The following is a 144,179-nucleotide window of genomic DNA, read 5'->3' on the forward strand; positions in this document are numbered from 1 at the left end:
TCAGCCGGTGGCGAGAGTAGCGAGTTTGTGCATTAAACCGGGTTTTTATGTACAATGCGGCATAACTATGGCACGTTGTACATAAAACGTTTCACACACAACGTTGGTTACAAGTTACACAATTCTGTATATATCTATCTGCATAATGACTCAGACAATGGCTTCTTGGGAGCCGTCTTACAAAATTTGAAACAAAACAATCATTACGTTTTGTGTCATCACTAAAACGGGCCAGTACATCCACATATTTGTATTTTTTACACATGTAAAATATAAAGTATACGCAATATTGACCGCAAACGGTGCTGTTAAAATTTTGCAACTGCTTATTTTGGTGATAAACACTTTTTGAATTCAAGTTTAAAAAATGTATTATAGCTTTTGGGAATAGGGGGCTGTCAGGGGCTAACCCGTAAGAATCAAAAAAGTAACATTCACGCTGTTCGTTAAAATAAGCGGCCAACCAGTGCTCACCCGGCTGCCCGCTGCTATGCGTATTGATTACAAACGCGCAGGGGTATTGCGCCAGTTTACTGACCGGTAACATATCGCACAGATACGTTCCTTTAAAAATATGCCGTGTGCTTTGCACAGCGTACAGAATACAGTTTATCTGTAATGTGTTAATTTTTTTTAGCAGCGTAGTGTTAGTTTATTTCATTTATAGATAATCGTACAGCACATCGCGCCTTTGATTAATCTCGATGATGTTATCAAATAGGGCGTATATTATCACATTGACTGTCCGGTCCAACGCTTCTGCAAAGCGGAATTCGGCACGTAGATTGCCAGTTCTTATAAGGTGAAGGTGTTCTCCACACTCCTGTTCTGGTGAAAGGTCAAAAGGAAATAGCGTGTAGCCTCTGAGGTACTCTTCGCGGTCAATCAGTATACCATTGTCAGATTTCTGCTTATTTGTGATCTGTATGAGTGACATATACTCTCTTACCGCATTACCGCATTCAAAGTCGGGTTGAAATGGTTTGGCGGGGTGCGGTGTTCCATCCAGATAAAGGGACGCAAAACTTACATTTTTATGTTCAAAGCAAAGGGGATTCCGGTTATGGATTCCTGAAAATGATTCGTTATCCACAAAACAGGCTATAACTGTTTTCGGCACTTGACCTAAAAATAGATTTTCTAGATTAAATACTCTACTGCCTGTTGGTACGCTGTAGATTTTCATCCCAACGCGGTCAATCGCATATTTCACGTTACCGTTTAACAGGGCCTGCGCGTGCCCAATCCGCACGGCTGGTGAGACCTGAACTCTTTTCACGAACAGGGATGCCGCTGTGATCTGTATTTTAAAGGCATCCGCTTCAGACGACATTAAGCAGAATGCGTCTTTGTTTCTGGTTAGTTTAATCTTCAGATCAACGGCGTTTAAAATTAGTTTATGTTGATGGAAAAGTTCGCAGTGAAGCGGTCCTAGCAATTCAACCGTGCGACTCTGCTCTTTTGCTCCTGCTCATTTTTTGAACCCTGTATTCGGACCGTCCAGCGCCGTGTTGTTAAATTCACCAGCCGAATCTTTGTAAAATAATCCTGTTGTGTGTTTTGTTGACAATGCATCCGAGCTGTAATTCAATATAGTCTCAATGTACGCGCGGTATGCGTAAAGATTGTTGGAATGTGATATGAGCCTGTCGCCCAAAGTTACATCTACTTGGTTAAATAAAGTCGCTATTGGGTAATTAATAAGTGCGACCCGCGCACCTTGCGGTATCGGTGTGTTATCGGTTCGTACGATCTTGCATGTCACGTACAACAGCGTGTTGTTCAGATCGTAGTAGTGTTCACCGCTGGCTGCTATATAAAATTCAAGCGGAGCTGTGTCGGATAACGCCGCTAAAGGTTGAACTTCGACGTATAGACTTTTCTCTATGCTAGTTTGTGTCGAGGGCACGTCAAAAAGATCCAGCTCTGTTTTTGCACATTCAACGGACTCGTGGTGTATGAAAGACATGTTTAAAAAATATCACGAACGGAGCACTTCGGTTTTCTCTTCTTCTTTGAGTTGCGTCGTCTCTGTTTTTTATTTAAAAAGGGTATGTCCCAAGGCGGAAGCGCTATCATACGCTTCCGTTTTCTTTTAGACACGCCTTTTCTTGTAAATATTAGTCCTGAACCGTCTTGCTTTGCTTGGTTCGCCTTGTGTATCTTATTCACCACGGCCGTTGTGGCTTGCCCGATAACATCTTTCGCTATATTACGTGCCGCGGTCTTCATATGCGGTTTAGCTAACTCTAAACCTCTCCGGAAAAGAGGAACAGCTTTTCTGAAAAGACTTCGAAAAATACCGCCTAAACCGCAGCCGTACATGTACGCGCTGCCGTGAAAACCTGGTAATCCATTACCGGCTTGATATTTATAATATTGCGCGTAGAGGCCCGGATCGCCATAATTTTAACAGCGACCATTCTGCTTAGTTAATAAAATTCAGTTTTGCGGCGTCTGAAGTGTAGCTTCACAATCGCTTTCCCAAACTTAAATGCCATGTTCTCGTTCTGGTCGTTCTTTATCTCTATGGCTATCGTGTCAAAATGTGTTTTGCACAATGGTACATAATCGGGCTTCTCGTATCGTATTGTGACCACCTCATTGTTATAACCCTTCATTTCAACAGTGCGAAGTAGCGGTACATAACTATCCCCGACCCGTTGGTGTTCGATAATGTCTGTGTACACGTACATCGTATATTGGCCGCCTTTGATGTCGGCGCATGGTTTAGAAATCTTAGTTTTAGGTTGTAAACCCAGTATCCATGTCAGCTTAGAACCAGCGTGGATTTGATACAACAGCTTACTGTCGCATGTTACAACGCGTGCAAACGGATCGTACGTTAGTCTTAATCCAACGTCCAGTTTCAGTTGTACAATTTCAGCGTTGATTACGTTCAGTAACGCTTCGATTGTTTCATAAAAACCCGGTTTAATGCACAAACTCGTGACTCTCGCCACCGGCTGATCCGCCGTTCCATCCCATGATAATTGCAGTCTACAATCTTGTAAATCCAATGTATTCCACGTGTGCGGATATTGTATCTCAGTAAGTGCTACTTCTTATTTGCCATTTAAGTCTATCGGTTTAGCCAACTTTGTCGTATAGTTAGAAATCTTATTTTGCGGGAAAGTAACCGCCAAGGCGTTGCTGGGTAAGGTTATGTAGAACGACTTGTCATCCATCGCTCGTCTTGTTTAGATAGTGATGAGCTTTATATGTCTTTTATCACCGATGCCGCGACCCAACTGTTAAATTTTTCGGGGTACCCGCGCCACTTGACTAACGCGTATTTTCGGCCTCTGACCGTCTTATTTTTTAAAATCTTTTCCACTTTGTAAACCCTGTTATAGTTTTTTGGTATGCTTTGAAGCTCTTCGGGGTAAAAACTACCTGTTATAACTTCACCGTACAGATCTGCCAACTTATATAGCGGCATAAGCCCTTTAGTGTTCACACTATGGCCCTCATTCCGAGTCGTTCGCTCGGTATATTTCATCGCATCGCAGTGAAATTCCGCTTAGTACGCATGCGCAATATTCGCACTGCGACTGCGCCAAGTAATTTAACAATGAAGATAGTATTTTTACTCACGGCTTTTTCTTCGCTCCGGCAATCGTAATGTGATTGACAGGAAATGGGTGTTACTGAGCGGAAACACGGCGTTTCAGGGGCGTGTGGTTAAAAACGCTACCGTTTCCGGAAAAAACGCAGGAGTGGCCGGAGAAACGGAGGAGTGTCTGGGCGAACGCTGGGTGTGTTTATGACGTCAAACCAGGAACGACAAGCACTGAACTGATCGCAGATGCCGAGTAAGTCTGAAGCTACTCTGAAACTGCTAAGTAGTTTGTAATCGCAATATTGCGAATACATCGGTCGCAATTTTAAGAAGCTAAGATTCACTCCCAGTAGGCGGCGGCTTAGCGTGTGTAACTCTGCTAAAATCGCCTTGCGAGCGATCAACTCGGAATGAGGGCCTATGTACAACAAATATCTCCTCAGAAAAACTCTGTTCGTAACCTTTCTGAAATATGTCCTTATATTTAGAAATACGGACGTGGTCACCGATTCCTAAACAAACGGGGGCATTCTTACTTCTAAAGTAATCACCGTAGGTTGTTTTGAAGACACTGAATGCGTTAGAGTCATTCACATCGTTTGGAGCGCACTTAATCGTTCTATGGTATGTGTTATTATAGCTGCGTATGAAGTCTTGTAAAACGTCTATATATCTGTAGGTATTCTTTGCCGTGAAATAGCGCCACATGCGTGTTTTTAAATTCCTATTGAAGCGCTCTATAACAGCCGCTTTCACATCGTTATTGGTCGTGAAATGCTTTATACCGTATTTTTCTAACACCTTTTTTAGGTTTCTGTTTAGAAACTCTTTACCATTATCGGTTTGTAGCTTCATCGGCACAGCACCCCGCTGGAATATTTTTTCAAAAGCATTAGCGACTGTTGCGGCGTTCTTAGCGGTCAGACTTTCAGCCCACACCCTCTTACTGAATATATCGATGACTGTTAATATGTATTTAACACCATCGTTGTATTTTGACAGATCTATCAGCGAAACCAAATCGCATTGCCACTGTTGGTTTATACCCGATACACAAATCATGTTTCTTTTATAGTTTTTTCTTGCCGGTTTGTGCAACGTGTATGCGTCTTGTTCTTGTAACCACTTTCTTACGTCGGATCTTTTAAATTTATTTTTAACCGACCCATAATATTTATCAATGCCGCTAAAACTACCTGGTTTTAACACTGTGTAATATGCATCTTAATCCGCTTGATTTGACGCGCTGCGTTGCGTGACATTCTGCGACTGGTGTTACGTGACACTCTTTTCAAAGCAATTATCTATTAATACTGTTTAATATCGAGCTCTATACATTTTATATTAAATTTTATATAAAAGCGATATCAAACACTATCATTTAATATTAAAGGAGGCGTTACCCAGGAGAAAGGGGTGGAGCAACTGTCACTTTGACAGAAAGGTGGTCTTTCTCTACTGAAGCCAGCCTTCTGGGTCAAATATAGTGCATGGTGAGAAGGGGAAGGGGAGGTCTTAAATTGTTGCTAAGCTGCTGTAAGGGAAGCCTGTTGATCCAAATATGATTGACAAAACATCTTATCTCTATGAGTGCAATACGACAATATGTCACCCCTAAGGACAGTTTTAGACGCCTGCCAGAACAAAAGTGAAGAATCATGTGACATAGGCAAATGATTATGAATATATGATTCCAAGGCAGCGTCCAACATATATCTAAATTTGACAGAGTTGTCTCAGTGAGAGGGGGACCTCCATTGCCTATAGGCCCCTCTGTCTACGGCAATAGCAAGATTAACCAGCACAGTACATGATCTGACACAGATCGGTTCAATACCTGCCTCCAAAACTCTAGAGAAGAGATCATCAGATAGTAGAATATAATCTATACAGAACAATGTGCCATGTGCTGCAGACAGGCACGTAAAGCCACGCTTCAAAGAAAGTGACGCCCTCCGGACATCTACCAGGTGCAATTGGATGTAATATAGGGAATGCCGATTTTTGGGTTAACTCTCCGGGAGGAGGCAGGTTGGGTAGATCTATCCATTTGAGGTGAAGCTACAATATTAAAATCTCCTCTAGAAAATAATAGGATAATCAGAAAAGGAGATTTTGTCAATCATATTTGGATCAACAGGCTTCCCTTACAGCAGCCTACCAACAATTTAAGGCCTCCCCTTCCCCTTGAGGTGATATCAAGAAATAAAATCTTTGGAATAAACATTGGGGGCATAAATGTTGCAGAGAACTACACTGGTACATCCTATAGAGACATCTATTATAATATATCACCCCTGGGGGTCTATGACAGAGGAATGTATACCCGATGGAAGATGCTTTTTAACTAAAATCACCACCCCTAGCTAAGTAAGGGGCAGAGGTCAGAACGGGCCATTTGAGCATATTTAATTTTAGGATTTCAGGTGGGAGCGGGTGAGATTCCTGTAAGAAAGCTTCATCAATGTTAAGTTTGTTCAAGTATATCAGCAACTTTTTACGCTTAACAAGGGAATGGAAACCGCCCACATTCAGGGTACCAAATGTCAGACTAGTCATGACACATCACATAAAATGGTATAATAGTCACAACCAAAGAAAATAATACAACAGTATCAACAGCACAGATGATCAGTAGAAAGCAGAGGCACGCTTGAGAACACAATGAACAAGACACAGCAGGGGGAGAAACACAAGGGAGAGACAAAAGGGACAGAAAAAAGTAGATATGAAAACAAAGAATCAGAGAGCGAGAGGCAGCAATAGGCCCCAAACTCTTGTGTTGACTATCAACCTGAGACAACCAGCAAATTTAGAACAGGGCATAGCATATTACTATGCCACAAGATAAATCTATATCAAAAGGGGGCACTCTCAGCAGTCCCCAGCTAAAGTGAACAGTATATTAACGGGGAAAAAAGAAATAACAAGGTAAGGCATGTGGCCCAACCTACACACACACACGTGTGTATATATATATATATATATATATATATATATATACACGTGTGTGTGTGTGTGTGTGTGTGTGTGTGTGTGTGTGTGTGTGTGTGTGTGTGTGTATGTGTGTGTGTGTGTGTAGGTTGGGCTCCACACCTTACCTTGTTATTTCTTTTTTTCGTTAATATACTGTTCACTTTAGCTGGGGATATATATATATATATATATATATATCCTGTCTGTCTACCCCTCCCCTTAGAATGTAAGCTCTCACGAGTAGGGCCCTCTTCCCTCATGTGCCTATACTTTTCTTACTTTAATAATCCTCAACTGCCCATATCCCGCAGTTTTTTGGCCACCTGGAACTTATCTCTATGTTTACTGGTGTAGTTATGCTTAGTTGCCCTGTACTTGTCCTATATTGTCTTCAACTGTAAGTCACTGTTTTCCTGTTTTGATTATGTGCATATGTACTCTGTAATTGGGCGCTGCGGAACCCTTGTGGCGCCATATAAATAAAGGATAATAATAATAATAATATATATAGAGAGAGAGAGAGATAAAACATTTTCAGCGATGCAGTAACATAACACAGTAAACGTAGTAAGAGCAAAAAACATACAACTTCAGTATCTGTAGAGCAAATATACATCAAAATCAGACAGACATAAAAGAGGGGTGGTCTTCAGTTTGCCGGCGCCTGGGCTCCCGACTACCAGCATACCGGCGCCGGCATACCGACAGCTTTTCTCCCTCTTGGGGGTCCACAACCCCCCTGGAGGGAGAATAGATAGTGCGCCACCGAGCCCGCAAAGGGCTCATTTGCGCTTGCCCAGCTGTCGGTATGCCGGCGGTCGGGATTCCGGCGCCAGTATGCAGGTCCGCCAGGAGCCCGACTGCCGGCATAACATACTACCCCCATAAAAGAGAAATAGTGAGTAAAAAAGAGATTGAACACATACAATATGCAAGTGAGTGACCCACGAGGGTCAAAATAACCAGAGTCCTTGTCCAAAGTGAAAAATGCAACACAGTTGGAAACATACTCACTACCAGGATCACCATGCTCTGGAGGTGGGAAAAATGATTAGTCCAACTTAAACTGGTAGGACAAAGTTATCCAGTATAAAAGGACAAAGGCAAAATAGGTAGTAAAGCACAGCAGTCATAATCCTCCAAAGTGCAGTCCAGGCGGAACATCTTTACACTGAGGTAATGAAATATTGGCATGGGTCCTCAAATGCATAACACGAAGACAAATCTTACGTGTCTTGAGAGGCAGGAGAGGAGTGGGAGCCAGCTTCCTCTGCAGCATCAGCCAAGTTACCCTCCGCATCTACAACCGTTAAGAAATTCATAAAAGGGGGCGTGGCTTGGCAGCCATTGAGAGTAGTCTAGCTTTACATGAGCTCTAGCTTCAACTGCCCTAATTTGCCACTTACTGGGACTCTTCCCCCTATTAGCTCCTCCCTGTATATTGCCCCGGAGGCCGTGCACCTTCCCCACTGCAGCTGTCCTGTTTGCGGAGCCGGGGGCTGGGGGGGGGGGTGTCTCCTACCCCTCTGCGGGTTGCGGCCTGATTTTCTAGCTGAAGCCGGGGTCTCAATTTCCGGCTGGATCCCGGACCAGATTTCCCTATCCCTCCAACGTAGTCCTGTGCCTCTCTTAACTGGGACCTGCTTGGATGCTCTCCTCGCTGCCTACCTCTGTCTCCTGTGGTTCCCGCCCGCTGAGTCCCCCGCCTGGGCTACCCGTTGGACCGCTGGATGGTCCCTGTCGGCTGGCTTCTCCTACTCCACGGGCTGTGATACCGGAGCCTGCTGCTGCCGCTCGTGCCTGGCTGCGACTGGGGAGCGTCTGGGCTGGCTGCTGACCGCTGACTTCTCTCCCCGCGGCCCGACGAGAGGCTCCCACTCGGCTGTCTGTTTCCTGTTGCGGGCTGCCGACGCCACCCGCCATTTTGTCCGCCCCCCCCCCCCACCAGGTTGATCTCCTGCAGCTGCACGGAGCCCTCCAGATACTGGATCCAGAGTGGGGACCTGGCGTGTGCGCCCTTACTATTAGGTACTCTGGAAGATCTATTTATTACTCTTGCTGAGGGTGAGGGGGGGGGTGTCTGACCCCTCCTGCAGCATAATCATTGGTGCTGGAAGACTGGTGTAGCTTATACCAGTGCACCCACCTCATAGTGTGACGACAAGCCCTTTGACCACCAGGCCTTGCTTATCCCACGTCTGCCTCCTAAGCGGCTGTGTGGGGATATTGCGGCTTCCTCCATGTACCCAGCCTACGCTTTCTGTGGAAATATCATGTTCTCTGATGGGTAATCAAAGTGCCCTTGGAATGGCTGCCTATTTCTGCTGCCACTAATAGTGTTCTTCAATGGGTCTCCTGCGCTGAAGTGCTCTTTCTATGCTTTACGGGTCGCTCACCCGCTTATCCATGCAATAACCACAGCATTCTAGTACCCATAGTCACTCCGCCTGCTCTTAGTATGTGACCGGTCTCTCTGAGAATTTATACCTCTCACTATGCCACCGAAAAGAGGGGGGAAAACCCCAAAAAAGCCTGCTCCTATACAATTTCCTAAAGCTACCAGATTCAATCAAAATTCCGCTACTGCATCAGCGGTGAGCTTTGGGACCCCCACTAACCAATCTAAATCTTCTGCTTCCTACCCACCGTCTGATTTAGATATGAATCTAGACCCTCAAGCTCCCCTTACCACACAAACGATGCTCAAGATGTTCTCAGCGTACCGCTCCGATATCTTATCTGGTGTCGATTCCTCAATTCAGTCACTTTGAGCTGATCTCAGTGGCATAGCAGGGCGTACCAACCATCTCAAAGAAAAAATGCAGGAGTTGGTGACCTCGCATAATGACCTTCTTACATACCACTCTGAATTGCAGAACAACGTTGTCTCGTTGCGAGAGAAGGTCGCAGATCTGGAGGACAGATCGAGGAGAAACAACCTTAAAGTTAGAGGTGTACCCGACTCTGTGGCTCCGGCAGAGTTGCGCGATTATGACACCAAATTATTCCAGACTCTTCTCCCTACTGCGTCTTCTCACAATTTGCTTCTGGATCATGTCCATCGCTTACCTAAGCTGAGGAGTGGCTACTCACCCAGTGTTCCGAGAGATGTTTTGTTAAGAGTTCACTTTTTTCATATCAAAGAGGACAGCCTCAGAGCTGCCAGACAAGTGGAGGACTCTGATGTTATGGGCGGTCTGCAAATCTACCCTGATCTTTCCCAATTTACATTGTATAAACGACGGGCGTTGCGCCCGATTACAACCGACCTACGCGATAATGACATTCACTATAAGTGGGGCTTCCCGGTCAAGTTGATTATTACCTATGACTCTTCCACTTATATCATCTCTACGTTTGAAGCTGGAGTGAAGTTACTAGACGACTGGGACTTTAAAATTTCGAAACCAAAAGTTGTTGCCCCGGCCCCAGTGTCGGATACCTGAGTACCCGGAGTCGTTAGCTCGACTGTCCTACTCTATTTATCTCTAGACACACACATGAAGGTCGGGATGTTTGTTGTTGTCCTCCTGAGCCCTCTAGATCCCAGGGCCGTTGCCTGAATCCTAGTTTAACTTTCTGTATTTATGTCTTATATCTTATAGATGTTAGTCTATATTCTACCTGTTGTCATGTCATATGATATAACATTTATCGATGTATGCATGCCTTGTAGTTCTGAATAATGTGCTGTGTTGTTGATATTATTGTTTATTTCCCTTTATCAGTTTATGCCTCATTTTATGTGGAGCTCATTCATGGCCTGTGAGACCCATTTGAACCTATTCCCCCGAGGGTTTTTGTTTTGCCACTACGTTTTTTTTGTGGCAAACACTGTGGCCCTGAAGTCAGGGCTTTTTCTGTTTTTTCTCTACTGTTTTTTCTCTTTTCTCCCCTTTTCCCTCAACCTTCTCTGTTCCCCCTGTTTTTACTCCCTCTGTTGAAGTCCACTCTCCTGAATGATTACATAGACCCTACAACGATACTCCTCACACTCCCTAATGATTAAGTTTTTTCCATTAAATGCCAATGGCTTGTACTCCCCTTGTAAGAGACGCCAGCCTTTAAATACTTTTTATAAGGAAAAGGCTAGAGTTGTTGCTCTTCAGGAGCTGCATTTTACATCCTCTGCCCCACCTGTCTTTCATAACTTTCATTATCCGTCAGCCTATTTTGCAAATGGTCCTTCTAAAAAAAATGGCGTTGCTATCCTTTTCCATAACTCTATTCAATTTGCTTTGGATTCTCAATTATCAGATAAGGAGGGTAGATATTTGATTTTGGTGGGGAAATTGGAAGATGTTGAGGTAACACTAGTTTCTCTCTATGCCCCGAACACTAATCCGCTGCCTTTTCTATGTAAACTATTTACCACTATTCACAAGGGCCCTCATTCCGAGTTGTTCGCTCACTAGCTGCTTTTAGCAGCCGTGCAAACACTAAGCCGCCGCCCTCTGGGAGTGTATCTTAGCTTAGCAGAAGTGCAAACGAAAGGATCGCAGCGCTGCTACAAAAAAAGATTGTGCAGTTTCTGAGCAGCTCGAGACTTACTCCTAGCTTGTGATCACTTCAGTCTGTTTAGTTCCTGTTTTGACGTCACGAACACGCCCTGTGTTTGGCCAGCCACGCCTGCGTTTCCCCAGGCACGCCCGCGTTTGTATCTGACACGCCTGCGTTTTTACACACACTCCCTGAAAACGGTCAGTTACCACCCAGAAACACCCACTTCCTGTCAATCACTCTGCGGCCAGCAGTGCGATTGAAAAGCGTCGCTAGACCTTGTGTGAAACTGCATAGGCTTTTGTGAAAGTACGTCGCGCGTGCGCATTGAGCCGCATACGCATGCGCAGAAGTGCCAATTTTTAGCCTGATCACTGCGCTGCGAACAACGGCAGCTAGTGATCAACTCAGAATGACCCCCAAGGTACGGAAAGGCAGATTGATTGTGATGGGAGATTTCAACCTGGTCCCTGATGAAAGACTGGACAAAACGCTTCCCCCCACTAGAGCCCTACGAGGGTCACGCTCCCAGACTACTTTAGCCGTTCTACTAGTGGAATTTGATTTATATGACGTATGGCGTGTACACTCCCCTACGGTTAAAGATTATACCTTCTTCTCTCATGTCCATAACTCATACTCTCGTATAGATCTGATATTGGTTGACAAATGGTCCCTACAACTTACTTATAGAACACATATTCTTCCGGTCTCTTGGTCCGGCCATGCGGCAGTGACGTGGTCGTGGAAGAATACCCCCTCCCAATTTCGCATAGCACGTGGAGACTGTCAGAATATATCTTGCGGTCCCCAGAGGCGTCCTCTGCTATCGCTGACTTCTTGTCCACATATTTAGCTACAAATTCCCCCACAGACACATCTATCCCCACGCATTGGTGTGCCTTCAAGGTGGTGTTATGGGGGACAACTAATCAGGTGGGGGCCAGGTTGAAACCACAATCCATGAATCTCCAAGAAACTTTAGAAACACAATTATTACAGGCGGAGTCTCTTAATAGAGCTCAACCCTCCCGACTTTTGAAACAGGAGATAGTCTCACTCAGGAACCAGTTCCAAAAGTTGTTCTTAAATCGTATGCAGCATGCCTACGCTAAACTCCAACCGAAATTTTACTCCTTAGGCAATAAATCAGGTAAATTCTTAGCCCATAAACTGAGACTATGGCAAACTAGGAATAGAATTAAATGTATCCAGACACCAACTGGACAGAAGTTGTTGAATCCAGCTGACATAGCTAACACTTTTGCTACCTTTTATAATAATTTATATAACTTAGCCTCAGACCCCACTGTTACTCAACCTACCCCCGATATGATATCCTCTTTTTTGGCAGATTTACAATTTCCTCAGTTGACCTCGGACCAGCTAGATCTCCTTAATGCACCTTGGTCTTCGGCAGAAATAATCTCGGTTATTAAGTCTCTACCATTGGAGAAGGCCCTGGGCCCAGATGGTTTCACCAATTCCTTCTATAAAAAATATGTTTCAGAACTTGAGCCCTTACTAACTACCCTATATAATCACGCTACTACTGTGATGTTAGTGTATTAGAATGCTTAATATTTGTAGACACTCCCTTACTAATCTGTGTAATCCTGAATCTTCAGTGATGGTCCCTGGGACCAGGGGGATGCTGGGAAGTGGGTGGTCCAGTGTGCAGTGTGCTTGGAGTTGGTGATGGAATAAAAAGCATAGCAATGAACTCACATGTCTCTGTGTCCTGATGACTGGATTTACAAACATATGAATAAAACATGGTGTTAGAAGTAGTTTAACTTGGACTGCTAGTGCTCTCAGAGTGTGAAAGAATCCTGCAGAAGTATGTAAGGCTGTGATACTCGGTGTCTGCAAAGCCTGCCCTGTGCTCCTCTCTTCAAACAGTGAGTAACCATGGATAAACTAGCTCCTCCAACCGGCATGCTGATGTCTGGTAACTTGTCTGAAAACTGGAAAAGATTTAAGCAAAGGTTTAATATATATCTTGTTGCATGTGGAGCTGATACAGAGGCTGACAAAACGAAGGCATCCATTTTCCTCCATGTGATAGGAGAGGATGTGCTGGACATTTATAATAGTTTTCAGTTTGTTGAGGGGCAGAATATGGTGCTATCTTCTATAATGCAAAAGTTTGAAGATTACTTTGTGCCAAGGAAAAATGTGACATATGAAAGATATAAGTTTTTCACATGTGATCAGAAGTCTGTAGATGGATTTGATCAGTATGTTACAGAGCTGCAATCACTCAGTAAAACCTGTGAGTTTGGTGATTTAAAGGATTCACTGATTAGAGACCGTATTGTCTGTGGAATACATGATAATGGACTCAGAGAGAGACTGCTGAGAGAGCAAGACCTAACACTAGACAAGGCAGTGACTATGTGTAGATCTGCAGAAATAACTAGATTTCAAGCCAAAACGTTACACAAGGAAGTTGATGCTGCTGTCTATGTAGTGCAGGAAACAGAGCCAAGCAAACCTCCATTCTCAAGAATGAAGCAGTCTAAGCCACAGTCTAATAAGGAAATGTGTAGTAGATGTGGAAATGCTCACAATCCTAAAATGTGCCCGGCTTATGGTAAAACCTGCATGAAATGTGGTAGACTTAATCACTTTGCCAAATGCTGTAAAATGAAAAGTAAAACAACCAATGTGCATGCTGTTAAACAAACAGATGAATTCTTTGTGGATTGCATTGAACTTTGCAGTGCAGATAAGAAAGAATGGCTTGTCCCTTTAACTGTGAACGAGATTGTCATTCACTTTAAGAAGGAAAATCACCCTAGGATGATTACCTCCTGGCGCTAGGTGCGGAGATTCAACACAGCAGCTTATTCAAATAGAGGTTGGTCAGACCCCAATAAAAAGATACACTGGAAAAAGAATATAAAGCGCTAAATGGTCACATATGAAATGAGTTGATCTCTACAATCCACATTTCAAATGGTTAAAAAGAAAATTTTAATACAAAAGGACAATTAAAATAAAAACACACTGAATAATACATATATAATATGTCTATAATTAATAAAACTGCTGCTTACAGTCCTGCTCCCAAATGGATAGATTAATCTGAAACAGACAAAGTTCAAACGACCTGTTCCTTTTAAATAGTCCCTTCTGATCCTATAGGACCTAGATAGAAATGAGCAACCGTGAATAATTACCACTGATGCATTCAAGGTGTTTTAAGCGGTTCAGCGTTCCGCAGAATGGCAGTCCCTTGATGTAGATTGTGGAAAAGTTGCCACGGTTTCCTAGGGATCCCTTCAACACGGTCCAAGGGATGGTAGAATATGGGGACTTGGTCCAGGTCTTTGTTTCTTCTAATTGTAAATCCAGGGGAGCAGAAGCATGAAAGATGAATCAGCAGCCTTCACCAACGCGTTCGTTGCGTTCACGCAACTTTTTCAAGGTGCTTACAGTGCTGCAGGTAGGGCTTTATATACCCTAACAACATGGCTACTCATTTGCATATGTGATTGGTAGAGATGAGCGGGTTCGGTTTCTCTGAATCCGAACCCGCCCGAACTTCATGGTTTTTTTCACGGGTCCGAGCAGACTCGGATCCTCCCGCCTTGCTCGGTTAACCCGAGCGCGCCCGAACGTCATCATGACGCTGTCGGATTCTCGCGAGACTCGGATTCTATATAAGGAGCCGCGCGTCGCCGCCATTTTCACACGTGCATTGAGATTGATAGGGAGAGGACGTGGCTGGCGTCCTCTCCATTTAGATTATAAGAGAGAGAGATTTACTGGAGCTTAGGACTAGGAGGAGTACTGTAGAAGTGTAGAGAGTGCAGAGAGTTTACTAGTGAGTGACCACCAGACAGTGCAGTTTATTTAATATATCCGTTCTCTGCCTGAAAAAAGCGATACACACAGTGACTCAGTCACATACCATATCTGTGTGCACTGCTCAGGCTCAGCCCAGTGTGCTGCATCATCTATATATATTATATATCTGTCTGACTGCTCAGCTCACACAGCTTATAATTGTGGGGGAGACTGGGGAGCACTGCAGTGCCAGTTATAGGTTATAGCAGGAGCCAGGAGTACATAATATTATATTAAAATTAAACAGTGCACACTTTTGCTGCAGGAGTGCCACTGCCAGTGTGACTGACCAGTGACCTGACCACACTGACCGCCAGTATAGTTAGTAGTATACTTATATTGTGATTGCCTGAAAAAGTTAAACACTCGTCGTGTGACTTCACTTGTGTGTTGTTGTTTTTTTTATTCTATAAAAATAAAACTCATTCTGCTGACAGACAGTGTCCAGCAGGTCCGTCATTATATAATATATAATATATACCTGTCCGGCTGCAGTAGTGATATATATATATTTTTTATATCATTTATCATCCAGTCGCAGCAGACACAGTACGGTAGTTCACGGCTGTGGCTACCTCTGTGTCTGCACTCGGCAGGCAGTCCGTCCATAATTGTATACCACCTAACCGTGGTTTTTTTTTCTTCTTTATACATACATACTACTACGACATCTCTTTATCAACCAGTCTATATTAGCAGCAGACACAGTACAGTACGGTAGTTCACGGCTGTGGCTACCTCTGTGTCTGCACTCGGCAGGCAGTCCGTCCATAATTGTATACCACCTAACCGTGGTTTTTTTTTCCTTTCTTCTTTATACATACATAGTTACATAGACATCTCTTTATCAACCAGTCTATATTAGCAGCAGACACAGTACAGTACGGTAGTTCACGGCTGTGGCTACCTCTGTGTCTGCACTCGGCAGGCAGTCCGTCCATAATTGTATACCACCTAACCGTGGTTTTTTTTTCTTTCTTCTTTATACATACATAGTTACATAGACATCTCTTTATCAACCAGTCTATATTAGCAGCAGACACAGTACAGTACGGTAGTTCACGGCTGTGGCTACCTCTGTGTCTGCACTCGGCAGGCAGTCCGTCCATAATTGTATACCACCTAACCGTGGTTTTTTTTTCTTTCTTCTTTATACATACATAGTTACATAGACATCTCTTTATCAACCAGTCTATATTAGCAGCAGACACAGTACAGTACGGTAGTTCACGGCTGTGGCTACCTCTGTGTCTGCACTCGGCAGGCAGTCCGTCCATAATTGTATACCACCTAACCGTGGTTTTTTTTTCTTTCTTCTTTATACATACATACTACTACGACATCTCTTTATCAACCAGTCTATATTATTAGCAGCAGACACAGTACAGTACGGTAGTTCACGGCTGTGGCTACCTCTGTGTCTGCACTCGGCAGGCAGTCCGTCCATAATTGTATACCACCTAACCGTGGTTTTTTTTTCTTTCTTCTTTATACATACATAGTTACATAGACATCTCTTTATCAACCAGTCTATATTAGCAGCAGACACAGTACAGTACGGTAGTTCACGGCTGTGGCTACCTCTGTGTCTGCACTCGGCAGGCAGTCCATAATTGTATACTAGTATCCATCTCCATTGTTTACCTGAGGTGCCTTTTAGTTGTGCCTATTAAAATATGGAGAACAAAAATGTTGAGGTTCCAAAATTAGGGAAAGATCAAGATCCACTTCCACCTCGTGCTGAAGCTGCTGCCACTAGTCATGGCCGAGACGATGAAATGCCAGCAACGTCGTCTGCCAAGGCCGATGCCCAATGTCATAGTACAGAGCATGTCAAATCCAAAACACCAAATATCAGAAAAAAAAGGACTCCAAAACCTAAAATAAAATTGTCGGAGGAGAAGCGTAAACTTGCCAATATGCCATTTACGACACGGAGTGGCAAGGAACGGCTGAGGCCCTGGCCTATGTTCATGGCTAGTGGTTCAGCTTCACATGAGGATGGAAGCACTCAGCCTCTCGCTAGAAAAATGAAAAGACTCAAGCTGGCAAAAGCAGCACAGCAAAGAACTGTGCATTCTTCGAAATCCCAAATCCACAAGGAGAGTCCAATTGTGTCGGTTGCGATGCCTGACCTTCCCAACACTGGACGTGAAGATAATCTGTGAGGAGGGGGATGTACACGGTGATATATCGGAGGGTGATGATGAGGTGGACATCTTGCCTCTGTAGAGCCAGTTTGTGCAAGGAGAGATTAATTGCTTCTTTTTTGGGGGGGGTCCAAACCAACCCGTCATATCAGTCACAGTCGTGTGGCAGACCCTGTCACTGAAATGATGGGTTGGTTAAAGTGTGCATGTCCTGTTTTGTTTATACAACATAAGGGTGGGTGGGAGGGCCCAAGGACAATTCCATCTTGCACCTCTTTTTTCTTTTCTTTTTCTTTGCATCATGTGCTGATTGGGGAGGGTTTTTTGGAAGGGACATCCTGCGTGACACTGCAGTGCCACTCCTAAATGGGCCCGGTGTTTGTGTCGGCCACTAGGGTCGCTAATCTTACTCACACAGTCAGCTACCTCATTGCGCCTCTTTTTTTCTTTGCGTCATGTGCTGTTTGGGGAGGGTTTTTTGGAAGGGACATCCTGCGTGACACTGCAGTGCCACTCCTAGATGGGCCCGGTGTTTGTGTCGGCCACTAGGGTCGCTAATCTTACTCACACAGCTACCTCATTGCGCCTCTTTTTTTCTTTGCGTCATGTGCTGTTTGGGGAGGGTTTTTTGGAAGGGACATCCTGCGTGACACTGCAGTGCCACTCCTAGATGGGCCCGGTGTTTGTGTCGGCCACTAGGGTCGCTAATCTTACTCACACAGCTACCTCATTGCGCCTCTTTTTTTCTTTGCGTCATGTGCTGTTTGGGGAGGGTTTTTTGGAAGGGCCATCCTGCGTGACACTGCAGTGCCACTCCTAGATGGGCCCGGTGTTTGTGTTGGCCACTAGGGTCGCTAATCTTACTCACACAGCTACCTCATTGCGCCTCTTTTTTTCTTTGCGTCATGTGCTGTTTAGGGAGGGTTTTTTGGAAGGGACATCCTGCGTGACACTGCAGTGCCACTCCTAGATGGGCCCGGTGTTTGTGTCGGCCACTAGGGTCGCTTATCTTACTCACACAGCGACCTCGGTGCAAATTTTAGGACTAAAAATAATATTGTGAGGTGTGAGGTATTCAGAATAGACTGAAAATGAGTGTAAATTATGGTTTTTGAGGTTAATAATACTTTGGGATCAAAATGACCCCCAAATTCTATGATTTAAGCTGTTTTTTTGTGTTTTTTGAAAAAAACACCCGAATCCAAAACACACCCGAATCCGACAAAAAAAATTCGGTGAGGTTTTGCCAAAACGCGTTCGAACCCAAAACACGGCCGCGGAACCGAACCCAAAACCAAAACACAAAACCCGAAAAATTTCAGGCGCTCATCTCTAGTGATTGGATCTGACCATCCCATCTCATAACGTGACCAAATAATAACAGACACTAATCTTAATAATAATTCATATTCAATATTAATCCTATATGTAAAATAAATAACACAAATACTCAAATCCAGCATAAAGATAATTTGTAAAATCTGGTCACATGACCACTACTCCTCATAGAGGAATATATCACAATGAATATATGGAGTGTAGCATAATGGATTCCAAGCATACCCACAATACAAGTACCCATATCAGATTGATCCGTATATTACACTCATCCCTCCGTTTAGGGCCCGCCTCTTAGTTAATCAGCTCAATCCCGCTGAGCTAGTATCTTAATATCTTAATATATCCCCATCACGTCACCCGGCCGCGTCAGAGCGCGCATCGGGTGACGCTCCACTCCACACTAGGACGCCGCGACACTGGCACGTACAGGTGCGTATCGCGTCACTGATAGGCGCAGATGCACACTGTGACGCGGCGGGAAGCTCTCTCGGTTGCCAGGGGAACACACTCTTTGTGTCATCCCGGCGTAGCTGGCTATAATTGGCTAAGGCAACCCGGAAAGCACACTTCCGGCAACATACCTGTAAATCTGCCAACCATAGTGCCAACCAGGAAGTAAACTCAATAAATGTTACATATATTAAATCCTAAACTAAAGGTATGTGCAGTTAGTAATGTACAACACATCCCTTAGTTTATATAGGTCTCCCTTCTCAAACATAGGCTTGTACTAGTATTTACAGGAAACTAATATGTAACGATTGGATCAATAATCTAATATAAAGACTTATATAACATTAAAAGCTGCATTATACAGGATTAAATGGTCAAATATATAAGATTATCAACTTTATTACCATCTAATTCAAATCGATGTTTGGATATAATTCCACCCTTAGGCACAAACATAAGAATTTGAAGCTAAAAATTACATAAGAATCATATAGAAAAAAACACATATATATAAGGGCACTTCATAGGGGGTAGACACTAATTATGGGGGATCACAACACTGAGTTTAGTTCAACCACTTCATTTAACCCTAATGGGTAAATGGTGTTCAATTTGAACATCCAGTATAGTTCCTGCTTGCATAAAGTTTTATAGCGATCTCCTCCTCTTTTTGTCACCTCTATATGTTCAATCGCTACTAGATGAAGAGAGGACGGATCACCGCCGTGATGGTCTCTAAAATGCTTCGACACACTATGTGTGGGCACTTTATTAATAATATTTCAGCGATGTTCCATAAATCACACTTTTATGCTTCTTGTAGTACGCCCTACATATCTCTGATTGCAACTGCAGGATAAGAGGTATATAATGTAAGTTGTATTACAATTCATAAAGCTAGTGAGCATATACTCTTCTCCATCTCTGACTGAAAGATGCGTTGTTTTTCTGCACATATGTTGCAGGTAGTACACCTAATAGCCCCACAACGATAGAAACCTTTTGGTCTAGATGGTAACCAATTCTCCTGCTGGGTCTCTTCATTCTCTCTAATATTTACTTTCTTAATGAAACTGGGGGCAAGTAGATTCTTAAGAGATCTATTTTTAAAAAAAAAAAATTTTGGTCTATCGGAAATTTGGCCCCTAAGTAAGGTATCTTGGTTAAGGATCTTGAAGTTTTTACACACAATTCTTTTAATCTGCATACTTTCGTTGTTAATCAGCTCAATCCCGCTGAGCTAGTATCTTAATATCTTAATATATCCCCATCACGTCACCCGGCCGCGTCAGAGCGCGCATCGGGTGACGCTCCACTCCACACTAGGATGCCGCGTCACTGGCACGTACAGGCGCGTATCGCGTCACTGATAGGCGCAGACGCACACAGTGACGCGGCGGGAAGCTCTCTCGGTTGCCGGGGGAACACACTCTTTGTGTCATCCCAGCGTAGCTGGCTATAATTGGCTAAGGCAACCCGGAAAGCACACTTCCGGCAACATACCTGTAAATCTGCCAACCATAGTGCCAACCAGGAAGTAAACTCAATAAATGTTACATATATTAAATCCTAAACTAAAGGTATGTGCAGTTAGTAATGTACAACACATCCCTTAGTTTATATAGGTCTCCCTTCTCAAACATAGGCTTGCACTAGTATTTACAGGAAACTAATATGTAACGATTGGATCAATAATCTAATATAAAGATTTATATAACATTAAAAGCTGCATTATACAGGATGAAATGGTCAAATATATAAGATTATCAACTTTATTACCATCTAATTCAAATCGATGTTTAGATATAATTCCACCCTTAGGCACAAACATAAGAATTTGAAGCTAAAAATTACATAAGAATCATATAGAAAAAAAAACATATATATAAGGGCACTTCATAGGGGGTAGACACTAATTATGGGGGATCATAACACTGAGTTTAGTTCAACCGCTTCATTTAACCCTAATGGGTAAATGGTGTTCAATTTGAACATCCAGTATAGTTCCTGCTTGCATAAAGTTTTATAGCGATCTCCGAGGGGACAGTTTCTACGTTTGAGACGTAATTGTACGGAAGATGCTAAATTCATGGAACAAGCTGAATCCATGATGGAGGCATTTAGTGATAGAGGTTATCCACTCTCACCCCTGAAAGAAACCGTTAAGGAAGTTTCTAGTCTGAATAGAGATGTTCTACTCAGACCAGGTAAAGTAGACAAAGGGAAAAGGGGAAAGGGAAACAATAACATGAAGTTGAGGATATAGCTTTTATATCCAATTTTAACAACGAAAGTATGCAGATTAAAAGAATTGTGTGTAAAAACTTTAAGATCCTTAACCAAGATACCTTACTTAGGGGCCAAATTTCCGATAGACCAAAATTTATTTAAAAAAAAAAATAGATCTCTTAAGAATCTACTTGCCCCCAGTTTCACTAAGAAAGTAAATATTAGAGAGAATGAAGAGACCCTGCAGGAGAATTGGTTACCATCTAGACCAAAAGGTTTCTATCGTTGTGGGGCTATTAGGTGTACTACCTGCAAACATAGGTGCAGAAAAACAACGCATCTTTCAGTCAGAGATGGAGAAGAGTATATGCTCACTAGCTTTATGAATTGTAATACAACTTACATTATATACCTCTTATCCTGCAGTTGCAATCAGAGATATGTAGGGCGTACTACAATAAGCATAAAAGTGCGATTTATGGAACATCGCCAAAATATTATTAATAAAGTGCCCACACATAGTGTGTCGAAGCATTTTAGAGACCATCACGGCGGTGATCCGTCCTCTCTTCATCTAGTAGCGATTGAACATATAGAGGTGACAAAAAGAGGAGGAGATCGCTATAAAACTTTATGCAGGAACTATACTGGATGTTCAAATTTAACACCATTTACCCATTAGGGTTAAATGAAGCGGTTGAACTAAACTCAGTGTTGTGATCCCCCATAATTAGTGTCTACCCCCTATGAAGTGCCCTTATATATATGTGTTTTTTTCTATATGATTCTTATGTAATTTTTAGCTTCAAATTCTTATGTTTGTGCCTAAGGGTGGAATTATATCCAAACATCGATTTGAATTAGATGGTAATAAAGTTGATAATCTTATATATTTGACCATTTAATCCTGTATAATGCAGCTTTTAATGTTATATAAATCTTTATATTAGATTATTGATCCAATCGTTACATATTAGTTTCCTGTAAATACTAGTGCATGCCTATGTTTGAGAAGGGAGACCTATATAAACTAAGGGATGTGTTGTACATTACTAACTGCACATACCTTTAGTTTAGGATTTAATATATGTAACATTTATTGAGTTTACTTCCTGGTTGGCACTATGGTTGGCAGATTTACAGGTATGCTGCCGGGAGTGTGCTTTCCGGGTTGCCATAGCCAATTATAGCCAGCTACGCCGGGATGACACAAAGAGTGTGTTCCCCCGGCAACCGAGAGAGCTTCCCGCTGCGTCACTGTGTGCGTCTGCGCCTATCAGTGACGAGATACGCGCCTGTACGTGCCAGTGACGCGGCGTCCTAGTGTGGAGTGGAGCGTCACCCGATACGCGCTCTGACGCGGCCAGGTGACGTGATGGGGATATATTAAGATATTAAGATACTAGCTCAGCGGGATTGAGCTGATTAACAACGAAAGTATGCAGATTAAAAGAATTGTGTGTAAAAACTTCAAGATCCTTAACCAAGATACCTTACTTAGGGGCCAAATTTCCGATAGACCAAAATTTATTTAAAAAAAAAATAGATCTCTTAAGAATCTACTTGCCCCCAGTTTCATTAAGAAAGTAAATATTAGAGAGAATGAAGAGACACTGCAGGAGAATTGGTTACCATCTAGACCAAAAGGTTTCTATCGTTGTGGGGCTATTAGGTGTGCTACCTGCAAACATATGTGCAGAAAAACAACGCATCTTTCAGTCAGAGATGGAGAAGAGTATATGCTCACTAGCTTTATGAATTGTAATACAACTTACATTATATACCTCTTATCCTGCAGTTGCAATCAGAGATATGTAGGGCGTACTACAAGAAGCATAAAAGTGCGATTTATGGAACATCGCCAAAATATTATTAATAAAGTGCCCACACATAGTGTGTCGAAGCATTTTAGAGACCATCACGGCGGTGATCTGTCCTCTCTTCATCTAGTAGCGATTGAACATATAGAGGTGACAAAAAGAGGAGGAGATCGCTATAAAACTTTATGCAGGAACTATACTGGATGTTCAAATTTAACACCATTTACCCATTAGGGTTAAATGAAGCGGTTGAACTAAACTCAGTGTTGTGATCCCCCATAATTAGTGTCTACCCCCTATGAAGTGCCCTTATATATATGTTTTTTTTTTCTATATGATTCTTATGTAATTTTTAGCTTCAAATTCTTATGTTTGTGCCTAAGGGTGGAATTATATCTAAACATCGATTTGAATTATATGGTAATAAAGTTGATAATCTTATATATTTGACCATTTAATCCTGTATAATGCAGCTTTTAATGTTATATAAGTCTTTATATTAGATTATTGATCCAATTGTTACATATTAGTTTCCTGTAAATACTAGTGCAAGCCTATGTTTGAGAAGGGAGACCTATATAAACTAAGGGATGTGTTGTACATTACTAACTGCACATACCTTTAGTTTAGGATTTAATATATGTAACATTTATTGAGTTTACTTCCTGGTTGGCACTATGGTTGGCAGATTTACAGGTATGCTGCCGGGAGTGTGCTTTCCGGGTTGCCTTAGCCAATTATAGCCAGCTACGCCGGGATGACACATAGAATGTGTTCCCCCGGCAACCGAGAGAGCTTCCCGCCGCGTCACTGTGTGCGTCTGCGCCTATCAGTGACGCGATACGCGCCTGTACGTGCCAGTGACGCGGCATCCTAGTGTGGAGTGGAGCATCACACGATGTGCGCTCTGACGCGGCCGGGTGACGTGATGGGGATATATTAAGATATTAAGATACTAGCTCAGCGGGATTGAGCTGATTAACTAAGAGGCGGGCCCTAAACGGAGGGATGTGTGTAATATACGGATCAATCTGATATGGGTATTTGTATTATGGGTATGCTTGGAATCCATTATGCTACACTCCATATATTCATTGTGATATATTCCTCTATGAGGAGTAGTGGTCATGTGACCAGATTTTACAAATTATCTTTATGCTGGATTTGAGTATTTGTGTTATTTATTTTACATATAGGATTAATATTGAATATGAATTATTATTAAGATTAGTGTCTGTTATTATTTGATCACATTATGAGATGGGATGGTCAGATCCAATCACATATGCAAATGAGTAGCCATGTTGTTAGGGTATATAAAGCTCTACCTGCAGCACTGTAAGCACCTTGAAAAAGTTGCGTGAACGCAACGAAACGCGTTGGTGGAGGCTGCTGATTCATCTTTCATGCTTCTGCTCCCCTGGATTTACAATTAGAAGAAACAAAGACCTGGACCAAGTCCCCATATTCTACCATCCCTTGGACCGTGTTGAAGGGATCCCTAGGAAACCGTGGCAACTTTTCCACAATCTACATCAAGGGACTGCCATTCTGCGGGACGCTGAACCGCTTAAAACACCTTGAATGCATCTGTGGTAATTATTCACGGTTGCTCATTTCTATCTAGGTCCTATAGGATCAGAAGGGACTTTTTAAAAGGAACAGGTCGTTTGAACTTTGTCTGATTCAGATTAATCTATCCATTTGGGAGCAGGACTGTAAGCAGCAGTTTTATTAATTATAGACATATTATATATGTATTATTCAGTGTGTTTTTATTTTAATTGTCCTTTTGTATTAAAATTTTCTTTTTAACCATTTGATATGTGGATTGTAGAGATCAACTCATTTCATATGTGACCATTTAGCGCTTTATATTCTTTTTCCAGTGTGTCATTCCCTTTAAGCTTGATACTGGCGTGCAGGTGAATTTAATATCGTTTCAAGACTATAAGACTTTTAGAGTAAAACCTAAAATTCATCCAGCCAAAGTGAAAGTTACAGGGTATACTGGGGAGGAAATTCCTGTGAAAGGTACATGCTTAGTGACACTGAAATATAAGGGACAACAGTTTAAAACATCTCTACTGATTGTGGATAAAAATATGCAACCGATTCTAGGATTAAGTTCCTGTGAGAAACTAAGCTTGCTAAAGAGAGTTTTTATGGTGACATCACAAGTAGAAGATGACTGCAAATCGATGTTTACAGAATACAGAGACTTGTTTGAAGGTCTAGGTTGTTTGCCTGGAGAGCATACAATAAATATAGACACACAAGTTTTTTCAGTGATGCACCCCTGTAGAAAAGTGCCGTTTGCGCTGAGAGAAAAACTGAAACCGTTAAATTGCATGGAAACCTTGGGTGTGATACAGAAAGTTGATCAGCCTACTGAATGGGTAAGCTCCTTAGTAATTGTTGAAAAGAAAAATGGACAACTCAGAATATGTCTAGACCCCAGAGATTTAAACAAAGCTATTAAACGAGAACATTTCAAACTACCAACCAGAGATGAAATCATGTCGCAATTTTCAGGAGCAAAATGGTTAAGTAAATTGGACGCATCTTCAGGATTCTGGCAAATGAAGCTATATGAGGCCAGCTCAAAGCATTGTACATTTAATACACCAGAAGGTCGTTATAGATTTCTTCAACTACCATATGGAATATTGTCTGCTCCAGAAGTATATCACAAAAAGATACACATGATTTTTGAACATATTCCAGGTGTTGAAACAATGATGGATGACATTATTGTCTGGGGATCTACAAAGGAAAAACATGATTCTAGATTGAGACAAGTAATGGAACTTGTCAAGAAAGTGAATCTAAAGCTAAACAAGGACAAATGTGAATTTGGTGTGAATACACTTACCTTTATGGGCGACGTGGTCTCGGATCAAGGTGTAAAACCAGACCCAAGGAAAATATCAGCCATAGTGAACATGGAACGTCCTAAAAACAAAGACGATGTCAGAAGATTCCTAGGAATGATTACTTACTTAGGAAAGTTTATTTCTCAACTCTCTGAATGAACAGCCTCTCTTAGATGGTTGTTGGACAAAGATAACGAGTGGATGTGGTCACATGAACAAGAAGCAAAGTTGTCAAAACTTGAAACAGATCATTACAGAGCAACCAGTGCTAAAATTCTTTGATCCTGCATAAAGAATAAGAATTTCAGCAGATGCTTCGCAATTTGGCCTAGGCTCAGTGCTGTTACAAGAACATGAGGATACATGGCAACCAGTAATCTATGCATCAAGAGCACTGACAAGTGCTGAAACAAGGTATGCTCAAATAGAAAAAGAACTTCTCGCGATCACATATGCATGTGAGCGATTTCATCAGTTTGTGTATGGTCAAACATTTACAGTGGAAACTGACCATAAGCCATTGGTAGCTATCATGACTAAATCATTACATGACTGTCCCATGAGAATTCAACGAATGCTTATCAGACTACAGAAATATGATGTACACTTGCTGTACTGTCCCGGCAAATACATGTACATTGCTGATACACTTTCTCGTGCTGTGGACAAAAGTGAAGGTTCCAAAAGTCTGATGGATGAAGAGATAGAAGCCTATGTTAATTTGATCGTAGCTTCTCTACCATTGTCTCTTGCAAGACGAGAACAGATTAGGAAAGAAACTGAGACAGATGACACAATGAAAGTGTTGAAAGATATCATTCTGAAAGGTTGGCCAGCAGAAAAACATGCGTGCCCGCTGTCTATCCATGATTATTGGATGTACCGCAGTGACCTTACAGTTGTCGATGGTATTATTTACAAAGGCAATAGGTTTGTCATACCTGCACGACTAAGAAAAACTATGCTGTGCAAGATACATGAAGGCCACTTAGGAGAAGACAAATGTAAGCGGAGAGCGCGTGAAGTTATGTATTGGCCAAGAATGAACCAAGACATAGCACAGACTACAGCTACATGTGAATTATGTCTTACGTATAGATCGAAACAACAGGTCGAGCCACTGAGTCCTCACGCAGTGCCAGAGAGACCGTACCAGAAAGTTGGCGCAGATTTGTTTGATTGTAATGGGAAAACGTACATTGTCGTGACTGATTATTACTCTAACTACCCTGAGGTGAAGACACTACATACAACTACTAGTAAAGCCATAATCAATTGCATGAAGTCAATCTTTGCAAGGCATGGTGTTCCTATGGAAGTGTTCACTGACAATGGTCCTCAGTTTTCCAGTGCTGAATTTAGACAATTTGCTGATGAGTGGGAATTTGTCCATACTACGTCAAGTCCCCACTATCCACGCTCAAATGGGTTGGTGGAAAGTTCAGAAAAATTTGTAAAGAGTCTCATGAAAAAAGCTCAAGAAGGTAAAGAAGATTTCTACAAAAGTCTTTTAATCTACCGCAGTACACCTTTATAGAATGGACTTTCTCCTGCACAAATGCTGATGGGAAGGAGGATTAGAGCAAATCTCCCGATACATGATGAACTGCTTAATACACATAACTCAGCGTTGGTCAGACTGAGTAAGGAACGTCAACAGGCGAAACAGAAACTCTCCATGACAGGCGAGCAAAAAGCTTATCTGATCTAAAATCGAGTGACCAAGTCCATCTCAGAGATCACGAGAAAGGTATTTGGGTGCAGAAAGGTATTGTGCAAGCACAAGTAGCACCAAGATCTTATACTATACGTACAGAGCATGGAACGGAAGTAAGAAGAAATCGGGTGGATTTAAGATCTCAACTTAACCATAATGAAGACAACATGACTGAAGAATACCCTTCATCTGACATGTATGATGATCCTCATAATGGTGAACAAACCACGATTCTAGAAAGGTCCAACATGGTAGATGAAACACAGACTGTGTATGAAAGACCCAAAAGGGAAATACACAGACCTGAGAGACTCATTGAAATGTGTTAGATGATGTTCTTAATATGATGTTGTTAATTGTTGCATTGAAGCGCACAGAGCTTATCTTTAAAGAAAAGAGGATGTGATGTTAGTGTATTAGAATGCTTAATATTTGTAGACACTCCCTTACTAATCTGTGTAAGCCTGAATCTTCAGTGATGGTCCCTGGGACCAGGGGGATGCTGGGAAGTGGGTGGTCCAGTGTACAGTGTGCCTGGAGTTGGTGATGGAATAAAAAGCACAGCAGTGAACTCACATGTCTCTGTGTCCTGATGACTAGATTTACAAACATATGAACAAAACAACTACTAGCGGTTCTCTGCCAGAGGAAATGTTACCGGCCCGTATTATTACAATACATAAACCTGGCAAGGACCCTTCTTTTTGCCAAAACTATAGGCCAATAGCGCTGTTAAACACGGACTTTAATTTTTTTTCCAAACTTATTGGCAATAGACTCTCTCCCCTTATCCCTACTTTGATTCATCCAGACCAGGTGGGTTTTGTGACCGGACGCCAGGCGTCAGACAACACGAGGAGGGTTTTTGATCTAGCAAACATGTCTCCAATGGGAAAGAGGCAGCACTTTTTCTTTCTCTCGATGCTGAGAAGGCCTTTGACAGGCTGTATTGGGGCTTCCTATATGATACCTTAGATAAATTCAGGTTACGAGGTCCCATTCTCTCTTCCATCTCAGCACTTTACAGCTCCCCAAATGCCATAGTCTTCTCCTTTTACAATTTCTAATGGAACAAGGCAGGGATGCCCCTTATCCCCCCTTATGTATGTATTAGCTATTGAACCTCTTGCTATGGCAATTGACCAATCCTCTACTTTTTGTGGTATAGAAGTGGGAACATCTACCCACAAGATTAGTTTATTTGCAGACGATGTGCTCCTATTTATTACCAAGCCCGTCTCTACTCTACCAGTTTTACACAAGATCATTGACCGATTTAGTGCAGCCTCATTTTACAAGTTGAATACATCTAAAACAGAGGCCTTACTATTCAATCTGATGCCAGAGGAGCTCCTGACACTTCAACTTGTTTAGAATTATAATTGGAAGAAAGAGTCTCTTACTTATCTTGGTATTACTATTCTGAATTCTCTGTCTACTACGTCGGAAATTAATTATGGTCCGATGCTCGATTACATAGATTCCTTATGTAAATCTTGGTTTGGTTTAGCGATATCTTGGCTAGGTAGAATAGCTGCGTTTAAAATATCGATTCTCCCCAGGTCAATGTATCTTTTTAGAGCAATCGCTTACATTGTTCCCTTACGTATTATTGGTCGCATACACTCGCTAATATTGAAATATATTTGGAAGAAGAAACCTCCCCATATAGCGTATAAACAGTTGACTAAACCTAGACGTTATGGAGATCTAGCAGTCCCAGACCTTAGACAATACCAATATGCATGTCTAGTAGCCCAGTTGAGCGATTGGTCCTTGCCGGCTGGCCAGAAGCGGTGGGTGGACCTTGAGAAAGAGTTGTAAACTCGTACTCCTTTGCTAGACTTGTTGTGGATCCCGATCCAGCAGAGGCCCTCTTATGCTACACCTCTCCGTACTATTACAGACTCCCTCACAGCTTGGGACTCATTAGTAGTTTCGACAAAAATAATCTCTCTCCCTTCCCGCAAATTATCCCTGTTTGCCCTTTCCAAACTGATTCCAGATCTAAGCCTTACTAAGTGGATCTCCTCTGGCATTGATTCTCATCATTGGTTGATGGTACGGTGATTACTCCGTTTAGTACTTTACAAAGTCAATACTGTCTCCCTGCGAAAGATTTATTTACATATACTCGTATTACCCACTGGACTTAATGTGCTCGCTAAGATCCTCGGGTCCAGTGCTTTTGCCCCCTCCCAATCTATTAACGAAATTGTCAATGGGTAATTGCAGGGGAGCGATTTGATTTTGGTATTCTGTGGTACAAGAAAATCAGAGAGGGGAAAAATCTTCTGCCCACGTTAAATGGGAAAATGACTTATCTTGTTCTCTCTCCATGCAGCAATGGGAGTCGATACTTCTCTCTTCTAAGATGTCCAAATGTACGAACCATATAGAGATGCACTTCAAATTAATAAATAATATTTATTACACTCCTGTTAAATTACATAGAATCTGGCCTTCGGTTTCTGATTTGTGCTGGAGAAATTGTTTGCAGAAGGCCAATACCCTACATGTGTTTTGGTCATGTCCAAAATTACGTCAGCTGTGGAGTGAGGTATTTGCCCTAGCTTTTACTGTCCTACATACCCCCCTCCAAATGTCCCCTTCTTTAGCGTTATTGCACATCTACCCTACCGACTTACCCAGTAGTGACCGTTATGTTCTCGGTCACTTTTTTATTGCCACTAGAGCAGCAATAGCTCAAGACTGGAAGAAACCTTCCCCGCCTTCAGTCCTAAAAATTGTACGGAAAATACATTATTCTTTTCACATGGAAACCATGGGTGTACCTCCCTCTTCCTGGGGCAAATCCATCGTTGAATAAGTGGGCTCGCTGGCAGGAATATATGTCCTCAAGGGATGGAGCGACTTTGCTATTTGATTCGGAATAATTACACTCTCTGATTTTCTTTTTTTTTGTGTCTATGCTGTGCTGTTGGTTACTGTATTGTGTTATATTCTATGTAACTATGTATAACTGTTATGCATATGTATGCAACCGCATGGGGCACCCGTCGCGGCACTTTGCATGTCCTTGTCTCCCCCTCCTCTCTCTTCCCGAGCACTCCTGTTCGGGTGGCGGAGTTTCGTCGAAAGACGCGTTTGCGTCGTGATGTCACGACGCAATTGCGTCATTCCACGAAACCCCACCCCCTGAGCAGGAGTACTCGGGAAGAGGGAGGAGGAGCAGACAAGCTGGAAGGAGGAGGCGGCCAGCGCGAGGGAGGTGAGGCGGCCCGACCCGGAGAGCGGGAAGATCCTCTATATGTAAGTAGTCTCTCCCTCTCCCCCCTCCCTCTCCCTTCCTTCCCCCCCACTTGACACTTGCCTGCCGTACTGTGTAAAATGGGGACTCTTGCCTGCCGTACTGTGTAAAATGGGGACACGTGCCTGCCGTAATGTGTAAAATGGGGACTCTTGCCTGCCATACTGTGTAAAATGGGGACTCTTGCCTGCCATACTGTGTAAAATGGGGAGTCTTGCCTGCGTAATGTGTAAAATGGGGACACGTGCCTGCTGTAATGTGTAAAATGGGGACTCTTGCCTGCCGTAATGTGTAAAATGGGGACACTTGCCTGCCATACTGTGTAAAATGGGGACTCTTGCCTGCCGTACTGTGTAAAATGGGGACACGTGCCTGCCGTAATGTGTAAAATGGGGACACGTGCCTGCCGTAATGTGTAAAATGGGGACTCTTGCCTGCTGTACTGTGTAAAATGGGGACTCTTGCCTGCTGTACTGTGTAAAATGGGGAGTCTTGCCTGCGTAATGTGTAAAATAGGGACACGTGCATGCTGTAATGTGTAAAATGGGGACTCTTGCCTGCCATACTGTGTAAAATGGGGACACTTGCCTGCCATACTGTGTAAAATGGGGACTCTTGCCTGCCGTACTGTGTAAAATGGGGACACGTGCCTGCTATAATGTGTAAAATGGGGACTCTTGCCTGCCGTAATGTGTAAAATGGGGACACGTGCCTGCCGTAATGTGTAAAATGGGGACTCTTGCCTGCCATACTGTGTAAAATGGGGACTCTTGTCTGCCGTACTGTATGAAATGGGGAGTCTTGCCTGCGTAATGTGTAAAATGGGGACTTTTTTCCCCCTGTGGTGGCCGTGATGATATCAGATGAGGACACGCCCACTTTAATGAGACCACGCCAATTTTAATGAGGCCACACCCCCTTGTCAGGAGCGCGTTTTTCTTTTTATAGCTATGGGGGGGGGGGGCACATTTTGAGATCTCGCACTGGGAGCCAAATTGGCTAGAAACGGCCCTGGTACTAGGACAGATGTGGAACGTGCCGGGGCTGACTGCTGAGAAAAAGCTGGAGACACCGCTAATAAAAACAGCAGCACCCGGCAAATAGATATTGCAGCGGCCAGTTCCACCCCTAGAGCAACCTGCAATCTCTGCGGCAACACTAGTCGTAGCACCCCGGCCAGATTGTTCCTGATTGTATAGGGGCACATCAGTAGACCATTCCCAAGTCCTTAAGCATTAATACTACTTCTACCTGCAACATAGATGATCTCTTTGCAATGTAGAGTTACTTCTGAAAACTAGTTTCTATCACTCAGCATGTGGCTTGTTACTTCTAAGTATGTACCAGTAATAGGACAGATGACATCCTGTTGCTTTTAATGTTTCACTCAATTTGTGCATGCATCATTGACTTTGATTTTAACTTTCTCCTTTGAGCATTTTTAAGTGTTCTCTTTTGCTCTGCTTTCTAAATGAAACACTCCTTCATATGTCAATGGGGGTAATTCCAAGTTGATCGCAGCAGGAAATTTTTTAGCAGTTGGGCAAAACCATGTGCACTGCAGGGGAGGCATATATAACATGTGCAGAGAGAGTTAGATTTGGGTGTGGTGAGTTAAATCTGCAATCTAAATTGCAGTGTAAAAGTAAAGCAGCCAGTATTTACCCTGCACAGAAACAATATAACCCACCCAAAGCTTCTGCATTAGTGTAGTATGACTTGTAACCCTTTATAATATATGTAGTATTATTGTAAGCTTGTAACTCTTTATAATATATATTGTATTACTGTAAGGAGTGGACTGTAATAGGGGTATTCTTAAGTATGGCGCGTGGCTGAAGTTGAATTACATGCTGTCAGCTCGCGGGACCCCTGGACAGGGGGAGAGCGAGGACAGCCTAGAAGAGACCCGGATGAGGATGTTGAAAAACGGCAGTTGGGGGCTAATGGAAAAGGCAGCCCGACACAGTAAGCAGAGGAGCCGGCGGTGGAGACCGGGTTACGAACGACGGAAGACAGGACTCACGTAATACAGAGAGTGCCTGGAGGACGAAGCGGAAGGCCAGACCGTTATTGTCGTGCTGGAGTCAGTGAGCCGGGAGAACGGTTATCAGCGCTGGTGACCGCGGAGCCCGGTGAGTAGAGGACCGCGCCGGGGACCCGTGATCTGGGGGAGCAGAGGCAGATACCGCATCATCTAGAAAGGTACCTCAGCAGCACCACTAGCAGTAGTGGTCAGGCCAGCCGCATCTGCATCATTCCCACTTTCCCACTGCACAGTAGACGTAATCGAGAGATAAGGTGTGACCAAGCAATCGTTCCAGCAGTATTTGACTAGAAACCTTGTACTGTAACCGCCTGAGGTTGTTGACTTATGCAGTATACCCCTTAACCGGGACAGTAGTAACAACCAATAATAGGCAGACTATTCTCCATCCAGTACCCATATGGCAGAATGACTGGAATATAGAGGAGTAATATTAATCCAGTTCAACACTATCCATAAAAGGATCATAACCACCTGAGGGAGAGTCAGGGTTTAAAAGTCTCAAGTGCAGACTGAAGAGAGACTATATAGCATAGTACATTTGAGGAATACGCTTCCAGTCTCGGATGCTTCATACAAGAAGACCCATGATTCACGGGCTTAGTTAACCCCTATATATAGAAAGTGAATTACAACAGAAAAGGAAGGTAATTGTTGGTACAATGGGAGATAAATATATCCTCTATCAGGGGTTCAAGAGGAGAATAATTACTCTGAGAATCTCTTATCTAAAGTCGCTGTACTAACTGAGAGACAGTAACCTACCTTCCTAAGGATATTGTGATATAAGACAGCGCATAGGCATTGACTATAACATTGAGACATCAGTTTGGGAGTCACTCATAGCAAGGGCTGCCTAAACTGAACGGATACAACTGACCTATAATACATTAGTAGCGGGTCCACGCCGCCTGTAGTCACAACACTACAGCATTCAGGACGGGAAACCTTGTAGCTAACTAACTATTCTACCTGCAAAACACTGTTTAGCTGCCATATATCCTACCCCGAACATCAGTACCCTGGAATTGTTCAGTCTTCTGGCAGGGAGTGCAAGGATCAATTACCACAGGAGATTGGCAACATATATATATGCATATATATATACCTTAGTGTCCCCTTTAGTTCAGCCTTGTGGATTACCATATACTCTCCAGCTTGATAGTGGAGAATTCCTGGACAGTATCTGAACTGAATATTGTTGTTTATTATAATTAATGTAATGTTGTATTACCCATACATTATCGACTAGTTATTCAAGGTATCGATTATAGGGACCGAGAATTGTTAGAGGTCATATACTAACAGTATCGATTATAGGGACCGAGAATTGTTAGAAGTCATATACTAGATACCCATTGTTAAAACCTACTGTCTGAGTAAAATATCACCATATACCTTTATAAACCTGTTACCATTATTGTGTAGTTTCTTACTGGAATACTTACCACTGTCAAGAAGGATCGAGGTTTGACGGACCATCAGGTAACCTGAAATACAAAAAAAGGATTATGATATTGTAATGTATGTGATGTGCAAGAGGGTATTCCCAAGTCTACCCTTATACAACCCCTTTTCACTTTAATTGAACAGGGCTACGACTTGGGTGGAGGCACACATAAGAGACCTATTGCTTTTTATAACACTTGGTCGCCGTGGTAGCCATTACCAGGGGCTACACTAGTACTAGGAACTGGAAGTGGTTCCTGAACTTTCACTATTTTTTCCTTCAAATTTTTGTTCTCCATTTCACAGGACAGCACCCCTTTATAATTACAGCACACATAACAGTGCCCCTTTATTTTCACAGCACCACTGTAATTTTGCAGCATACAAAACAGGGCCAGTGTATCTTTATTTTCACAGCACCCCAGTATTTTTACAGCATACAAGACAGGGCCAGTGTACCTTTATTTTCACAGCACCTCTGTATTTTTACAGCATACAAGACAGGTCCAGTGTACCTTTATTTTAACAACAGTACCCCTGTCTTTTTACAGCATACAGGACAGGGCCAGTGTACCTTTATTTTAACAACAGCACCCCTGTATTTTTACAGCATACAAGACAGGGCCAGTGTACCTTTATTTTCACAGCACCCCTGTATTTTTACAGCATACAAGACAGGGCCAGTGTACCTTTATTTTCACAGCACCCGTGTATTTTTACAGCATACAAGACAGGGCCAGTGTATCTTTATTTTAACAACAGTACCCCTGTATTTTTACAGCATACAAGACAGGGCCAGTGTACCTTTATTTCCACAACACCCCTGTAATTTTACAGCAAACAAGACAAGGCCAGTGTACCTTTACAACACCCCTGTATTTTTTACAGCATAAAAGACAGAACCAGCACCCCTGTATTTTCACAGTACTCCTGTATTTTTACAGCATGCAGGACAGGGCCAGCACCCCTATATTTTAACAACACCCCTGTAATTTTACAGCATACAAGACTGTGCCAGTGTACCTTTACAACACCCATTTATTTTTTACAGCATACAAGACAGGGCCAATGTACCTTTATTTTCACAGTACCCCTGTAATTTTGCAGCATGCAAGACATGGTCAGTGTACCTTTAGAACACCCCTGTATTTTCTACAGCATACAGGACAGAACCAGCACTCCTGTATTTTCACAGCACCCCTGTATTTTTACAGCATACAGGACAGGGCCAGCACCCCTGTATTTTAACAACACCCATGTATTTTTTACAGCATACATTACAGTGGCCCTGTACAGCACAGTGACAGGACAGCAACACCCACGTACAGCACCCCTAACAGCACAGGACACCACAGTGACAGGACAGCACTCAGGACAGCACCCCTAAAGAGCACACACTGACTCCACCCGATGCCACTACCCACAGGGAGACAGAGGTCTGTCTCCCTCACTCTCCAAGTTTGGAGTGAAAATGCCAGCAACGCGCGGCTCCTTATATGGAATCCAAAACCCACGAGAATATGACAGTGGGATGATGATGTTTTGCCTCATTCTGGGATCCAAGTCTGGCGGGAAGTCCCAAGCCGGACTCCGATCCCGGCTTGGATCATGAAGTTCGGGAAGGGGGGTTTGGATCTCGGAGATCCAAACCTGCTCATCTCTACACTGCATGTGTCAGAATGAATGAAGCAGAGTGGAAGTCTCCCACATTTGAAGAAAGGGTTAACCTTCTCTGCCTCAGAAAAGAACGACACCCTTTCCACAATTAAGAGGGGCTAAGGTAAAAAAAAAAAAACCTGATTATGTGAGTGATGGGAGAGACAGAAGGATATGTACTTTTAGCAACTCACTGAATTCTGGATACTACAGACAATGACTTGCCTGTGATTATTATACCATAGCTCCCAACTTACTGAGTTTGATGTGACAGTGCCGGTTTTCAGTCACTGTTCTGCCGTCCCACCCACGGCCACAGTGTTTTGTGTGGGAAGGGGTTTGAGTTGGGAGACCCCCACTCACTGAATAGATGATGTTTGCATGCACACTGGGTCTAATCCAGGGACTGGGGGCATGGCCCGCAGCATCCATAGCGCTGGCCATATCCCTACAGTGATTAATACAGGGTGTGGCTCACTGTTGCGGAATTTCCCATGAAGACACGGCCCCTGTCACTAGGCCACACCCCTTTTTCATACGAGCAAGTCTTTGGCACGTGACAGGGTTACTATTTAAATTTGTGCAAAGTTGGGAGGTATGCTATACTCCCGTCAATGTTGTTCCTTGTAAGTTGTACATTTTTATGTTCCTGAATGGCTGTTGGTAATCCTGTGTAAGAAACCATTGCACTGGCTCTGCCTTTCTTTTTCTCGTATGAAAGCTTACTTACTTTAAAGCACTTCAGTCTAATGAAACTTACCCGTTTAACTGAACAGAAGCATACTGTCTCTAGCATTACATTTATAGGGGGTAATTCCGAGTTGATTGCTCGCTAGCTACTTTTTGCAGCGCTGCAGTCAGATAGTCGCCGCCTATATGGGAGTGTATTTTTACTTTGCAAATGTGCGAATGCCTGTGCAGCCGAGCTCTTCAAAAACATTTTGTGCAGTTTCTGAGTAGGTCTGATCTTACTCAGCCCTTGCGATCACTTCAGCCTGTCTGGTCCCGGAATTGATGTCAGACACCAGCCCTGCAAACGCCTGGACACCCCTGCGTTTTCCCAAACACTCCCAGAAAACGGTCAGTTGACACCCATGAACGCCTTCTTCCTGTCAATCTCCTTGCAATCGGCTATGCAAATGGATTCGCCCGGCAGCATGCGAACAGGTCGGAATGACCCCATAGTCTCCTGCTTGTCCTTTCATTTGGTATAGTTTCCTCAGCAGGAATAATGTAATGTTTAAACTGGAAGTTTCATACAGCTACTATAATGTTTCTTCTGTAATATCATGTCATTTGCAGTAGTCTCATATCTTATTTGAATTGGACGGTTATCTTAAGCACAGACCGCTCAGCACACATCTCTCCCCTGTCACACAGCGCGATGTGTGCTGAGCAGGGGGGGGGGGGGGGGGAGTCAGCGACGCGCGGGGCCACATGTCATTATGGGCATACACACGGAGAGATCCGTGCTTACTTTCTAAGCAGTTTATTAAGCTTACAGAATGTTTCCTCATGCCTGTCTTATTTTCTTATCCAGTCTTGATTAACAGCCTTATTCCTGTTTGTAGTTAAGGCCCCCACACATCCGCAATCACTAAAAAAAAAACAATTAGCAGATTTTGAGATTTTTTTCTCTCTCCAGATTTTAAGGTTCCCCAATCCACCAATCTGTGCCCATACGTTATAGATATTATTCAGTGATTTGCAGATCATTTTCAGCAAATACAGATCTGCAAATCTTGAAAGGCTCATCAGTTTAATAGAAAAGGTCTGCAAATCTGTTGATTGTTACCATACACTTGCAATCGACAGACCCATTTGATCTGTGAAATCCAACATCTATAATCAAAAACAACAGGCATGGCGCTCAGTTAAAAAAAATTAAAGTTGTAGGTGTGTCAACATTATGGTTTTCACTCAATCAACAACAAAAAAAAGAATCAGAAAAAATTCAATGACACATGCGCTTGTAAAGTATTAAAAAAAACAAAATTTCAATTTATTAAAATAATAATATCATATAACCCACAAGCGAATGGACAAAGAATATATTAAAAATTCACAACATATATGAAGTAAAATATAATATGAGCTTTTATACAAAACAACACTCCCAAGGAGGCTTAGTCTTAAAAAAGACATGTGTCACGGTTTGATGCACAGTGTTACCTGCTTCAGGTGATGGCTGGTGTCCAGCGGCTGCGACTCTGAGCTGGAACCGAGGAGGCTTTACAGTATATAGCTTTTGCATGAGACTTGGGTAGCAACGAGAACTGCCGTTGGTATATACACTATTTCAGGTAATGAACCACCAAGTGGCTCTATTCTGGACTGGCTACCTGCTAAGGAAATATAGCTGGACCAGACTGGCTACTGGCTGGAGACGCTGCTGGATCGGACTGGCTACTGGCTGAGGAATACAGCTGAATCAGACTGGCTATCGGCTGAAGAGATGCTGCTGAACCAGACTGGCTACCAGCTGAGGATTATAGCTGAACCGGACTGGCTACCGGCTGAAGAGATGCTGCTGGACCGGATTGGCTACCAGCTGAAGAGATGACATTGGACCTGGTAACTGCACAGAAGACAAAATGCAGGTTTACTTGTCACACCTTCAATGTATCTAATTCATACTTGCCAACCTGACTCTCTCCATGAGGGAGAAAATGCTCTGTTCCTGGACTTTCCTGGTAATGTATGATTGCCATCACCTGTGGTGAGCTAGTTAATTGATAAGAAAGGTGTTTCACCACAGGTGATGGCAATCATACATTACCAGGACAGTCCAGGAACAGAGCATTTTCTCCCTCATGGAGAGGGTTAGGTAGGCAAGTATGTGCAAGACCCCCTCCCACTGGCATATCTATAATGGGTGCAAGGTTGCGGTGCACACGAGCCCCTGCGTCCAGGGGGCCCACACACCCAGCACCATTTTAATTATACTCAACTCTCCATCAGCCGGGCACTGGCTGCAGCGTGGTGGCTATTTTCTGGTGATTAGCGCATGCGTGATAGAGACGTCGCTGGGAATGCGGCACGGGCACCATGTTCCCGGAGACCTGCACATGTGCAGTAGACTCTACTGCACCGCTGGAGAGGAGGGGATCCAATCGGAGATTGCACACGGGCCCTCTCCTCTCTTAAACCGCTCCTGGTTATGACTCAGCTTTATTTCTTTCATTTATTTGATTATTTATGTATTACATTTATTATTTATTTTATTTAATCATGTAGGGATTTCACAATACCGCACATCAGCATTTGCAATATGCTGTTGTTTGTCTGAGATTACAGGCCTTCAAAGAATTGAGGTTAATTGGCAGGATTGCTCTCCATCTGTCTCGCTATCCACACTCCAATCCACAGAAGCTGATTTTGGCAGTCGTGTCTTTGACACTAACAGCATCACAAAAGAAGTCCCATCAATGCCCGTAGCATAGCCGGCAGCAGCACAGAGATGTTCCTAACAATGATACAGTATAATGTCTTACATATGAGCCTTCATTGTGATTCCAAAGTCTTCATTACACAGACACAGGTTCATCATTGTATTTCACATTTTCAGTTAGACAAAAAGTCAAGAACAGCTACAGGAGAATACACACACATACACACAAACACACATATACACAAACACACACTTCAAAAAAACTAAAGCAAACAGTAATAATATAGTAATAGTGATATTTACCATATATAAGATGGGTAAAACCAAGCGCTAGCTTATATCTTTGGTTTTGTCATTGTTTTAATATTTCAAAATAAGTCATCCTTATAATAAACAACATAAAGGCATACACACAAACTAAAGAGATAGCTACAGGTTTTGTATGCAGCATTTTTGGGGGAATCCTTCAAAATTATTTTATTTTATTTTTTTCAACAAAAGTCGCTCTGGCGTCTTGTAAGAAGTTGCAGCTTTGCACAAACGTCTTTCATAAGCAAGTCATTTTTTGAGAAGGATTGCGGTAGGTTTCAAACCCATCCTTATTTTTTAGGTGGGATTGTAGTAGGTTTTAAGCCCACCCCGTTGTAAATATGGTTGGTTCTTTAGTTCTGACGGGGAAAAATCAGAATGGATTTGGTGTGTAGTTTAATATATAGGCAGGGTGTAAACACACAGGGAAATCTCTGTAATTTTGCTGAAATGTCAAACCCGCTTTACAGCAAATTGATAATAGGAATGAATGCTACATCAGGTTTATTGGGTGGTCTTCAGTATGCCAGCTGTCGGGATCCCGGCGTACAGTATAACGGCGCCGGAATCCCGACAGCCGGCATACCGACACTTATTCTCCCTCGTGGGAGTCCACGACCCCCCTGGAGGGAGAATAAAATAGCGTGGCGTGCGTAGCGCGCCACCGTGCCCGCAGCGAGCCCGCAAGGTGCTCATTTGCGCTCGCCACACTGTCGGTAAGCCGGCGGTTGGGCTCCCGCCGTCGGTATGCCAGTCGCCGGAAGCCCGACCGCCGGCATACCATACCACACCCAGGTTTATTTAGCATTGATTCCTGTTGCCGTTTTAAGACTGTTGGTCAAATCCGCAGATGACCAACAGATTTGACAAACCACTCACTATAGGCTACCTTGAGGTCCTTCCACTCTGACTTATGGTGTGAAAGCAGATAAAGCAGGAAACACCTACCAAATACTTACAACCGAAAAGTGTGGTGATACAGTATAGAGCAGCAACTGCCTGCCTCTCAGCAGAGAGCTGCTATAAAAGCTGTGGAGCGTGATCCTGGAGAGACTGGTGCTCAGGAGGATGAGGATCTCCCAGCTTCCTCTGCAGTGTCACTCACTGAAGACACGGTCATCGCACTGCCAGCCAGTGTAGAGAAGCATAAGAGAGCGGCTCTCTGGGAGCCAGCAGAGCCGACTGCAGTGTGTTGGAGTCTGGGACACGTGGCGCACTAGAGCAGAAGTTATTAGAGAGGAACATCAGGAATGTACAGTATTTAAAACATTGCAGAACATAGGCGTTACAACCGATTACTACATAAGGGTGTGGTATATTTTATCAGCTTTCATAATGTCAGCAATGCCCGCATGTTGACAGTCAGCATGTTGACATTGGGATTTTCCATTTAGTTTAAGAATAACCCTAATCTAACCTTAATCCTAAAACTGGGTGTCAACATTATGTTGTGATTGTCGAACATTGACATTCTGTACATGTTGACTGAGATTAAATGAAGCAGGGGAAGATGATGGTCAGTCCCTCCTGACATATGAACTACTGCTCTCTGCTTAATGGTAATGGGGTAATGTCACAGGGGGGTGGGTAATGCTACCACTACCAGGCAATTTCATTATTGGAGGTAGGGGAGTGGGTAATACCCCACAAAAGGTTTATTTGGCCTACGTGTGGGATATTATATATATATAGAGATATATTAATGGGTAGTGCCACTGTGGAACCTACTGTATGGACACTTGTGGGTGGGATACTGTGCTAATGGGGATTTATTACCGCTAGTAGGTTGATGGGTAATGCTTCTGGATTACTCAGAGGGCACAATGCTGCATTTGTTCACAGAAACCGGCATAATGCAATCAGGCAGGTAACAGCCTCGGCATCCGCCAAACCCATACTCGCACATCTGACTGCCAAACAGAGAAGCGTGATTCATCACTCCACAGAACATGTTTCCACTGCTCCACAGTCCAGTGTCAGTGTGCTTTACACCACTCATTCCGACGCTTGGCATTGGACTTGGTGATGCAATGCTCACATGCAGCTGCTCAGCCATGGAAACCAATTCCATTAAGCTCCCACCGTACAGTTTTGGTGCTTACATTAATGCCAGTGGAAGTTCGGAACTCTTCAGCTATGGAATTTAGCAGAGTGTTGCCAATTTATACGCAGCATATACCTTAGCGGTCGTTGACCCCTCTGCGTGATTTTACATGGTCTTCCAATTCATAGCTGAGTTGCTGTTGTTCCTAAACACTCCTACTTTCTAATAATATCACTTACAGTTGACCATGGAATATCCAGTCGGGATGAAATTTCACGAACCATCTTATTGTAAAGGTGGCATCCTATCCCAGTACCACGGTTGAAGATACTGACCTCTTCAGAACAATCCATTTTGTATCACAAATGTTTGCAAATGAAGACTGTATGGCTAGGTGCTTGATTTTATACACCTGTGACAACGGGTCTGATTGAAACACCTGAATTCAATAATTAATAGGTGTGACCAAATACATTTGTTCACATATTTGTCAAGGTGTGAACAAAGTGGCTACGGGCCCAGAAATGTTGGTTTCTTTATCTGGCACCCCAAATTAGATGTTTGCAACACAAGTCCCTGAGTTCCATATACAGGTTGAGTATCCCTTATCCAAAATGCTTGGGACCAGAGGTATTTTGGATATCGGATTATTCCGTATTTTGGAATAATTGCATACCATAATGAGATATCATGGTGATGGGACCTAAGTCTAAGCACAGAATGCATTTATGTTACATATACACCTAATACACACAGCCTGAAGGTCATTTTAGCCAATATTTTTTATAACTTTGTGCATTAAACAAAGTGTGTCTACATTCACACAATTCATTAATGTTTCATATACACCTTATACACACAGCCTGTAGGTCATTTAATACAATATTTTTAATAATTTTGTCTATTAAACAAAGTTTATGTACATTGAGCCATCAAAAAAACAAAGGTTTCACTATCTCACTCTCAGTCAAAAAAGTCCGTATTTCGGAATATTTGGATATGGGATACTCAACCTGTATATTACTTCATTCACGGAGGGCACAGCGGCAGATATCATTGAAGTAAGTGGAGTCCAGGACTAATCTCTTACAATATATAGATATATATACAATATCTCACAGACAACACTTATTTTTATGTATGTAGATTGACTCCCTGCTGTTAGTGTGAAGGCAAGTAATGATTTTCACAGGTCAGAACTCTACAACTTGTAGCAGTGCTAGTTTTATTAAATTTGTTGAGAGACATTAATTATTCATCAGCATAGCTATAACTGTAAGAGACTCTAATTCATCTCACAAGTCAGGATGCCATGTTTCAATCACCTTTATTTTTAATGAGTATATTCTATCCAACATGGCTGACCTCCTGCTACTAATGCCACAACAAATTGTACTATGAAGCTAGCTGGAGTTCCAGCAACAACAAAATATTATATTTATGGTGTCAAAGTCGAAAAATATTGCAGTACACACATCACGTACAAACTACACACAGATGGCCTCCGTGCGTGTACTTGTTCTGCTGTGCATGCGCATATTCGCAATTTGCGTATGGTCGCTCCCACGGTCCTGCGCATTAGCGCGTGGTATGGGTATTTACGGTAGAGTTTGTGAATGCATGAAAAAGCCATCAAAACACATTACATATTTAATCCAAATAGTGCACAATGGTGGTAATTCCAAGTTGATCGCAGCAGGATTTTTGATAGCAATTGTGCAAAACCATGTGCACTGCAGGGGGGGGCAGATATAACATGTGCAGAGAGAGTTAGATTTGGGTGGGGTGTGTTCAATCTGCAATCTAATTTGCAGTGTAAAAATAAAGCAGCCAGTATTTACCCTGCACAGAAATAAAATAACCCACCCAAATCTAACTCTCTCTGCACATGTTATATCTGCCTCCCCTGCAGTGAACATGGTTTTGCCCAATTGCTATCAAAAATCCTGCTGCGATCAACTTGGTCGAATTGCCGCAAATGTCGAAAAACGGGGTATTTTCGACACAAAAAAAAAATTCGACAATGCAATACAGTACTTTTCGACAAAAAACGGACGTTTCAGATTCGACCGCTGACTGCAAAGTTCCCACCATTGAAGATAATGGAGCGGTATGTGCTATGCGCGTCTGACAGCTCAGCCGCGCACAGCCAATCAGGAGAGTGCCACGACGTGGCGCTCCTTGATTGGCTGAAGGGACCCTCTGTGACAGGAGTCATGGGGGGTCTCAGCAGTCAGGGAAAGGGGTCCCATGTGTAAACATGGGACCCCTTTCAGTACGTGGTCCGGGTAATGCGTTTTCTTTTTTTGCCAAGTATGTGGCTTACAAAACAGAAGAGGACAGATCTACACTGGATTTTGGTGAGTATAATTTTATTTTCAGGTACACCATGGATTATACTTGGAGAAATGGACCGAACCTCGTGTCAACATAGGTAAGTATGTGTGTGTCGGCATGTATGTAATAAAGTTATACAATCACGGTGTGCGTGTACTGTTTTTATTTGGGTATTTTTTTGCAGTAGAACTACAGGTACCAGCGGGCCTGTTTTCCCCCCACATGCTGGTACTTGTGGTTCTCCAAGTACGAGCTTGCGGGGGAGGCTTGCTGGAACTTGTAGTTCTGCTACAAAAAACAATACTCTTTTATTTGACACAAGGCTATCAGTCCCCCATCCGCAACCCTTGGATGGGGGGGACAGCCTCGGGCTTCACCCCTGGCCCTTGGGTGGCTGGAGGGGGGGACCCCTTGATTTAAGGGGTCCCCACTCCTCCAGGGTACCCCGGCCAGGGGTGACTAGTTGGGGATTTAATGCCACGGCCGCAGGGACCAGTATAAAAGTGTCCCCCGGCTGTGGCATTATCTCTCCAGCTAGTGGAGCCCGGTGCTGGTTGTAAAAATACAGGGATCCCCTGTCAATTTTCCCCCCATATTTTTACAACCAGGACCGGCTCAAAGAGTCCGAGGCTGGTTATGCTTAGGAGGGTGACCCCACGCATTTTTTTCGGGGTTTTTTAAACACTTTTGTGCCGTCCAAAAAGTTGAATCCAGGACGCACATATCCGTCAATTGGTCCGTTTTTCGACAGCGGGATTGTCGAATCCATTTTTTATTGAATATATGTCGAATTCGGGACCCGGTGGCAGGGTGTCTGACTGTCGAATTGTGTCGAATTAAAAAACGATCGAATTCCAGCCAGAATTTGACTGCAATTGCATATACCCCATAGTCTCCCCGCACCACATCAGCAAGTTACAACAGTTTAAATGGTATCAGAACAAAGGGATTCACCTTTACAGGATAGGAGGGGACAGAACAAGGTTATAAGGTGGTGTTTGATGTCCAGCTGTATGGTATTTTAAGGGTAATATTCCGGTGTTGGTTTGCAGAAGATCGCACGTTCCTGCGAATAGTTATGTGCAGGAGCAGAATATAGATATAAACTGTATTTACTGTACATTAGGTATGCGGCGGGAACCCAGAGGAGACCACCCACAAGTGCATCTTGAACAGACATCGCCCACCTATTCAAACCAACCTATGACCTTTCCTGTACCGTAAATGACAATCCCTGTGTCCAATGGACAAAGAGATTACAGTATCCATTGTGTTAAGTTTTGGAAGATTGTATAAAAGGAGCCAGCTGCAGGCCTGGTCACACAAGACTCTAAAAGTTATCTGCAAACAGAAGAATTGGGTTCTTTAAAATGTGCGCAAGGCAGCTTTAACCAATAAAAAGTGTCTAGCAGGATGTCACCCCACCCCAAAAAGAAACAGAAACTTTCACAAGAAAAAGACAATTTTTCTCAGTATAAGCGCCAAAATGGAAAAAATGGGTAATAGATGTATATATACGTCCCTTGAAGATGTTCACAATTGATTGTTCCTCAATTATTCACAGGACGTCCTCAGTTAGTATAGGAGATGACCAATGATTTTGATATGGAGACAAAAAAAAACAGACATACAATGTGTAGTATTGTTTTGCATACAGAGTTCTTTTCATACATAAAGTTAACCTAATCCCGTTAGGAAAAAGTTAAAGTGGTGACATAAGGAGGGAGTCTATATATGGTGCGTACCCCGACTCACACAGAGAGGGGCAAATACGTGCACGCAAAGGTTTCTTTAAAAATTTCTTCACCCTCTTTGTGTATCCTTCACCATAAAGTATGCGTAGAAGAGCATACCTAGACTCACTTTAAAGTGAAAGTGAGTCAAATATATGAAGGTATCTTTTTATCCTATTGCTGCTGTATCAGATGGAAATGCGTACCACACTCACAGGACAAGAAATGGAGACAATCCTATCAGGGTATCTTTAGGATCCAAAAGGCACTTCACAACTTCTGAAAGTGGCTCAAAGAGATATTTCCCAATGGGAGCAGTTCATACCCGGTGATTTTGTATGGAAGAAAGAAACAGACATACAATGTGTAGTGTTGTTGTATATCTAGTTTCCTTTTTAAATAGATGAAATTATCCTTATCCCATCAAGATAGAGGGGGACACTACTATAAACAGAAAGTCTGTATATAATGCGTACTCCAACTCACAATAGGGGAGATAAATGTGTGCACAAAAAGGTTTCTTTAGAAATTCTTCACCCTCTTTGAGTGTCCTTCACCACATCTGTCTCTCCCCACTTTAAAGTGAGTTGAGGTATGCTCTTCCATACATACCATATGGTGAAGGACACTCAAAGAGGGTGAAGAATTTCTAAAGAAACCTTTTTGTGCATACATTTATCTCCCCTATTGTGAGTTGGGGTACGCATTATATACAGACTTTCTGTTTATAGTAGTGTCCCCCTCTATCTTGATGGGATAAGGATAATTTCATCTATTTAAAAAGGAAACTAGATATACAAAAACACTACACATTGTATGTCTGTTTCTTTCTTCCATACAAAATCACCGGGTATGAACTGCTCCCATTGGGAAATATCTCTTTGAGCCACTTTCAGAAGTTGTGAAGTGCCTTTTGGATCCTAAAGATACCCTGATAGGATTGTCTCCATTTCTTGTCCTGTGAGTGTGGTACGCATTTCCATCTGATACAGCAGCAATAGGATAAAAAGATACCTTTATATATTTGACTCGCTTTCACTTTAAAGTGAGTCTAGGTATGCTCTTCTACGCATACTTTATGGTGAAGGATACACAAAGAGGGTGAAGAAATTTTTTAAAAAACCTTTGCGTGCACGTATTTGCCCCTCTCAGTGTGAGTCGGGGTACGCACCATATATAGACTCCCTCCTTATGTCACCACTTTAACTTTTTCCTAATGGGATTAGGTTAACTTTATGTATGAAAAGAACTCTGTATGCAAAACAATACTACACATTGTATGTCTGGTTTTTTGTCTCCATATCAAAATCATTGGTCATCTCCTATACTAACTGAGGACGTCCTGTGAATAATTGAGGAACAATCAATTGTGAACATCTTCAAGGGACGTATATATACATCTATTACCCATTTTTTCCATTTTGGCGCTTATACTGAGAAAAATTGTCTTTTTCTTGTGAAAGTTTCTAAAAGTTATCTATCTAGATGACCGAGGACCAGACTGGGTAGCGCGGCGAAATCCAAACAAGTATGTACCATTGACTGTAGCCATTATTCTCTTGTATTGTATTGCTTTGTTATTGTATCCCCCTTTCAGTAATAATATGTTGTGGTGTCAGAACCCAGCAGTTTAAATACAATCTGGTGTCGTGTTTTCCTTTCCCTGCTCAGGTTTAAAGTGTATTAATATCGCATGCATAGCTGTTAAGGGTTCACGGTGTATCTTTGGGTGTGTGCGCGCTGCGTGTACTTTGTACAGTCAGCGTGGCGTTTGTATGCAAAGTCCGTACACGGTACGGGACTCTGTACGCTAATGGTGTAATAAGTACGTAGGTTGTGGATTAAGCATAGCGGCTGCAGCGGCTTCATTTAAAGTGTATGAAATGTCTTTTTAAAGTGTTGCTTTTAGTCCTGTATGTAAATCAGCGTTTAAAATTGGGGGCTGATCCGATTTCCACATACTCACAGCCTAACAGGTCATAGCAGACTTAATCTATTAGCAAAAGAGTGGACAGAAAGTATCCTACGTAACCTTTTCGTGGTCGATGGATACACTGAAAACCCTACTTGTGTGCTGATTAGATGACGTCTGCTCTGTATGGTTTGCAGAAGTGCTGGTAGAACCCGTAAAACAACAGGAAAAAAGCTATTTAAAAATCTGTGAAATTTTTTTGGCGCCAAAAAGCGAACAAAAAAGACACCCATACTTTGCATACCCTCTCACATTGTTGCCATAAGACTAAAACTTTTGTTTAAACTGTATTGCCTCCGGGGTAAAGCTGCCTATCTGAATGAATTGAAATTTTCTGTACAGAAAAACCAAAGTGTATTTGAGTGAGCGAACGTAGAAGTGAGTGGATATTGAACCCAGGGAATTCAGGATCCCGTAGTGTGGTACATCAAGTAAGTGGAGGCTTGGTGGCGTGAGGCGGCTGACTCATGTTAGTATAAGGTTTAATACGCAAATCGTGAGGAGATTTGCAGAGGAGCGTAATAGGGAATTGTGCATTGTGTTGTATTGAAGTAAAAAGGTTTTTTGTTACGCTCCGAGCTGAGGGTCACAGTTTGTACATTGACCCATGGTTGTACGGCAGATAGGTAACAAGTACCTATACGCTGTGCGATTGCACCGCGTGTTTGTGGGTGCGATAGATAGCGCAACTTGATACCCTTTTTACGCGTTTTTTTGCATAGAATCGCGGTATCATTAGTGCTGTATAGAGCATACGCAAGCGTGATTTGTGTATAAGTGTATAGGGAGTTTTCGCTGGTCTCTCTCAGGTAAATCTCCAGCGGCAGATATTTACTGGAAAAGGTAAGTCACTCCTAACACTTCCAGTAAATAGAAACTAATAGGGCCTCACTGGGTACGCGGTGTTCACTATTGGAGTGAGTTGTGATACTCAGCGGAGAAGGAGCGAGTGAAAGCACTAGGTGTCTTTCACCGTCTATCTGCGGTGTGCATTGGGGATTGCGTTTATTGGCAAAAAGTCCGCAATGGGATCCAATTGCACAAGCGGTGGGCGTTTAGTAGCTAGGGTTCAGGCTGAAGAAGTGGGGCTCGAAAAGGTCAGAATTGCGACCGAGAGGGTCAGCAAGGTTTATTATGTGTGAAAAGTATGATTCACCTACGGAGGCTTTTTGCAATGAATGGTTATGTATGACTGACAAAGATAGGGTACCATTCCCTAAGGTGGGCAGCTTTGAACCGGAGGTACTGCAGAACTTAAGGATAAGGATATGTCTGATAAAATCCAGAAAACAAAGAATTAGACATACAGATTGTTTAAACTTATGGCAGCAAGAGGGGGATGTGCAAAGGGAATTAGCTCGCGCAGCAGGTTCCAAACCTAGCGGGAAAACAATGGCGACCGCACCACCACCACCATATATTGTTGGGGAGAAAGTGGCTACAAGCAATGGTGCTTTGGTACAGGATAGGAATGTGATTGATAAATGTACTAACACTAACCCTTGCCAGCTGTATCCCATTTTAAATTTTCCTCAGGATTGTGAGCAGGAAGATGATCCCAGCACGATATCGGCACTCTCTCTAGCAGCCACCATACAAGATACTCAAGTGGTTCAACCATCAAGAGTTGAAGCAAGGCCCCCTAGCGGAGGGATAAGTGAGGTCGTGTCCACAGGTAAGTACGGTACCATACACTATGCAGAAACAATAGCTCCCCACATTATAGAATCAAACCAGAAGGACATAATTGAACTAAATCCTGTCAGGGTAATTGCAGTTCCCAATGGGAGAACTGACGCTCAGGGAGTAACTCCCATCAGGAACATTGCCATGCATTGTCCCTGGTCCCGGGCAGAGTTAAGGTCAATTATGTCTGAATTTCCCGAACCCAGGAAAGAGCTAGTCGGATGCCAGAGATTCATTAAAGAGTTAGGTAACGCCCATGAGCCTACAAATAAAGATTGGCGAACAGTGCTACGAGTGTGTTCACCCTCAAATATTGACACCACGAAATTCATAGCAGACAGTAAGTTAGATGTAGACGTACCTCTCACTGATGAATACAATCAGGAGAACGTAAAGCAAATCAATCTGCAACTAGGAGTGGATTTCCCTACTGTTGTCAAATGGAATAAAATTTTCTCCATAAGACAAAAGGAAGGTGAAATGGCATCCGAATATTTCCATCGAGCACTGCAGGAAATGGCTAGATACACTGGGATCGAGGACATTAAAGATAATGCACATCACAGGGAGGTAGCTGTTACTGTATTAATGGACGGGTTGAAGGAGGCATTAAGAACAAGGGTAGAAACCTCTCTACCTAACTGGAGAGGTATCTCGGTGGCTGCATTGAGAGAGTCCGCTATCGAGCACGACTGGAACATCAGTAAGCACAGGGAGTCTCAGGGGGATAAGCTGATGACAGTGAGTATAAATGCTCTTACAACAAAACCACATCAGCCAAAACCCCAGACCACTGATGGTAAGCCACGTGTAGTAAAATGTTATAATTGTCAGAAGGAAGGACATTTTGCAAAGGATTGTAGGAATAAAGGTACACACAACTTATACCGACCCCCTAGACCAGAATACGAACCACACTACAATTCACATAATTGGGATCAGGGACCACATAGAAGAGATTATGAGCCACATAGAGGGGAAACAAGGAGGTACCCACCAATGAGGGACTGGCAGGCCTCCAAAAAACCACAGCTACCCCCCTCACATATTGTAGCTGCCAATGCGTTGCGAGAGGGCACCCATACACAATAGGGGTTGGGCCACACCTGTAGTCTGCAGCCAGTGAAATTGATTGCTAGCCTTGGTAGTGAACCTGAGGTCACAGTTGATGTAGCTGGTGTACCATTACCATTTTTTGTAGATACAGGAGCAGCCAGGTCAGTCTTGAATTCCACTTCAGGTATAAAAACAACAGGAAAAATAATTTGAGCAATGGGAGTAACAGGAACGGTGGAACAAAACCCTTTGAGTAGACCTGCAGAGATTACGATAGGGCCCTTGCAAACCAAACATTCTTTTCTGCTGGCTGCATCGGCTCCGACTAATCTACTCGGCAGGGATTTATTGTGTAAAATGTGGTGTGTCATATACTGTACTCCTGAGGGTGTCTTCTTGGATATACCTGAGAACCACGCTCAAGAAGTGCAAGATATATTAGACACCCCTCAAAGGCTAATGTCGCATTCTACTGTTATAGACAAGTGTCCATCAAAGGTAGAGGAAATGATCTCAGAAATACCGGGTTCCCTTTGGACCAAAGATGGACAAGACACTGGATTGATGGCGAATGTAGCTCCAGTAGTAGTACAAGTAAAAGATGGTAGGATAGCTCCAAAAATCCCTCAGTATCCTCTGAAGCCAGAGGTAGAATTAGGAGTGTACCCTGTCATAGAGTGGCTGCTACAGCAGGGCATCCTAGTCAGGACGTCCAGCACCGCCAATAGTCCCATCTTCCCTGTGAAAAAGAGTGGGGGGGAGGGGTTACAGACTAGTGCAGGATCTAAGGGGGATAAACAAGATAGTTGAGAGCCAATTCCCCATAGTGCCCAATCCAGCTGTCATCCTCATGCAAATTCCCTCTACTGCAAAATTCTTCACTGTCATTGACCTCTGTTCTGCTTTCTTTTCTGTCCCTCTTCAACCTGACAGCCAGTACCTTTTTGCCTTTACATACAGGGGAGTACAGTACACCTGGACTCGTCTTCCCCAAGGTTTCATTGACAGCCCATGTATTTTCTCCCAGGCTTTGCATGACTGTTTACAATCCTTTCAACCTGAGAGTGGATCAGTACTAATACAGTATGTCGATGACTTGTTGTGTTCGGACTCACTCGAATCGTCCTTGAAAGACACGAAATAGCTTCTGTTTCATCTTTCCCAAATGGGACACAAGGTTTCAAAGGATAAGTTGCAGTTGTGCCGGACCAGGGTCAAATATTTGGGACATTGCTTGACTCAAGGACTTAGACACCTCACTGCTGATAGAATACAGGCGATTCGCGACATGACTCTGCCACAAACGCAGCAACAGATGTGCACTTTCCTTGGAATGTGTGGGTATTGTCGAAACTGGATTCCAGGGTTCTCTATACTGGCTTTACCTTTGCAAGAAATGGTCTCTTCGAACAAACCAGAACGGATCTCGCACACAGATGAGTCTGAACTGGCATTTGAGAGACTCAAACAGTGCCTATCACAGGCACCTGCATTAGGTATGCCAGATTATGAGAAGCCCTTTGAATTGTACGGTACAGAAAGTGCAGGGTGCGCGGCAGGGGTTTTAACTCAGAGACATGGTGATGCCAGCAGACCAGTAGCTTACTACAGTGCACAGTTGGACACTGTAGCTCGGTCTCTCCCCACTTGCTTGCGAAGTGTTGCAGTGATAGCTTTGCTGGTAAGTAAAAGCGAGGACGTAGTATTAGGACATGACCTGACCATTCATACACCTCATGCAGTATCAGCCTTACTAAACTCAGCCCAAACCAGACATGTCTCATCTGCTCGGTTTACAAAGTGGGAATTAGCACTGATGGCCCCGGTAAACATCACCATTAAGAGATGCAGCTCACTAAATCCTGCAACTTACTTGCCAAATGTGCCTGGACAGGCACAAAGGGTGGAGGATGAGAATGTTGGTGAAGGAGGATTTAGTGCAGATACTGATACACATGATTGTATGGAATACCTGAATCAGACTTTCACAGCGAGATCTGACATCAGTGACAACCCACTGGAAGGAGTAGACTTTAACTTCTACACTGACGGTAGTTGCCACAGACAGACAGAATCGAGAGACTTGTGCACTGGATATGCAGTTGTAGATGACGAAGGTATCATAGAAGCTGAACCCCTGGGCCCACCGCACTCAGCACAAGTTGCTGAGCTGGTCACCCTAACCAGAGCGTGTGAATTGGCCAAGGGTAAGTCAGCTAATATATACACAGATTCTAGGTACGCCTTTGGAGTAGTGCATGATTTCGGGGCCCTATGGCACCTCAGAAATTTCATGACGGAAGCTGGCACACCTGTAGCGCATGCGTCCCACATCAAAAGGCTTTTGACAGCAATACAGGAACCAGACAGAGTGGCTGTTATCAAGTGCAAAGCACACACTTACAACCAAGACCCAATTTCACTTGGTAACAGCCGGGCAGATGAAGCTGCTAAATCAGCAGCAAGCACCCCCATACAAACGAACATCACATCACTGATGACATTTAACACGATCAACACACAACAATTAATCTAAATGCAAAATTTGTGTTCCCTAAAGGAAAATGCAGTCTGGAGGGCAAAGGGGTATGGCCAGGAGTCCTCAGGACTGTGGACAGGTGGACAAGGTAAGCCGGTGGCCCCCAGAGCATATCTTCCAAGCCTAGCTGTGGCGGCACACGGTCTGACTCATCTGGGCAAAGAGGGTATGTGCAAATTGGTAAGAGCCTACTGGTGTGCACCAGGATTCTCTTCTCATGCAGGTAAGAGAGCAATGACATGCTTTACTTGCTTGAGGAGGAATATTGGAAAGACAATACCAACAGAGCCATCCCATATCCCTCCTACAGACGGACCTTTTCAGGTAACACAAATCGACTTCATACAGTTACCACCCTGTAGGAATTTGAAATATGTGTTAGTTTGTATTGATGTTTTTTTCCAACTGGGTAGAAGTGTTCCCTGCTGCCACAAATACTGCTACGTTCACTGCAAAGAAAATTGTGCAGGAATTTGTGTGTAGATATGGTATCCCTAGAATAATTGAAAAGTGACAGGGGTACCCATTTTACAGGTGAAGTCTTTCAGGTCATGTGCAAACTGATGGGAATTAATAGCAAGCTGCATACTCCGTACCGTCCACAGGCAAGTGCAAAGGTGGAGAGAGTGAACAGCACTATTAAGAACAAGCTGAGCAAATTAATGGCTGAGACTGGATTGTCGTGGCCAGAAGCTTTGCCACTAGTGTTGTACAGCATCAGAACCACTCCCAGGTCTCCCCTTAACTTATCACCCTTTGAAATTCTTTTTGGTCGACAACCTCATGTAATGATAGACCCCCAGGATGATTTCAAATGTAATAATGAAGTGACTGTGAAATATTTGGTTGGGATGAGCCAGCAGCTGAGAAATCAACAAAGAAATTTAAAGCTGGTGATCCCTGACCTACCGAACAGTAATTGTCATGACATTAAGCCTGGGGATTATGTGATGATTCGAAATTTCTTACACTCAGGTTGCCTCATAGACAGGTGGGAAGGACCATACCAAGTCTTGTTAACCAGCACGATAGCATTGAAGATCTCTGAAAGAGAGACTTGGGTCCACTCGTCCCACTGCAAGAAGGTCGCTGACCCGGAGAGAACTCGTGACAAAGAGCAGAGTGTAGAGAATCTCGTATCACTGGAGTGTCTGTTCCGGGAAAATTGAGTGGCAGGACTGTTGAAGGGCATCTGAGCACAGAGAGTAACAAGATCTGGAATGGTTGTCGTACCATTTTTCTTTTTTCACCTCCCCCTGCATTTTCCTTTCTTTCTCTATCGTCCTAGTGGATGCTGGGGTTCCTGAAAGGACCATGGGGAATAGCGGCTCCGCAGGAGACAGGGCACAAAAAGTAAAGCTTTACGATCAGGTGGTGTGTACTGGCTCCTCCCCCTATGACCCTCCTCCAAGCCTCAGTTAGATTTTTGTGCCCGGCCGAGAAGGGTGCAATCTAGGTGGCTCTCCTAAAGAGCTGCTTAGAAAGATCCCGACGACACGTCTGCTGTGCCTAGGGATGATTCTGGACACAGTCCAGAAAAAGGTGTTTCTCCCGGAAGAGAAAGCCAGGGAGTTATCCGAGCTAGTCAGGAACCTCCTAAAAAAACTGCAAGGACTTTTCGCTGGGCGGAAAATCATGTGATAGCACTGTCAGCAGTGTTTCATCCCGGGAATGGAAACTGGGAAGCAGACTTCCTCAGCAGGCACGACCTCCACCCGGGAGAGTGGAAACTTCATCGGGAAGTTTTTTCCACATGATTGCAAACCGTTGGGAAATACCAAAGGTGGACATGATGGCGTCCCGTCTGAACAAAAAACGGGACAGGTATTGCGCCAGGTCAAGAGACCCTCAGGCAATAGCTGTGGACGTTCTGGTAACACCGTGGGTGTACCAGTCGGTGTATGTGTTCCCTCCTCTGCTTCTCATACCTAAGGTGCTGAGAATTATAAGACGTAGAGGAGTAAGAACTATACTCATGGCTCCGGATTGGCCAAGAAGGACTTGGTACCCGGAACTTCAAGAGATGCTTACAGAGGTCTTATGGCCTCTGCTGCTAAGAAGGGATTTGCTTCAGCAAGTACCATGTCTGTTCCAAGACTTACCGCAGCTGCGTTTGTCGGCATGGCGGTGGAACGCCGGATCCTAAGGGAAAAAGGCATTCCGGAAGAGGTCATTCCTACCCTGGTCAAAGCCAGAAAGGAGGTGACCGCACAACATTATCACCACATGTGGCGAAAATATGTTGCGTGGTGTGAGGCCAGGATGGCCCCACAAAGAAATTTCAACTCGGTCGTTTCCTGCATTTCCTGCAAACAGGAGTGTCTATGGGCCGCAAATTGGGGTCCATTAAGGTTCAAATTTCGACCCTGTCGATTTTCTTCCAGAAAGAATTGGCTTCAGTTCCTGAAGTCCAGAAGTTTGTCAAGGGAGTATTGCATATACAACCCCCTTTTGTGCCTCCAGTGGCACTGTGGGATCTCAACGTAGTTCTGGGATTCCTCAAATCACATTGGTTTAAAACCAGTCAAATCTGTGGATTTGAAGCATCTCACATGAAAAGTGACCATGCTCTTGGCCCTGGCCTGGACCAGGCGAGTGTCAAATTGGTGGTTTTTTCTCAAAAAAGCCCATATCTGTTTGTCCATTCGGACAGGGCAGAGCTGCGGACTCGTCCCCAGTTCTCTCCCTAAGGTGGTGTCAGTGTTTCACCTGAACCAGCTTATTGTGGTGCCTTGCACCTACTAGGGACTTGGAGGACTCCAAGTTGCTAGATGTTGTCAGGGCCCTGAAAATATGTTCCAGGACGGCTGGAGTCAGGAAAACTGACTTGCTGTTATCCTGTATGCACCCAACAAACTGGGTGCTCTTGCTTCTAAGCAGACTATTGCTAGTTGGATGTGTAATACAATTCAGCTTGCACATTCTGTGGCAGGCCTGCCACAGCCAAAATATGTAAATGCCCATTCCACAAGGAAGGTGGGCTCATCTTGGGCGGCTGCCCGAGGGGTCTCGGCTTTACAACTTTGCCGAGCGGTTATTTAGTCAGGGGCAAACACGTTTGTAAAATCCTACAAATTTGATACCCTGGCTAAGGAGGACCTGGAGTTCTCTCATTCGGTGCTGCAGAGTCATCCGCACTCTCCCGCCCGTTTGGGAGCTTTGGTATTATCCCCATGGTCCTTTCAGGAACCCCAGCATCCACTAGGACGATAGAGAAAATAAGAATTTACTTACCGATAATTCTATTTCTCGGAGTCCGTAGTGGATGCTGGGCGCCCATCCCAAGTGCGGATTGTCTGCAATACTTGTACATAGTTACAAAAATCGGGTTATTATTGTTGTGAGCCATCTTTTCAGAGGCTCCGCTGTTATCATACTGTTAACTGGGTTCAGATCACAGGTTGTACAGTGTGATTGGTGTGGCTGGTATGAGTCTTACCCGGGATTCAAAATCCTTCCTTATTGTGTACGCTCGTCCGGGCACAGTACCTAACTGAGGCTTGGAGGAGGGTCATAGGGGGAGGAGCCAGTACACACCACCTGATCGTAAAGCTTTACTTTTTGTGCCCTGTCTCCTGCGGAGCCGCTATTCCCCATGGTCCTTTCAGGAACCCCAGCATCCACTACGGACTCCGAGAAATAGAATTATCGGTAAGTAAATTCTTATTTTTTCTCCTTATTTTCCTCCTTTCCCCTAACGAAATGGATCGATCACAAGAGACTGCGTTTAGGGTTCTGTTAGTAATTCTGGTTTTAATCAGGACAGTTTGTTTTGGTGAGGGTCCCAGAGAGGTCGAGCAGGGATCTGGAATGGGTTCTGATGGCGAGTATGAATTTGTAGGATCTCAGGATCAGCACATCACTTTAGTAAAGGCTGGCATCAGTAAGCGCTCTGGTAGTCAGGGAGCTCGGAGGCACTGTGAGGGGTTATTGTCTGATGAATATTGTATTTGTAGGTATTGTGAGAATATTGTACAGGATGGGTGCATCCAGAGATGCCAGTCCAAACTTAATATCAACATGGACCACCATCCGTTGAGTGATTACCACTCACTAATGGGTAAGATCTTAAACCAGACAGAATGCTGGGTGTGCTCACAAGTACCTCAAGGTCAGAGTAAGTCAGGATTAGTACCATACCCTTTAGCAATAGATGAGGTACTCGAATTGCGGGGTGGGAGACCGGTGGACAAGAAATTCAATATCTCTAGGCCCCCTAGTTTGAAGCTCCACCAGTATCATGTAGACAGGTTCTTATTGTGTTTTAATATTTCCAATTACTGAAAACCGGGAAATTGGGAAGTGACGTGGAATAACCAGACAATGACCTTTTCATACAGAGCTGATAGGATACCCATAGACTCTGAACTTGTATGCCAAATAGCCAACAGTGGGAGGTATTTCCGGTATAGGTATACTCGTGGAAGCAAGACCATGTGGGTTGGAAAAGTATCGTCAGGGTATTGTGCTCATATCATCCAGCCCGATACTTGTACTGACCAGAAGGGAGAACTAGGGACTGGTTTCTTTACTTGGAAAGTTTGTAATATGGTGATGTTATATTTTGTCCCCTATGTTCTCCCAGATGATGCCTATTTTATATGTGGGAGGAAGGCGTACAAGTGGCTTGCCCCGAGCTCAGAGGGATTGTGTTATATTGGGAGAGTACTACCAGAGGTCATGACCATAACCCATGATAAAATGAAAGACGTTTCACGCAGTGCTCAGGCTCCTTATACTCATACTCACTACGAACACATCATCAAGAGACACCTCATAGATAGGGCAGAGCACGCAGCCTCTGATTTGATCCACGAATCCACCGGGATTCAGTTCCTTCTCGCATTAGACATTACCCGTACTGCCAGAGGAACTATAAATTATAGGTATATCCATGCGCTAGCGAACTTGATAGAGAATATCACTGAGATGTATGACGACACCTTCAGGTATACGGGAAGGGAGTTACAAGCTTACAAGAAGGAACTGATTCAGCACAGAATGGTCCTTAATTATGTCACAGCCGTGACAGGTGGGTACTGTGTTACCCTGGCAACTCAATATGGTGTGAAGTGCTGTACTTATATTACAAACGGCACTGATGACCCAACGGAGATTATCGATCAAAAGATAGACGATATCTTACAGTTGAAGTGGGAGTTCAGGAGGAAGCACAACCTTACCTTAGCGACTGTGAGTAATGAACTGACCGCCTGGATCTCATGGTTGAACCCACACAAATGGTTCTCAGGTTTAGGAGAGTGGGCTCAGAATGTCATTATGAGTGTGGGGAAGTTTCTCCTTTGTATCCTGGGAGTCATCATAATTATTGGTTCGATATTTAGGTGTATTCAAATTCTAATGCGGCGCAAGCACGGCACAAATTTGATGAGTCTAAGGAGCGAGGGCGCTGTTATAGCAGCAGATTTAATTTATGACCCATCCATAGAGACAGTGTTATGATAAGGATTGCAAATGAATTTCATGGCCTGTTTCTTTCACCCGCTTTTCTTGTCTCCTCCTCTGCCCAGATACATCCATCCGGAAAAGACATCAGCCCTACCCAAAATGTTTATGTGAATGTATTTTTATATATGTGTCTTATCTTCATCTCTGCAACCTCCAGCTAATGGCACACATAGTCGACAGGTGATATCCACATATACTAGCACTCACATATGTTTCCCCCTCCATGTATCATCAACTAAATGTGCACCCCATTTGTTGGAACAAGAAGCCGAAAAGAGCTCGGTAGTGTTTGTTGGCCCATTTACAGACCCTTAATACGGGATGAGAAGGATTTAATGTATACTTCGCAATACCTCGAAGCTTATGTAGAACATATACGGCACGATGATACATGCCCCTCAGACATGGATTCATACATACATGCTTTTACTATCCCACTAGGTCATATATTTCCCACCTACAACTCTCTCCCGACCATCCAAACTTCTGTAGATATTGTATAGATATTTTTCTGTTTAGTGATTAGATAGTGGCAGTTATTGGTGACTGCCAAAGGGTGGACTGTCAAAGTCGAAAAATATTGCAGTACACACATCACGTACAAACTACACACAGATGGCCTCCATGCGTGTACTTGTTCTGCTGTGCGTGCGCATATTCGCAATTTGCGTATGGTCGCTCCCGCGGTCCTGCGCATTAACGCGTGGTATGGGTATTTACGGTAGAGTTTGTGAACACATGGAAAAGCCATCAATACACATTACATATTTAATCCAAATAGTGCACAATGTACACATGGGCCCTCATTCCGAGTTGTTCGCTCGCAAGCTGTTTTTAGCAGCTTTACACACGCTAAGCCGCCGCCTACTGGGAGTGAATCTTAGCATCTTAAAATTGCGAACGAAAGATTCTCAAAATTGCGATTACACACCTCTTAGCAGTTTCTGAGTATCTTCAAACTTACTCGGCATCTGCGATCAGTTCAGTGCTTGTCGTTCCTGGTTTGACGTCACAAACACACCCAGCGTTCGCCCAGACACTCCTCCATTTCTCCAGCCACTCCCGCGTTTTTCCCAGAAACGGTAGCGTTTTTTCACACACACCCATAAAACGGCCAGTTTCCGCCCAGAAACACCCACTTCCTGTCAATCACATTACGATCACCAGAACGATGAAAAAACCGTGAGTAAAATTCCTAACTGCATAGCAAATTTACTTGGCGCAGTCGCAGTGCGAACATTGCGCATGCGCACTAAGCGGAAAATCGCTGCGATGCAAAGAAATTTACCGAGCGAACAACTCGGAATGACCCCCATAGTCTACCCGCACCATATCAGCAAGTTACAACAGTTTAAATGGTATCAGAACAAAGGGATCCACCTTTACAGGATAGGAGATGACAGAACAAGGTTATAAGGTGGTGTTTGGTATCCAGCTGTAGGGTATTTTAAGAGTAATATTCCGGTGTTTGTTTGCAGAAGATCGCACGTTCCTGCGAATAGTTATGTGCAGGAGCAGAATATAGATATAAACTGTATTTACTGTACATTAGGTATGCGGCGGGAACCCAGAGGAGACCACCCACAAGTGCATCTTGAACAGACATCACCCACCTATTCAAACCAACCTATGACCTCTCCTGTACTGTAAATGACAATCCCTGTGTCCAATGGACAAAGAGATTACAGTATCCATTGTGTTAAGTTTTGGAAGATTGTATAAAAGGAGCCAGCTGCAGGCCTGGTCACACAAGACTCTAAAAGTTATCTATCTAGATGACCGAGGACCAGACTGGGTAGCGCGGCGAAATCCAAACAAGTATGTACCATTGACTGTAGCCATTATTCTCTTGTATTGTATTGCTTTGTTATTGTATCCCCCTTTCAGTAATAATATGTTGTGGTGTCGGAACCCAGCAGTTTACTTTAAATACAATCTGGTGTCGTGTTTTCCTTTCCCTGCTAAGGTTTAAAGTGTATTACTATCGCATGCATAGCTGTTAAGGGTTCACTGTGTATCTTTGGGTGTGTACGCACTGCGTGTACTTTGTACAGTCAGCGCGGCGTTTGTACGCAAAGTCCGTACACGGTACGGGACTCTGTACGCTAATGGTGTAATAAGTAAGTAGGTTGTGGATTAAGTATAGCGGCCGCAGCGGCTTAATTTAAAGTGTATGGAATGTCTTTTTAAAGTGTTGCTTTTAGTCCTGTATGTAAATCAGCGTTTACAAGGGCCAGCGCTCACATAAACTAAAACGGGGAGCATTTGGTTTGGGGTGCCTTAGGGGCCCATATATCAAATAATATTTGCGGCTATGTCCCTGAAAACACTAATTTTCATGGGTTAGCCGCAAATATTAGGGGTCTCCTGAATGTATAAAGGAGGCATCGCAGCAGTTATCTACGATACCTGCTGCAATCCCTCCATTTCTGCCCGCAGCTACATACATCATAGATTTCTATGAGGGATGCGATGCTGTCCGATGTATCAATATCGGGAATGCAAAGCATTTCTGATATTGTTCCCCGCAGGTACCGCACTCTGGGGGTATTTCAGACTTGATCGCAGCAGCAAATTTGTTAGTAGTTGGGCAAAACCATGTGCACTGCATGGGGATGCAGATATACTGTAACATGTGCAGAGAGAGTTAGATTTGGGTGGGGTGTGTTCAAACTGAAACCTAAATTGCAGTGTAAAAATAACCCACCCAAATTTAAATCTCTTTGCAAATGTTATATCTGCCCCACCAGCAGTGCACATGGTTTTGCCCAACTGCTAACAAAATTTCTGCTGCGATCAACTCTGAATTACCCCCTTATTTTGTAGAAAAGGCGCAGTGGACATTTTCCTGGTGTTTTGCGCATGCACAGGAGGAAAATCACTGGGCAAATGCCCACTATGCACTTGGAGACCTGCGCATGCGCACTAGACTCTGGGACAGCGCTAGGGTCTCCTAGTGACCCCAGTGTTCAGAGTCAACAGAGCTACTGACTAGATGGGAGGGAGCCCAGAAGGAGACTGCTCACGGGGTTCCTCCTCTCTTAAGATGCCCCTGCAATGGCCAGACATCCCCAGAGACTTTACCTTGGAGCATTTGTTACAATTAGTTACTAAGCATGCTGCATAGCAGATGTGTTGCAAGGAGGTTACTTAAAAATAAAGGATTCTCAAACAAAGTGATTGAGGTATGAGGTTTCATAGACCGCAAGAAAGAAAAGCTCTGCTGTAGTGTACTACAGAGGTTAGAAAGCATTTACACTTTGGGGGAAATACAAATTTATTGATCCAGTTACTGCAACATACTGCTGGTACTACATTTCCTTCAAGACGGTTTACAGGAGGGTCTTGCCCTTAGTACATTGATGGCGTGAGTCTCGTCACACTGGGCGTTTCAAGAAGCAAATCAAATTATTTGTCCTCACAATAAACATTTTGTAACTGTGAGATCTCAATCTTATATGAGAGGCTTTTGTGTTTAGAACCCACTGAACCTTTACAGGAAGCATTACGTAAATGACTGTCAAGGTTCTACAGCAATGTCTATTAGCAATTACATTTGCTGGAAGAGTGGGTGAACGTCAACCATTGTGGTGCAAGGAATTTGTGAACATATATGTAGGTAAAGTGGTTTTATGTCCAAATACAACCTTCATAGTTTATAATCAATAAAGAAATTGCACTTCCAGCTTTTTGCCCACAACCAATGAAAGTGAAATAAGATTAGATACAGTAGACCTGATCAGAGGAATTCTTGTGTATTTCTCAGAGAACAAAGAAATTCAGAAAAATTGATCATTTTATTAGTACTCTCTTAGTACTTCTTGAAGATGCTCATCAATGACAAGCTCTATCCAAGGACACTCTTGCAATATGGATTCAGGGAGTTATCTCATAAACTTATAAAGGAATGCATATGAGGTACAGTAGCAAATGTGCATTCCACAAGGGCAGCAGACACCTCTGAGTACACAGAGCTCTGGCTACAGTAAATCTATGAAAAGCAGCAGGCTGGTCCTCACTTCATACCTTCTCCAAACATTACCTTCAGGATGTTGTAGCTTCAGATGATGCTCTGTAAGGGTGTGTACACACGATGAGATCCTTGCTATGCCCGATTTTTACTTGCGATTTCCCTTGAACTCCCTGGAGCCCAGATAGCACAGATTTTTACTAATTTTTCTTGAGATATGGACTATGGCCCTCATTCTGAGTTGTTCGCTCGCTAGCTGCTTTTAGCAGCATTGCACACGCTAAGCCGCCGCCTACTGGGAGTGAATCTTAGCTTAGCAGAATTGCGAACGAAAGATTTGCGTAATTACGAATAGAAATTTCTTAGCAGTTTCTGAGTAGCTCCACACTTACTCGGCAACTGCAATCAGTTCAGTCAGTTTCGTTCCTGGTTTGACGTCACAAACACACCCAGCGTTCGCCCAGACACTCCCCCATTTCTCCAGCCACTCCCGCGTTTTTCCCAGAAACGGCAGCGTTTTTCCGCACACACCCATAAAACGTCCAGTTTCCGCCCAGAAACACCCACTTCCTGCCAATCACACTCCGATCACCAGAACGATGAAAAATCCTTGTTATGCCGTGAGTAAAATACCTAACTTTTGAGTAAAATAACTAAGCGCATGCGCTCTGCGAACCTTGCGCATGCGCAGTAAGCGACTAATCGCAATATAGCGAAACTCTGCAACGAGCGAACAACTCGGAATGAGGGCCTATGTGTGCTTACGATTTTGGCTTATGTGAGATTTTTGCTTATGTGAGATGTCATTGACATGTGAGATAAACTAGATAGTACACCGATCTAGCAAGGATTGACTTGCCTGCACAGTCTATCTTTTCTAGCGATGCCGACCTGGCGGGATCGCAAGGTGACTTTCACCTTGCAATCTGCACTAACTTTTCTTGCGATTTTGACCATATAGTCAAAATCGAAAGAAAATATCACCGTGTGTACACACCCTAAGAAATAAAAAAATATCAAGCAATTGATCAATAAATATTTTTATATGCATGGACTGATTGATCAATGTTTACTTGTTTTTTTTAACTATTGCTTGTATATATTACATTACTTAGCGGCCGTCATGGAGAGAATAAGCAAATTATACTGTACTCACCAATAATATTATTCCCTTGATATACTCTATGGCCGCCCCAATATTACCTTGCATGTAATCTGTTTATATATTTATATATAATTAAATATATATATATTATTCAGACAATGAAGGAAGGGTGAATTACACTGTATACTTTCCTGGAGCTTTAACTTCTCAGTCGGTTAAAAATTAGGCCCAACTGTATTAAGCCTTAAAAAGTGATAACATGGGGAATGGCTAAAGAGTGATAAATAACCAGCCAACCAGCTGCTAACTGCCATTTTTCAAACACAGCCTGTTACATGGCAGTTAGGAAGCTGATTGGCTGGTACTTTATCACTCTTTATCCGTCTCCACTTCATCACTTTTTAAGGTTCAATACATTTGGGCCTACATCTGTGGTGGAGTACTTATTTTTGCAAACTGTAAGTCAGTTTCAGTGGTTAAACTGACATCAGCTAGTGCCTGCAACCATCATCATTACAGTATATTTACCTGCAACTGACATGAATTTGACAATCATATCTGCTTCTCTGTGCATGAGTGCAAATGGTCCAAATATGAGGACTGTATTGGCAGGTGCCTACAAGTTGGTAGTTGCATAGCGGATGTAAGCAAGCAGGTTAGTCCATACATTGATTCCAAACCAGAGTAGGTTTTATTGACAATAACAGGATACAGGTGATAGAATATAAACAGCATTCAATATGATAAGGTATCAATCTCTCCTTGCACAGCACTGTGATGCTCCAATAGCACAGTGACATGCTTAGGCACATGCAGACCCTTTTATAGATCCAAGTAAACAACATGTAACTGCTGTTTATTCAGCCTGACCTTTAAGCCTGGTGACTCAGACAAGTGATGTTATTGTGGCTAATGAGTCATGCACAATAACACTCATTTAAAAGGCCGCTTGTAGCATTTAACTGCATATACAAAGAACCAAAAAAAGAAATACCTGTATTGGAAAATAGACTCTTTTGTGGGAGCACTCTAATTCAGAGGGTAAAGTATAATATATTTAATATTGGTAAGAACATTTTTATTAAGTAAATATTAAAATTAAATTTAAGGAGTGACTATATGTGAACAAAGTAGCTTCGCAAAAATATAGATGAGTTATATATTATTAGTGATATCAAATATCACAATATGCAAGTTGCCGGAAGTTGAAGTCTGTGGTGCTTTGTCACCATACTATTGCACAGTATCTCTCATGTGATGTATGACCATCATTTATTCTGCTAATATCCATTTCAAATCATTATAGACGCATAGAATTAAATCATTGGTCATATAAATCCGAGTACCAAGTGGCATAAATGTGAGTGACACTATATCAGGCAGCCAATTTATTGCAGTACCAGGGTGTTCCGAGGTGGTCTCCCATCCTAGTACTAACCCGGCCTTTCACTGCTTAGCTTCCAAGGTCAGAAGAGATTGGGCATCTCCAGTGAGGTATGACCGTAATTATTAGGCTCGCCTCTTTGGTCACTCCAAATATATGCAGCGTGGCCGCTATATGTTATGGATTGAGAGCATGTATAACGTAAATGTCACAAACATAAGAGATTGCGTGCAGTCACCTGACTAATCAGCATGTGACACCGCAAACAGAGAAAATATACATCAATAGGTTAAGGTCAATTTATGTGGAGAAATTCATAAACACTACGTACCATCTACAGATGGACTTGCCTTATACCTAAACATAAATCTTAGGCGCACCAGTACAGCCTTACTAAAATATACTATGTCTTAATGCCAAGTGTAATTATTCTGTATAAAACAGCCTATAATTATAACAAAATAGCTGGCAAAGACATATATAGAGAAGCTACAAACTTAGACTGAATGACCCCTCTGAACCACAAAAAGAAGAAGCTATATCACAGCACATTATGTACAGAGCCTGCAAACGCTCATAACATTGTTGTAATTGGAGGAGAACCGCTGCATGGAGCTCGTCAGAAAGTCACTATTTATGACATCAAATGATCCTCTGTATTTATTCAGAGACCAAGCCCGTTAATCGCTATGGTATTGAGCGTCAGAAAAAGTAACTGAAGCAATTTGTTTTGGGCTAAAATGCACATCAAGTGATTTGTGTTCATATCAGCATTTAACTGCATGTCAGTTATATATTTATACTGCCAGATTAATTGGCTCCCAAAAAAATTACTCCCAGTGTGTTAGGGTGTACTTATACAGCTGTTTAGTGCAGACTACGTTGGCAAAGTGGTTCTTCTATGGGTTCAAATTCTATGTTTCCATGTTTCTAAACCCTGAAGTAAAGTGATTGCATTAACTATCACTGTCCTTATCACTGTCACAAATAAACAAACAAAAAACCCTCATTCCAAATCCTTGCAATACGCAGCGATAAAGCAAGCGGAGAGCTGCATAAGCGCAAAGCCACATAAGCGCCCTAGATTTTTGGGACTATTTTGTTGAGGACGGCTAGCCTTAGTGATTGACATCTTGGGTCAGGTGACTTGGTTGGCATATTAGGTATTTTGTAGGAGGAGTGGATGTGCAGTACTTATAGGCAAGTTCTGTCGGCCATCTTTCTCTTGCCATTTGGAAGCAGTAAGGAACAGTTGTGTAGCATTGTATTGTTTATTCTGTGCTTTTCTACATTTCTGTCTGTCTCCTGTCGTTTCCTCTCCCCTTCCAGCTGTGCAGCATTGTGTTTCCCGTCATCTCCCAGCACACGCGATGCCCCGCCCGCGTGGGTCATCGGTCTGTTTCCACTTTTTTTTTTAAGTACCCTAAAATGACCCAAATATATACTTATACCCATTTTCATGTACCCCAAATTTAATGAGAGCATTTATTTTGCTCAAAAAAACTTGCTTTCTATCATTTTTTTGCATTTTTAAAAAAAATGCATATGACAGCCATTTCACACAATTTAAGTCCCCAAAAACTCTCTAATGTGATCTCTAACACACTTCTCTTCTGTTTTCCTATGTTAGTTTAGCATTTTTTGGGGTACAGGCTGATTTCCCCATTTTCACCTGCACTTTTCACTGCAAGAATTTTCACGTGAAACCCGTTTGGAAATAAATAGGTCGAAAAACGGAGCGTTTTCGCGGCAATTTTCGCCCGATTGCCGCGAAAAATTTTAGGCCGAAAAATTGCCGTGAATTTGCTAGGAAGGGTAAATATATATATCAACATGTTCACCCTTACGGATGACATGAGGAAGGCTTTCGATAGGGCTAAGAAGGTTGAAAACGCTCCCAGAAGTGGCAAGTAAGGCGTCTTTTTCCCCCATTAGCATTGAGGAATTGACCAAGTGGTTGGTTTCTTATCCGGATATCCTGTCCGGTCGATTTTTGTTGGATGGTTTCCGTTACGGGTTTAGGCTACCCATTGTGGATTCCGTGGTCATGGTCTCCCGCCACAATTTGAAGTCTGCGCACGATTTCCCACTAGTGGTCTCCCGGAAGGTTCAGTAAAGTTCACTTAGGGCGCATGTGATTCCCTTTTCCGTCCCTCCCCCCCACCCCCGTTGCCGGGGCTCTGTATTTCGCCCTTGGGAGTGGTTTCCAAGAAGGTGCCGGGTCAGTTCCACCTTATTCAGCATTTGTCACACCCCCAGGTAGGTTCGGTCAACGACGTGATCCCGTCGGAGGCCAGCCGAGTTCGGTACCAATCTTTTGACGAAGCCCTTCAGTTAGTTAGGGTGGCTGGCCCCGGCGCGCTGATGGCCAAACTGGACATTGAGTCCGCTTTTCGCCTTCTTCCAATCCATCCCGATTCCCTGCGGTTTCTGGGTTTCCGTTTAGGTGGTAGTTTCTACGTCGATAGGTGCTTGCCTATAGGGTGTTCCGTCTCTTGTGCCTCCTTCAGGAAATTCAGCTTTTTCTTACATTGGTGTATACAGTCGGCCTCTGGTCACCCAGTGGTCGCCCATTATTTGATTTTCTCTTTGTAGGTCCAAAGGATAGTTCGGTTTGCAGGGATGTGCTGGGTCTTGCCCAGCATTTGTTCTGTCTTCTTGGGGTCCCCGTGGCCTCACGATAAGACCGAAGGTCCCACAGGTTGCCTGAGTTACTTGGGTATTGAAATCGATGTGGTGGCTGGTTGTCGCCGGCTGCCCGCCCTGATAAGGTTCACAAACTCATGGGTCTCATAGAGGAATGTCTGTCACAGCTGAGGGCCTGAGCTGACAGGAGGAAGCCTCAGTTGTAGGGGCTGGGGTGAAGCTAAACTTCGAAAGTTTTATCAGACCCCTGGACATAGGAGTAGGATGTAGAAAGGTTGCCCGAAGGCGTGACCATGACAACCAGGATTAAAAGTCAATAAGTATTTATTAACAGAACTCCATGTAATCACAGCAGTAATAAGTCAATGAAGATATACAGCAGATTTGGTAAAAACAGTTCCTGGAGAACTACGGGTTGGCAACGGCCACAGGGTACTGGTAGCAGTAGGTACAGTTCTTAATGTCCCAGAGATGGAATGTCCTTACCAGACCCGTCCGTAGTATGAGGTATAACCAAGGAACACACCAGCAGATGTTTCACTGGAAGCTGGTAGCACTGTAGTTGAGGTAGCTGCTGAGGACGCTGGATGGAACCAGCCAGGTGTTAAGACATGGAGTAGATGCTGGATGGAACCAGCCAGATAGTAGAATGAAGCTAGGGAGCGAAGATGTAAAAACCGATGGTTTGCAGGTAACCGATGGTATGCAGGTAACCGCTGGAAAAGCACCGGCTCTTTAAGAAAGCTGATCACTGCTGGAAGCTGACCGCTGGAAGCAGATGAGACTGTAGCTGGAGACTGGAGCAAACACAGGAGACTATAGAGTCAGGCTGCACCGCAAGATAGTAGGCTGGTGCGGGTCTCTTAGTGGAATCTGGAAACAGGAGCTGGAAACCTGAAATGGAAACAACCACAGGAGAGAGAGACTGGAAACAAGGTTTGACAACCAAAGCACTGACGATTTCCTGGTTCAGGCTCAATCCCTTTATACCCTTAGGTATGCAGGGATTGGATGAGCAATTAGGCAGACTTTAGCGGAGCTATGGATTGGAGGACAGGATCATGTGACTAGAACTAAGATGGCTGCGCCCATACCGGCCAGTGGAGGGAAACCTTGTTTGTAACACCACATGGAGATTCCTCTGTAATGGCGGCGGTGAACACAGAGAACGCCGACTTGCGTCTCAGACCTCCAGCGCGGACGGCCGTGGCCGCAGTAGATGAGGAGTGCCACATAACTTGCAATGCATTGAGAATACACAGACGAGGCCCCGCCGGCTGGTGACGCCATGCCAGTCGCCCGGGCACTGGAAGGACAATATCCCCAGACCAGCAGAGATGAGACATGACATATGAATGCTAGCAACACAGCTGGGAACCGGGCCTAGGACGCTGAGCCAGCCTCAGGAGACACCTGAAAGGTAAATAATGGCGTCCAGATACCCGGATCGTGACAATGTCTCAGCAGACGTAGGGTCAGACTTAAGCAGGTTCAATCGTTGCTCGGTTCTTTCAACTTTGCGTGCAGGATTATCCCCATGGGGCGAGTTTTCTGCCGTAAGTTTGAGAGGTCCACGGCGGGTGTTAGTAAGCCTCACCATACAGTATACCTTTCGCGCGAGATCAAGGATGATTTGCGGGTCTGGTCCGTTTTCCTGGTTTCTTTTATTAGGGAGGTGTTATGGCCGTCTGAGCGTTGTTCGAATTGTTCCTTGCAACTTTTTACGGACGCCGCAGGCGGTTCAGGTTTTGGAGCCTTTTTTAGGGGGGAATGGTGTGCCGCTCCTTGGCCCCTTTTATGGGTTATGCGAGGTTTCACCAAGAACTTGCTTCTTTTGGAATTGTTCCCATTAATTGTGGCGGTAGAATTATGGTCCTCTAGTTTGTCTAATCACAGAATTGTTTTCCGCTGCGACAATTTGGGTGTAGTGCATGTGGTTAATAATCAGCGCTCCTCCGCTCCACAGGCCTTGCACTTGTTGCAGTATTTGGTGCTCAAATGCCTGAAACATAATATTAATTTCACGGCCAAGCATGTCCCGGGTATAGACAATAGAATAGCGGACTTGCTTTCCCGTTATGAGTTTGTGAAGTTCTGGGAGCTTGTTCCTGACGCGTTATTGTCCGGTTTACCGTCCCCAACCTTCCTATGACAGCTCATTGAGTAGTTTAGGGGGTGGTCAGGGGTGCAATTTTCTGCTGGGGTTCCGTACCTGCAAAATGTTTTTCAGTGCCCAAGCTGATTTGCGAGCTGCCATCTTTGTGTCTTTTCAGTATTGGCGGTGAAGTTCTCCTCTCCCTCCCCCCCCCCCCCTCAGGAGGGGGAGGCGGTTTCTGGGTTTTGTTATATTTGCTTTACAGGTTGGCTGAGTGCGGTTTGGTTTCCGTATTATGCCATTAGTTTTCAGTGCTGCGGTGAGTGGGTCCTATCCATGCGGGTAAGGACAGCTGCTCGGGCTGCGGAGGCGAGTCTTGGGACCGGGCTGTTTGAAGTCTTATGTTAGAGTACATTAAGTATTTAGCTTGTTGCGCCGGTTGCGCTAACCCAAAAACGTGTTTTACCTGTCAGTTTTTGAATGGCTAGCATTCAGGAATTGAGGGTGTGAAGTGAATTTTATATTTTCCTCCGAGGGGGCCGAATTACAATTGGCATCATCCACGCTCCACGGGAGGTTTTTTGAGTTTTCTCCTTCACTTGGGTTCCTTATCCGTGCTGATTTTGTTTGTATTTCAATGTGTTGAATAGTTGCTGATGTTAGGATTTTTCTTTTTCTGCTGCATTGGATATCTCGGAGCAGATTTGGCTTATTGGCCAATCTTAAATTTTTTGGGCGGAGAGGCATCCTATGGCAAGGCAACGGCTGACTTTTTTGGGGACAGAGTAGTCAGATGGTTAGGCATGAGAGGTCTGCGTTGGGTTGGTTTGCTTCGGCTTCTGTTCCACCACGAACGAAGGTGGGGCCGGGCCGGCTGGATCGTCATTCACCTAGGGGGGAATGACATGGGTCGAGTTAAGGGCATAGACCTCATCCTAAGTGTCAAGGCGGACTTGGTCGTGTTGCGAGCATCCTGGCCTCAAGTTACAGTGGTATGGTCAGACATTGTGCCCCGTTTTCACTGGCGGGGTGCGGTTTGTTTTTCAGCCATAGAAAAGGTTTGTAAGAAGGTGAATTCTGCTGTGTCGGTGTATGTAAAGGCGATAGGTGATTTGGAAGTACGGCATCCGCTTCTGGTCCTTCATAATTCTCAGTTCTGTAGAAAAGACGGTGTTCACCTTTCCCGTGCGGGTATTGGTGTGTTTTTGGAGAGTATTTTTAACGTTTTGGCTGGTTAATTAAGTTTTGGTGTCTTTGTTGGATGGTGTTTTGCGGTTTAGGAAACCTTGTTGAGGAGGAAAGTCGCTACCACCCAGCGGTCAAAGTTTACATGAGTGGTCATTGCGGGGCACCCCCTTTTGGTAATACGGCGAGTGTGTCCTCCCCCTGCGGGTGGACTACGGATGTTCCTGTGTGGTTTTGTCCAAGGCTCTGCTAGAGTAAAGGGGGGGAGTCCTGCACAGTGCGGTTTATGTTGTTTAGGAGGCGGTAGTAAGTCCCCTCCTAGTTTAATTGGTATTATTATAGTTGACTAGTGCTGAGGAGTTGGTAGCACCTTTTCTTTGCCATCCTCCACTAATTAGTTTAAATCTAGGTCACCAAACAATAAATACCTGTTGACCTTTTAAATCTAACTGTTGGTGTCTGTGTGGTTATTTCTTACTGCTGAGCTAGCTTAGTTATAGATGTAAGTGTGTCACAATAAAGTTATGGGTGACTTATGAATGTACACTTCTTGGGACTGGATATCAGATATTCATAAATAGGCCCTTTGATGCCTACACATTTATAACTATACTGCGTTCTAAAAACTTTTCATCTAAATATCATTTGGCTATCATATGGGTCCCTGCTCTTCTCCTTTATTTCTTGACACTAATCAGCCCTCTGGGGCATATTCTATACATCTTATGAATGCGAATGTCTGTTTGTTTGTTTGTTTGTTTGTTTGTTTGTTTGTTTGTTTGTTTGTTATAAACTCCGAAACCACTGAACCAATTGCGATGCGATTTTCACCATTGTCTAAGTAATTTTCCAAGGCAGGTTTTAGGCTAAGTATTATCGCGATCAGTCATCAGGGGTCTGTGGGTAGTGACTATATAGATTGCAAGCTTGCGAGCAGGGCCTTCCTACCTCTATAACTGTTTATTACCCAGTTTTGTTTTATCATTGTGTCCAATTGTAAAGCGCAACGGAATTTGCTGCGCTATAAAAGAAACTGCTAATAAATAAATATATATATATATGTGTGTGTGTTATGATTGAAAAGCCCACCAACATAATTGGATGCTATTTTGTAACGGCAGGGACCATTTTATAAGCTAGATATACAACTCTTGGGTTTTGCGCTCGCACTCTGAAATACACATGCCTTGGGTGGTTGAACACGGCATCATATATGGTTGAGCTTGAATAAGAATCACACTGATTCGAAAAGTTGCTGTATGCACAATAAACACATTGGTTTAATGTATCTAATCTTGACTAACTAATCCTTATTAAGAATAATTGACTCTAGCACCTGGACTTTAAGTTTTTATTATTATTATTATTATTATTATTATTATTATTATATATTTATAATGGGGATCTATTAGAACATTCTACAATTATGGCATTATTGTATAAATGAGCAAATATTGGTGCTAGCCACTAAGCACAGTCATTAATTGTGATCTTTTAGAATTTTAGATGCACACAATACCTAGAATACCATTTCACCAGCGCTGCAATATAGGGAGATATGGGGGCTGATTCAGGTTGGATCGCAAAACGCGATCCAACCACAAATATTACAAAAAGGATGTGGGCGCATGCGCAGCAACCATCCTGTGCATGCGCCCGCATTTTCTGCGGGGGGCCTCAGAAAATGTGATCGCCTCTGCCTGTCAATCAGGCAGAAACGTTTGCGGGACGGGAGGCGGCGGCAACACTCCATTTCCTAGGCAGAGACGGAGCATTATAGGGGCTTGGCCTGAAACGGGGGTAGTGGGGACGTGAACGGGGGCTTAAGGTGGGTGGCTGTGTGATGTCACACGCAGCTGCCGTGATCAGAAAGATGGCAGCCGGCCTCCTGTGGGCACCGGCAGGAGGCTATCCTAGTTTCTACGATGAAGCAGAAATTATGATGCAATCACATTTTCTGCTTCATCAAAGGGGGGTAGCAGCGGTCAGCATACTGGACAGCCTTGCCCTGCGATGGGCGGCCCCCCAGCATGCGTTCACAGAATTGTCAGAATTTGCAATCCTTATTGAATAGGGCTGATGGTTCACAATTTTTCTCTTGTTTGTGCACCAGTCCTCCTCTTGGGTCTGGGACTTCGGGTCGACAACAAAAAGGTCAACACACCTTAGGTCGACGCCAATTGGTTGACACACCTTAGGTCGACATGGACAAAAGGTTGACATAGACAAAAGGTCGACAGGAACAAAGTCGACATGGAAAAGGGTCGACATGAGTTTTTAATGTTTTTTTGGTGTCGTTTTCTTCATAGAGTGACCGGGAACCCCAATTAGTGCACCGCATCCGCTCGCCATGCTTTGGGCATGGTGCCTTCGCTCTGCTACCGATTCGCTCGGCACAGATTACCGTTCCAATCGTAGTCCACGTGGATCGTTAAGTATGAAAAGGTTCCAAAAATGAAAAAAATCGTGAAAAACTCATGTCGACCTTTTTCCATGTCGACCTTGTTCCTGTCGACCTTTTGTCCATGTCGACCTAAGGTGTGTCGACCTTTTTGTTGTCGACCTGGAGTCCAGATACCCTCCTCTTATGTTTACCAGAGAAAACCAAAACACCCTGTCTCAGAGGTTACCGGAATCGACAAGGCGTTTTAGTTTTCTCCGATAAACATAAGAGGAGGACAGGTGTACGAACGAGAGAAAAATTGTGAACCATATCTCCGTACTGTATATTGCAGCACTGGTGAAATGGTATTCTAGGTATTGTGTGTATCTGTATTGTGGTGCAGGTAAGAGAAGCCTCTTTTAGAATACTGCAATAGCTGCTGTGCGTATTTTTGGAACTTCCTAATTTGTATTTTTACATTTTAGAATTTCATCAAGCATACTTGTGATATTTAGGGGAATATTTAGCTAACAAATTATGTGTGAAATCTCACAAAAACTGACATTTTGGGGGGATACCTGCAAACTGTAGGCATACCCTGAATGTATTATGGAGGTTCTCCAGCAGATATTGGAGATATGTGCTTTGGCTTCCCCATTTCTAATCGCAATAGTAACCCTCACAGGTTTCCATAGGATCTCATCCTGACGAAAGTTTAAATTAAAACTAAAACATTGATATTGCATATGGCATGAGTTGCCTTTATATACCTGGGCATCTACAAGTACGGAGAGTGCCACTATACCTACCTTCACTACAATATGCACTGTGGTCAGGGCCGGTTCTTGCCCTTGTGGCGCCCTGGGCAAAAAAAAAAACCGTTAGGGCGTGGCTTAATACGGGGGCGTGGTCAGTTACGCCCCCATTTGTATCACCGCTGAAAGAAAAGGGGGGGAAAAAAGTATACTTACATCCCCTGATTCCAGACCGCTGCAGACCTCCGCCGGCGCCGCTCCTCTCCTCGGATGCATAGACACTAGAGGTCAATTATGACCCCTAGCATATGTGCCACAATGCTGTGCGGTGCGCGATGACGTGACTCTTATTGGCTATCCAAAACACGTGACATCAGTGAGCCAATAAGATTCGGTTTTGAGAACCGAGTAAAACCGAATCCGCTCATCACTCATCGTGCACCGCACAGCAAAGGTCCTTTCCACGAAGGGAAACTAGACGCGTAGCGTCTGGTTCCCTTCACAGTGGGGGACCAGTGGGGGGGGGGGGGCACAGTGGCGGATCTTGCCATGGTGCGGCGCCCTCCGGAAGGCGGCGCCCCGGGCAAAAGTCCAGCTTGCCCGTGGCAAGATCCGCTACTGACTGCGGTGGATGAGGAGGGCACCCCGGCAATACGGCTTAATAGGACAGAGTGGCGGCACTTTGGATGTTCATTTTGTATTATATTTATTATACACATATAGAATGTGACCACTTATACACAATATCTATCTTTTTACTTACGCCCAAGTTTGAAACTCCGAACAGGTAATTACTGTGTCCAGATCAGGAAGTTCTTTAAAGTTTGGCATGATGTTGTCTGCCTTCCTATTTCTGAGGAAAATAGTCTGTCAAGCTTCTCCCCAGACAATAAGTGATTGTAATCTCCTGTATAAATGAAACATTTTTATGGCTCAAGGGTTGATTGCTAGTTCTCTCCATAACTCAATCTTTGAGAGCTCAGATGAAGGTCAGTAAATGAGAGGCAGATCTTAAATCTTCAAAGTCATGACATGAACAAAATGAATTCTTACAAGAGGCTAAGTAATTATATTACCTTTTGGATGCGAATTGAGAATGTCCTCCCGAACAGCACAGGTGAGGAGTCAAGTGTTCATTTTGCCAATCAGATACTTGCAGGATTATAAATGAAACAAAAGGTAATGAAACTGCAACATGGTAATGAGAATATGAACATATTGTGACTGGCTTTCCTTCATTCTGATAATCTATATGAGTAAGCAGCTATAATTACTGGTAGCAATATACGGTACAGTAGACAAAGGCGATGAGCAGGAGTTGGGTGTCATGCTTCGGTCTGCAAACCAATTCTTGAACCTCAGGCTGGTGCAGAGTGATCTTCATCTATTTAGCCTTATTTCTATTAAGTACTAGAAGGGCGTAGTGCCAGGAGTTCAAAAGTGCACATAGGGCCTAATTCAAGATTGATTGCAAAACAACTTTTTCCCCTAATGGGCAAAACCATGTGCAGTGCAGGTGGGGCAGATGCAACATGTGCAGACAGGGCTGCCACCAGAAATTGTGGGGCCCGGGACTGACAAAATAGGCAGGCCCCCCCCCCCCCCCACCCCTTTCCAAAAACTGCGACACCTGGGAATCAGCACAAACTATTAGTGTGAAGTCCCCCCCACCCCCACCCGGCTGGGGGGGGGGGGGGTGCTTAACAGTGCAATGGCTAATGATAATTCTCCAGCCTGGAGTCAGCGCCAGTGCTGGCGATCCCCGCCTTCACTCCTCTCCCCTTGCGCTCACCCCCCCGCCCACACAAAAATCAAAACTCACCCTGGGAGGTGTGTTGTTTTTTTTTCCAATTAAGGGGTTAATCAGAGAGATAAAAACATGATGTGATTGCTGAAATGACAGCCAGCCCCCAGGCTCCCTTCTGCCTCACTCTCACAACAATAACATAAATGCATACTTACTCTGTCTCTGCTCCTGAGCTCTTCAGTGTGGCGGCTCCTCTTCCCTTCACTGGCGCGGCATGACGTCATGAACAGCAAGCTGCAGCCTGCAGCTTGCTTGTTAGGATCTGCGGCGGTGGTGGGCGGCAGGCAGACAGGAGAAGGGAGTAGCGGCAGGCAGTTGGAGTACTAGCAGCGGTGGCCGCGGACAGTCTCACCAGCGGCGGCCGCTGGGAATAGTGGCGGCGGGCAGTTCAAGCAGCCCGGGCCCTCCACTCTCTGTCAGAGTGGCCGGGCCCGGGACAACGGAGTTAGATTTGGGTGGGGTGTGTTCAAACTGAACTGTTGTTCATTGGAAGTATTGCCAATGGTTAATTTCTTGTCTGTGAAAAGCACTGAAATTGGCTACAGAATCCTTCAGGCACTATCTGGCAAAACTGCTGTTCACGGACTATGGGCCTAATTCAGACCTGATCGCAGCAACAATTTTGTTAGCTCATGGGCAGAACCATGTGCACTGCAGGGGGGGGGGGGCAGATATAACATGTACAGAGAGAGTTAGATTTGGGTGGGGTGTGTTCAAAGGGAAATCCAAATTGCAGTGTAAAAGTAAAGCAGCCGATATTTACCCTTTACAGAAACAATCCAGTGGCGGATCTTGCCACGGGCAAGCAGGACTTTTGCCCGGGGCGCCGCCTTCCGGAGGGCGCCGGCGCCATCTGGAGGGCGCCGCACCATGGCAAGATCCTCCACTGTCAGTGTGCGCCCCAGCAGTGTCCCCCCGCTGTGCCCCCCCTCCCGCTGTGAGAAGGGAACCAGACGCTATGCGTCTGGTTTCCCTTCGTGGCGCTGGTCCTCCCCCGCTCTGAAGGGAATTAGACGCTAAGCGTCTAGTTTCCCTTCATGGAGAGGACCTTTGGTGTGCGGTGCGCGATGACGTCATCGCGCACCGCACAGCATTGTGGCATAGACGCTAGGGGTCATAATTGACCTCTAGCGCTTATGCTGTGCTATGGGAGAGACGTCATGACTGACGTCTCTCCCATAGATCCGAGGAGAAGAGCGGCGCCGGTCTGCAGGGTCTGGAAACAGGAGCGGGGTACAGTAAGTATACTTTTTTTCTTTTTCTTTTTTTTCCCAGCGGCGCTACAAATGGGGGGCGTGACTGACCACGCCCCCATGTTAAGCCACGCCCCTAACTTTTGCCCGGGGCGCCGCAAGGGCAAGAACCGGCCCTGAATATAACCCACCCGAATCTAACTCTCTCTGCAAATGTTATATCTGCCCCCCTGCAGTGCACATGGTTTTGCCCATTAGCCAACAAATTTCCTGCTGCGATCAGGTCTGAATTAGGCCCTATGATCTGATACTTAAAGCATGAACTCATTGACAGCTCCTAGCGGCATATTTATTCAAATATGCTGTCTGCTCCTGAATATAAATAAATATTGACATTTTGCAGAATGTTGACATTATGGTTAGGATGTGGGAAAGTAGTGGGTGGCAGGGGGAGGCAGTAGGTGGCAGGGTGTGTCTAAGGAGTCAGTCGGTGACGGAGAGGTAGAGAGGATGACAGGGGAGGGACAGATAGGAAAAGGCAGTGGATGACTGAGGAGGCAGTGGGAGACATGGAGAGGCAGAGGGTAACGAGGAGAAGCCAAGGGTGACAGAGAAAGGCACAAGGTGACAAGAAGGAAGTGGGTAACAGGGACAGGCAGAGGGTGACAGGAAGGAAGTGGGTGACATGGGGAGGCAGTGGGAGACACTGACAGGCAGAGGGTGATGGGCAGAGGCACTCAGTGACAGGTAGAGGAATTGGGTGATGGGGAGATAGTGGGTGATGGGGAGACAGTGTGTGACAGTGAGTGACAGGTGAAGGCAGTAGGTGACATGGAACGGCAGTAGGTGACAGGGGAAGGTAGGGGGTGACAGGTGGATAGTGGGTCAGGGGGGTGGTAGTGGGTAACAAGTAGAGGCAGTGCGTGACATGGGAAGGCAGACAGTGAGATAGTGGATGATGGGGAGAGGCAGTGGGTGACATGGGAATGCAGAGGGTGACAGTGAGATAGCAAGTGATGGAGAGAAGCAGAGGGTGATGGCTTGGGAAAAGTCAAACTGTGTCAGGGAGATAGTGGGTGATGGGAGAGGCAGTGGGTTATGGGGAGATAGTGGGTGATGGTGAGATAGTGACAGTGAGTGATGAGGAATGCAGAAGGTGACAGAAAGATAGTGGGTGATGGGGAGAGGCAGTGGGTGACAGCAGAAGGCAGAGGGTGACAGCTACAGGCAGTGGAGGAGATGCAGAAAGAGGGGACACGGACATAGTGGATGATGGGGAGAGGCACTTGATGACAGCTGTGAGGTGACTACAGGCAGAGACACTCATAGGTTTACTTACTGCTGGGGCTTGTTCTGGGACTTGGGCCCACACCAGAGCAGCGTGGCTGACTTGGCTGGCCCAGTCAATGAGATGGACTTGCACTGCAGGCAGTGGCAGGACTGCTCCTCCTATCCACCCTGCCAAGATTGAGACATCATCCCAAATTACACCACCTTCCCCTCAGCACTTAGCCAGTCCCAGTCACTCAGAAATGAGGGAGGAGGAGCTGGGGAGGGATGAGGGTGGGGGCCCTACTGCCCCTCCTCCTCTGGCAGGACCATGTACTCTTAGTCCCGGCCCATGGAGCAGCATGGAAGCATACAAATGAGTCAGTTTTACTCATTATAAAGCTGCCGACTGTGGGTGGGTCCTTGTGCAATGCACCGGCTGCATCGCTTGTAGTTCCACCACTGGCATAATCACTACCACTGGGTTAGATAATTGACGGTCCCAGAAGACACTGATGCATTAATGGAGCTGCTGCCATGTATGTAAAGCCACAGGTGAGGGGGTCTGGAGTGAGCAGCACTGGGCCGCAAAGAAGCCCGTAGGCTTCCATAGGGTAATGCCAGCTTTTCCCTCTGCATCGGTAAGCGTGCGGATTGGCTTAGTACATATGAAAATGCGGTAAAAACACAGGAAACAGAGTTTTTACCACATTTTTCCTTTAGTACATCCCAGCCAATGTCACGTACACATGATGTGGGAAGCTGAGCAGCTTTGCAAAACAAACTCTGTGCTCAGGTTTCACTATGACACCGTGCTTTTCCTCCCCCCAGTCTGTCATTGGAATACATACATTGTACCGGCAGCCGGATTTCCGGCTGTCATGATCCCTACAGTGGCCACCAGTATGCCGGCAGCAGGGCAAGTGCGAGAAAGCCCCTTGCGGGCCCGCTACCCTCGCCACGCTGTGGATACGGTGGCTCGAGGAACACACCACAGGTTATCTTCTCCCTCTATGGGTGTCGTGGACACCCATTAAGGGAGAAAAGTCTGTGGCGCCCATATTCCGGCGACAGCATTTCACCGCCTGTCAGGATTCCGGCGTCGGCATTGTGACCACCGGAATCCCGACAGGTGGTCTCGTGATTGCCTCCCCTGTCATCACGTGATATGCTCAGAGCCTGTGTCTGTGCAGTAAACCTGAAGGAAAGCATCCATTCTTGTACTCCCTTAAATTGGGATTTTGAAAATGAGATCATCTGTAGGAGGGTATGTAGAAAAAAATTACAATTTTCCAAGATTCAGAAAGCAACCTGAACATAAGCCTAAAGGGAATATTTATTTTAAAAAAAAAACTGCAATAAGCCCTAACAAAAAATTACATTTCTTATGGCCGTATATCATGGCAATAAGGAATATTTTTTCAGGACTATGGGGTCTATGTACTAAGTTTTGGGGAGAGAGATAAAGTGTATGGAGATAAGGTACCAGCCAACCAGCTCCTAACTGCCATGTAACAGGCTGTGTTTGAAAAATGACGGGATCTGATTGGTTGGTACTTTACCTCCGTCCACATTTAGTCTCTCTACAAGGCTTAGGGGGTCATTCCGAGTTGATCGCTCGCTAGCTGTTTTTAGCAGCCGTGCAAACGCTAAGCCGCCGCCCTCTGGGAGTGTATCTTAGCTTAGCAGAAGTGCGAACGAAAGGATCACAGAGCGACTAAAAAAAAATTGTGCAGTTTCAGAGTAGCTTCAGACCTACTCAGCGCTTGCGATCAGTTCAGACTGTTCAGTTCCGGATTTGACGTCACAAAAACGCCCCGCGTTCACCCAGCCACGCCTGCATTTTTCCTGGCACGCCTGCGTTTTTTCGAACACTCCCTGAAAATGGTCAGTTGACACCCAGAAACGCCCACTTCATGTCAATCACTCTGCGGCCAGCAGTGCGACAGAAATACTTTGCTAGACCTTGTGTAAAACTGCATCGGCTGTTGTGAAAGTACGTCGCGCGTGTGCACTGCGCCGCATACGCATGCGCAGAAGTGCCATTTTTTGCCATCATCGCTGCGCAGCGAACATTTTTATCTAGCGATCAACTCGGAATGACCCCCTTAGTACGTAGACTCTATGTATCAATCGGGAGTTGCCATGAAGTAAAATTATAGGTTACAGTGTTACTTTATAACTTTCCTAATTTAGTGTGAAACTTAATTCTGCCTTAAACATGTGGAAACAGCATGTTATAAGGACAGAATTAATTTGATAAATATACCACTAGATCTTAACATCTGTACTTTAGGTAATTTTTTTAATTGATGTATTTATGATTTTTATAAACATTTATAGCAAGTTATTTGATACACTTACAGCATAATTCCAAAACCAGCATCGCTATCAGAAAACGGGTTCACTACGGCTGGCCGGCGGTCGGGCTCCCGGCGACCAGCATCCCGACGCCGGGAGCCCGACCGCCGGCTTACCGACAGCGTGGCGAGCGCAAATGAGCCCCTTGCGGGCTCGCTGCGCTCGCCACGCTACGGGCACGGTGGCACGCCACACTATTTTATTTTCCCTCTATGGGGGTCGTGGACCCCCACGAGGGAAAATAAGTGTCGGTATGCCGGCTGTCGGGCTCCCGGCGCCGGTATACTGAGCGCCGGGAGCCCGACCGCCGGCATACAGAAGACCACCCCAGAAAACATTTCCTTTTATAATGCCACGTGTAACTTTATGACATTAGAAAGTGTGAATGTGTTAAAGCTATTTCATAAGAGTTTAAAGGTGCATACACACTAGAGATGAGCGCCGGAAATTTTTCGGGTTTTGTGTTTTGGTTTTGGGTTCGGTTCCGCGGCCGTGTTTTGGGTTCGACCGCGTTTTGGCAAAACCTCACCGAATTTTTTTTGTCGGATTCGGGTGTGTTTTGGATTCGGGTGTTTTTTTCCAAAAAACCTAAAAAACAGCTTAAATCATAGAATTTGGCGGTCATTTTGATCCCAAAGTATTATTAACCTCAAAAACCATAATTTCCACTCATTTTCAGTCTATTCTGAATACCTCACACCTCACAATATTATTTTTAGTCCCAAAATTTGCACCGAGGTCGCTGTGTGAGTAAGATAAGCGACCCTAGTGGCCGACACAAACACCGGGCCCATCTAGGAGTGGCACTGCAGTGTCATGCAGGATGGCCCTTCCAAAAAACCCTCCCCAAACAGCACATGACGCAAAGAAAAAAAGAGGCGCAATGAGGTAGCTGTGTGAGTAAGATTAGCGACCCTAGTGGCCGACACAAACACCGGGCCCATCTAGGAGTGGCACTGCAGTGTCACGCAGGATGTCCCTTCCAAAAAACCCTCCCCAAACAGCACATGACGCAAAGAAAAAAAGAGGCGCAATGAGGTAGCTGTGTGAGTAAGATAAGCGACCCTAGTGGCCGACACAAACACCGGGCCCATCTAGGAGTGTCACTGCAGTGTCACGCAGGATGTCCCTTCCAAAAAACCCTCCCCAAACAGCACATGACGCAAAGAAAAAAAGAGGCGCAATGAGGTAGCTGTGTGAGTAAGATAAGCGACCCTAGTGGCCGACACAAACACCGGGCCCATCTAGGAGTGTCACTGCAGTGTCACGCAGGATGTCCCTTCCAAAAAACCCTCCCCAAACAGCACATGACGCAAAGAAAAAAAGAGGCGCAATGAGGTAGCTGTGTGAGTAAGATAAGCGACCCTAGTGGCCGACACAAACACCGGGCCCATCTAGGAGTGGCACTGCAGTGTCACGCAGGATGTCCCTTCCAAAAAACCCTCCCCAAACAGCACATGACGCAAAGAAAAAGAAAAGAAAAAAGAGGTGCAAGATGGAATTGTCCTTGGGCCCTCCCACCCACCCTTATGTTGTATAAACAGGACATGCACACTTTAACCAACCCATCATTTCAGTGACAGGGTCTGCCACACGACTGTGACTGATATGACGGGTTGGTTTGGACCCCCACCAAAAAAGAAGCAATTAATCTCTCCTTGCACAAACTGGCTCTACAGAGGCAAGATGTCCACCTCATCATCATCCTCCGATATATCACCGTGTACATCCCCCTCCTCACAGATTATCAATTCGTCCCCACTGGAATCCACCATCTCAGCTCCCTGTGTACTTTGTGGAGGCAATTGCTGCTGGTCAATGTCTCCACGGAGGAATTGATTATAATTCATTTTAATGAACATCATCTTCTCCACATTTTCTGGATGTAACCTCGTACGCCGATTGCTGACAAGGTGAGCGGCGGCACTAAACACTCTTTCGGAGTACACACTTGTGGGAGGGCAACTTAGGTAGAATAAAGCCAGTTTGTGCAAGGGCCTCCAAATTGCCTCTTTTTCCTGCCAGTATAAGTACGGACTGTGTGACGTGCCTACTTGGATGCGGTCACTCATATAATCCTCCACCATTCTTTCAATGGGGAGAGAATCATATGCAGTGACAGTAGACGACATGTCCGTAATCGTTGTCAGGTCCTTCAGTCCGGACCAGATGTCAGCATCAGCAGTCGCTCCAGACTGCCCTGCATCACCGCCAGCGGGTGGGCTCGGAATTCTGAGCCTTTTCCTCGCACCCCCAGTTGCGGGAGAATGTGAAGGAGGAGATGTTGTTGACAGGTCGCGTTCCGCTTGACTTGACAATTTACTCACCAGCAGGTGTTTGAACCCCAGCAGACTTGTGTCTGCCGGAAAGAGAGATCCAAGGTAGGCTTTAAATCTAGGATCGAGCACGGTGGCCAAAATGTAGTGCTCTGATTTCAACAGATTGACCACCCGTGAATCCTTGCTAAGCGAATTAAGGGCTCCATCCACAAGTCCCACATGCCTAGCGGAATCGCTCCGTGTTAGCTCCTCCTTCAATGTCTCCAGCTTCTTCTGCAAAAGCCTGATGAGGGGAATGACCTGACTCAGGCTGGCAGTGTCTGAACTGACTTCACGTGTGGCAAGTTCAAAGGGCATCAGAACCTTGCACAACGTTGAAATCATTCTCCACTGCGCTTGAGACAGGTGCATCCCACCTCCTATATCGTGCTCAATTGTATAGGCTTGAATGGCCTTTTGCTGCTCCTCCAACCTCTGAAGCATATACAGGGTTGAATTCCACCTCGTTACCACTTCTTGCTTCAGATGATGGCAGGGCAGGTTCAGTAGTTTTTGGTGGTGCTCCAGTTTTCTGTACGTGGTGCCTGTACGCCGAAAGTGTCCCGCAATTCTTCTGGCCACCGACAGCATCTCTTGCACGCCCCTGTCGTTTTTAAAAAAATTCTGCACCACCAAATTCAAGGTATGTGCAAAACATGGGACGTGCTGGAATTGGCCCAGATTTAATGCACACACAATATTGCTGGCGTTGTCCGATGCCACAAATCCACAGGAGAGTCCAATTGGGGTAAGCCATTCCGCGATGATCTTCCTCAGTTGCCGTAAGAGGTTTTCAGCTGTGTGCGTATTCTGGAAACCGGTGATACAAAGCGTAGCCTGCCTAGGAAAGAGTTGGCGTTTGCGAGATGCTGCTACTGGTGCCGCCGCTGCTGTTCTTGCGGCGGGAGTCCATACATCTACCCAGTGGGCTGTCACAGTCATATAGTCCTGACCCTGCCCTGCTCCACTTGTCCACATGTCCGTGGTTAAGTGGACATTGGGTACAGCTGCATTTTTTAGGACACTGGTGACTCTTTTTCTGAGGTCTGTGTACATTTTCGGGATCGCCTGCCTAGAGAAATGGAACCTAGATGGTATTTGGTACCGGGGACACAGTACCTCCAACAAGTCTCTAGTTGGCTCTGCAGTAATGATGGATACCGGAACCACGTTTCTCACCACCCAGGATGTCAAGGCCTCAGTTATCCGCTTTGCAGTAGGATGACTGCTGTGATATTTCATCTTCCTCGCAAAGGACTGTTGGACAGTCAATTGCTTGGTGGAAGTAGTAAAAGTGGTCTTACGACTTCCCCTCTGGGATGACCATCGACTCCCAGCAGCAACAACAGCAGCGCCAGCAGCAGTAGGCGTTACACGCAAGGATGCATCGGAGGAATCCCAGGCAGGAGAGGACTCGTCAGAATTGCCAGTGACATGGCCTGCAGGACTATTGGCATTCCTGGGGAAGGAGGAAATTGACACTGAGGGAGTTGGTGGGGTGGTTTGCGTGAGCTTGGTTACAAGAGGAAGGGATTTACTGGTCAGTGGACTGCTTCCGCTGTCGGCCCAAGTTTTTGAACTTGTCACTGACTTATTATGAATGCGCTGCAGGTGACGTATAAGGGAGGATGTTCCGAGGTGGTTAACGTCCTTACCCCTACTTATTACAGCTTGACAAAGGGAACACACGGCTTGACACCTGTTGTCCGCATTTCTGGTGAAATACTTCCACACCGAAGAGCTGATTTTTTTGGTATTTTCACCAGGCATGTCAACGGCCATATTCCTACCACGGACAACAGGTGTCTCCCCGGGTGCCTGACTTAAACAAACCACCTCACCATCAGAATCCTCCTGGTCAATTTCCTCCCCAGCGCCAGCAACACCCATATCCTCCTCATCCTGGTGTACTTCAACACTGACATCTTCAATCTGACTATCAGGAACTGGACTGCGGGTGCTCCTTCCATCACTTGCAGGGGGCGTGCAAATGGTGGAAGGCGCATGCTCTTCACGTCCAGTGTTGGGAAGGTCAGGCATCGCAACCGACACAATTGGAGTCGGACTCTCCTTGTGGATTTGGGATTTCGAAGAACGCACAGTTCTTTGCGGTGCTACTGCTTTTGCCAGCTTTAGTCTTTTCATTTTTCTAGCGAGAGGCTGAGTGCTTCCATCCTCATGTGAAGCTGAACCACTAGCCATGAACATAGGCCAGGGCCTCAGCCGTTCCTTGCCACTCCGTGTGGTAAATGGCATATTGGCAAGTTTACGCTTCTCCTCCGACAATTTTATTTTAGGTTTTGGAGTCCTTTTTTTACTGATATTTGGTGTTTTGGATTTGACATGCTCTGTACTATGACATTGGGCATCGGCCTTGGCAGACGACGTTGCTGGCATTTCATCGTCTCGGCCATGACTAGTGGCAGCAGCTTCAGCACGAGGTGGAAGTGGATCTTGATCTTTCCCTAATTTTGGAACCTCAACATTTTTGTTCTCCATATTTTAATAGGCACAACTAAAAGGCACCTCAGGTAAACAATGGAGATGGATGGATTGGATACTAGTATACAATTATGGACGGACTGCCGAGTGCCGACACAGAGGTAGCCACAGCCGTGAACTACCGCACTGTACTGTGTCTGCTGCTAATATATAGACTGGTTGATAAAGAGATAGTATACTCGTAACTAGTATGACTATAAAGAAAGAAAAAAAAACCACGGTTAGGTGGTATATACAATTATGGACGGACTGCCGAGTGCCGACACAGAGGTAGCCACAGCCGTGAACTACCGCACTGTACTGTGTCTGCTGCTAATATAGACTGGTTGATAAAGAGATAGTATACTCGTAACTAGTATGTATGTATAAAGAAAGAAAAAAAAACCACGGTTAGGTGGTATATACAATTATGGACGGGCTGCCGAGTGCCGACACAGAGGTAGCCACAGCCGTGAACTACCGCACTGTACTGTGTCTGCTGCTAATATAGACTGGTTGATAAAGAGATAGTATACTCGTAACTAGTATGTATGTATAAAGAAAGAAAAAAAAACCACGGTTAGGTGGTATATACAATTATGGACGGGCTGCCGAGTGCCGACACAGAGGTAGCCACAGCCGTGAACTACCGCACTGTACTGTGTCTGCTGCTAATATAGACTGGTTGATAAAGAGATAGTATACTCGGAACTAGTATGTATGTATAAAGAAAGAAAAAAAAACCACGGTTAGGTGGTATATACAATTATGGACGGGCTGCCGAGTGCCGACACAGAGGTAGCCACAGCCGTGAACTACCGCACTGTACTGTGTCTGCTGCTAATATAGACTGGTTGATAAAGAGATAGTATACTCGTAACTAGTATGTATGTATAAAGAAAGAAAAAAAAACCACGGTTAGGTGGTATATACAATTATGGACGGGCTGCCGAGTGCCGACACAGAGGTAGCCACAGCCGTGAACTACCGCACTGTACTGTGTCTGCTGCTAATATATAGACTGGTTGATAAAGAGATAGTATACTCGTAACTAGTATGACTATAAAGAAAGAAAAAAAAACCACGGTTAGGTGGTATATACAATTATGGACGGGCTGCCGAGTGCCGACACAGAGGTAGCCACAGCCGTGAACTACCGCACTGTACTGTGTCTGCTGCTAATATTTAGACTGGTTGATAAAGAGATAGTATACTCGTAACTAGTATGTATGTATAAAGAAAGAAAAAAAACCACGGTTAGGTGGTATATACAATTATGGACGGGCTGCCGAGTGCCGACACAGAGGTAGCCACAGCCGTGAACTACCGCACTGTACTGTGTCTGCTGCTAATATAGACTGGTTGATAAAGAGATAGTATACTCGTAACTAGTATGACTATAAAGAAAGAAAAAAAACCACGGTTAGGTGGTATATACAATTATGGACGGGCTGCCGAGTGCCGACACAGAGGTAGCCACAGCCGTGAACTACCGCACTGTACTGTGTCTGCTGCTAATATAGACTGGTTGATAAAGAGATAGTATACTCGTAACTAGTATGTATGTATAAAGAAAGAAAAAAAAACCACGGTTAGGTGGTATATACAATTATGGACGGGCTGCCGAGTGCCGACACAGAGGTAGCCACAGCCGTGAACTACCGCACTGTACTGTGTCTGCTGCTAATATAGACTGGTTGATAAAGAGATAGTATACTCGTAACTAGTATGTATGTATAAAGAAAGAAAAAAAAACCACGGTTAGGTGGTATATACAATTATGGACGGGCTGCCGAGTGCCGACACAGAGGTAGCCACAGCCGTGAACTACCGCACTGTACTGTGTCTGCTGCTAATATATAGACTGGTTGATAAAGAGATAGTATACTCGTAACTAGTATGTATGTATAAAGAAAGAAAAAAAAACCACGGTTAGGTGGTATATACAATTATGGACGGGCTGCCGAGTGCCGACACAGAGGTAGCCACAGCCGTGAACTACCGCACTGTACTGTGTCTGCTGCTAATATATAGACTGGTTGATAAAGAGATAGTATACTCGTAACTAGTATGACTATAAAGAAAGAAAAAAAAACCACGGTTAGGTGGTATATACAATTATGGACGGGCTGCCGAGTGCCGACACAGAGGTAGCCACAGCCGTGAACTACCGCACTGTACTGTGTCTGCTGCTAATATATAGACTGGTTGATAAAGAGATAGTATACTCGTAACTAGTATGTATGTATAAAGAAAGAAAAAAAAACCACGGTTAGGTGGTATATACAATTATGGACGGGCTGCCGAGTGCCGACACAGAGGTAGCCACAGCCGTGAACTACCGCACTGTACTGTGTCTGCTGCTAATATAGACTGGTTGATAAAGAGATAGTATACTCGTAACTAGTATGACTATAAAGAAAGAAAAAAAAACCACGGTTAGGTGGTATATACAATTATGGACGGGCTGCCGAGTGCCGACACAGAGGTAGCCACAGCCGTGAACTACCGCACTGTACTGTGTCTGCTGCTAATATAGACTGGTTGATAAAGAGATAGTATACTCGTAACTAGTATGACTATAAAGAAAGAAAAAAAAACCACGGTTAGGTGGTATATACAATTATGGACGGGCTGCCGAGTGCCGACACAGAGGTAGCCACAGCCGTGAACTACCGCACTGTACTGTGTCTGCTGCTAATATAGACTGGTTGATAAAGAGATAGTATACTACTAATATTATATATACTGGTGGTCAGGTCACTGGTCACTAGTCACACTGGCAGTGGCACTCCTGCAGCAAAAGTGTGCACTGTTTAATTTTAATATAATATTATGTACTCCTGGCTCCTGCTATAACCTATAACTGGCACTGCAGTGCTCCCCAGTCTCCCCCACAATTATAAGCTGTGTGAGCTGAGCACAGTCAGATATATATATACATTGATGCAGCACACTGGGCTGAGCAGTGCACACAGATATGGTATGTGACTGAGTCACTGTGTGTATCGTTTTTTTCAGGCAGAGAACGGATATATTAAATAAAACAAACAACTGCACTGTCTGGTGGTCACTGTGGTCGTCAGTCACTAAACTCTGCACTCTCTTCTACAGTATCACAGCCTCAGGTCAATCTCTCTCTCTCTCTCTCAACCCTAATCTAAATGGAGAGGACGCCAGCCACGTCCTCTCCCTATCAATCTCAATGCACGTGTGAAAATGGCGGCGACGCGCGGCTCCTTATATAGAATCCGAGTCTCGCGAGAATCCGACAGCGTCATGATGACGTTCGGGCGCGCTCGGGTTAACCGAGCAAGGCGGGAGGATCCGAGTCTGCTCGGACCCGTGAAAAAAACATGAAGTTCGTGCGGGTTCGGATTCAGAGAAACCGAACCCGCTCATCTCTAATACACACTTGCCGAGAAAGTGAACGATGTCACTCATTTTATACCCTTCCTGAGCGACGTTGTTTACTTTCTCGGCAAGTGTGTATGCCGGTGATGATGAGCAATGCGCGGGGCCCTGTGCATGCATCAATGTGGACTGCTGTCCAAGAGCTGCCTGCACGGTCCGGCCACGGCGTGATGTCACTGAGCGATATGGTCATCATATCGCTCAGTGTGTATGCCCGACCGCCCGGCCCGGGAGGGGGAAACACTAGGCGATGTCGCTCATAGAGCACATCGCCTAGTGTGTACCCACCTTAAGGATTCAATTATTGTAAACAAGTAGTGTAATGGCTTCCATTCATGTTATACCACGTTCACACTGCCTTGAAAAATCCGGGTTATTGCACGTGAACGCGCAGTAATCCGGGTTTATGTGCAGTGTGAACGGGGGTCCTGACTAATTCCCGGGTCATCTGACCCGGTATTTCAACCCTGGAATAAAGAAGGGTTATTCCCGGGTCAATACCGGGTCGGGCGCAAGTGTGAACGGTGTTAAGTGTTCCCGGGTCGATGCGAGCCAGGACACTTCAACACTATTGAGCTGGCGATGCTTGTAGATCATCTGATCTCCAAGTACCGCCCCCGCATGTGACCCGGTGACATCATCGACACGGCATATTGCCGTGTCGGAGCCGCCAGTCTGAACGGGGTCTCAAGCGGGTTGCAGCTGGGAAGGTCTCGTGCACGAGTCCCGGGTTCAACCCCGCCATTGTCAGTATGAACACGGTATTACTAAATGTAATAAGCAGGGTAGTCTGTGACCTAGACCCGTAGATTGTACACAATTTGAGAATACAGTGAAAATACAGCTATTTAGAAATCTAGAGTTTTATTTATTAAGGCAAATAATTAGTAAAAGTATAATATTCTTCACATCGATCTATCTATCTATCTATCTATCTATCTATCTATCTATCTATCTACATAATATACATATATATCTTCATAATATATTTTCCCTCTAAAACTCAGTGCCATAAAAATCTGGATATTCCTGAGTAGAATTATGTAATAACTTCATTGTTTGCATTGTAAATCATCTTATCTTTTGTTTAGTGAAAATGGGAATTAAAGAGGGGATTACAATTGTTTTACCCTGCAGCTTTCACTATATGACTTCCAATTGAGCAATTCAATTGTTGCTCCATTCAGGCGTGAGTGCTGCAGGGGAACACCTTTCTACTTGCCGCCTCCTTAGGTGGTGAGCAGACACGGTGGTGTAACTACGAACCCCACAGCCACTGCGGAGGTGCCGCCGCTGATTCAGGCAGATTGACTCTGTCCGCATGTCAATCTGCTAAATGTCCCTCCTAAAATGGCCACAGACATAGAGGAGAAAAATGCTAGAAGTCATACTTGACCTCTAGCGTCTGACAGAGCAGGGAATGCTGGGAACAAGAGTGCATAGCGTTGGGTAGCGCTGGCGGCCGCAGCAGCCTTACACCCTTGGCAATGAGCATGAAAACCCCTTGGCAACAAGCATTACAAACCCAGCGTATCAAACCTCTGGCAACAAGCATTACCCCTTGGCAATGAGCATAAAAACCCCTTGGCAACGATCATTACACACCCAGTGCATGAAACCCCTGGAAACAAACATTACCTCTTGGCGACAAGCATTACATACCCAGCGCTTGAAACCCCTAGCAACAAGCATTACCCCTTGGCAATGAGCATGACATCCAGTGCATGAAATCCCTGGCAATGATCATGACATCCAGCGCATGAAACTCCTGGCAACAAGCATTACCACCTGGCAATGAGAATGACACCCAGCGCATGAAACCCCTGACAACAAGCATGGAACCAAGAGCATGAAACCCATGCCAACAAGCAGGTAATTTAAAAGTAATTAGAGGCCTTACTATGTGGCATAATGTATAATGGGCATTGTAGTATGTAGTATAATGTCTCAGGGGCATTGTGATGTGTGGTATAATGTATAACAGGTATTGCAGTGTGTGGCATAATGTGTCACAGGCAGGGTCGGACTGGCCCGGTGTGCCCCACTCCTCTAAGGATCAGGTTCTAGATTGTGCACTTGAATTATATGTAACATTATGCATATGTTACATTATACTGCACAGGACCATGGTGTATTTGCTACAGTACACTGCTGTTATTAATCTGCTACATTATCATGCATGCACTAGCAGTATTTACATTATATATTTATCATGGGGCCCAGATCATGCACTAATGGTTAGCCAAGCCTCTAAGCATGGGCCCCTACCATTGCATTTCCACCGGTGAGCCCTTCATGCCCCAGTCCGACACTGGTCACAGGCATTACAGTGTGTGGCATAATGTGTCAGGGGCATTACAGTGTGTGGCATATTGTGTAATGGACAGTACGGTATGTGGTATAATGTTCAAAGGCCATTGTGGTGTGTGGCATAATGTGTCAGAGGCATTATGGTGTGTGGCTTATAATGTAATGGACATTACGGTGTGTGCATAATGTTCAAGGGTCATTGTGGTGTGTGGAATACATGTGTAATGGGCATTGCGGTGTGGCATAATATGTAAGGGGCATTACTGTAAGGAGGAAAAATGACAAACAATGAAAGGGGCATGTATCAGGATAATTATTTTCTGTGATGGCCAATGTCTGCGTGCAGGTTGCAAAACTGGGGTATAAGGTAGTCTTTTCCTGCAATACCACACCCTTTTTAGCGAAGCCATGCCCCCTTTTCTTCACTTTCCTAATGGCAATTTGGGGTTGGGGGAGAAAAATGTCTAGTTACACCACTGAGCAGAAATGTGTAAAAACTCTGTGGTTTGGGAACACTACGGCTGTTTGGGTCCCATAACAATTGAATTGCTCTGTCTGGTGCCTATTGATTATTGCAGCTGTTACAACAATTGAATCCCCCCTATGTATGTACTGTATTGTGTCATTTAAACAGGCCAAGCAGTAGCTGTGAAAAAAATAAATATCTTGTGCTAGCTCCTGTCTCCATACTTTTCTGTTGACTGTGACAGAATTTTTGCTTTGAGTGACATGAATAACATTTAAAACCTATTACATAAACTGAATTTTCAGAAGGCATGAGAGTAGAAGATTTGTGTCTCTCATTCAATACTAGATTAAAACCAGCATGAGCAGGGTGTCCTGATAATGTTTATCAAGGAGAGCAGCTTACTCATTTTAGAGGACACCAGCAAATCGGCAATACAAAAATAAGCCTGAGGCTATTGTACATCCAATAAACTACATTAGCTAAAACTATTCGCCCTGCTTACTGTGGCACAGATATTAGTTGTTTAATACAGACCCATTAAACTTTTCATTGCTTAATTGGGTTCACGCTTGTGAAAAAAAGTCTTAAGAAACTCTTTAAACGCTTTAAAATAAATTCTGGGGAAAAAAATTGTTTTGTATGCATATACTGTACATGCATGTGGGTGTGTTTGGTGTATGTTTGGGGTTTTCTTAGGTACACTGCTGCATTGTTTCTAGATAAGTGAGGAAGCGGTTTTTCTATTCCAGAAGATAGTTTACACGTCTCTCGTTATCTTGACCTAGTTTGTCTGACAGCAAAGGCATCTGGAGAGCAAAGATATTGCAAGACAAAAAGTGCAACATTAGTGATAATCAGTATCAGCTTGTGTAGTACAGGACTATGGATCTAGCCAGGGCCGGTATGGCCATCTGACACTTCTGGCAAATGCCAGAAGGGCCGATGGCCTGATTGTCCAGTTCGGCCTAAATACCTGGCTGAGCAGCTCTGCTTAAACGCACAGCACACAGAGAGCCAGGTTCTGGCCGAGCTGCTCTACCTCCGGCTCCCTGCTTGGCTACCCGGCACACTGACACAAGGACTGGGCGGGCAGCTCCGCCTCCTGGCACACTGAGACAGGGGCTGGCCGAGCAGCTCTCCGCCTCCTGGTGCTCTGCTTGGCCACCCGGCATACAGAGACATGGGGGAAGGGGGTGCTGTGAAGCCCTCCCACCATGAGTCATGACCACACTCTTGTCGTGCGTGCATGGCCAATGGAATTATAGGGCTCTTTTAAAGCCCCAGTTGGTCCCTGGATCTTGCACACACATGTATGTACTTATTATTTGGTTGGTAATGCTAATACAATATACAAAATATAGTCACATTAATTGGAATAGATATCTAGTTTTAAAATGTCATGCAGAAAAGAAAATTCTACTTATATAATTTGTATACTGTAGCATGGAAAGTAACCACTATATTTAGCGAATTGTTATTATGGGGCCTATTCATCACCACTTATGGGCTTGTTACTCATGCAGAAACGTGTTTCTGTATGTATTATTGACCCTTCCATTCCAGTGTGCCCCCCCACCCCTAAACACACACACCACCCTAGACTCGTAAAATGTGAAGCTTTCAGTGTGCTTGCTTTGCTTTTTGCAGTTAGCTTCGAGTGGCCTACTGGACCCTATTGGAAAGAGTTCCGGAGTGCAAAAAGGCATCCTAATTGTCACAACCGAGGGCCTGAGCTGACGGAAGGCAGCCTCAGTTGTAGGGGCTGAGATGTACCGGAACCTGGGAGGTTGTATCAGACCCCTGGACATGTAAGTAACATGAAGAGAAACCGCCCGAAGGCGTGACCACGACAACTTGAGTAAAAGTCAATGATATTTATTTATGACAAACTCCATGCATCACAGTAGCAGTAAAAAGTAACATAAAAATCAGCAGAGAAATAATAATACAGTTCCTGGGTACTACAGGGTGGCAGAGGCCACAGAGCTCTGGTGGTATGAGACAGTTCTTATTATCTGCAAGTTGGAAAGTCCTTACCAGGCTCAACTGTAGCAATGAGGAAAGCGCAGGGTCGTACCAGCTGGTGTTCCAGGGAAAGCTGGACTGCTGTAGATAAAATGCTGCTGTGGGTACTGGTTAGAACCAGACAGGTGTTGGCACGGAGTGGATACTGGCTGGAACCAGTTAAATAATAAATAAAGCTTGAGAGCGATGCAATATAGATGAAATGTAGAATTTGAGAGCGGAGAAATAATAATACCGGTGGAGAGTGGTAAACTGCAGAAAGGACACCGGCCCTTTAAGAGAAGCTGTACACTGCTGGAAGCTGAGCTGGAAGCAGGTGATGTTGTAGCTGGAAACAGGTGAGTCCAGAATGGATCGGAGAGTCAGGCTACACCGCAGATGGAATGCTGGTGCTGGTCTCTATAGCAGAAGTCTGGAGACAGGAGCTGGAACCTGGAAGACAATCACAGTAAAGAGACAAACTGGAACTAGGTTTGACAACCAAAGCACTGACGCCTTCCTTGCTCAGGCACAACCTATTTATACCTGCAGCAAGGAAGGCATTGGCTAGGCAATTATGCAAATTAATAATACTGACAACGGATTGGTAGGAAAGATCAGCTGACAGAATCCAAGATGGCTGCGCCCATGCAGACACTTGGAGGGAAGTTTGGATTGTAATCCATGTGGTCTGGAAAACAGTAATGGCGGCGCCGGCCACCGGAGACAGGAGACGTCAGGCTGACAGATGCACATCCGACCACGCGGACACAGCGGAGGCCGCGGCTGACGTAATCGCCACTCTGAATGCAGAAGCTCAGGGACGGCGGCGGAGGCCGCGGGAGACGCCATGCCAGATGTATAAGGCGTTACTGTGACTGCGTCCAGAGAGACAGGAGAGGATGCGGGAATGTGCACATCAGGATGACAGATGGGATCCGGTCCTGGAGCGCTGAGCCAGCCTTAGAAGGCATCTGATAGGTAAGAAATGGCGTCCAGATACCCGGATCGTGACAGCACCCCCCCCTTTAGGAGTGGCCCCAGGACACTTCTTTGGCTTTTGAGGAAACTTGGAATGGAATCTCCGGACCAAGGCAGGAGCATGGACATCAGAAGCATTGGTCCAAGAACGTTCCTCAGGGCCATAACCCTTCCAGTCAATAAGATACTGAAGTTGACCGTAACGGTGACGTGAGTCCAGGATCTTGGCTACTTCATACTCAACGCCTCGTTGAGTTTGGACTTTCGGAGTTGGAGGAAGTGAGGAATGAAACCGATTCAAGATTAGCGGTTTCAACAGGGAAACATGGAATGTCCTGGGTATTTTTAAGAAGGGAGGCAACTGGAGTCTGTAAGCAACAGGATTGATGACTTGATCAATTTTAAAAGGACCGATGTAGCGAGGTGCAAACTTCATACTGGGAACTCTTAACCTCAAATTCTTCGTGGATAACCATACCCGATCACCCACCTTGAGAGCAGGAACTGCTCGACGCTTCTTATCCGCAAACTTCTTGTACCTGAACGATGCCTTGAGCAGAGCTGATCGTACGCTCTTCCAGATATTGGCAAACTGATGCAAGGTGATATCCACTGCGGGAACAGAAGTTGCTGGAAGCGGTTGGAACTCAGGGACTTTAGGATGGAATCCAAAGTTAGTGAAGAATGGTGTTGAAGCAGATGAAGAATGATACTGGTTGTTATGACAGAACTCGGCCCAGGGAAGTAATTGAACCCAGTCATCTTGAGAGGAGGACACATAGATGCGGAGGAAGGCCTCCAAGTCCTGATTCACCCTCTCAGTTTGACCATTGGTCTGAGGATGGTAAGCCGTGGAAAACTTTAGCTTGACTTGGAGGACTTGACATAAACTTCGCCAGAATTTGGCTGTGAATTGAACTCCTCGATCTGAGATGATTTCTTCAGGAAGACCGTGGAGTCGGAAGATCTCTTGTATGAATATTTGAGCCAACTTGGAAGCTGACGGAAGACCGGTGAGAGGAATGAAGTGTGCCATCTTGGTGAACCGGTCAACTACCACCCAGATGGTATTAAACTTGTTGCACATGGGCAAATCTGTAATAAAATCCATCGACAAATGGGTCCATGGTCGACGGGGAACAGATAGTGGAACCAGTTGCCCCGCAGGCGACTGGCGGGATACTTTATGTTGAGCACACTTTGGGCAAGATGCAATAAACTCCAAAACGTCCTTTTTCAGAGTTGGCCACCAATAGGACCTAGAGATAAACTCCAGGGTTTTTTGGATACCTGTATGTCCGGCAAAGCGGGAAGCATGGGCCCAATGCATGAGCTTCTTCCTTAGTGTCGGCTTCACAAAACTTTTCCCTGATGGGGGCGTAGAGTCCATCCCTACCGTGGAGAATGCCAACGGATTTATAATAGGATGCTTGTCTGAAGACTCTGACTCATTTTCTTGAGCGGGAAAGGGCATCGGCCTTGCGATTCTGAGAGCCCGGACAGAACTGGAGTTTAAAGTCGAACCTGGAAAAGAAAAGTGCCCATCTGGCCTGACGAGGGTTGAGACATTGTGCGCCTTTCAGATATAGAAGGTTCTTGTGGTCTGTAAGGATGGTGATTGAATGAGAAGCTCCCTTCAACAGATATCTCCACTCCTCTAGAGCGAGCTTGATGGCTAGCAACTCCTGGTCGCCAATGGCATAGTTGCGCTCCGCTGGGGAGAACTTCCGTGAGAAGAAACTGCAAGGATGTAAATGGCCATCTTTAGCCCTCTGAGATAACACCGCTCCTACTCCAACGGAGGAGGCATCCACCTCTAGGATGAAAGGAGAGTCGATGTCAGGCTGTTTCAGGACAGGCGCAGAGATGAACCTCTGTTTTAAAAGATGAAGTGCTTGCATGGCTTCTTCAGACCACTTGGACGGGTTAGCACCCTTCTTGGTGAAAGCAGTAATAGGCGCCACAATGGTGGAAAAGTCTCGTATAAACTTTCGGTAATAATTGGCGAACCCTAAGAACCTCTGGACCCCTTTGAGGGTTAAGGGTACCGGCCAATTCTGGATTGCTTGTAGTTTCTCAGGATCCATCTCTAGTCCGGAACCGGACACAATGTACCCTAGAAACGGAATGGACTTGACTTCAAAGACGCATTTCTCTAATTTGCAATAGAGATGATTGACACGGAGACGGGACAGAACCTCCTTTACCCAAAAACGATGTTCCTCTAAATTGTTGGCAAAAATAAGGATATCATCTAGATAGACCACGACATGACGGTATAGAATGTCTCTGAAAATCTCATTGACGAAATGCTGGAAGACAGCTGGAGCATTGCTCAATCCGAAGGGCATGACGAGGTACTCATAATGTCCGTCACGGGTGTTAAATGCGGTCTTCCACTCGTCACCCTCACGGATCCGGATGAGATTGTATGCACCTCTCAGGTCCAGCTTTGTAAAGATGGTAGCTCCGCTAACTCTGTCAAAGAGCTCAGTAATCAGGGGTAAAGGATAGCGGTTCTTGATGGTAATGTCGTTCAAACCTCTGTAGTCGATGCACGGCCGCAGACCACCATCTTTCTTTTTTACAAAAAAGAAGCCTGCGCCGGCTGGAGAAGAAGAAGGTCGAACGAACCCCTTTGCTAGGTTCTCTTTAATGTATTCCTCCATAGAATGCGTCTCAGGCAGAGACAACGGATAAGTTCGGCCTCGAGGTGGAACCTTCCCTGGAACGAGATCAATCGGGCAGTCCCATTCTCTATGAGGAGGAAGGATATCAGCAGAAGCTTTACTGAACACATCCGTGAAATCTTGATATGGAGGAGGTGGAACATCAGACGACCTGGGGGAGGAAGAACAGACAGGCAACACTTTAAACAAACATGTCTCAGCACAGGAGGGACCCCATGCCAGAATTTGCGTAGTCGTCCAATCAATTGTAGGATTGTGAAGACGGAGCCATGGAAGGCCCAGGACCACAGGATGTGTGGCTTTTGGAATCACTAAAAGTGAAATAAGTTCGGAATGAAGAACTCCCACTCTCAGACGAACTGGTAGAGTCCTTAGAGCAATAACTGTATCAAAAATTTTACTGCCATCCACGGCAGTAAAGGAAAAGGAGGAAGGAAGTCTCTCGGTGGGTAGGGACCACCGTTTAACATAGGCTTCGGTAATAAAGTTCCCAGCTGCTCCGGAATCCAGGAGGGCAATGACGTTCTGATAACGTTGAGCAACTTGAAGCGAGACTGGGAGATTACAATCTTGAGGAGATGGAGAGGAGATCATTACTCCTAGCCGGCCCTCTCCTTGGCGAGCTAGGATTTGGAGTTTTCCCGGACGTTTGGGACAGGCATTAATAGTGTGAGACGGAGCTGCACAATACAGACAGAGAGACTCAGAGAGACGTCTTCGGCGCTCAGCAGGAGTTAAACGGGAACGGCCAATTTGCATGGGTTCATCTTTAGTTGGTGACAGTTGGCGAGGAGGAGGAGCAGAAGATTTTGGAGCAGATGATCTTCCACGCTCAGTAGCTCTCTCTCTGAAACGTAAGTCAACTTTTGTACAAAGTGAGATTAGCTCATCTAACTTGGAGGGTAAGTCTCTGGTAGCTAACTCATCTTTAATACGCTCGGATAAACCATGCCAGAATGCAGCATACAGGGCCTCGTCGTTCCATGCCAGTTCAGATGCCAGGATCTGGAACTGTATAAGATATTGTCCTACAGTATGTGATCCCTGGCGTAAACGGAGAATCTCAGACGAAGCTGAAGTTACCCGGCCTGGCTCGTCGAAGATGCGCCTGAATGTTGACACGAATGCAGTGTAAGAAGATAGCAGGGTGTCGGACCTCTCCCATAACGGTGATGCCCAGTCAAGGGCTGAGCCACTGAGAAGTGAGATGATGTAGGCAATTTTTGTACGGTCACTGGGAAAATTGCCAGGTTGTAGCTCAAACTGAATCTCACACTGGTTGAGAAATCCCCTGCAGAATCTTGGAGATCCGTCAAATTTTGCTGGCGTTGGAAGATGAAGACGTGGAGCAGAAACGGGTAAGGTGGGTGGGGTTATAGTTGGAGTCACTGTGGTTGACGCCCCAGATGCGCCTGATCCACGGAGAGTTGTCTGAATCCCATCCAGCCGAATAGAGAGATCCTGGAGACAGCGGATGATGTGGCCCTGTGCAGCCTCCTGATGTTCTAGTCGGGCTGCCAGTTCTTGCATCGGCCTGGCCGCTTGATCCTGGTCTCCGGCTGGATTCATTAGGTCAGTGCTTACTGTCACAACTGAGGGCCTGAGCTGACGGAAGGCAGCCTCAGTTGTAGGGGCTGAGATGTACCGGAACCTGGGAGGTTGTATCAGACCCCTGGACATGTAAGTAACATGAAGAGAAACCGCCCGAAGGCGTGACCACGACAACTTGAGTAAAAGTCAATGATATTTATTTATGACAAACTCCATGCATCACAGTAGCAGTAAAAAGTAACATAAAAATCAGCAGAGAAATAATAATACAGTTCCTGGGTACTACAGGGTGGCAGAGGCCACAGAGCTCTGGTGGTATGAGACAGTTCTTATTATCTGCAAGTTGGAAAGTCCTTACCAGGCTCAACTGTAGCAATGAGGAAAGCCCAGGGTCGTACCAGCTGGTGTTCCAGGGAAAGCTGGACTGCTGTAGATAAAATGCTGCTGTGGGTACTGGTTAGAACCAGACAGGTGTTGGCACGGAGTGGATACTGGCTGGAACCAGTTAAATAATAAATAAAGCTTGAGAGCGATGCAATATAGATGAAATGTAGAATTTGAGAGCGGAGAAATAATAATACCGGTGGAGAGTGGTAAACTGCAGAAAGGACACCGGCCCTTTAAGAGAAGCTGTACACTGCTGGAAGCTGAGCTGGAAGCAGGTGATGTTGTAGCTGGAAACAGGTGAGTCCAGAATGGATCGGAGAGTCAGGCTACACCGCAGATGGAATGCTGGTGCTGGTCTCTATAGCAGAAGTCTGGAGACAGGAGCTGGAACCTGGAAGACAATCACAGTAAAGAGACAAACTGGAACTAGGTTTGACAACCAAAGCACTGACGCCTTCCTTGCTCAGGCACAACCTATTTATACCTGCAGCAAGGAAGGCATTGGCTAGGCAATTATGCAAATTAATAATACTGACAACGGATTGGTAGGAAAGATCAGCTGACAGAATCCAAGATGGCTGCGCCCATGCAGACACTTGGAGGGAAGTTTGGATTGTAATCCATGTGGTCTGGAAAACAGTAATGGCGGCGCCGGCCACCGGAGACAGGAGACGTCAGGCTGACAGATGCACATCCGACCACGCGGACACAGCGGAGGCCGCGGCTGACGTAATCGCCACTCTGAATGCAGAAGCTCAGGGACGGCGGCGGAGGCCGCGGGAGACGCCATGCCAGATGTATAAGGCGTTACTGTGACTGCGTCCAGAGAGACAGGAGAGGATGCGGGAATGTGCACATCAGGATGACAGATGGGATCCGGTCCTGGAGCGCTGAGCCAGCCTTAGAAGGCATCTGATAGGTAAGAAATGGCGTCCAGATACCCGGATATTGACACTAATGGATCACTCCACTTCCAGCAGACCTCTTTGTACTCATATGTCAACTCAGTTCACATGCACTTAGTCTAATATTTCACCCTAGTGATTAGCAGCAAAAGGCACAGTGATAGGACTTGCAGGACAGCTGCTTTTTGAAGCATAAGTCCTGCAACGAGAACAATACAGAATAGCTCTGGTACTTAGTATCCACCACTGCAACTTGTGGTGAGTTGGATACCAGCTGCCTTGGCTATCGGCTGCATTGGAAGGACTACATAAATGTGGCACAGATTGGCTTTATGACCCAATGGTACTGTTGCTGCTACATACAGTATAGGTTTGTGTCAACATCTTCTGTACAGGGACACTATGGAGCTGAACGAGACCTGAACTTCTGGACGAATCTTGCGTGTTTGTGCACTGTTTTCCAGAGGTCAGAGCACAGAAATACAGGCAATGCTGTTAGTCACAACTCATTGGTGTCCAGTTGCAACTGAAGGGGCATAACAGGGAGGTAATGAAGCATATGTCTAAGTTTATAGCGTGTGGGTTGATGGAATTGTGGGCTACAGTATATAGATGCGTGCTTATGTATAAATGCGCCTGTATTCAGGTGGAGTTCATGCAGTGAGGATAGAGCTGACGCACTTGTAATAATGACAGGTATCAAACCAAGTGTACGGATTTCAGTGCGACCGTATAGATCCATACAGCTCTGTACTAAGGAGAATATACACATTTAGTTCTGCACTGACCTGCATTCAGCTCCATTTTTGGGTGCCGCTCTTGCTAAAGGATGAGTCTTTTAACTGCACCAGTGTGTAATCTTGTTCTATAGAGCCTATGGGGCTTATTTCATCATGATCATTTTTCCTACCTCATTAATCTCATCAATGTAGATGGATGTCAGATAAAGTTGCTGAAAGAACCAGCACAGCTGCTGCATCACTTTGTGTAAGATTTCTTATAATTGGTTGATAGACTTCTTTTAACAGACTTTTTTTCTTTTCTTGCATTATTACCACTCTTTTCTCAAACGTCCTAGAGGATGCTGGGGACTCCGTAAGGACCATGAGGTATAGATGGGATCCGCAGGAGACATGGGCACACTATAAGACTTTCAATGGGTGTGAACTGGCTCCTCCCTCTATGCCCCTCCTCCAGACCTCAGTTAGACTTTGTGCCCAGGAGAGACTGGACACACACTAGGGGAGCTCTACTGAGTTTCTCTAAAAGATTTTATTGTTAGGTTTTTTTTTTTTCAGGCAGACCTTCTGGCTACAGGCTCCCTGCATCGTGGGAGTGAGGGGAGAGAAGTCAGACCTACTTCTACTTAGTTCAAGGGCTCTGCTTCTTAGGCTACTGGACACCATTAGCTCCAGAGGGTTCGATCAACTTGGTTCGCCTAGCTGCTTGTTCCCGGAGCCGCGCCGTCAACCCCCTCACAGAAGCCAGAAGAAAGAAGCCGGGTGAGTATTAGATGAAAAGAAGACTTCAGTGACGGCAGTAGACTTCAGTAACGGAGGTAACATGCAGCGGTCGCGCTGCGCTCCATGCTCCACACACCAACGGCACTCACAGGGTGCAGAGCGCTGGGGGGGTGCGCCCTGGGCAGCAAGTTACTGTAAGTTAAAAAGGTACCGACGGCAGATATATACAGTTTAGGTGCCTGTGCACTGGTTACCATACCCCCGCCGGATACCGCAATGGCCGCGCTGCGCGCCATTGCTCACAAATACCAACGAGAAAATAGACCCCTAATGCGCTATACCACCAATAGCAGCCTTGGAGAACCAAAAGAGAACCTTTCACCGTGATTCTAAATGATACACAATATATAAACAACTTGGAACTCCACGTGGCGCTACTTAATCACCTTCAGAGAAAGCTTACATAGTAGGCATACCAAATTTCAGGTCTCACAGCTGTCTTGATTTGAAAATCAACTACAAGACATAAAATATATACAACACATAGCGCAATACTGTAAAATAATTATTGGGTATTTTATTAATGGTCCCACTCACATATAAATGTGAAATAAATTGCATGTAGAAAATCACAAGACACGAAGGGTAGTTTTCACTCCACGACTGAATCCTCCTCCATAGAACTCTTGAAATGAAAAATAGGGATAATAGTGCAACACCGTCTTTTTTAAAGACAAAAATTTAATAAGGAATGCACTCACAAAACATCTAATTAAAATCAGCATAAAATATCCACATAGAAGCATGCTTCTGAGGAAGGACGTAAGTCCGAAAGCGCTTAAGCAGACAAACGAGCCAGACGAGGATTGGAGCTGCGACCTGGGACCGGTGGAGACGCTGGAACTTGAGGACTTTGCGGTGATTATATCCGGGAGACCCTATCAGGCTTGCAGTTCTATGTGGATATTTTATGCTGATTTTAATTAGATGTTTTGTGAGTGCAATTTTTGTCTTTAAAACATATAAACATATTATCCCATATTATTATGCACTATTATCCCTATTTTTCATTTCAAGAGTTCTATGGAGGAGGATTCAGTCGTGGAGTGAAAACTACCCTTCGTGTCTTGTGATTTTCTACATGCAATTTATTTCACATTTATATGTGAGTGGGACCATTAATAAAATACCCAATAATTATTTTACAGTATTGCACTATGTGTTGTATATATTTTATGTCTTGTAGTTGATTTTCAAATCAAGACATATGTAAGCTTTCTCTGAAGGCGATTAAGTAGCGCCACGTGGAGTTCCAAGTTGTTTATATATTGTGTCACAAATACCAACGGTCGGTACAAGGGTGCAGGGCGCTAGGGGGGATCGCCCTGGGCAGCTATATAGATATATATATATTTATACTTGGAGGCACCTATACAGTATGTGACACTGTATAGGCACCCCCGTTTGCATAAAAAAAGCTATAATGTGGAGCGCCGAAGGGCGCTGAGAAGGAGCGGAGCTTAGCCCTCACTTCGGGAAGCGTCATTTTTCTGTATGTCCCAGCCAAAAGACAGTGCAGGGGCACGGTGTTTAGTGCTATAGAGTGTAGATATAGCACTATTTTAGGCATTTGGGGCATTTCCTCTGTATATTATGCATGTGTATGTATTTATATAGAGATCGGTGTACTCCTTGTCGGTTATCCAATATAGTTAGTCGACATGTGTTGTCAGGAGTGAGTGCTCTGGCTTAGGTCACTGTCAGCATCGCCGACGCCTTTTTCAGTGGGTCGGTAGTTGTGTACTTGTCGACAGTAATCACTGTAGGGGAGACACAGTTAGTATGTGACCGACTCTGTCGACAACAGCTGTTTTTACTGGGTGTAAATTAACATGCAGTAACTAGCTTAGACCGGTATATATGTTTATATGTATGTATAGATATATGGTGCGGGTGCCATGGGCCTGTAGCCCGAGCACAGACATAGGGGGAGTGTTATTAAATTTAGTTATGTATACTTCCCTCGGTCCCCTCGGGGTTGCTTACTACTCCCGGCTGTCGACGAATACTTGTTTTCTGTCGACCATACTGTTTCCTAGTAGATCCACGCCTGGGGCGTTCAGTACACGGTCATACACATTCAGAACACATTAATGTCAGTTGGGACCTGATGGTTCCGGATTATCCGCTTATATGTATGTTGTGTGTGTGTGTGTGTGTGTGTGTGTGTGTGTGTGTGTGTGTGTGTGTGTGTATATATATATATATATATATATATATATATATATTTATTTAGGATATGTGTGTATTTGTGTATTACTTTATCTTTATTCATAGTATGACTCATAATGAATGCTGAAGTAAAAGTATTCCTTCTCGTGCTGGTCGCTCTGTTGATAAAGCTCTAGGTCGGCAGTGACGAGTTGGTATCAGATCGTCTCAAGGAGTCCGAATGGTTATTCTTTTCCCACCGCGGGTAGAATACTGCGAAGGTCAGCTCCTGGTCGACACGGGGCCCTGTCTCAAAGGATCATATACAGGAAACTAAGTGATATTTTTATTTCTATGCTTTGATGTTATTGGCATTACATGCGCAGGGGGGAGTGTTTATATTCGGATACGCATCCGATAGATTTACCCTAAGAGGAGAGGGGATGTTCCTTAAGTTGGTTCTTCTCTATAAAATTGAAGCAGACTGACGTGCGTATACAGGAGGTATGGCCGAGTGCAGGGCCAGTGCTAGGGTGTTTGGCGCCTCCCTTCAAACTGTAAATTTGCGCCTTCTCTCCCATACTTAAGAGCGGTACAGTGCGCACCGAAGGTGAATGCAGCAAAATGGATTGTGGTTTCACGAGGAAGGGGTGTACCCACACAATTGTACCCCTAATTTCTCTGACGTCCTAAGTGGATGCTGGGACTCCGTAAGGACCATGGGGAATAGCGGCTCCGCAGGAGACTGGGCACAACTAAAGAAAGCTTTAGGACTACCTGGTGTGCACTGGCTCCTCCCACTATGACCCACCTCCAGACCTCAGTTAGAATCTTGTGCCCGGCTGAGCTGGATGCACACTAGGGGCTCTCCTGAGCTCCTAGAAAAGAAAGTATACTTTTAGGTTTTTTATTTTCAGTGAGATCTGCTGGCAACAGACTCACTGCTACGAGGGACTAAGGGGAGAAGAAGCGAACCTACCTGCTTGCAGCTAGCTTGGGCTTCTTAGGCTACTGGACACCATTAGCTCCAGAGGGATCGAACACAGGCCCAGCCTCGGTCGTCCGGTCCCGGAGCCGCGCCGCCGTCCCCCTTACAGAGCCAGAAGCAAGAAGATGGTCCTGGAAATCGGCGGCAGAAGACTTCGGTCTTCAACAAGGTAGCGCACAGCACTGCAGCTGTGCGCCATTGCTCCTCATGCACACCTCACACTCCGGTCACTGCTGGGTGCAGGGCGCTGGGGGGGGCGCCCTGAGCAGCAATATTAAACACCTTGCTGGCATAAAACTCACATAATATAGTCTTAGAGGCTATATATGTGAAAAATACCCCTGCCAGATATCCATAAAAAAGCGGGAGAAGTCAGCCGAAAAAGGGGCGGAGCTATCTCCCTCCGCACACTGGCACCATTTTTCCCTCACAGCTCCGCTGGAAGGATCGCTCCCAGGCTCTCCCCTGCAGTTTCAAGACTACAAAGGGTAAAAAAGAGAGGGGGGGGGGCACTAAATTTAGGCGCAGTAGTATACATATAAGCAGCTATAAGGGAAAATCACTCAGTTATAGTGTTCATCCCTGTGTTATATAGCGCTCTGGTGTGTGCTGGCATACTCTCTCTCTCTGTCTCCCCAAAGGGCTTTGTGGGGTCCTGTCCTCAGTCAGAGCATTCCCTGTGTGTGTGCGGTGTGTCTTTACGGCTGTGTCGACATGTTTGATGAGGAGGCTTATGTGGAGGCGGAGCAGATGCCGATAAATGTGATGTCACCCCCTGCGGGGCCGACACCTGAGTGGATGGACTTGTGGAAGGAATTACGTGAAAGTGTCAACTTCTTACATAAAAGGTTTGACGACATAGCAGATGTGGGACAGCCGGCTTCTCAGCTCGTGCCTGCCCAACTGTCTCAAAAGCCATCAGGGGCTCTAAAACGCCCGCTACCTCAGATGGCAGACACAGATGTCGACACGGATACTGAATCCAGTGTCGACGACGATGAGACTAATGTATCTTCCAATAGGGCCACACGTTACATGATTGAGGCAATGAAAAATGTGTTGCACATTTCTGATGTTACCCCAGGTACCACAAAAAAGGGTATTATGTTTGGGGAGAAAAAACTACCAGTGGTTTTCCCCCCATCTGATGAATTAAATGAGGTGTGTGAAGAAGCGTGGGCTTCCCCCGATAAGAAACTGGTAATTTCTATAAAGTTACTAATGGCGTACCCTTTCCCGCCAGAGGATAGGTCACGTTGGGAAACATCCCCTAGGGTGGATAAAGCGCTCACACGCCTGTCAAAGAAGGTGGCACTACCGTCTCCGGATACGGCCGCCCTGAAGGAGCCTGCTGATAGGAAGCAGGAGGCTATCCTGAAGTCTGTATATACACACTCAGGTATTATTTTAAGACCGGCTATTGCTTCAGCATGGATGTGCAGTGCTGCAGCTGCGTGGTCAGATTCCCTGTCGGAAAATATTGATACCCTTGACAGAGACACTGTATTGCTAACCATAGAGCATATAAAAGACGCAGTCTTATACATGAGAGATGCACAGAGGGATATTTGCCGGCTGGCATCTCCTATATAATAGCCCAGATCTGTGACTTTGTGACTCATTTGCTAACGCTGGGCGGAGTCACAACACTGGGCGGAGTTAGTCAAATGAGTCACAGATCTGGCCAAATCTAAAGGAGACTAGATACTAGCAGATAGTATGGGCATGGCACAGGCAGGGGTGCATACCTCCCAGCTTTCTTCAGGAGCTGTCTTCAGGCAGAAGGAGGGACACACACACACGCAGCAAAAAGGGGGCATGGCCAACGAAAAGGGGGCGTGGCTTCACGGGAGGGCCCCTGTTTTCATCAGTGAGGGGGCATGCCCAGTGCTATGTGAGCTCCTCGCATGCCCCCAGGGGCTGATTATGAGTCCGGGGGGCCTAGGGCACTTGAGACAGGGGAGCCCGATCTCATTGCTGTGCCTGCTGTGGGTTGGGGGCGTGGCTTAATCGGGTCCCGTGAGGCCACGCCCCCTTATGCAAATTCCTGGATTTTTTTTTTATATTTTTTTTGCCCCTCAGCTAGGGCTAAATCCAGAGGAGGTGGTCGCTCCCCCCTACACACCCGCACAGGCAGAAGAAAGCAGGGAGACTGCTGCCTCCCTGCAACACCACAGACCTGCCAACATGCAGCAGCGTGTGCTGACTGTAGCACAATGCTGCCGCTGTTACTGGTAGGATGGGGGAGCTTCAGAGCTGAGACAGAGCTACTCGAGCCGGGGGCCCCCCTAAAACTGTGGGGCCAACGGTATGTACCCCCTGCCCCCCCCCCTTAATCCGGCTCTGCTGCTGGAACTCCCCCTTAATCCGTACCCCCTGATGCCCCCTCAACCTCTGTCTCCACTATTCACCGCTGCTCTGCTAAGCAGAACAGCGAGTACAAGAGCTTTCCAACTGCCCCCCCACCGCGGGACACTGAGACCCACGGGTGGGGCAGCGGGACAGACCCCAAAAAATGGGACTGTCCCGCGAAAATCGGGACAGTTGGAAGGTATGGGAGTGTGTGAGGGGGTATGCCGTACAGACAGATGGACACCGGCTCACTGTGTGCTTGACCCCCCACATCAGCATACTCAGCAGGGTCTCTCTGGCGCGGAGGAGCGTCACTTTCTGGAACACTCCACGCTTCTTAGCTGCAGTTTTGTGGGGCACCTGCCGCTGTGCAGGTTCCGTACTGCCTCTGTTATCTCCAGCCCCGGCAACCCCACCGCTAGCTGCAGCGCTGCCACCCGCAGTGAGGTGCGCCCAGCTCCTTCACACACTTTAGCCGGCGGGTAGCGCTGCAGAAGTCCGAGCTGCTTGCAGGCTCCGACCCCCTCCTCCCTCCAGCCGCAGCGTCTCCTGGGAGCTAACCAGTCACTCCCAGTCTCCCCTTACCACAGTGCCCGGCAGCCGCGCGAGGTCCGCGGTGTGTGACTGAGGAGTGGGGGGGAGGGATGCGGGCGGGCAGAAGTAGCAGGACTCCAGCCTGAGAGAGTCAGCCATGCCAAGTCTCCACCAGCAGCAGATCCCAACAGGTTGGAGTGGAACAGCAGCAGCCAGCAGCAGACTCCGGTAAGATACATCTGTCTGTCACTACTGTTTTGTCCCTAATACCAATCTCTCCCATGCCCTGTGTTCTGTCATGTCCCCGTCACCCCTGGCCTTGCCCTGTCACCCCTGGCCTTGCCCTGTCACCCTTATCCTGGCCCTGTCACCCTTATCCTGGCCCTGTCACCCCTATGCTGGCCCTGTTACCCCTATCCTGGCCCTGTCACCCCTGTGCTTGCCCTGTCAACCCTATACTGGCCATGTCACCCCTGTCCTGGTCCTGCCGCCCCTACCCTGACCCTGTCACCCCTATCCTGTCCCTGTCATTTCTGTCCTGGCCCCGTCTCCCCTGTCCTGGCCCCGTCACCCCTGTCCTGGCCCCGTCACACCTGTTCTGACCCTGTCACCCCTGTCCTGGCCCCGTCACCCCTGTTCTGACCCTGTCACCCCTGTCCTGGCCCTGTTACTGCATACACTCCAACTACCTTTTTGGCAGGTACAGTACCCGCAGCGCTCCAGACCCCTCCCCATTGCACCACACCTCCGCACCTTCCCCTCCACCACATGCGGCACTCCACCCCTCCCCCACACGCTGTGCCTCCAGACCCCCTACACCACCCGCTGCTCCCACTCCTCCGCCCCTTCACCACCCACAGCACCTCCAGAACCCCTCCACCATCCACCCCCCATATATGTCTCCCCCCCACACCTGCCCCCCTCCACCCGCAGCATCTGCAGACACCCTCCTCCATCCGCGGTCCCCCCCTCCCCCACCTATGGCACCCACGCACCTGCCCCTCCACCACCTGCAGCACCTCCGGACCTCCTTCCCCATCCGCCGCACCACTCGTACCTGCCCCTCCCCTACCCACGGCGCCTGCGGACCCCTACCCCACCCCCGCCCCTTCCCATCCCACAGCACCTCCGGAACCCTTCACCCATCCGCAACATCCCCACACCTGCCCCTCTCCCACCCGTGGCCCTCCTGCCCCTCCCCCACCTGCAGTGTCTCCGGACCCCTCCCCCATCTGCAGCCCCCACTCCTCTGCCACTCCCTCACCCACAGCACCTCCAGACCCTTCCCCGTCCGGGCCCCCCCCCCCCCGCTTCCGCCCCCCCCTCCACCCGCAGCATCTACAGACACCCTCCCCCATCCGCAGTCCCCCCCCGCACCCGCTACATTCTGTACATCGTGCCCTGCAGGTGCTGTTCACGCCGTCGCAAGGGGCTGCGCCTCCTTCACCATCGCACGCTCTTTCATTGTGCAATATTTAACCACTAACAAAGGAATGCAGGTAATACCCCATATAATACAAATATTGAACCCCAGAAAGGCATGCAAGGGTTAAGGGGGCGTAGCCCCTTGCGACGGTGTGAAGAGCGACCGTAGGGCGCGATGAAGCACCTAGTCTAAAATAAGTGCAATGTCCATTTCTGCCAGGAGAGGGTTATGGACTCGGCAGTGGACAGGGGATGCAGATTCTAAAAGGCATATGGAAGTTTTGCTTTATAAAGGTGAGGAGTTGTTTGGGGATGGAATCTCGGACCTCGTTTCCACAGCGACAGCTGGGAAGTCAGCTTTTCTACCCCATGTTCCCTCACAGCCAAAGAAAGCACCGTATTATCAGGTACAGTCCTTTCGGCTCCAAAAAGGCAAGCGGGTTAAAGGCGCGTCCTTTCTGCCCAGAGGCAGAGGTAGAGGGAAAAAGCTGCAGCATACAGCCAGTTCCCAGGAACAAAAGTCCTCCCCCGTTTCCTCTAAGTCCACCGCATGACGCTGGGGCTCCACAGGCGGAGCCAGGTACGGTGGGGGCCCGTCTCAAGAACTTCAGCAATCAGTGGGCTCGCTCACGGGTAGATCCCTGGATTCTTCAAGTGGTATCTCAGGGGTACAAGCTGGAATTCGAGACGTCTCCCCCTCGCCGTTTCCTCAAATCTGCCTAGCCAACAACTCCCTCAGACAGGGAGGCTGTGCTAGAGGCAATTCACAAGCTATATTCCCAGCAGGTAATAGTCAAGGTGCCCTTCCTTCAACAAGGACGGGGTTACTATTCCACAATGTTTGTGGTACCGAAACCGGACGGTTCGGTGAGACCCATTTTAAATTTGAAATCCTTGAACACTTATATAAAAAAATTCAAGTTCAAGATGGAATCGCTCAGGGCGGTTATTTCAGCCTGGACGAGGGGGATTACATGGTATCACTGGACATCAAGGATGCTTACCTGCATGTCCCCATTTACCATCCTCACCAGGAGTACCTCAGATTTGTGGTACAGGATTGTCATTACCAATTCCAGACGTTGCCGTTTGGTCTGTCCACGGCACCGAGGGTATTTACCAAGGTAATGGCCGAAATGATGATACTCCTTCGAAAAAAGGGAGTTTTAATTATCCCGTACTTGGACGATCTCCTGATAAAGGCGAGGTCCAGGGAGCAGTTGTTGGTCGGGGTAGCACTATCTCGGGAGGTGCTACAACAGCATGGTTGGATTTTAAATATTCCAAAGTCACAGCTGGTCCCTACGACACGTCTACTGTTCCTGGGGATGGTTCTGGACACAGAACAGAAAAAAGTGTTTCTCCCGGAGGAGAAAGCCAAGGAGCTGTCATCTCTAGTCAGAGGCCTCCTGAAACCAAAACAGGTGTCGGTGCATCACTGCACGCGAGTCCTGGGAAAAATAGTAGCTTCCTACGAAGCAATCCCATTCGGCAGGTTCCATGCAAGGACCTTTCAGTGGGACCTGTTGGACAAGTGGTCCGGATCGCATCTTCAGATGCATCGGCTGATAACCCTGTATCCAAGGACCAGGGTGTCTCTGCTGTGGTGGCTGCAGAGTGCTCATCTTCAAGAGGACCGCAGATTCGGCATACAGGACTGGGTCCTGGTGACCACGGATGCCAGCCTTCGAGGCTGGGGGGCAGTCACACAGGGAAGAAACTTCCAGGGACTATGGTCAAGTCAGGAGACTTCCCTACACATAAATATTCTGGAACTGAGGGCCATTTACAATGCCCTAAGTCAGGCAAGACCCCTGCTTCAAAACCAGCCGGTATTGATTCATTCAGACAACATCACGGCAGTCGCCCATGTAAACCGACAGGGCGGCACAAGAAGCAGGATGGCGATGGCAGAAGCCACAAGGATTCTCCGATGGGCGGAAAATCACGTGTTAGCACTGTCAGCAGTGTTCATTCCTGGAGTGGACAACTGGGAAGCAGACTTCCTCAGCAGGCACGACCTCCACCCGGGAGAGTGAGGACTTCATCCAGAAGTCTTCCAGCTGATTGTAAACCGTTGGGAACGGCCACAGGTGGACATGATGGCGTCCCGCCTAAACAAAAAGCTAGAAAGATATTGCGCCAGGTCGAGAGACCCTCAGGCAATAGCTGTGGACGCTCTAGTGACACCGTGGGTGTACCAGTCGGTTTATGTGTTCCCTCCTCTTCCTCTCATACCCAAGGTACTGAGGATAATAAGAAAAAGAGTAAGAACTATACTCATTGTTCCGGATTGGCCAAGAAGAGCTTGGTACCCGGAACTTCAAGAACTGATCTCAGAGGACCCATGGCCTCTGCCGCTCAGACAGGACCTGCTGCAGCAGGGGCCCTGTCTGTTCCAAGACTTACCGCGGCTGCGTTTGACGGCATGGCGGTTGAACGCCAGATCCTGAAGGAAAAGGGCATTCCAGAGGAAGTCATCCCTACGCTGATTAAAGCTAGGAAAGAAGTGACCGCAAACCATTATCACCGCATATGGCGAAAATATGTTGCGTGGTGTGAGGCCAGGAAGGCCCCAACGGAGGAATTTCAGCTGGGCCGTTTTCTGCACTTCCTACAGTCAGGGGTGACTATGGGCCTAAAATTGGGTTCCATTAAGGTCCAGATTTCGGCTCTGTCGATTTTCTTCCAGAAAGAACTGGCTTCACTGCCTGAAGTTCAGACATTTGTTAAGGCAGTGCTGCATATTCAGCCCCCTTTTGTGCCTCCAGTGGCACCTTGGGATCTCAACGTGGTGTTGGATTTCCTAAAGTCGCATTGGTTTGAGCCACTTAAAACCGTGGATTTGAAATATCTCACGTGGAAAGTGGTCATGCTGTTGGCCTTGGCTTCGGCCAGGCGTATGTCAGAATTGGCGGCTTTGTCATGTAAAAGCCCTTATCTGATTTTCCATATGGATAGGGCAGAATTGAGGACTCGTCCCCAGTTTCTCCCTAAGGTGGTATCAGCTTTTCATTTGAACCAACCTATTGTAGTGCCTGCGGCTACTAAAGACTTGGAGGATTCCAAGTTGTTGGACGTAGTCAAGGCCCTGAAAATTTATGTTTCCAGGACAGCTAGTGTCAGGAAAACTGACTCGCTATTTATCCTGTATGCACCCAACAAGCTGGGTGCTCCTGCTTCAAAGCAGGCTATTGCTCGCTGGATCTGTAGTACGATTCAGTTTGCACATTCTGCGGCTGGACTGCCGCATCCTAGATCAGTGAAAGCCCATTCCACGAGGAAGGTGGGCTCTTCTTGGGCGGCTGCCCGAGGGGTCTCGGCTTTACAACTTTGCCGAGCAGCTACTTGGTCGGGGTCAAACACATTTGCAAAATTCTAGAAGTTTGATACCCTGGCTGAGGAGGACCTAGAGTTTGCTCATTCGGTGCTGCAGAGTCATCCGCACTCTCCCGCCTGTTTGGGAGCTTTGGTATAATCCCCATGTTCCTTACGGAGTCCCAGCATCCACTTAGGACGTCAGAGAAAATAAGATTTTACTCACCGGTAAATCTATTTCTCGTAGTCCGTAGTGGATGCTGGGCGCCCATCCCAAGTGCGGATTGTCTGCAATACTTGTATATAGTTATTGTTTAACTAAAGGGTTATTGTTGAGCCATCTGTTGAGAGGCTCAGTTATATTTCATACTGTTAACTGGCTATAGTATCACGAGTTATACGATGTGATTGGTGTGGCTGATATGAGTCTTACCCGGGATTCAAAATCCTTCCTTATTGTGTCAGCTCTTCCGGGCACAGTATCCTAACTGAGGTCTGGAGGAGGGTCATAGTGGGAGGAGCCAGTGCACACCAGGTAGTCCTAAAGCTTTCTTTAGTTGTGCCCAGTCTCCTGCGGAGCCGCTATTCCCCATGGTCCTTACGGAGTCCCAGCATCCACTACGGACTACGAGAAATAGATTTACCGGTGAGTAAAATCTTATTTTACGTTACGCCACGCAGTACTACTGTGACAGTAGCACAATCTAGTTCACATTACACCACATACAGTGCTCTTGAGCCATATTACACCACTTTAAGCCGTTTGGCAATGAAGGAAGCCTCACGGATTCTACCTTGGGCAGAATGCCATCTACCGGCAATATCGGCAATATTCATACCTGGAGTCCTGAATTGGCACACAGTAGTGCCCCTTCTTCAGGTCCAGGAGAGGTTGTGGAACTCATTTCCCTCGCCACCTACTCCTCTCCCATTAGTCGTGCCAGGGCTGATAGTAAGGTGTTTGGCGCCCTCTGCAAAACTACAGTGCCCTAACCCCCATACTGTCTAAAGGAGCAGTTGCACGCTGAAGGCACACACTGCAAAAAACAGGTGTGGTATCACAAGGAAGGGGCGTGGCCACACAATATCAGTGCCACTTATACACATAATACCTATGATGGCAGTGCTGCTTATACACATCTCCACGGTATCAATGCTGCTTATACACATAATAATGCCCATGATAGCAGTGCCGCTTATACACATGCCCACGGTATCAGTGCCGCTTGTATACATGCCCATGGTATTAGTGCCGCTTGTACACATGCCCACGGTATCAATGCTGCTTATACACATAATAATGCCCATGATAGCAGTGCCGCTTGACCACATGCCCACAGTATCAGTGCCGCTTGTATACATGCCCATGGTATTAGTGCCGCTTGTACACATGCCCACGGTATCAATGCTGCTTGTACACATGCCCACGGTATCAGTGCCCCTTGTACACATGCCCACGGTATCAATGCTGCTTATACACATAATAATGCCCATGATAGCAGTGCCACTTATACACATGCCCACGGTATCAATGCCGCTTGTACACATGCCCACGGTATCAGTGCCGCTTGTACACATGCCCACGGTATCAGTGCCGCTTGTATACACGCCTATGGTATTAGTGCCGCTTGTACACATGCCCACAGTATCAGTGCCGCTTGTACACATGCCCACGGTATCAGTGCCGCTTGTATACATGCCCAAGGTATTAGTGCCGCTTGTACACATGCCCACGGTATCAGTGCTGCTTGTACACATCCCCACGGAGACAATTTTATACACATATTAATGTCCAGGGTAGCAGTACCGCTGATACACATAAAAAAGCCCATGATAGCAGTGCCGCATATACACATGCCCACAGTATCAGTGTCGCTTATACATATAATGCCTTTGATGGCAGTGCTGCTTATATACATGCCCACGGTATTAATGCTGATTATACACATAATCCCCGTGATAGCAGTGCCGCTTATACACATGCCCACGGTATCAGTGCCGCTTGTACACATGCCCACGGTATTAGTGCCGCTTGTACACATGCCCACGGTATTAGTGCCGCTTGTATACATGCCCATGGTATTAATGCCGCTTGTACACATGCCCACGGTATCAGTGCCACTTGTATACATGCCCATGGTATTAGTGCCGCTTGTATACATGCCCACGGTATCAGTGCCGCTTGTATACATGCCCAAGGTATTAGTGCTGCTTGTACACATGCCCACGGTATCAGTGCCGCTTGTACATATGCCTACGGTATCAGTGCTGCTTATTCAAATTGCCAAGGTATCAATGCCGCTTATACACATGTTCATGGTCACAGTGGCGCTTATACTCATAATAAATGGCAACCCCTACTTGCCTCGTGTGTCACTGGTGTTTCCTATCAGCGTCCGCGCAGGGCCGGATCTAGGGGGGGGGGGCGAAGGGGACGACCGCCCCCCTTAACACAGTCATAGCCACTCCCACTTTTGAGCAGAAGAGAGCTCTCCTGGGAGAGCCTGAGGCAGAACGATGTACTGCAGCTTATACCACAGCAGCACAGAGGAGCCAGGAGAGCAAGTGTTACAGAGCATTTGCTCCTCACTTGCTGGTGTGTGGGTACTAGGGCTAATAAATACAATTACCCCATAGCACAGTCACTTGTACATAGAACAATCACGAAGCTCTATCTCAGTCTCACTCAAAAAGTTCAGTCAGAATTGAGAGAGGAGGAGTTAGGATTGCAGATGGGAGGAGTTGGGACTGTAGAGGGAGTAGTCAAGATTAAACAGTAAACCGCCCCCCCTAAAGAAAAATCTAGATCCGTCCCTGCGTCCGCGTGGGTGCTGTCTCCTAGGTGCGTTGCTGGCTCCTCTCCACATGGTCTCATTCACACCGCAGCCTAGCGCCATCGGAGGTGGACTAGGGAAGGTGGGCTAAGGGAGTCTGTCACAGCCCCCTGATCTATTAGTACGGGAGCTGCAGCTCACATTTAGGAGGCAGTGACTGGCAATCACTGTAGAAAACAAGATTTTCAAAGAGTTAAACTCACTGTTGTGAGTGTCAGGCTGCCCTGAACACAGACAGCTCCTGTGCTTCAGCATGTAGAGGGGGAGGGTCCAGAAACCCGAGTGCACTGCAGGGAGAAGATTCACCAGAATGGGACAGACAGCATCAGAGAGGAGATACTTCCGACAGCCCGTGCGGACGGACGGACTGAGTTTCAGGCAGTTAGTGAAACTCCTCCTGTGTGTGCTACTGTCAGGGAGGGAGGGAGGAAGGTGTGGGGAGAGCACGTCCAACGCTGCTGCCTGTCATACAGTCTGACAGGCGCAGTGACATCCGGCAGCAGCAGGGTCACAGAGAGAGCAGGGAAAGCGCCTCTCATACCCGGCGCCTACCTGCTTTGCAGACTCTGCTGAGCGGGTAGCGCCGGGCCTGGCCGAGGGACTGCTATGGCTGTCTCCGAGAGATACTGGAGTTTTCCCTGTGACGGTGTACCGCTGTTTGAGGTTACATCAGTTCAGTCAATCTCGGCGGATACTGCTGGTGATTCTAACTCGTAGGTTAGTTTCCTTCACAACGGTTGGTGACGCATTCTTTTGTGGGATGCAGTCCTTTTAACCGGTTCGATACCGTTCCTTTTTATTTTTCTGTACAGACAGTGGAAGGTGAAAAGGTAAGAGTTCTGCAGCCTTGTGAGGTTCGCAGGAGCGGATGTCGTTTTCAGTTTCTACCACATCCACCACATGTCGCGGAGTCTATCTGACGGGAGCCCACTCCAGTGGGAACTTGAAGGGTTACCTCTTCTGTCTTTGTACATATTACTTTTTATATGATCAGTTTCCTTGTGGTGGTTACAGTATAAAAGTGAATATTTCTATTTCCCTAGTGAAGGGTTAAAACATGCTATATGAACTCTTATGTGTTTGCATGGATGCGTGCTGCCCTGTGCTAGGTGCCTTTGTCTCTCATACAGATACCAGGCTTGTGTGGGTCTGGCATCCAAGGTCAGTTCTATACCAGATGAAACCTGCTATTTCTACTTCTGTGTGTTACTAAAAGATCCTGTGTTAAGTTCCGTCTGATGCAATGTATATAACATCTGCCTAGCAACTGCTATATCCAATTATGTTATGTCAAGTATGCAACCACCAATGCGTACCCCACCCAGGCACCACCCCTAAGCCAATGAGCCCTTTTACACTTATCAGTTACACCCTTATGTGTTCTCTTTTTATACCAATGTTAAAACATTCAATAAAGTAGAGTGAATCTTAACTACTGGGTGTCAGACTCAATACATTGTATGTTAAGGATTGCTCTCACTGACGTCAGATAGATCATCACATCGAGGTAATCAAAGAGAGGTAGAAATCCTTTCAGCTGGGGGCTATGTCCGGGATTCAGTGATCGTCCTCGAATGATAAGATAGAGAATTTATTGTCTGTCTTTGTCATACGGGATTGCGGTCATACACTGAAGCTGAATCCGTGTCAGTGTTCTGGGAACACGTGACCAAGCATCTTTAATGTCTGGGACTTAAAGATACGTCTGAGAAGGGACCAGGGGTCCAAGCGCAATTCTCCAAAGACGTTAGTATCTGGGATACTTAAAAAAAATAGACCTGGGGTCTATACGTAACGTAGATTATACCTCGATTTGATCGTCTATATATATTCTTGTATGTTGTAGTGAGATAAGTTCTTATATTTGGTCCAGACGGCTGGTAAGTTTTCGTCTGCCAGATATCTTTACTCAAACACTTTTCTTGCTTCCTGTTTAAAACGCTGTATTTTTCTGACATCTTGTACGAATGGTAAGTATCGTACCCGTCAAAAGATTTCATGTTCTCATTATACAGATAATATTGTGATATTGTCAATGACTAATTAACTGGTGTTAGCTAATGCATGCATAGACAGTTTTTGTAAATTGCATTTTTGTTGTGAAATTGCATAGACAGTTTTTGTAAATTGCATTTTTGTTGTGAAATTGCATAGACAGTTTTTGTAAATTGCATTTTTGTTGTGAAATTGCATAGACAGTTTTTGTAAACTGCATTTTTGTTGTGAAATTGCATAGACAGTTTTTGTAAACTGCATTTTTGTTGTGAAATTGCAAAGAAAGTTGTTGTAAGTTGTTAAAAAATTGCGTAGAAAGCTGGTGTAGATTGCATTTTTACTATGGGAGGGGGTCAGAGTAAGACAGTCATTTACCCCCCACCTTTACCAGGGGAATCATGTAAGGAGTATGTTGCCCGTAACTCCACCACAGATTATTATTTAGTTAACCCTTGGGTAGATAACTTAGCAGGGTGGACAGAGAAAGTTGGCAGCCCCAGCCCATTCCCCCGTGATGGTATTAATTATCCATTCTATATGGACATGATCAAAGGGCTTTGTCTGGAAGACAAGGAAGCCTGGCCGTGGTATGATCATGACCCACAATGGGACATGACATATATGCGCGCTGGAGGAGAGCAATGGCTCACGATAGCACCTCATTGGTATGACAAAAATATCAAGCAGAAACAGCGTAGAATAAAAACTGTAACTTCCAGACTACATAAAGCTGAGGAATTTAGAAGCAACAAGCTTCTAAAAAACTCTTCTCCCCCGCCCTACAGTCCCCTATATCCCTCCTTAAAAGACACAGATCTTTTAGCTGCAGTTGCCTTGTCAGGAATGCTGAGGCAAGGAGGAGAGGGAGGAGGGGGAGGAGAAGGAGGCTCAGGAGGCTCTGCAGGAGGAACAGTCCCCCCTGACAGTACCCTCCACACAGGCATAACCACCCCCGCCCCTAGTGCCCCTGACGCAGCTATTGTGGGTGGCGATTCTAACATTCTTCTTGAGGGTGGTGACCGCCCTGGCCATGATCAATTATATGTAACCAAGCTTGAAACTACAGTCCAGACTCCTAGCAAACAAATCACCTCCCGCCGTAACGCTGACTCAACTGTTGTCATTAACCACCCTCTTACCCCCTCCATAACGCGATCCGGCACTGGTTTCCTTGAAAACAGTGCTGGTGCCAGCGGTGTCGCTACACACCTGCCCTTCATGACAGTAGGGGATCAATTGTTAAAGAAACCCATTGAAATAGAGGATTTAGACAGAATTGTTAAGAACTGTCCCAAACCCACTGTTGCACCCGATGGTTGCATAGCCTACTTGAAAAAGGCTTGCACGGGGCGCAGCTATACTCAAGAGGATATGAGGTTAATTGTAGACGGGGTTATAGACCACTACAACGGGTGGGATTGGAAAAAGATTCCCTCTATCAACACTCCTGCAGTCCTAAACAATGCCACTAATTACCCCCTCAATACCGAGGAAGGTGTAAAGCAAATGTGGAAGGAAATTGGAGAACACATGAAAGAAATCTTTAAGACCCGTGCCTCCCTTCCCATTGCTGTAGCATGCAAGCAAAAACCTACTGAAACTGTCACTGAGTTTTGGAAGAGGTTTAAAAAGTGCTGGTCTGAAGATGCAGGTCTCACCCTTGTAGAAACAGACCATTTACTTATTTCCACCTTTGTAAATAACTTGTTGCAGTCTATCATGGTCCCTGTCAAACAGAGTGTCTCATCTTGGACCTCTGACAACATTAAGGAGTTTGAAAAACATTTATATGAAAAAGAAGCTGCAGGATGCTTCGATGTAAAGAAACCCTCACAAAATGTCCCAACCCATAGTTTCCAAAATCAGAGAGGTCGGGGAGATAGACGCCAGCAGCACTCCACTGGCCCACCCCGTAATCCAGCCCGATATCAAAACCCACAAGCCAGGCCACCCCATCCCCCTGACTCTGCCGGCAGGAAACAAACCTCCTGCTTTAACTGTGGAAAGGACGATCATTGGGCAAGGGATTGCCCTTATCCCTCACAACAGCCCCGACAGCCCCAAGCTCCGGCCCCTTCCCGGGATCATCCCCGACAATCACACAACAACCCCTTTCGGGATCATGTCCGATTCCGGGTTGATTGGCAGGACCCCTCCCACTGACGGGGCCCGAAGGAGGGTATCCCAGCCTTTGCCCAACTCACCAGACACTGGAAGGACCCACCGCTACTAACCTTGATTATAGGAAAGAGAGCAATCCCTTTCCTGGTGGATAGCGGGGCAACTACTAGTGTTTTGTGTGTCGACCTGTATGACGGTCACTTGGAAAAGACTGCTCCTTCAATGGGAATCAATGGGATACCCACAGATGCTTACCTAACAGATGCCCTTAGTGTCAGAACCACGGGAGGCACATATATGGGTAAACACAATTTCACTGTAATACCTGAATGTCCAATTAATCTTCTGGGAAGGGATCTTCTTAGCAGGCTCGAAATCTCCATTCTCCCTTCACCCACTGGCAGTGGCCTGGAGGTTGAGTCCCCACACCTACCGGTGTGGGAAGCAACAGACAATACACCTGATTTTGACAAAGTAAACCCTGCTCTATGGTCAGAGGGTCCCTATGACACTGGCCTCATTCCTTGTACACCATATAGAGCAACCCTGAAACCTGACATACAACCTGTCTATCAAAAGCAATACCCCTTGTCACAAGAAAAGATTGAAGGTCTTAGACCAATGATACAACAGTTTCTCCAACAAGGCATTCTCAGACATGTAATCTCACCTTACTGCACACCAGTCAATCCAGTTGCCAAGTCAGATGGCAGTGTAAGGTTTGTACAAGACCTTAGGGCAATTAACCAACTCATTGTGCCCATAGCACCCATTGTACCTGACATTAACTCACTCATTTCAGCTATCCCTGCAGATGCTGCATTCTTTTCTGTAATTGATTTAAAAAATGCATTTTTTAGCATTCCAGTGGATGCACAGACACAGTTACTTTTTGCATTTTCTTTTGAGGGCAAGCAACTCACCTGGTGTCGTTTACCCCAGGGCTATATTGACGCACCCGTTGTTTATAGCATTGTACTCCAGGCCACATTGGGGCCCTGGCACCCTCACCATGGTTCAGTCCTGCTACAGTATGCAGATGATCTGCTGCTCTGTAGTCAAACTGAGGAGGCCTGCCGAGAGGATGGTGTTTCACTACTAAACTGGCTTTGTGAATGTGGACACAAGGTGTCCAAAACAAAAATGCAATGGTGTAAGAAGCATGTGGATTACTTAGGTTTTGTGCTCACTCAGGGGGAAAGGAAAATCAGTCCACAGCGCATTCAGTCTGTATTGGGCCTGGTCACCCCAACTACCCAGAAAGAACTGCTGTCTTTTTTGGGTATGGTAAATTACTGCAGACAATGGATATCTGATTGTTCCTATTATGATAACATTTTGAGACAAGCCACACTGAAAGACAAACCTAATATTGTACAATGGTCACAAGAAATGTTAACTGCATATGAGAGCTTAAAGTGTATGTTAATGAAAAGTCCGGCACTTGGCCTCCCCAACTATGTACTACCTTTTCATTTGTTTGCAAGGGACAATTGTAAAACCATGGCGGGGGTGCTCACACAGTTTCATGGAGGAAAGTTGCGCCCAGTAGCATTTTTTTCCAAAGTAATGCCTGTCACAGTGCAAGGTATGCCTGCCTGCCTCAGGGCACTTGCAGCCTGTGCAATGGTAACTGAAATGGCCACCACACTTACCCTAGGCCACACAACAGTACTTCACACCACTCATGATGTTCTAACCATTTTAAAAGGGTTACACACACAACACATGTCAGCTCAGCGCCTCAGTGGATATGAGGTTCTCCTTTTAAACAACCCCTCACTTACCATTCAGTATGCCACCAACTCTTCAGGTCCTGCACCCATTCTCAACGCTCTACTGGGGCTCAAAGGTCCTGAGGACCACCCTCCAGAACCCCATGACTGCTCAGCCTCCATTGAGTCAGAAACATCTCCCAGACTGGACATGTCTCCTGTTCCTATCCCTAAGGCAGATGTTGTTTTTGTAGATGGCTCCTGCAACAGACCCAACGATACCACATACCAAGCAGGCTATGCTATTGTCACTCTCCCTGACATCATTCTGGAAGCACAGCCCATTCCTTACCAGTCAGCGCAGGCTGCAGAGCTCATTGCTCTCACAAGGGCTTGTCACCTATACCAGAATAAACCAGTCACCATCTACACTGACTCCAAATACGCTTATGGCGTCGTCCATGACCACGGGGTCATTTGGCAACGCCGTGGGTTCCTTGGAGCTGATGGAAAGGGCATATCACACGCCCAACTCATCTCTGACCTTTTGCATGCCATAACTCTACCCTCTGACATTGCAATCCTCCATTGCAGGGCACACACGGGGGGGAAGGATGCAGTCTCCCTTGGAAATGCCCTTGCTGACTCTGCTGCCAAACATGCAGCCTCACAGCCCATCACTCAGGCCCACATGACTATCATGACCCCCCCAGCTCTCGACAACCATTATCTGATCACCCAGTTACAGGCCTCGGCCTCCAATGCCGACCTAGCTGACTGGATTTACCCTGTTTTGCAGAAGAATCCTAAAACAGGATTAATCTGCAAAGAGGGGAAACCTTGTATACCCCAGTCCAGTGCACCCTTGTTTATTGCCCACTACCATGGCATAGGACACCACAGTAAGGCAACAACTACCTTACTCTTACGTAATGATTTCTATGTCACGGATGCCAAGTCATTAGTAGATCAGTATGTCAGTAGATGCATCACTTGCCTGCGAAACAACCCCAACAACCCTGATAAGGCAAAACATCAGCATCTTGAATACCCCACCACACCCTTTACACATTTGCAAATTGACTTCACCCATATCCCAGGTACTGGTAAGCAGGAGTATGCCCTGGTCATTGTAGACATGTTCTCTCGATGGCCAGAGGTATTCCCCACTAAATCTGAAGATGCAAAGACAGTTGCTAGGATCCTGACTCAGGAAATCATCCCCAGATGGGGGTGCCCATTGCAAATCAATAGTGATAAAGGCACTGCCTTTACATCAAAACTTACACAGGCCTTGGTAAAGGCCCTGCAGGTGGAATGGAAGTTCCACATCCCGTATCACCCGCAGAGTTCAGGGGTCGTAGAACGCATGAATAGGACCCTCAAAGACAAACTTAGGAAGGCCACAGGAGGCACCTTCCACAAATGGAAACAAGTCCTTCCCATTATCTTGGCAGAAATTAGAATGACACCACAAAAGACTTTGGGTTACTCCCCCTTTGAAATATTAATGGGTAGGCCCTTCCCTACACCTTGGGCTAAGAAACCATTGGTAGTCCAGGAAGGAGACCTAGAATTGATAAGGGAAGAATATGTGAGGTCCCTCATCAGCAAATTAGATGAAATTGAACACAATATTGTTTGTAAAAATCCTTCTAACCCACAGGAACCAACACACCCTTTCCAGGTTGGAGACAGAGTCGTTGTGAAGGTGCTCCCGAGGAATAAAGGTCCAGGAGATTTCACCTATGGTCCAGAGACGGAAGTCGTGGCAGTGACCAGGACGGCTGTCCTTACTGAAGAGGGGCCCACCTGGATCCATGCATCCCGAGTGAAAAAGGTTCCTAGACCAGACCTAGAGAGGGAAGCAAGTGATTCCAGCGAGGTACTAACGGGGGCAGACAGCCCTGACCTCCAACATGGAGAAGCAGACGACGCAGAAAAAGAACAAGATGCCTACCTATGGCCAGGGGACTATGTTGATAATCCTAATGGTCCTCACTTGCCAAGCTACAGCTGAAGTAGACATTACACAAAAATCCGGCACCTATACATTTTGGTATAACTCCTCCAATACTGAGGTTGCCATCTACAAAATAGATTTCTGTACCATTGTTCCCTGTGTTAACAAACATTATGCCTGGCAGTGTGATCAGTATGGTACACGTAATACCCCCACTGAAGCCTATATTTGTGTTACTAGTAAATATTGGGGAAATAAATGTGCATATTGGGGATCAGTGGGATGGAATTCTGGTCATAGTTATGGATACCAGCCCAAGGAGGCTCTCTCAAGTAAAGACAAATATGGTGAATCCCTGCTTACCCGTCTTACCCTTCATAGACAAAACAGATGTGATAGTAAATTCATATTAAGCATAAGACATCCCCAGTCTACTGATGCAGGCACCTATGTCCTGGGTGAATCCTTTTTTATAAACCCATCCCTTACACAATTCTTGTTACTGGATATGTTTAACAATGAAAAGTATGCCCAGCTCAAGCCCTCTAAACCACGCCCCAACCTCTTGAAATCTCATATAACCACCTTCAAGGATATGATAGCCATTAACAATCCCACCTTTGAAGACACCCTAGCTATTGAAACTGGTTTCTCTGACATTAATTTCTGGTTAGAATGGATGAAGTATAGTGCTAACAAACACAATAAAAGCAACTGTTATGTCTGTGGCAAATCTAGGCCCCACCTAGGTACAGTGCCCCTTAATATACCCCTAGAACAGGAAAATAGTTTTTTCAGCCTTTTTAATGACACCAAAACAAATGACAGTCAGTGCGAAATGTGGAAAAGGGAATATCCCATATTGTCAAAAAATCCCAACCCAGGAAGCACCATAACCATATATCCTGGAAACTATACCTGTTATACATCTAACACCACCACAGGGAGAAATCTAAAAACCTTCCCACCAGGGTATTGTGCAAATAAAAGAACAACTGTTTTAGTCAACCAAACTAGATCATTAGGCGACATTTATTACATATGTGGGGATATGAAGCTTAGAATTAAATTAGACACACCATGGTATGGTGAGTGTGCCCTGGCCAAAGTCATAATGCCACTCCTAATGATCACCGATGACCCCACTCCTCCCTCTAATACTCCTGCTAATCGAAAGAAAAGAGCACTCCCAGGAGGTAGCTTTGACCCCCACGTATACATTGATGCTATAGGGGTCCCAAGAGGTGTTCCAAATGAGTTCAAAGCTAGAGATGAAGTGGCTGCGGGTTTTGAGTCATTGTTTCCTATAGTAACTGTAAATAAAAACGTAGCCTGGATTAATTATATATATTATAATCAACAAAGATTTGTTAATGATACCAAAGATGCTCTTAAAGGTATAGCTGAACAGCTAGAAGCCACTTCCCAAATGACATTTCAAAATAGAATGGCCCTTGACATGATTCTAGCAGAAAAAGGCGGTACATGTGTTTACATTAGTAAGGTGGAAGGCTGTTGTACATATATTCCTGACAACACTGGTCCCAATGGTAAGGTTACTTTAGCCATAAACAAGTTAGAAACCTTATCCATAGAACTTAAGAAAAATTCAGGTATTGATAACCCATGGAGCCAATATTTTGGGTGGTTTGAAAATTGGAAACAGGCTCTTGTGCAAATAAGCATATTTATACTCATAACTTTAATTCTTTTAGGCATTATAGTTTATTGTGTAATTCCCTGTGGAAAGAAACTTACCTCCAAAGGCATTGATAAGGCCCTGATGTATTATGATATAACCACCAGTCCTGTCACCTCCTCTGATAGTGAGGGACCCGACGATTATGTCCAATATCTCAAGAACTGGAGAAACAAGAAAGGAGCCTCACTCAAGAATCATGTCATATAATAATCATGATTCTAAGAGGGGATTGAAGGGTTACCTCTTCTGTCTTTGTACATATTACTTTTTATATGATCAGTTTCCTTGTGGTGGTTACAGTATAAAAGTGAATATTTCTATTTCCCTAGTGAAGGGTTAAAACATGCTATATGAACTCTTATGTGTTTGCATGGATGCGTGCTGCCCTGTGCTAGGTGCCTTTGTCTCTCATACAGATACCAGGCTTGTGTGGGTCTGGCATCCAAGGTCAGTTCTATACCAGATGAAACCTGCTATTTCTACTTCTGTGTGTTACTAAAAGATCCTGTGTTAAGTTCCGTCTGATGCAATGTATATAACATCTGCCTAGCAACTGCTATATCCAATTATGTTATGTCAAGTATGCAACCACCAATGCGTACCCCACCCAGGCACCACCCCTAAGCCAATGAGCCCTTTTACACTTATCAGTTACACCCTTATGTGTTCTCTTTTTATACCAATGTTAAAACATTCAATAAAGTAGAGTGAATCTTAACTACTGGGTGTCAGACTCAATACATTGTATGTTAAGGATTGCTCTCACTGACGTCAGATAGATCATCACATCGAGGTAATCAAAGAGAGGTAGAAACTCGTCTACTACTTTTCAGTCAGTCCGAGAATAGACTGGGACCTGTGAGTTAATTATGGAATCCAAAGGGGGACATTCTGGTGTTACAGATGTTTCCCCTCACTAAAATTTCTAATAAATCTTGCCATACCCTTTGGGAAGGGGAGGTAGTATGCCACGCCATACCAGAGGTGCGTCAGGTTCAGGGCATTGTCCTGCTGGCCCTGTTTTATTAAAAAAAAAAAAAAAAAAAAACGAAGTGGTTTAAATGCGTTGTTCTCTGCATTCAGCTTCCCTGGGTGGATATCCAGGATTGTTTTGCCATTTCACCGGAGTGATGGCAGTGGGATGGTATTCTTTCAATAGTAAGAGCCATTGTTGTTCTGTACTGGGACACTCTCCTGATTAAGGCAAGGTCAAGACACAAGTGGTGCAAATCGTGGTTGTCTCTCTGACTGTTCCTCAACACAGGGGAAGGCTGTTATTCCCAACAACGCAGGCGTCGGAGGTGGGTGGAAAAAGATCTGAGGATCCGGAGTTGGATCAGTTTGGCAGTGTAAATCCATCAATATGTTCCGTTGATGAAGAGATAGGTGCGGCCTAAGAGGCCTTTTCGGTGAGCAGGTCAAATGCCAGACTGGTTTTCAAGGGGCCCGTTGGAATGGTGGTCCGGGTCTCACCTGCGCATGTGCCGGAATATAATCCTATTGGCCAGGTTTTTGCTCCTGTGGTGTCAGCTAAGTTCTCATCTCCTAGAGGGACGAAGTTTCGGAATACAGGATGAGATCCTGGTGTCCATGCATGCAGACCTCCGAGACTGGGGAGCAGTCTTTGCAAGGGAACTATTTCCGGAATAAAAGGTGAAGCTGGGAGGCTTGTCTGAAATAAGCTTTCTTGATTTAGGAGCTATTTTCAAGGGACGTATGCTTTGTGATCTGCCCGCGTTAATTCTGCAGGACGACTTGACAGCAGTGGTGTAAGTAGGCCGCTAGGGAGGAACAAGGAGCAAAGCGGCAATGGCAGAAACCGGAAAAAGTTTTCCGCTGGGTGGAAAGACTGGTAAACGCTATATTAGCAGTCTTCGTTCCGGATGTGGACGACGGTGAAATAGATTCCTAGGAGGACGCGATCTCCTTCCGGGAGCAATACAGTCATCATCGAGAAGTTTCACTAAAGTGACAAGTCTTTGAGGAGTGCCTCAATTGGGCATGTTGGCGTCTCGCCTCCACGAGGGATCCCATGGATAATGTTCCAGGTCTGGGGACACTCAAGCTATAGCAGTGGACGTCCTCGGGACACCTTGGGTGTCTTCAGTCGGTTTGGGTGTCCCCTCCGTTTTCACTCTTCTGAAGGTGATAAATGTAAGAAGAACAAAGGTTCCGGCGATCCTCATTGTTCCGGTCTAGTCACGAAGGGCTTGGTATCCAGTTCTTCAAGATTTACTCATAGAAGGTCCCTGGCCTCTTCCTCTACGTGAGGAACTGTTACAGCAAGAGCCGGGCGTGTATCTAGACGGTTGACGGCGTGGCGGTTGAACGCCATATCCTAGCCAGAAAGGGTGTTACCAGTGAAGTCAGTTCCGCACTTCTTCAGGCTAGGACAGTAGTAACAGCAAGGCCTTGCCGCCGTGTTTGAAGAAAATATGTGTCATGGTGCGAATCCAAGAAGGCTACTATGCAAGGCTTTCAGCTGGGTCGTTCTTCTCCATTTTTTGCAAGCAGGCGTGGGTGTAGGCCTGAAGTTAGGCTCAAGTTAAGTGCGGTTTTTGGCCTTATAAATTTTCTTTCAAGAAAGATTTGGCAGCCTTTACAGAAGTTCGGTTCTTCGTGAAAGAATACTGCACATCCAACCTCCATTTGTGCTCCCATTGGCACCATGGGACCGTGACGTAGTGTTGCGTTTTCTTGTGTCACACTCAGGGCCGGTTCTAAGATTTGTGGCGCCCCGGGCAAAATATGGGGGGCGTGGCTTCAATTGGGGGCGTGGTCAACGCGCTGAAAGAAAAAATAAAAATAAATAAAAAGTATACTTACCATCCCCGTTCCTGATCCAGACCCCCTCCGCCGGCGGCGCCGCTCTTCTCCTCTCCTCTCTTCTCTTCAATCTATGGGAGAGACATTATTACGTCTCTCCCATAGAACAGCATAGACACTAGAGGTCAATTATGACCCCTAGTGTCTGTGCCACTATGCTGTGCGGTGCGCGATGACGTCATCGCGCATCGCACAGCAAAGGTCCTCTAGACGAAGGGAAACTAGACCGTAGCATCTAGTTTCCCTTCATGGAGAGGACCTTTGCTGTGCGGTGCGCGATGACGTCATTGCGCACCGCACAACTAAGGTCCTCTCAATGAAGGGAAACTAGACGCTACGCGTCTAGTTCCCTTCAAAGCGGGGGGGCACAGCTGGGCACTGCGGGGGACACAGTGGCGGATCTTGCCCTGGTGCGGCGCCCTCCGGATGGCGCCGGCGCCCTCCGGAAGGCGGCGCCCCGGGCAAAAGTACCGCTTGCCCGTGGTAAGAACCGCCACTGGTCACACTGATGGGAACCTTATGAAAGGTTGTGTTAATATTTCTCTCTTGGAGAGTGGTCATATTTTTGGGGTTGGCATCCGCTGGACGGATGTCGATAGTAGCGGCTGGGAGACCTATTATTTCAGGTATTAATTCACTTACCTCCAACCTTTCTTATTACATAGATCATTTTCTCCAACCACGGGTTTCCACATTGAGGTCACATCTGAAGGATACAACAGATTTTCTCAAAAAGATCCAAAAAATTCCCTGGAAACAAAATTATGCTTTTTTGACACTGGATGTCAAAGCACTTTATACACACATTCCACACTCCAAAGGTGTCGAAACCATTTGTCAATCTTTATCCTCGGATGAAGACCTCAGTGTGGAACAAACAATTTTTAAGGGATTGTATCTCTTTCATTCTTCATCACAATTATTTTTTATTTCAGGACACATTATTTACAGATTATGGGAACGGCCATGGGGACCAGGTTCGCGCCCAGCTACGCAAATCTCTACATGGGCGATTTTGAGGATCGCCACCTGTGGAATGGCGGATGGGGCGGGAACCTGGTCTTCTATGGCCGATACATAGATGATCTTTTTATTATTTGGGATGGGGATTTATCATCTGCACAAGATTTAGTATCGTCACTTAATTCCAACTCTTATAATTTATCGTTCACCTTCACATATAGTCAGGAACACGTTGATTTTCTGGATGTGACCCTCAGAGCAGTGGAGGATAGAATAATCACTTCAAATTATGTTAAACCAGTTAATACTAATTCTTATTTACACTATAAAAGTGCCCATTATGCCCCTTGGAAAAAGAATATACCCAAGGGACAACTAATGAGGCTGCGACGTAACTGCACGGAGATAGAAACCTTTCGTGCACAGGCAACTGATATGATTGACTCCTTTAGATCTAGAGAATACCCTGACAATATTCTAGAACAAGCTTTAGAAGAAGTACTTAATATGGATAGAGAAGATCTTTTAGAAAAAAAGACATATTCTAAAGCTTTTAAAAATTCTGCTCAAAAATCAGAAGAGACAATGTGCTTTTATTAGTAAATACAATAGGTGCTCTGGTCAAATCAAAACTATCATTTCCCGGAATTATAAAGTATTGAAACAAGATACAATTCTTGGAAAACTTCTACCAGATAAAATACAAGTTATTTATAAGAAAAATAAGACTCTTTAAACCATTCTAGCCCCCAGCCACCTTAGAGCGAACAAAACAAATGCCAAATCCGCTGACCAGGGTTGGTTAATACAAAGACCATGTGGTTTCTTCAGATGTGGAAAGACAAGATGTACAATGTGCTCCTATATACCTAGAAAAACAAACTCAATACAATTACCTCAAAATAATGAAACGTACACTCTAAAATCTTTTATGAATTGTGACTCCAAATTTGTTATATATCTATTGAGCTGTGGGTGTGGCTTACGTTATGTTGGTAGGACTACGAGATCTCTCCATACCCGGTTTATGGAACTCCGACGAAATATCATAAAAAATTGTACCACACATAGTGTATCACGTCATTTCAATGAAAAACATTCCAATGATCCAAGTAGTTTAACTATAGTTTCATTGGAATTGATTCCCCCCACAGCGAGGGGTGGTGACCGTTATAACAGATTATGTAAGAGAGAGGTATATTGGATGCTAAAATGTAACTCATTATATCCTGATGGCCTCAATGAGGCGATTGAATTGAATTCAGTGATTTAGAGGTAATTTATCAATTGTTGTATCCATGTACTTCTCGTTTTTTTGTTCACTCTTTTTTTGTTCACTCTTTCTCTCCTCCTAGTATTTACATATATATTTAGATCCTGTCTCCACTCTTGTGGGGGGTTTTTTCATTGAATATATGTATGTGTAGATTTCTTTAAGATTGACATTTCATGTATATTATTATTATATTATTATATTGTTTTTCTCTCTCTCCATACTGATTTTTATGTAAACTAAAATGGGCAAAATTAATATATATATACATTTTTTCTTTCAATATATAAATATACCACCAATACATCTAAGAAGAAAAAATATAATATTGCATCAATTGGTTTTTCGAATGCCATCTATATATATATATATATATTAATTCCAACTGAAGAGTATATTTACATATATGTATTTATTTTCTAATTTATTTTCTATTAGGGAACATATTATGATTGTTGGATTGTATTAGATCACCTGGGTGACTGTTTATATAATGGGCTCCTTGGGACGGGGGCGCATGTGCGGCCGGAGCCTGACTGTGCCGTTGCTATGCCCCGGGCCGCGTTGCTAAGGCATGACGTCTACGGGCCGATCATGTGACCTACATGTATCGACCACGTGGGTGGCGGATTCACGTCACGACGGGACGCCGATCACGCGCCGTATGACGCGGATCGACCCCGTGACGACGTGTCTGGTGACGCGGCTACTGAGCGTGGGGATGACGCCATCATGGCTGGGACTGGCACCTGCGCTTCCGCCCAACCTCCCCAGAATTCAGTTCGAATGAATCATCTGATCCATCTGACCCAATGAGATCTTGGTGAACGATCATGTGATGAATATTAATCACATGACCGGACAAAAGATCATTTTCAATAGAATAAACATAGTAATTTTATCCTTTCTCAGATCTCGTTTTTGATCAAATTTATAAACATCCATATGTGAGACCAGAATACAGGCTTATATGATATTTGTGTTTATCTTTCTTTGGGACGGTTAGGTAGTTGAATTAATTAACACACAGGTGTTTGCAATCTTATTAATTGTATAGGGTATATAAAGAGCTCTGGGTCATGCTCTATCATTCACTCCTGAGGAAGCTGGTAGTCAACATCAGCGAAACGCGTTGAGACGATATTGCTGGACACTTCTCACTACTTATCCCCTTTCAAATTGGAGACCTATTTCTTCACGATTGACCCGGACGGCATCAATTGGTCTCTCCACCTTGGACCCAACCTGCTATGGTGAGATTGAAAAAATCCCTGTCTGCATGAAAAAGCTTGCACAGTGTGCTTAAAAGAGGGACGTTCAAAAGCTGCTACTCACCTAATATCTGACTTGTGGACCACAATCTGGAGAGAATCCTAGCCTGGGGTACTATTTAATTCTCCTAAGGGGACTAGTGAATGTCTTTGACCCACGAACTGAGTTTTCTAAGTTGATCCCAGATGTTCTAAATCTTATATGTTTTTGAACAATATTATTATTATTATTTTTATTAAATTTATCATTAATTCAACCTAAAACCTACCGTCCTTTTATATGTTTTATTTTCATTTCCATTTTTCACTATTTTAATGTTGTTTTGATCTTTGGAGAGAATAGAGGGATATACCCATTAGAACAACAGAGCGCAGGTGTTATTTTCTCTTTTTCTGTAACTACATATATTGGGGATTGCCACCCCCTACACCAGCTGCTATTGACAGCGCACCCCACTTGTATATTTTTCTACTTGGGTTTCACAAGAGCCCTGTTTGATCTTCCAGTGTGGATAGAGTGGTTTGAGAACTCGGATAATAGTTCTGCCAAAAGTGGTTTCAGTGTTTCGCAGAATCCTGCCTGTTTAATGACTGTGGTTGCTTAAGCATTGAATGATTCAAGGTCTCTCGATGTAGTCAGGGCTTTGAATATTTCTGTCGCCAATTTGGCTCAGATTGGGGAATCAGAGGCTCGGATTGTCCGGTATGCCCCAGCGTGTTTGGGGCGCCTGCGTTTCTGCAGTCTGTTACAAGCTGAGTCTGTGATACGATTCGGCGTGCTTGTTCTACGACTGGATTGCCGTTACAGAAGTCGGTAGTGACCCATTCTGCTAGGTAGATGGGGTCTGCTTGGGCGGAGGCCCGAGGAGTCTCGCCGGTTCACCTTTCCCGAGCGGATACTTCAAACGCTTTGGCTAAGCTATACAAGTTTGATACCCGGGCTGATGGGGACCTCATGTTTGCTCAATCGGTGCTGCAGAGTCGTACGCACTCTCCCGCCCGGTCTGGAGCATTGGTATAAACCCCATGGTCCTTACGGAGTCCCCAGCATCCTCTAGGACGTTTGAGAAAATAGGATTTTAATACCTACCGGTAAATCGTTTTCTCTTAGTCCGTAGAGGATGCTGGGCGCCCGTCCCAGTGCGTACTGTGTCTGCCGTTATTGGTTTTGGTTACACTCCGGTAGTGTTTTTGTTTATGTCAGGCTGTTGCTGCCGTTGTGCATGCCTTGGCAAGAGGTGTCTTATTAATGGTTGTGTTGACACACTGGTTGTGTTACATGTTCTTTCAGCATGTGGCTGTGTATTGTTCATGCTATGGGCTGGTGTTCTTTTGAATGCCATGTTCTGCGGTATATTCGTGGTGTGAGCTGGTATGACACTCACCGTGTTTAAACAATAAATCTTTCCTCGAAATGTCCATCTCCCTGGGCACTGTTTTCTAACTGAGGTCTGGAGGAGGGGCATAGAGGGAGGAGTCAGTTCACACCCATTGAAAGTCTTATGGTGTGCCCATGTCTCCTGCGGATACCGTCTATACCCCATGGTCCTTACGGAGTCCCCAGCATCCTCTACGGACTAAGAGAAAAGGATTTACCGGTAGGTATTAAAATCCTATTATTAATTTTGCCATGTTTAAGTAATATAATTATTAATAGAGACAACCAGGGGTGAAGCCAGAACTTTGGGGGCCCCATAACAACATACTGAAGGGCTCAATTTTCCAAAGCTTCTAGGAGACACCTCTCCACAGCAGTTATTAATTTTATGTCCCATAATAGTGCCCTAGTTGATATGCCCCATAGTAATGCTCTAGTTAATGTTATGCCCCATAGCAGTACTCTACTTTATTTTATAAACAACAGTAGTGCAATAGTTCACATTAGGTCACATTATAATGCTACCCGTACGCGTTATGCCATACAGTGCCCCAATTGATATTGTGACATACAGTGCCCCCAGTTCATATTATTGCACACCAAAAGTACCTCCACCTCATATTGGGACCCATTACAGCACCTTCCAGTTAAAATTCTGCCGCATTACAGTGCCCCCAATTTACATTATAGCACACTATAATTCATCCACTTCATATTGTGCCACATTACAGTGCCCCAGTTCTTATTATGTAACATTATAGTGCCCTCGAATTCAGTTTATGCCACATTAAAGTGCCCCCTTACCATTGTAACATACACATCTCCCTGAAAATTGAATGTCAACCCCATTCGGGTTCACTACGATCTGCCGGCGGCCGGCCTCCCGGTGACCAGCATACCGGCGCCGGGAGGCCGGCCGCCGGCTTACCGTCAGTGTGGCGAGCGCAAATGAGCCCCTTGCGGGCTCGCTACACGCGCCACACTATTTTATTCTCCCTCCAGGGGGTCGTGGACCCCCACGAGGGAGAATAAGTGTCGGGCTCCCGGGCTCCCAGCGCCGGTTTGCTGGTCGCCGGGAGCCCGACCGCCGGCATACTGAAGACCACCCCCCCATTCAGCCTGGGCAAAGGGTAAGATGCAATTGTTTAACAGGCAAAATGTTAAGCTGGGAAATTGGTATGCAACTATATATTTTGGGTCCGGAGCCCCTAAGCAGGTGCAGATTGGTATGCCGGGACAGCGGCACAAAATACCGGTAGGCCAGTCCTTTAGTCCCCTCAGCTGGCCGCTTTCACACTGCCGGCTGGAAGCTGCTAGCCGGGAGAAGCAGCTACAGCACTTGGGGACTCAGTAGTGGGCGTGGCTACACGGGACTCTCAGGGGGCAGAGCTACACGAGACTCAGGAGTCAGGCCCAGCATTGATGCTGAATGATGTCAGGGAGAGAGACAGGAGAAGCTGATGCTGATCCATGGCCAGCCCAGCCAGTGAGAGTGCACTCTGCTGGTTTTATAGTACAGTCAGTGCTGTAAGAGGGAGTGGAGAGAAACGTGTATGACTATATCTATGTGTAACTAGCATGTGCACTTCTGTGTTTGTATTATATGTGTGGTGTGTGTGACTTCCGTGTGTGTGTGTGTGTGTGTGTGTGTGTGTGTGACTTGTATGTGGGCTTCTCCTTTTGTGTGTGTGTGTGTGTGTGTGTGTGTCAGTGGCGTGCGGTGAGGTCAGTGGCTGGTGAGGCACTGAAGCCATAATGTCGGATCCTGCCGATGACCCCTACCACTACCGAGCCAATGCCCGCTACTGCCTCTGAGCCAATGCCTGCTGCCACCGCCAATGGCTTAAAAACTTGCCCACCATCAACTGACCCAGCCCTCCGCCACTAATTTGCATCTCAGTCCGATGCCGCCAATGCCCGCTGCCTGCCTGCTCATCATACTTGTGATATATTGTAAATTTTTATAGAAAAAAAATAAAAATTAGTGTTTGGGAAGGGAGGGGGAGGAGGACATGAATGCAATTTTGTTGTCCAAGGCTTCCATTAACTTAATGGAGAAGGGTCTGAATGGGTTAAAAAAAATGTAAAAAAAAATGCGTGAGGCTCCCCCTTCCTAAGTATAACCAGCCACGGGCTCTTTGAGCCGGTCCTGGTTGTTTAAATACTGGGAAAGATAGCCATAAGTGTGTAAAAAAAAGAATATTGTTTTTTTGTTGTGGAACTACAAGTCCCAGCAAGCCTCCCCCGCTTGCTGGTACTTGGAGAACCTCAAGTACCAGCATGCGGGGAAATAACGGGCCCGCTGGTACCTGTAGTTCTACAAAATAAAAATACCCAAAAAAAAACACAACACACACACCGTGAAAGTAAAAATTTATTAAAACACACTTACACATACTTACCTACATCCCACGCCGGTCACGTCCACTTGTCCATGTAGAATCCAATAGGTGGTTCCTGTAAAAATGAGATAGAGATTACTTACCTACATCCCACGCCGATCACGTCCACTTGTCTAGTAGAATCCAATAGGGCCGGTACCTGTAAAAATGAAAATTATACTTACAAACAAAGTAATCCACAGGAGGAGAGAGAGAGAGAGAGAGAGGGATAAATGAATGAATATTATACACTCGCTGACGCGGGAGGACGTTAGCACAGACAGGGGAGAGTGCTGCTGCTGGCTGGTATGATGGAGCAGGCTCCCCCAATAGTTGTGAGCCCAGTAGCTGTACCCCCAGTAGCTTTGCCCCCTGCAGCAGGGCCCCCAGTAGCAGTGCCCAGAGTAGTTGTGACCCCTGTAGTTGTGCCCCCAGTCGCTGTGCCCCTTGTAGCTGTGCCCCCTGTAGCTTTGCCCCCAGTAGCTGTGCCCCTTGTAGCAGTGCCCTGAGTAGTTGTGCCCCCAGTCGCTGTGGCCCCTGTAGCTTTGCCCCCAGTTGCTGTACCCCCAGTAGTTGTGACCCCAGTCGCTGTGCCCCCAGTAGTTGTGACCCCTGTAGCTGTGCGCCCCTTGTAGCAGTGCCCTGAGTAGTTGTGCCCCCAGTCGCTGTGGCCCCTGTAGCTTTGCCCCCAGTTGCTGTGCCCCCTGTAGTTGTGACCCCAGTCGCTGTGCCCCTTGTAGCTGTGCCCCCTGTAGCTTTGCCCCCTAGCTGTGCCCCGAGTAGTTGTGACCCCTGTCACTGTGCCCCCAGTAGCAGTGCCCCCAGTCGCTGTTCCCCCTGTAGCTGTGCCCCCAGTAGCTTTGCCCCTTTTGGCTGTGCCCCCAGTAGTTGTGACCCCTGTAATTGTGTTGCTGTGCCCGTTGTAGCAGTGCCCCTAGTAGTTGCGACCCCTGTAGTTGTCCCCCCAGTCGCTGTGCCCCCTGTAGCTGTGCCCCCAGTAGTTGTGCACCCTGTAGCTTTGCCCCCAGTAGCTGTGCCCCCAGTAATTGTGCCCCCAGTAGCTGTACCCCTTGTGGCTGTGCCCCCAGTAGTTGTGACCCCTGTAATTGTGCCCCTTGTAGCTGTGCCCCCAGTTTCTGTGCCCTTGTAGTTGTGCACCCAGTTTCTGTGCCCCTTGTAGTTGTGCACCCAGTTGCTGTGCCCCTTGTAGTTGTGCCCCCAGGACGCTGTGCCCCTTGTAGATGAGCCCCCCAGTTGCTGTGCCCCTTGTAGTTGTGCCCCCAACACAAACACATAAATAAATAAAAAAATACATACACACATTCACACACTTACCGCTCCTGCAGCGCTGTCCTCCGTCTCCGTCCGTCGGCTCGTCTCTACTATGGGAGAGACGTCATGACTCATGACGTCTCTCCCATAGTAGCGCCGCTCAGACACCAGGGGTCAATTATGACCTCTGGTGTCAGTCAGCGGCGCTGGCTGCAGCGGGCACCCGCACAGGCCACGGCGCTCGCTGCAGCCAGGAAGGGGGCTCGCTGACTGACCCAGCCCTCCGCCACTAATTTGCATCTCAGTCCGATGCCGCCAATGCCCGCTGCCTGCCTGCTCATCATACATGTGATATATTGTACATTTTTATAGAAAAAAAAAAAAAATTAGTGTTTGGGACTGGGAAGGGAGTGGGAGGAGTACATGAATGCAATTTTGTTGTCCAGGGCTTCCATTAACTTAATGGAGAAGGGTCTGAATGGGTTAAAAAAAATGTAAAAAAAAATGCGTTAGGTCCCCTTCCTAAGCATAACCAGTCTCGGGCTCTTTGAGCCGGTCCTGGTTGTTTAAATACTGGGAAAGATAGCCATAAGTGTGTAAAAAAAAGAATATTTTTTGTTGTGGAACTACAAGGCCCAGCAGGCCTCCCCCGCTTGCTGGTACTTGGAGAACCTCAAGTACCAGCATGCGGGGAAATAACGGGCCCGCTGGTACCTGTAGTTCCACACAAAAAAATACCCAAATAAAAACAACACACACACACCGTGAAAGTAAAAATGTATTAAAACACACTTACACACTCACACATGCTTACCTACATCCCACCCCGGTCACGTCCACTTGTCCAGTAGAATCCAATAGGTGGTTACTGTAAAAATTAGATAGAGATTACTTACCTACATCACACGCCGGTCACGTCCACTTGTCCAGTAGAATCCAATAGGGCCGGTACCTATAAAAATGAAAATTATGCTTACAAAGTAATGTACTGGATCCGCTGGGCCAATCACATCTGGGGCACGCCCCTGTCATTGAGGCACCAGTATAGGTTCCGCTTCACCATTCATTTTCAATGGGCTTTCACAGCTGTTAGGGTATGTTAACCTATTCAGGTCTGATTATAAACTCTCTGCAGTCATCAGTCAGAATGCTGTTCCCCTTAGCAACCGGTTGGAGATCAGTGAATGAAAAGGTGACACAGGATCATTGTGTAACCTAAGCAGTTCATAGTTGATCTGTCTTAGGGGCCATATAAGGTTTATTTTATAGTAAGAGAACAAAGGATTCATGTGTGCCAATACATTTAGCCAATCAGAATACACCATGTATGTCTTGAAAACTGAAACACATCATTTGTCAAACAAGATTATAATTTGCAATTAAAATATATTTATTGCTTTGCGATTATCAGTTTTCCCGGAACATCCTTTCTGGAGGTCAGGACAGGTCAAAATCCTCCTCGATGTTCAGAACTTTTGGCGATATGCTTGACTGGCCTTGGATACATCTGGCGTTATAACAATGAACAATTCATGCTTTGAATACAATGCTTGAATCAATATATATTTGCCATTCAAAGGAAGCTCCTACACCATCACAGCCCATTGCTGCGCCCCGCCCCCTGCTGCTTGGACTTTTAGTGTTAGCAGCGGGAGGCACCTCTCCCGCTGCCTCACACCATCATCACACGCAGCCGTAGCAAGAGGGGAAAAATTATTATAATAATAAAAGAAGATATTTATCACAGACTGTTATAAATATCTTCTTTTTATTATTTTAATCATTATGACAGGGGAGGCACTGCCTCCCCTGACCGCACGTCCCTGGTGTGTGTGACTTGCATGTGGGCTTCTCTTTTATTAGTGTGTGTGTGTGTGTGTGTGTGTGTGTGTGTGAATTGCATGTGAGCTTCTGTTTGTGTGTGTTTGTGAGACTTGCATTTGGGCTTCTGTATGTGTCATGCTTGCCTGCAGGGAGTCTTCTGTTTTTTTCCCTGCAAATCAGACTACAGCACCCGGATTCCTACTGCCTACCCCTCCATCCCCCTCCCACACCCAACAATGACAGACAGCTGGAAGGAATGGCATCACTGATGACGCTGCTGGTGCTCCTGGAGGTGCTCCGTGCTCTGCCTCTGTTGGTGTAGTCCCCACTTGTGGAGGAGCATTATCAGTGCTGCTGCTCGCCCTGCTGGCAACGATCTGTTCTGGACATGGAGAATCTGCAGCACAGTTTCCTGGACGTGATCACTCAGAGGAGCGGCGAGGAGATCCAGCAGTAACCCATAGAGATGAGCGGGTTCGGTTTCTCTGAATCCGAACCCGCCAGAACTTCATGTTTTTTTTCACGGGTCCGAGCGACTCGGATCTTCCCGCCTTGCTCGGTTAACCCGAGCGCGCCCGAACGTCATCATGACGCTGTCGGATTCTCGCGAGACTCGGATTCTATATAAGGAGCCGCGCGTCGCCGCCATTTTCACACGTGCATTGAGATTGATAGGGAGAGGACGTGGCTGGCGTCCTCTCCGTTTAGACACTTGATTTACTAATTTTGGGGAGCATTAGGAGTACTCAGTAGTGTACAGTGCAGAGTTTTGCTGATAGTGACCAGTGACCACCACTTTTATTTATAATCCGTTCTCTGCCTGAAAAAAGCGATACACAGCACACAGTGACTCAGTCACATACCATATCTGTGTGCACTGCTCAGGCTCAGGCCAGTGTGCTGCATCATCTATATATATTATATATCTGTCTGACTGCTCAGCTCACACAGCTTATAATTGTGGGTGAGACTGGGGAGCACTACTGCAGTGCCAGTTATAGGTTATAGCAGGAGCCAGGAGTACATAATATTATATTAAAATTAAACAGTGCACACTTTTGCTGCAGGAGTGCCACTGCCAGTGTGACTAGTGACCAGTGACCTGACCACCAGTATATAATATTAGTAGTATACTATCTCTTTATCAACCAGTCTATATTAGCAGCAGACACAGTACAGTGCGGTAGTTCACGGCTGTGGCTACCTCTGTGTCGGCACTCGGCAGCCCGTCCATAATTGTATATACCAGTGACCTAACCGTGGTTTTTTTTTCTTTCTTTATACATACATACTAGTTACGAGTATACTATCTCTTTATCAACCAGTCTATATATTAGCAGCAGACACAGTACAGTGCGGTAGTTCACGGCTGTGGCTACCTCTGTGTCGGCACTCGGCAGCCCGTCCATAATTGTATATACCACCTAACCGTGGTTTTTTTTTCTTTCTTTATACATACATACTAGTTACGAGTATACTATCTCTTTATCAACCAGTCTATATATTAGCAGCAGACACAGTACAGTGCGGTAGTTCACGGCTGTGGCTACCTCTGTGTCGGCACTCGGCAGCCCGTCCATAATTGTATATACCAGTGACCTAACCGTGGTTTTTTTTTCTTTCTTTATACATACATACTAGTTACGAGTATACTATCTCTTTATCAACCAGTCTATATATTAGCAGCAGACACAGTACAGTGCGGTAGTTCACGGCTGTGGCTACCTCTGTGTCGGCACTCGGCAGCCCGTCCATAATTGTATATACCACCTAACCGTGGTTTTTTTTTCTTTCTTTATACATACATACTAGTTACGAGTATACTATCTCTTTATCAACCAGTCTATATATTAGCAGCAGACACAGTACAGTGCGGTAGTTCACGGCTGTGGCTACCTCTGTGTCGGCACTCGGCAGCCCGTCCATAATTGTATATACCAGTGACCTAACCGTGGTTTTTTTTTCTTTCTTTATACATACATACTAGTTACGAGTATACTATCTCTTTATCAACCAGTCTATATATTAGCAGCAGACACAGTACAGTGCGGTAGTTCACGGCTGTGGCTACCTCTGTGTCGGCACTCGGCAGCCCGTCCATAATTGTATATACCACCTAACCGTGGTTTTTTTTTCTTTCTTTATACATACATACTAGTTACGAGTATACTATCTCTTTATCAACCAGTCTATATATTAGCAGCAGACACAGTACAGTGCGGTAGTTCACGGCTGTGGCTACCTCTGTGTCGGCACTCGGCAGCCCGTCCATAATTGTATATACCAGTGACCTAACCGTGGTTTTTTTTTCTTTCTTTATACATACATACTAGTTACGAGTATACTATCTCTTTATCAACCAGTCTATATATTAGCAGCAGACACAGTACAGTGCGGTAGTTCACGGCTGTGGCTACCTCTGTGTCGGCACTCGGCAGCCCGTCCATAATTGTATATACCACCTAACCGTGGTTTTTTTTTCTTTCTTTATACATACATACTAGTTACGAGTATACTATCTCTTTATCAACCAGTCTATATATTAGCAGCAGACACAGTACAGTGCGGTAGTTCACGGCTGTGGCTACCTCTGTGTCGGCACTCGGCAGCCCGTCCATAATTGTATACTAGTATCCAATCCATCCATCTCCATTGTTTACCTGAGGTGCCTTTTAGTTGTGCCTATTAAAATATGGAGAACAAAAATGTTGAGGTTCCAAAATTAGGGAAAGATCAAGATCCACTTCCACCTCGTGCTGAAGCTGCTGCCACTAGTCATGGCCGAGACGATGAAATGCCAGCAACGTCGTCTGCCAAGGCCGATGCCCAATGGCATAGTACAGAGCATGTCAAAACCAAAACACCAAATATCAGTAAAAAAAGGACTCCAAAACCTAAAATAAAAATGTCGGAGGAGAAGCGTAAACTTGCCAATATGCCATTTACCACACGGAGTGGCAAGGAACGGCTGAGGCCCTGGCCTATGTTCATGGCTAGTGGTTCAGCTTCACATGAGGATGGAAGCACTCAGCCTCTCGCTAGAAAACTGAAAAGACTCAAGCTGGCAAAAGCACCGCAAAGAACTGTGCGTTCTTTGAAATCCCAAATCCACAAGGAGAGTCCAATTGTGTCGGAGCGATGCCTGACCTTCCCAACACTGGACGTGAAGAGCATGCGCCTTCCACCATTTGCACGCCCCCTGCAAGTGCTGGAAGGAGCACCCGCAGTCCAGTTCCTGATAGTCAGATTGAAGATGTCAGTGTTGAAGTACACCAGGATGAGGAGGATATGGGTGTTGCTGGCGCTGGGGAGGAAATTGACCAGGAGGATTCTGATGGTGAGGTGGTTTGTTTAAGTCAGGCACCCGGGGAGACACCTGTTGTCCGTGGGAGGAATATGGCCGTTGACATGCCAGGTGAAAATACCAAAAAAATCAGCTCTTCGGTGTGGAGGTATTTCACCAGAAATGCGGACAACAGGTGTCAAGCCGTGTGTTCCCTTTGTCAAGCTGTAATAAGTAGGGGTAAGGACGTTAACCACCTCGGAACATCCTCCCTTATACGTCACCTGCAGCGCATTCATAATAAGTCAGTGACAAGTTCAAAAACTTTGGGTGACAGCGGAAGCAGTCCACTGACCAGTAAATCCCTTCCTCTTGTAACCAAGCTCACGCAAACCACCCCACCAACTCCCTCAGTGTCAATTTCCTCCTTCCCCAGGAATGCCAATAGTCCTGCAGGCCATGTCACTGGCAAGTCTGACGAGTCCTCTCCTGCCTGGGATTCCTCCGATGCATCCTTGCGTGTAACGCCTACTGCTGCTGGCGCTGCTGTTGTTGCCGCTGGGAGTCGATGGTCATCCCAGAGGGGAAGTCGTAAGCCCACTTGTACTACTTCCAGTAAGCAATTGACTGTTCAACAGTCCTTTGCGAGGAAGATGAAATATCACAGCAGTCATCCTACTGCAAAGCGGATAACTGAGTCCTTGACAACTATGTTGGTGTTAGACGTGCGTCCGGTATCCGCCGTTAGTTCACAGGGAACTAGACAATTTATTGAGGCAGTGTGCCCCCGTTACCAAATACCATCTAGGTTCCACTTCTCTAGGCAGGCGATACCGAGAATGTACACGGACGTCAGAAAAAGACTCACCAGTCTCCTAAAAAATGCAGTTGTACCCAATGTCCACTTAACCACGGACATGTGGACAAGTGGAGCAGGGCAGGGTCAGGACTATATGACTGTGACAGCCCACTGGGTAGATGTATGGACTCCCGCCGCAAGAACAGCAGCGGCGGCACCAGTAGCAGCATCTCGCAAACGCCAACTCTTTCCTAGGCAGGCTACGCTTTGTATCACCGCTTTCCAGAATACGCACACAGCTGAAAACCTCTTACGGCAACTGAGGAAGATCATCGCGGAATGGCTTACCCCAATTGGACTCTCCTGTGGATTTGTGGCATCGGACAACGCCAGCAATATTGTGTGTGCATTAAATATGGGCAAATTCCAGCACGTCCCATGTTTTGCACATACCTTGAATTTGGTGGTGCAGAATTTTTTAAAAAACGACAGGGGCGTGCAAGAGATGCTGTCGGTGGCCAGAAAAATTGCGGGACACTTTCGGCGTACAGGCACCACGTACAGAAGACTGGAGCACCACCAAAAACTACTGAACCTGCCCTGCCATCATCTGAAGCAAGAAGTGGTAGCGAGGTGGAATTCAACCCTCTATATGCTTCAGAGGTTGGAGGAGCAGCAAAAGGCCATTCAAGCCTATACAATTGAGCACGATATAGGAGATGGAATGCACCTGTCTCAAGTGCAGTGGAGAATGATTTCAACGTTGTGCAAGGTTCTGATGCCCTTTGAACTTGCCACACGTGAAGTCAGTTCAGACACTGCCAGCCTGAGTCAGGTCATTCCCCTCATCAGGCTTTTGCAGAAGAAGCTGGAGGCATTGAAGGAGGAGCTAAAAGGGAGCGATTCCGCTAGGCATGTGGGACTTGTGGATGCAGCCCTTAATTCGCTTAACAAGGATTCACGGGTGGTCAATCTGTTGAAATCAGAGCACTACATTTTGGCCACCGTGCTCGATCCTAGATTTAAAGCCTACCTTGGATCTCTCTTTCCGGCAGACACAGGTCTGCTGGGGTTGAAAGACCTGCTGGTGACAAAATTGTCAAGTCAAGCGGAACGCGACCTGTCAACATCTCCTCCTTCACATTCTCCCGCAACTGGGGGTGCGAGGAAAAGGCTCAGAATTCCGAGCCCACCCGCTGGCGGTGATGCAGGGCAGTCTGGAGCGACTGCTGATGCTGACATCTGGTCCGGACTGAAGGACCTGACAACGATTACGGACATGTCGTCTACTGTCACTGCATATGATTCTCTCAACATTGATAGAATGGTGGAGGATTATATGAGTGACCGCATCCAAGTAGGCACGTCACACAGTCCGTACTTATACTGGCAGGAAAAAGAGGCAATTTGGAGGCCCTTGCACAAACTGGCTTTATTCTACCTAAGTTGCCCTCCCACAAGTGTGTACTCCGAAAGAGTGTTTAGTGCCGCCGCTCACCTTGTCAGCAATCGGCGTACGAGGTTACATCCAGAAAATGTGGAGAAGATGATGTTCATTAAAATGAATTATAATCAATTCCTCCGCGGAGACATTGACCAGCAGCAATTGCCTCCACAAAGTACACAGGGAGCTGAGATGGTGGATTCCAGTGGGGACGAATTGATAATCTGTGAGGAGGGGGATGTACACGGTGATATATCGGAGGGTGAAGATGAGGTGGACATCTTGCCTCTGTAGAGCCAGTTTGTGCAAGGAGAGATTAATTGCTTCTTTTTTGGGGGGGGTCCAAACCAACCCGTCATATCAGTCACAGTCGTGTGGCAGACCCTGTCACTGAAATGATGGGTTGGTTAAAGTGTGCATGTCCTGTTTTGTTTATACAACATAAGGGTGGGTGGGAGGGCCCAAGGACAATTCCATCTTGCACCTCTTTTTTCTTTTCTTTTTCTTTGCATCATGTGCTGATTGGGGAGGGTTTTTTTGGAAGGGACATCCTGCGTGACACTGCAGTGCCACTCCTAGATGGGCCCGGTGTTTGTGACGGCCACTAGGGTCGCTAATCTTACTCACACAGTCAGCTACCTCATTGCGCCTCTTTTTTTCTTTGCGTCATGTGCTGTTTGGGGAGGGTTTTTTGGAAGGGACATCCTGCGTGACACTGCAGTGCCACTCCTAGATGGGCCCGG

At 45.6% G+C, this 144,179-nt stretch overlaps 1 pseudogene; it reads right to left on the reverse strand.

The window, feature by feature from the left end:
• Positions 1-64,901: 64,901 nt before the first annotated feature.
• LOC134963218 (5S ribosomal RNA) lies at positions 64,902-65,021 on the reverse strand (annotated as a pseudogene).
• Between the last annotated feature and the right edge of the window lie 79,158 nt (positions 65,022-144,179).

This window comes from Pseudophryne corroboree, chromosome 9, assembly GCF_028390025.1.
Source record: "Pseudophryne corroboree isolate aPseCor3 chromosome 9, aPseCor3.hap2, whole genome shotgun sequence".
NCBI classification, from domain to species: domain Eukaryota; kingdom Metazoa; phylum Chordata; class Amphibia; order Anura; family Myobatrachidae; genus Pseudophryne; species Pseudophryne corroboree.